The 144,179-nt window shown below is 39.7% G+C and overlaps 2 protein-coding genes and 1 long non-coding RNA gene across 5 annotated transcripts; all 3 read right to left on the bottom strand.

Annotated features, from left to right (window-relative positions):
• Positions 1 to 19,028: 19,028 nt before the first annotated feature.
• Positions 19,029 to 21,018, bottom strand: LOC308527516. The gene is made up of 3 exons (XR_013996622.1): positions 20,659 to 21,018; positions 20,234 to 20,356; positions 19,029 to 19,413 (listed from the first exon to the last, which is right to left on the bottom strand). It is a non-coding gene; the product is annotated as an uncharacterized lncRNA (long non-coding RNA).
• A 56,856-nt stretch (positions 21,019 to 77,874) lies between these two features.
• CAAP1 (caspase activity and apoptosis inhibitor 1) lies at positions 77,875 to 103,104 on the bottom strand (the record flags this gene model as incomplete). 2 transcript variants are annotated; one of them, XM_081104155.1, is made up of 6 exons in its annotated part: positions 77,875 to 79,090; positions 88,785 to 88,858; positions 96,278 to 96,353; positions 96,852 to 96,936; positions 97,945 to 98,145; positions 102,868 to 103,104. In XM_081104155.1, 6 exons carry the CDS (start codon positions 103,102 to 103,104, stop codon positions 78,744 to 78,746), a joined length of 1,020 nt encoding a protein of 339 aa, XP_080960281.1. In that variant the 3' UTR covers positions 77,875 to 78,743. The 2 variants fall into 2 exon arrangements, with proteins under 2 accessions (XP_080960281.1, XP_080960282.1); XM_081104156.1 differs by having other exon boundaries at positions 98,044 to 98,145.
• Positions 103,105 to 107,987: 4,883 nt separating this feature from the next.
• Positions 107,988 to 143,861, bottom strand: PLAA (phospholipase A2 activating protein). Of its 2 annotated transcripts, XM_081104257.1 has the most exons (14): positions 143,698 to 143,861; positions 133,334 to 133,527; positions 129,838 to 129,938; positions 129,630 to 129,750; positions 127,069 to 127,236; positions 126,498 to 126,633; positions 124,616 to 124,785; positions 120,595 to 120,752; positions 119,691 to 119,910; positions 117,859 to 117,930; positions 113,951 to 114,019; positions 112,249 to 112,350; positions 110,548 to 110,712; positions 107,988 to 109,329 (listed from the first exon to the last, which is right to left on the bottom strand). In XM_081104257.1, the coding sequence occupies exons 1-14, from the start codon at positions 143,844 to 143,846 to the stop codon at positions 108,764 to 108,766; spliced, it is 2,391 nt and encodes a 796-aa protein (XP_080960383.1). In that variant the 5' UTR covers positions 143,847 to 143,861; the 3' UTR covers positions 107,988 to 108,763. The 2 variants fall into 2 exon arrangements, with proteins under 2 accessions (XP_080960383.1, XP_080960384.1); XM_081104258.1 differs by lacking the exon at positions 143,698 to 143,861 and having other exon boundaries at positions 129,838 to 130,164; positions 133,334 to 133,440.
• Positions 143,862 to 144,179: the final 318 nt, after the last annotated feature.

Here is a 144,179-nt window from a genome sequence, read left to right as displayed (position 1 = left end):
GTTCTCGTTAGCACATGTCCTAACACTCGGGTGGTCTCAGACATGAGCTCCATTTTATTTCCTTGAACATGTAGAGTCATCACTGAGGGAACTATGACACGTCCCCAGGGAAAAGCAAACCAAGAGGCACGCGTGCCATCATTCTCCTACCCCTTGGAAGTCTTAGCAACCTCCACGGAGGCTTGGAGCTCAGTGACCTCACAGATGGGTGTTCAAGAGCTGGGAGATTTCCATCAGCAGTGTTTGATCCCTTCATCCCATGAGCAACAGATTCTTACTTTCAGGTACTCTCCTCAGAGAAAGAGCCCAACAGCATGGAAGAAGAAGGAAGAAATGAAATGACAGTGTCTACCATGTACCGGACCCAGTTTGAAGTGCTTTCACTATGTTATCTCATTTAATTTGCACAAAAACTCTACAAGGTAAAGTGGGTGTCTCATTTTGACAGGTGTTAAAACTGAAGACGTGTGAGGTTAAGAAACCTGCTCAGGTTCATGCAGTTAGTAAGGTTATACAGACCCAGATTCAAACATGGGTCTATAGGACAATACAATCCATGCTCTTTTCATCGTTACCTTCTATAAAATAGAAACGCTGAAAGTGTTCTATGCAACGGCACATCCTATACATCTATGGACTTGTATGTAAAAGAAAATACTACTGTCCTTATTCTCATGCTAACTTACGCTTGGAAATAATTTTATATAAAACATTTGCCTTTGGGAGGGGGGAGTGAGGGAAGTCTATCTAAATACAGAAAATATTGTTACCATTTCCTAGTAAATAGTTTTTTATATACCACACTCTATCATCAGCAAATACTGTCAGGGCCTGATGTTTGAGTCATTATGCTTATGGGATTTAATTTTTAATGATGCTAAAATTATGCACAATGTACCATCATTTCTCTCCCAACCCCAGAATCTGATAGGTAATAATTGCTCCTTACTTAGTTTGCTAACGCTCCATGATATTAATTAGAATGCAACTGAAATCAGAAAAGTGACTCTCTGAAAATGGCCTTTATGGATTCTGTGCTCATTTTCTTCCAATAACTTCGAGATTAAAGTTGTTGGGTATATGCGTCAACAGCTTTTCTCCTGACAGACTCTTCTATAAATACGATAGAAGTTCTGGAAAAGCTAGTTGTTGGCCTTTCCACTTCACACAAGTGCAAGGAACTCTGTAATTGTATTGGTCATAGGAATACTAGCTGGTTTCATTTAATAAGAAACTGCTACACCGAAACATTTTTAATATTGAAGAGTTGGTACAATCCTATGTAATAAAAGCCCAGCAACCAAAACGCTGGAATAACAAGAACCACCAGTACAACCAGAACAACCACGGCCCCTCGCCCCTGCTAGCCTTGCCTCCCAGCGGGCCCCCCCACCCTGATTGGGGGTGGGGCCAGCTGGCAAACCCCACACGGCCCCTCACCCTGGCCAGCCCTGCCCCCCTAGTGGGGGCCCCACCTTGATCGGGGCCCCCATCAGGGCAGGCTGGCTGGCCCCCACCCATGCACTGGGCCTCTATCCTATATAATAAAAGGCTAATATGCAAATCGACTGAACACAGAACGACTGGTCACTATGACATGCACTGACCACCAGCTGGCAGATGCTCAATGCAGGAGCTGCCCCCTGGTGGTCAGTATGCTCCCATAGGGGGAGCACCACTCAGCCAGAAGCTGGGCTCACAGCTGGTGAGCGCAGCAGCAGTGGCAGGAGCCTGTCCTGCCTCCGTGGCAGCACTAAGGATGTCCAACTGCCAGCTGACGCCCACTCCCTGTGGGAATCAGGCCTAAGCTGTCAGTCAGACATCCCCCGAGGGCTCCCAGACTGCGAGAGGGTGCAGGCCAGGCTGAGGAACCTCCCTGAGTGCATGAATTTCATGCACCAGGCCTCTAGTAAAATACATAAAAACGTATTTTAATAGTAAAGAATATTTGTCCCATAACACATTGCAACTCCCATCTCCCACTTGCAGTCCCCTCTCTGCCATCTACTTTGGACAATGGTGCTACTCTCAGACCCAGTAAGAGGGGCCTGCCCTGGGTCCCAGGCTTACAGGGCACCATGCCAGAAGCCTTCTCCAGCCACACTTCCTCCCATAGTGTGAGAAGTATGTATGGTCAAAAAGACCTGCCCACCCAAAAGCCATACCTCCCCTTTTCTAGACTACCTCTGGGTTCCAGAGTCCCTTAGATCGCCTGCCTAAATTCCCCCAAACTGCTTCTAGGACCATATGGTTTTCTTCCCAGGTCTGTCCTGCAGCCTACAGCCTGCCCTGCCAGGATACACAGCCCCAGGCCTGAGGGGTGCATAGAGAGAGGGTAGCTATTTGTGGAGCTTGTGGGTAGAGTTTGGACAGTTAGCCTAGCATCTATTCAATGTATTCATGGGGGCTCTGAGGCCTCTTACAATGCAGGGACATGCAGGCTAGGAAGAGAAGGTTGGGCTCCTATCCAGGAGCCGGGCCTGTTCTTTCTGTGCTCAGACTTTATCCATAGTGCAGCTCCATGAGGTCCAAGGGGTCTAAAAACGAGCCTGGTCTTCCATGTCATTATAAAGGCATCTTTATACAATAGGCTGATAGGATACATCTAATAGTTTGCTAGCTTGATTTACAGTTTTAAATATTTAGATATATGGAATCTAGGCCTCTATTTGTCCTCGTGTCCAGAGCCTCGTAAATATTTGGGAAGGCCTGTCAGCCCAGAGAGAGGGACAAGAATAGAGGGGAAATTTATTCTGTCCTAGCTCATTGTCACTTCTTCTGTTCCTAAATCATCAAAGAAATAACTTCCATTCCTCAAATGTGTCCATCCAATGAATGATGTCTGAAAGGGGGAAATAATTTCATTTGGTGACTACATTTCAATATTTGCTGATTCAATAGACATCTGTAGTACTTTCAACAATAAAAATGAATTTAAAAATAAATAAACAAAATACTCAGCTATGTGGAAAGAAAAGGTAAAATGATGGAAAAAGAAAAAATATTAACATTAAATTAGCCACCATACATCTAACACACAGAGTCTGGTGAGAGAGCTGGCGACACACATATGAGAGCCTCCTGGGTCCCATGCACTGTCACAGGACCACGGTGCACTGTTCTGGGCGGCAAAGCGTCTGTGGTAACCAGCTGTGGTAGCCACCTTGTCCCTGAGTCACTGAAGTCCAAGTGAAGGAGGCAGTAACACCACAGCTCTGAAAGGATGTTTCCAAAGTTCATTTCTAAGGGTGCATTTTCGAGTAATTCTGAGAGGCAGCTTGGCAATGGCAAAGGCTATGAATTTACAAATCAGATAGATTTAGAATTGACATTTACCTCTGAGTCATAAGAACCTTATTCATGTGCATCGACCTTTCTGAACCCCGGTTCCTCACCTGTAATATAACACAGCCTAGTTCACCAGGCCATCCTGTAGGTCAAGTGGGAACATGGGTAACATACCTACTGGCAGCTCTGGGACACAGCAAGTGCACAGCAAATGTTGGTTCTCGCTTTTTCCTTTTTTCCTCTTCTGAGGCTGAGTCTTTGATTCTTACTCGGATTCTCTACCTTTGGCAAACAGATCGACTCTAATTCTTCCATCTGCAACTAAGATCTGCTTCCTGAATATTTCCATCCTCTGACCTCTTTTAGATGTAATCACTTTTCCTGACTCCCTCTCTGTGGGAGTTTCATGCTCATTCTCCCATATAGAGTCAGCAAAGCAAGGGAGGATGAATAGGGAACGAAGGCAGGATCACTCATCCTTCATCAATGCCATGTCAAATTGCCATCAGGAGTTCTTAATGACCCTTCACATAAACAAATGTTCACCCTCTCCAAATTTAGTACATGCTTCAAATCCACATATGCTAGGAGCTCTGCAAATTTTATTCTTCTAAAATCAAGATAATTTGCATAACAATTACAGCTACCAGGAGATATTGGACTGTGCAACGTGCACCATTTGCAAATCTCTGCAATGGAGAGTCACTTTTGCAGGTGATGGAAAGGAGAAAGTGGAGGAGTTGGTTATTTACCATAATGGCTTTTTCATGATGAGCAGCGAGCATCTGTGATTATTTCCAAAGGCAGTGAATAGGTTCAAAGTCTTACATTATTGGACTTTAATTAGGAGTCTAGTTTGCATACATTTTAAATGTTAATCACTGTTCAGTGAGCTGGTGAACTCAGGTAGGTCACCCACAATCTATTCTCTCTCCAGAAAGAACATGTCATCTTTTCCTTTTTGCTGAGATGTAAAGTACCATGGGACCGTAGTACAAGACCCTGCTTCTCAGAAGAAAATGGCAAAGGACAGTCAGAGTTCAGAATAATGACTCAGAATCTTGGGATTTGCAAATCTCACCATCCTTAGCTACATTCTTATAGCACACCACTCTACTCCCCCAAATGTGGGGTCATGTATATTGCCTACCAATGTCACTGATTTTTACGCCCGTTTGGGAACTTCTGAACATAATCCGAGGCACAGCGGCAAATACAGAAGCAGAGTCAAATATTTTTGGCCTGAAATTAGTCTGAAGTGGATTTGAGCAGGTTATTTGAACAACAAGCTCTCAACCTGGTCCGTCACCCAATTTCACCTTCTGGCAAAGTGAGAAAACCAAAGACTAACGCAACACTGTATTTTCTGGAATAAAACCATCCATTGTTATAAAATTATGTCCTTTCTGGTTTTCAGGAATTGAAATATCCTTTCTTTTATAAAATTGGTTCTTAGTAGATGGTAATCATGTGTTGCTTGTTTTATAATAAGTTCTTGCTTAGGAATATTTAAAAGTTGGTGGGTCTCCTGGATATAGGAATAAAACAAATCCCTGGTACGAGGGTGAAATTCTCACCCCCCAGGGAATGCTGAGTTAGTGCACCTCTAGCCCTGGTATTCGTGGGGCACTCAGTATGCTGCCCAGGTCCGCTAAAGACCAGCTTTGACTCCAGTGTCTTGTGAGCTTTCTTTTCCGTCCACGACAATGCTTAGAAGTCAATATTTCTCCATTTCCTGCTCTTCTTTTAATGAGAAAGGACAAACACTTGAAAACAAAAATGTACACAAGGTGCTTAAAGACAGAAATTATTTCCTCAAAATGCTTTAATCATGCTGTTGAAAACCACTTCCTCCTGTGGCCTAATCACGCAAATCACAGAAAAAGGTTAAAAACAAAGTTCAATTGTGCTAAATTGCCTGTGATGTTTTCTCAGAAATGGATTTCTTTCTGTTAAAAGGTGAAGTCATTCTGGCTTCCCATTGCTTTGCTCAGTGGGTCTCTGGATGGTAATTTCACATCTCCTATCCAGATCGTGTGCACGGATGTTTGCTGTGGAGGACTGCTTATTGAAGTTCTATCAACATTGGGCAGAACTTTCATGAAATGTAACTACATTTCCCCAGCACCAGGGGGCAGCAGCCAGGTTTTGTAAGAGGATAATGATGGTAATATGCTTCCATTTCATTACTTTCGCCTTCATGAATTCTTAAAATACCATCGAAAACAGTTTTATTTCTTTATTGTTCAGGGTACCAAGAGACTAAGCATTGTGAGTAGAAAAGTTCCTCAGAAATGTGATTTAATTATTGGATAAATATGATAAGTTGATTACAGAATGTTATTAGCCCCACCCCATGCAGGCTCCTTTAGATGACACCACTCTAATCTTCTCAAACAAAATACACTCCAGTTGCTTTGGGTAAACATAATTATTCTTTCCTCAAAGAACATCTACAAATTCTGTAAGTTAAATAGTTTTCTTTTTCTGGTTTTCATGTATCTTTATGCTCCACATTGGTGAATTGATTGGTTTCCCCTTTCCCTGGCAGTAAAATTAACTAGAACTTATTAAGTGCCAATTAAGTGGCATATGCTTTCCAAATATTTTCTCTTTTCCTAACAGCAACCTACTGCCCCATTTTACAGGCAGGAATATAGTCTCAGAGATGTTAAATAAGTTGCCCAAGACCACACCGCTATGCGCTCTCGCTCCTGACAGGACTAGCTGTCGTTCCCATAAGCCCTATAGCACATGACAATGCCTTTTGAGCAAGCATTTTGGCTTCTACATCTTTTCCTTCTTTACAAGGATCACTCAGTTCAGGGAAAGAAAATGTAAATTAGATTTACACAAATATGCAAATCAAACCTGTTTGGATTTGATAAGAAAGCTCATGTTTAAAAAGGAAAAAAAGGTCAGTGTTTCCTCACTCTGTCCCTTAGATTGTCTGAGATCAGGAAGACTGCCAAGGCAGCTGTAATTCTGTGAACAGCAAACCATCAAAATATGTTTTTAAAATCTTCTTATTTAATTTGAATTGAAAAATGCGAAGTGTGCTTACAAAACACTTTCAGCTCATGACTGATGCATCACACTTGTGTGATTTTAAACAATGACTTCTTTCAACCTTTGTGGCTTTGAGCAATGAGCCTTTTCACCTATGTTGCATTTCAAATAGAATGCAAAATTTCAGCTAATTAATACATTTTTATTACAAATAAGGGCATGGAGTTAAACTGTATAAATCAATCCATTTGTCTTACATTCATTGTACAAATTCAGTTCTGAATATGTTTCATATAACTTAGTTTCACACCTGACCCTACTGGCAGAGTTCTCTTATCTATTTTGTACCTTTATTCCTTATATATGCCACCGTCTCCTCTGTGACCAAGATTTCACCAATTCACCAGGCTCTGAATACCCTTTCCATTCAGAATCTTTACTTGTTTCCTAAGGCAAGTTTCATTGTTCGCATTTTGGAAAGTACACAAGCAGAGTTTCTTTAATTTCCTCCAAGATCTCTCACTCAATGGGCAATTCATATTCATACCATATGATTTAATAGTCCTACTTCTGGGTATATATCCAAAGGAAATGAAAACAGGATAGCAAAGAGATAGCTACCCTCCTATGTTCATTGCAGCACAATAGCCAAACTATGGAAACAACCTATGTGTCCATCAACAGATGGATGAATAATGATGTGCAATATACATACAATGGAATACTATTCAGCCACGAAAAAGGAGGAAGTCCAGCTATTGGTGACAACATAGATAGGTCTTGAGGGCACTATGCTAAGTGAGATAAGCCAGCTAAAGACAAATACTACATGGTATAACTTATATGTGAAATCTAAATAAAAAGTCAAACTCAGAAATGGAGTAGGAAAGTGGCTGCCAGGGGTTGGAGGATGAGGAACTAGGAACAGTTGGTAAGATTTAAGGATGGAATGGATAACATGATGACTATAGTTAATAACATTATGTGGTATAATTTAATTTTACTAAGAGACTAGAACTTAAATGTTCTCACACACAAATAAAAAAGATAAATATGTGAGATGGTGGATGTGTTAATTAGTTAAATGAGAGGAATCATTTCACTACATATATATATATGTATATATAAAATCATCATGCTGCACATTTCAAATATCTTACAATTTTGTTAATTATACCTCAATAAAGCCGAAAATATACCTCCTATGTGTGAACTACCACATTAGGAATTATATATGATATTAAGGTGTAACAGGGGCAACTTTGTAAAGTGTATGATTGTATAAGCCCTATGCTGTACACCTGAAATTAATACAACATAATATGGAATGTGAAGTGTAACTGAAAATACAAAGTCCAAAAAATGTGACAGAGACAGAACACTGCTCTCCAAGGTCTGGACTCTACCAGCCAACACAACCAGACCACCTGACCTCTAGCTGACCTTTAATTCTACAAAGAGAGGAAATTGACCACATTATTCTAAAAAAGAGATTTTTTAGTTGACAAGAAGAGTCACTGTGCATTTCCTAAGTGTACAATAGAACATGTGAAATATGAGTTGACGTGTACCCAATTTTTAGGAGAACATACTGTACTTTCACAATATTGGAGAGAATTTGGTACTTTTTTTCCCCGTTTGCCAACAGTAGGAATTAATAAAATTAATTTTTATTACATAACCTCTTGAATGTTATTTATTTTTAGGTAAAAACTGATCTTGAGAACAAGCAATTTGCCTATTTTGAACTTTTGTTAAATGGAATCAAGAAAGATAAACATTTTTTTCTTTTCCTATAGCCTCTCTCTTTTTAATATGCTTTTAAAATATGTTAATATGCTCATTTGTTTTATAGACTATCAATTTTATGTGACCATTTCCATTTAAGCTGTAAAAACTACAAAACTATTATCACAATCAATAGAATTTCAAGAAACAAAAATGAGATCTAATTATACTTTACTGTAGTCATATATCCCCTGAATAACAATCATAAGTTACCAGTAATATAATTAAATGCTGGAGGTGTTATCAAAGATGCATTTTAAGGTCTAATTAACTGATAATAATTATGGCTCAATGCTCAGTCTACATGATAATTAGTGAGACATTAACAGAGAAAGGCTGCTAATCTGAAAATTATGAAACTCTTTCTCACCTGTTGCAGCGTGGGTGAAGTTCCATCTCCAGAGAAATGGCCTCAGTTTCACAGGTTTGACCAAGAAAGAAAAGATGTGGTTTTATGTGTACCTGGAATAAAATAATAATTATTGCTCCTGTACTCATCAAAAAAAAATTAATTGTGGTAAAATACATATGACATAGACCCTGGCCAGGTAGTTCAGTTGGTTAGAGCATTATCTGGATACACCAAGGTTGTGGGTTCGATTCCCAGTCAGGGCACATACAAGAATCAAACAATGCATAAGGGGAACAACAAGTTCATGTTTCTCTCCTTCTCTCTCCCTCTCTTTCTCTCTCTCTCCCTCTCTCTCTCTAAAAGTCAATCAATAAAAATATATATGACACAAAATTTACCATGTTAACCATTGCTAAGTGTGATAATTCAGTAATGTGATGTGTATTCACATTGTTGTGCAACTAATCTCCTGAATGTTTTCATCTTCCAAAACGGAAGCTCTATACTCATTAAATACATCTCTTCATTCCCCCTGCCCCAGATTCTGGCAAGCCATTCTACTTACTGCTTCTATGAACTTGACTTCTCGAGGTACCTCATATAAGTGGGATCATACAATATTGATACAATATTTGTGACTGGGTTATTCCACTTAGCATAATATCTTCAAGGTTCATCCAGGTTGTAGCATATGTCAGGATTTCTTTCCTTTCTAAGGCTGAGTAATATCCCACTGTATGTGTCCACCACATTTTGCTTATCCACTCATCTGTTGAGGGACACCTGAGTTGTTCCACCTTTTGCCTATGGTGGACAATGCTGTTGTGAACATGGCTGTATAACTGGACCCTTCTATTGACTTCATATAAACAGAGACATTTTCTGGGCCCAAAGCTTGACCTCTAGTTGCCCAATTGCATCGGTGCTGCATCCCCCTGCAACTGGTGATGCAGCCTTCGCCTTGAGATCAGTGTGCTTCTTCCCAGGAGGGTGCTGGAGGTCAGGCCCTGTGAAAGGTGCTTCACTTTCTATTTCTGATAATCCTTTGAAGCAGAGATTAGTCTCTCCATTGTAGAGATGAGGACACTGAGGCCGAGAATTTAATCATTTGTGCAAGATCTCAAAATAGCGTCAGGGAGAAATAATAGTTCCTCTCTTCTCTTAGGCAAAACAACTTAAACCAATGAAAGCTAGATTAACAGGAAAAAAAGCACACAATTTTTATTAATACATACATGCACAGTAATTCACAGAAAAGATATAAAACTCAAAGAAGAGGTTAGACTCTGGGGCCTAAATATCAATCAATCAACCAATCAAAATATATATGACATGAAATTCCCCCTCTCTTCCATCTTCACAAAGGAAATGGGATTTGGGCTTCAAGAGACCATAAGCTATGGGGAAGTGATTAGGAAACATATGGGAGCCCTAGCTTGTCTGGCTCAGTAGATAAGTCCTGGGTTCAGTTCCAGTCAAGGACACGTACCTTGGTTGCAGGTTTCACCTCCTGGTCAGGGTGTGTGGGGGAGGCAACCAACCGATGTGTTTCTCTCACATCGATGTTTCTCTGTCATTCCCTCTCTCTTCCACTCTCCCTAAAAATCAATGGAAAATAGCCTAGGGTGAGGATTAACAAACAAACAAACAAAAAAAGAAATACATGGGAGAACTAATGGAAGAAAAGGGGTATTCGGCGAGGTCTGTTTCTGTGAACTTGTGTCAATGTGGGCTCTCCATCTCTGGTAATAAGGGCTTCCCTCTTCTGTTGCAGGGGTACTTTTACGAAGGGGAATCTGTGCCCTGCTGTCAGGCAGTTAGCCAGAATCTTCCTGCACCTGTCAACTCTCAGTTGTCTTCAACTCAAAATAATTCTTATTCCAAAGTGGTATATTTTGGGTGGTGAATTCTGATCCCCTAAACAGTAAATGGGATTAAAACCCAAGTCTTTGGGGTTCTAAACCCCATATACCTTTCCCATTATGTAGATAACTAATAAGAACAACTCTTTTTTTAAAAAATGTATTTTTATTGGCTTCACAGAGGAAGGGAGAAGAAGAGGGAGAGAAACATCAATGATGAGAAAGAATCATTGGTCAGCTGCCTCTAGCACGCCCCCTGCTGGGGATCAAGCCTACAACCCAGGCATGTGCCCTGACTGGGAATCGAACCCTGACCTCCTGATTCATAGGTTGATGCTCAACCACTGAGCCATGCCGGCCGGGCAAGAACAATTCTTCATAAATAAAAATTATGCTGTTTAAGGAAAGTCATCCTGCATGTCCTGCGTTTCTTCCTCTCATCTGTACAACCCTCCCATTCACTCAGTCACCCCCTATTATGTGCCTAGCCCCATCCTAGGCACGATGGGACACTGAGGTATAGATGAGGTTGTAGCTGTAAGGAACTCACAGCCTGTCTGGGAGGAAGTGTGAAAGACACAGTAGAGGGTGAGTCAGGTACCTGAATTCTGACCCACGTGCTGCCCACCATCAGTCCTCTGTGGGACACTTCACCTGGAAAAGGAGAGCATTGGGTTGGATTCCCTTTAGAAGTAAATTTCTATGTCACACAAATAGGCAGACGGAGGTGCATATCACCATGTGACTTCAGGTAAGTGCTTCAGGCCTTGATGCCTTAGTGTTTTCATTTGTGAAATGGAAGGCGATCTTGCCTTGCAAGATGTAGGGGAAATTAAATGCAATGTTTCCGAAACAGTGCCAAGAATGCTCTTTGCTGCAAAAATGGTAGCTAGTATGGCCATAAATCTGCATGGTATAAATCAACAGCAAAGTTGCAGGGTGAAGATAGTGATATGGCAAAGTGCTTAAGGGGAAGTTGTAGGATTCTGTTTCCCCTCATGGAGAAAAATAACCCATTAGTAGGTACAATTTGGTTTACTATTCTGACTCCTTTTGTGATAATTAGACAGTGAGCCCCTCTTCAAATTCTACTTAGCAAACTGCGAAGAAAATATCCAAGGATTTCATAGGCTCCCCCGGGTGGGTGGGGTAACAATTATTTATCCAATTTTAGAGGGGAAAGAGACCTGGAAAATTGTGGAGGTCTGTGATCCCCAAATCTTGCGGATCATCAGAAATACCCGGAGCTTTTATTAAAAATACAGGTTCCTAGCCCAGTTCCCAGGGAGATGCTGGTTCCCAGGGTCTGGCTCTGCTCCTCCTCCCCTCCACCCTGACATTAGGCTCCTCCGCTCCAGCTCCTGCATCTCCTCTGCCTCCAGGTCTGTGGCCTCGTGTCTCAGCCTGAACCCCACCAGCACCCGTAGATTGGCATTTTACAGAGGGCTTCGACGTTCTTCCTCGGCCACAGGTTGGGTCTTCCATGAAAGCCTTTTCTTTTACCTAACATTCTGCAGCTATTCTTGTTGTGCTTTGCTTTTGTGTTATCATCCATATATCTATTGTAGGAAATGTGAATGCAGACAATAACAAAGAAATGAAAATTTAAAATCAGCTATAGTCCCACCACCTACCTCCAGAAATACTAACATGTGCACACATGCGCGCAAGCACGCACAGACACACTTTTTACACGAATGGGTTAACACTGCACGTTATCACTTTGTAACCTGCTCTTTCTACATTACTCTGGTTTATCGTGGGTGACGACTGCTCTGGGGAGAGCACTGAAAGCAGATTCCGTTCATTGTCCCCCATGCAGACCAGCAATCCTCGTGCCCAGGTTTTCTGAAGGGCTTGACCTCTAGAGGATCAAGATGGATTCTGAAAGTGCAGGGTCTGCTGACATAAAGGCCCAGGAGGCTGGGACCAGGGACAATGCGTGAGAGAGTAGCTTCCTGCAGCTCTTCTCTTCCCACCCCTCACGGCCATCTCTCCAAACACAGTGCACTGACACCCCAGCCCCGTGGAGCATGCCCTCCCCAACCAGGCACAGTGCCATCCCGGCAGATGGGCCGCAGAATAGGTGGTCAATGTTGATTTCCGTGGACAAATAGGAGGATCAAGTGTGGATGTTGAAAACGACTCCTAGGTAAGAATTTATCCTTCAACACTCAAATCAAGACAGACGCCATCAGAATTCTAGCTGAGGGTCAAATTCGCTCTGACCCAAGAGGACCAGCTGCCAAGTTTGGGGGGAGATGCTTCCGTGGAGAGGGGATAGTGGCAGCGAGGCCAACAGCTCTCTGGTGGGTTCCCCTCGCATTCTGCAGAATTCCTCTTCAAGCCAAAGCAACCTGGCTGGCCCAGCCCGGGGCCTGGTTAAGCAGCCATTAGAATGCAGAGCGGCTCTCCAGATCCACACAGAGTCCATCACATTTGGGCTGCAGCCCCGACGGATTATATGCTATGAACGTTTATGCAGCCACAAAATTAAATGAGGAAAGCGCATTAGGAAGGTTTGAAACCTATTCAGCTCCAGCCTGACAGCAGTGAAAGACCACAATGCAGCTGCCAGCGTGGTTGTTCTTCCCAGCCTAAGTCATGGCGAGTCCTTCTGGGAGAATTCCATCCAAACCGGAGGCGGGAGGCACCCACACACCTGAGGGCTTAGGCCCTGTGGCCTGAGAAGGGGGTAGGATGAGCCACTTGAAGATATGCCGCTTTGACAGGTTGTTTGGAGCCGAAGGCTAGCAATACCAAGTTCGGCCAGGGAAAACTCTTACCTCTCTTCTAACTACCTAAAAGGATTGAGATAGGGAACCTGTACCAGAAAAATAATTATTACCAGAGATAAGTTTTTATCTCAAAGACCTACCTGGAAGGCAGGGCGAACTTCTAATTACCAACCATCTGCTGTTTTTATCATCCTGTGAATCACCCTGCTTCCCTTTGGAGCCCCAGGCCCCTACCCCATTCCTTAGCTCAGGATGGCATAGAAGCCTCAATTAACCCACTTGCCCTCCAGTCTTATATCTTTGGGCCTCCTGTATATACAAAATTAAATTTCTTTTTTCTCCTGTTAACCTGTTTTGTGTCAATTTAATATCAGACCTACCAAAGAACCTAGAAAGGAAGAAGGAGAAATGTTTCCACCCTTACACCCGGGATCCCCGGGCAGGTAAGCGGCCATGCCTGCAGCTGCACCCTCGCCTGGACGCTGCTAGCTAGCGCCCCTTCTTCCAGCTGCCACTTTGCCAAAGTCATGGGCTGACCTCTACAGGTTTCAATGGGTCATTTCAGAAGAGTCTGAAAATCCTCACTCAGCCACAGAGTAGGTCTTCCAACAAGATCTTTTCATCAACTCATGGGTCAACAAACTATGGCCCCAAGACCAATCCAGCCCCCTCCAGATTTTTAAATAAAGTTTTTTTTGGAATACAGCCATGCTCTCATTGACATATTGTCTCTGGCTACTTTCACCTCCCCAGGCAGAGCTGAACAGCTGCAACAGTCTGTATGGCCTCGGAAATGGAAAATATGCACTCATCTGGCCTTTTACAGAAGAAGTCTGCCAACTCCTCTACTAAACCATTATAGTATCAATTTTTATTCGTTACTGTTATATGAGAATTCTCTGCATATTGTAGAAAAGACATGAAAGCAGTGGTTACTTAGGGATGAAAAAATTATGGGTAATTTTATTTTATTTTCTTCTTTTTATATATGTGTATGTTCTACTAATGTTATGAATTTCTTCGTAATTTGGGGAAATATTTTTTAAGAAAAGGCTGAATGAATGCTCTTACTATGAGAAAAAAAAAATCTGCAGGACTGGTTGTAGATGCACAGATGATGCTAAAACCAAACCAATGACTCCATTTTCTTCCATAGATAAAGGTGAATTTCTTAGGACACCAAATATAGGTTGTATATTAGTTCAGGTCACCCAAGAAGCAGTAGCTAAGCCATGGGAGAACTTTATTAGGGAAAATGCCTGTGAGAGAAAATGGGAAGGAGCTGAGGAAGCATCAGATCGTGGTGCAGGTCTGACCCCAAGAGAAAGAGAAGGGGAAGGAGGGAGATTGGCTGGAAGCACCTGAAAACACAGTGCGGGTCTAAGAAAAGCCCAGCAAGGCGACGAGGAGATCTTGAGTCTCCAGGTGACGGGCGTGCTCTACATCCTCAGTGTCCGGTGGCAGCAGCCTGTGGGAAGAGCGGCCTCGTGAAAATGCAGCGATGGATGTGGGAGGCCAGCAGCTTGAACAGTTACCCCACTTGCAGGCAGAGATCCTCACTTAGAGAGAACCATACAGAACCATACCGAGTGTGTGGTTCTATGAGATCAGTCATTTAAAAACCCCAAGTCAGCGTATCAATGAGGTTCCAAAGAAGGGAGATGAATAGACCATAGCGTTCCTTAATTCGTCCTCTTTATTTTAGAGATAAGAAGGTGTTTCGGATAGCCCACCCCGGAGGAAGTGGCCCACACTCGTCTTTCTCAGCAGAGTAGATTTCATATTCTGAGCAGCATTGACTTGAGAGCTGGGCATATTCTGACCTTGGCTAAATCTATGGAGGGGAGAGAGTTTCGGGTGAAATGAGCCTCTAGTGTTGGGCTCATTCTTTAGACTTGGGCCCAGATTCATCAGTGATCAGGTTTTCAGGCAGAAGTCAAATGCAAACCCATCCTCTACTTCTTAGAGGCATATAAAATGTCAGCCTGAGGCTGGATTTTAGAGGTATCTTGTCTGAACCTTTCAATTCACCATATGAGATCACGGAAGCTGAGGGGTACCGAAATAGCATCACTGAGCAGCTATGCCGTGAAGTCCACCTGCGTTTGAAATAGTTCTAGAAGCAAAACAAAGGCTGGGTTGCGCCAAAGATCAAGTAAGAGCTTCCTGTCATGGTCCAGGCAATATAGCAGGAAAGGGAATGAGGAAGACCCATGTCCCCTGGTTAGAAAAGCAAGCGCAGAACCTACACATTGGAGACCCTCGTGGAGGAAGACAAACATGTTTCCAGACTGAAGGACTTTGAGGAAGGTGAGGCCTTTAACCGAGAGGGTCAGTACAGACAGACCATGTGAATAGAAGATGAAGAGCGGAAGCTCATGAGCACAACTGGACTTGGTCAACTTGAGAGCTGCTGACGCATTCCTGTGGAGCCATCTGGTGAGTGGCGGGGGGCAGGGGGGCCAGAGATATGGCTCAGGAGTTACCCGTAAAGCTCTGATCATGGAAGCTGGACACAAAAGGCCTGGGGACTGGCGATGCTTCAGGGATGGATGGAGGGACAGGAGCCAGCGGAGCACCATGGGAAAAGGGTGAGGAAGACCCAGGGAAACAGGAGTGAAGAAGCCAAGAGAAGAACCTCCAGACACCATGACCAACACCAGCGCTGATGTTACAGGGAAAGCAAGTCTGACAATCAACTTGGAGAGATCCTGGAGGCACCCAGAAAGCAGGCCAGCAGAGCAAGAGTCAGACTGCAGAGCTGGAAGCAAGCAAATTGTGAGAAAGAGGAATATAGTGGCGAGGGAGGGAACGGGGAAGAGTGGAACATCCATTCCAGAGATGAGGGTTAGCATTGGCCAACCTGGAGCTTTCCTCCATTATGCTGCTGTCGGGTGCTCAGATGCGTGGGTCTCATTCACTCCCATTTCTGACAAATGTGCCTGATCTGGTGTCCAGATACCTGCACCTCATAGAAAGCAACTGCAGTAAAGGTTCACTAGGACTTCGTGAGCCCTAGCCCAGTAATGTGCAATCACTTGCTACAAAGGAAGCTAAACGCTTCAGGATGTGATCGGTCTATGCCTCTCGTCACAAAGGCCCATTTATGTTTCTTCAGAGCCTGTCCCTCAGAGAAGAAAAGAGATTTTCAGTTAAAAGGCCTGTATGGCCCTGACCGGTTTGGCTCAGTGGATAGAGCATCGGCCTGCGGACTCAAGGGTCCCAGGTTCGATTCCGGTCAAGGGCATGTACCTTGGTTGCGGCACATCCTCAGTAGAGGGTGTGATCGATGTTTCTCTCTCATAGATGTTTCTAACTCTCTATCCCTCTCCCTTCTTCTCTGTAAAATATCAATAAAGTATTAAAAAATCTTTAAAAAAAGGCCTGTATATGAGGAAAAAAAGTATTTAAAAAAATTTTGTAGATTAACCTATTAGCATAATCATATCTTGGATCTCTCTCTGTCTCTCTCTTTCAGAGAGAGAGAGAGAGAGAGAGAGAGAGAGAGAGAGAGAGAGAGAGTAGATATTATATATAGAAAGTTATTTGAGTTTTTCTACCTGTGGGATCACCATTATAAGTAGTGATAACAATGGTTTTCAAAATATTTTTGTGTTGGTGCTGTAGCAAATCTTAACTATAAAGATGTTAAGCAGTAAACATTCTATTACAAAAAAAACGTACACCTGTCTCTGTCTAAAATGCTGCCGCTTATTATTGTTGTTGTTGTTATACGAAAAGGAAAAAAGCAACCCTGTAGGTATAACCCTTCACAGAAGAAAAATATCATGCCGGCAACTCATTATTTCCGGTTGTTATTATGTTGGATGATCGCTTCTAGGTGTAAGGCACATACCTATAATGATCACATTAAGGCAGAACCTCATTAATAATAGATGAGATCTGATTATATCTATTCCTGATGTTAGTTTAATAACCTGTGGCATTTTTTCAACAAAAAATAATAATTTGAATCCTTTTGCTTTTTAAAAAAAAATCACCTCGGCACATCTTACTACCAACCTGGAGCAAACAGGCTGCTTTTGAACCAAGGAGTAGTCCTGGCCTGGTTCTCTCTGGTCCCTTTTAACAGCGAGAACTGACATTTCAAAGAAATAATAATAATAACAAAAATTTTAGGTGGAATTTCTGGCCTTTTAGAGATTTGGGGAAGAGGAAGTTGATAGTTTTAATCGTTGTGTGTTGTGATTCTGTTTTTTTCTTTTTTTCTTTAATAAAATACATCAGCTTCTACACTCACACCAGACCCAAATGCCTTATTTTTCCTGCCAGGGCATGTGGTCCAGTGCAGTTACAATCTGTAAGAATTGAACAGCTGCTCTGTATAAAGTACTTGGGTTTGTTATTTCACATTATCAGAAACTTCGTTGCTGTTTTCCCTTATCCAGCTTTTATTTAACTTTTCACCTCTTGCATAAGCCAGTGGCTCTCAACCTTCTGGCCCTTTAAATATAGTTCCTCATGTTGTGACCCAACCATAAAATTATTTTCGTTGCTACTTCATAACTGTAATGTTGCTACTGTTATGAATCATAATGTAAATATCTGATATGCAGGATGGTCTTAGGTGACCCCTGTGAAAAGGTCGTTCAACCACCAAAGGGGTCGCGACCCACAGGTTGAGAACCACTGTTGAGTGATGCACCCCCACCCCCACATCACCCCCACCTCCCGCTAAAGGCTGTGCAACTGCTATCATAGATGGCAAAAAGGCCTTTGCAGGTGCGAATAAGGGTTTGAGATGGAGAGACTGGGCTGGAGAATCGGGTATGCCTGATGTAATTATGAGGGTCCTCACCAGGGGAGGAGGAGATGTGAGGACAGAAGCAGAGAGGGAGTGGTGTGCTTGGAAGATGGAGGAAGATGGCCCAGGCAAGGAATCCCGGCAGCCACTAGAAGCCGAAAAAGGCCAGGAAATGGATTCTCTCTTCACAGCCTCCAAGAGAGCCAGCCCTGCCCGCACCTTGATCTTAGCCCTGTGAGACTCAGTTCAGATTTCTGATTTCCAGGCCTAGAGGAGAATAACTTTGTGTTATTTTAAGCCACTAAGTTTGCAGAATAATTTGCTACAGAAGCAATTGGGAAACTAATTGGGAAGAGAGAAGGGTAGACTGTATGGGGCAGAGGAAAAGGAATTTCAATAGTTACTATAATCTATGTGAGCTCAAGCAACAAAAGATGTGTTCTTATAAATCATAATTTTCCTATGGAAAGATAATGCTTACCTATATAGAAAGCTGAATGTTCAGGAAAAAGGATAAATAAAAAGTTACTGTTGACATTCTATTGTCTTTCCTCCCAGCCTCTCTTCTATGCATATTTTTACCTAGTTGAGCTTCTACTGTCAGTGTGGCCAGTAACCATGAAGACAAACAACTGCTGCCCATTTTGTAGATAAGGAAATTGAGGATCAGAGCAATTAAAGTCATTTTGCCCACAGAGCTCATGAAGGACAGAGCCTGGATCCCCACCTAGATGGCTTAACAACGGACCTCTTTTAACCACTGCGCACCATGAAGTTAGGAGGCCAGAGTAAAACTCTGGGGAAAATTGTGTCCATCAACTTAGATGAAGGCTGTGAGGTTCCACTGCTGCCGGAGGTAAACCTCAAGGTTCCTGGAATGAGGTGTTGACGAGCCCCCCCCCCCCCCCCCCCCCCAATGGAGCTGGGAAGACCTAGCAGCCAGGAAATTGAGAGGAGATGCATAAATGAAAACGCCCTTCTTACCAGCAGGCAAACTGCTCCACCCATGAAGCTGAAGGGAAATAGGTTGTAAAAGACATTTTTGCGCCTTGGAATCCTCCAGAGATTCCAGGGTCACCCATGCTGCACTACTCTCTTTTGTTCCAATTAAAGGTACTCCCTCTGTCTTTTCAAAGTTAGAAAGGGTGGGAGGGAAGGAGGGAGGGAGGGAAAGAAAGTTTGCCGAGCGCTCTGCATTGAGAAAAGTTAACACACTCTCACAATTTCGCATATCGGTGTCATCCACAGGCCCCTTTTTTTATTATTATTCATTAAACATTTCTATTTGTGTCAAGCAACTGGGAATTGCTGGCATGTAACAGTGGAATGCCCTGTATGGTCGGTGATGTGGAGAAATTAATGTAAATGAAAATAAATTGGGTATTATGGCCCATAGGAAAGTCCCCCGGCCTGGATCCCTCATCTAATTCCCTCCCTGAGCCGGGGCGCAGAACTTCAGGTGCCCTGCCAGTTCCTCTTCGCAAGAGCAAAATACAGCCTGCATGCGCGGGCAGTGTGAAGGATGTTTCATCAGTGGGGAGAGAATCGGCATCTCGTTGAAGCACTTGGAAGCTGCTGTCCTCTATATGAGCTCCAGCTGGGACATTCATCCTGAAGGAGAGAGAGAGAGAGAGAGAGAGAGAGAGAGAGAGAGAGAGAGAGAGAGAGAGAGAGAGAATGAGCAGTAAAGCTACATCACTCAGGAGACCTCAGAGGGCTCGCCTCCGTGCCTGGGTGGATGGAGCTGGGCTGCAGCCAAGGCTGTTCTATCTACTCCCAGCGCAGTTCTCCCTCCAGCAAGGCCATTTGGCAGGGAAGTGGGTTGCAGCTGAGATGAGGTCCCGGGCCCTTTTTCCGCAGGAAGCCTGTTGCCGCTGTGCTGCTCAGGGGTCTCTCTTTGTGCCGTGGACCTATTTCTCACAGTCCCAGAGCCTGGCTGTTCCGGGGCAATCGGACCACGTGGGTGCGGTTTCCTCTGTGCTTCTGCCGGGCCCTGTACTCGCGATGATAATGCTGAGGACAATGACTGAAGCCAGCCTTGACTGAACACTGACCTCATGCCAAGCACTGTTTTATTATTTTTTTAATATATTTTTATTGATTTCAGAGAGGAAGGAAGAGGAAGAAAGAGATAGAAACATCCATGATGAGAGAGAATCATGGATCGGCTGCCTGCTGCAAGTCCCCCACTGGGGATCAAGCCCACAACCTGGGCATGTACCCTTGACTGGAATCGAACCTGGGACCTTTCAGTTCGCAGGCTGACGCTCTATCCACTGAGCAAAACTGGCCAGGGCCCAAGCACTATTTTAAAAGCCATATGTTTCTTGCTTTCTTGTTTAACTCTCAAATCAACCCATTGAGGTGGGCATTCTTACTATCCCCATTGCCTCCATGAGGAAACTGAGGCACAGAAAGAATAATAACTTACCTGAGATAGAAGCAGCTCTTAAATGGAGGAGGTAGGATTTGAACCCTGGCTGCCCGCCTCCAGTCTTCGGCCACTACCTCTGCTGCCTCATACATAAATTTTAGCTAATTCTCACAGCAACTCCTAGGGTAGATAACATTATATTTTATAGATGAGAAAACATGGCCTTGCCCAAGCTCACTCAGCCTCTCACATTTATTTATAATTCCATAGGGCAGTGGTTTTGCAAACATTTTTCTTCTGCTGAAGCATTCCTAGAAGTGAAAATGTACTGGGACCTTGAGGCCAAAGAAAACTTTTCAGATTAGGGTGAGAAGCCTCTCTGCACATCTCCGTTTGCAGCAGGGGGGCCAGCACCCCTCTTTGCCTGTTCCTTAGCACTTACCACAGTTCCCGGTTATTTTATGTCATTGTTTGGTACTCACTCATTGTCTGTCTGCACAGCGAGCCTGGATGATATAGGAGAACAGGAACTGAGTCCATCTTCGTCCCCATTAAAGTGCCAGGCACATAGTAAGCATTCAATCAATATTTACTGAAATGTACGAGTGAAGTAATAATAGTCTCCCCTCAATCCCATTGTGGGGCAAATCAAGACAAAACAGAACTTCCAAAAACTGGAGAACAGAGGGAAATGCTAAATGAGGCTTCCCATTGGTTGAGGTTTTATTCCATTTCTGCTGCTGGGAACTCTGTGCCTAAACTGTTGTTGCAGCTGCCACTGTGGGGAGAGGGAGAGACGTGAGGTTGAAGCATCCATCTTATATAAAAACTGCTGTTTGACATTTAACCCTGTATTTTTGGCTTCTGTAATGCTTGCTGGCTTAAATAAAAAGGAAAATAAGACTACTCCCATTTCAGAGAGGCCATAAACCTTCCCCAGACGAAGTTATCAGTGCTGGTACGAGGCCAAGCCTTTGGTTAAGGTCTCAAAGCCCCAGCACAGAGGGCCCTTTAAGAACTTGCAAAGGGAACTGGAAAAACCCCATATTTGGGAGACAAAGGAGGTAAAATGGTATAAATACAGGAAACTTCCTGTGTGATTTCACCCAGAATTTGAGAGACATTTTCCTCTGGGCCTGCGCGTAATAATAAATGTAACTCCATCTCTCAGAGCGTTGCTTGGTTCTTCTCCGGTTTTCTATAACAAGGCCATGGGGCCCAGGCTCTAGTCACTCAGTCCTGGGGTGCCACTGGGGATCGGATGACAGAGGAGCCCAAAGAGCCTCTTTTAGGAAGGTCACAAACTACATTATGCCTACAGGGATTGTTTCCTTTTCATTTGAAAAGTCTACCCAGGCCATGCCTGGTGAACTCACTACAGAAATTAAAGTAGAATTTTCTGAAGCATTTCAGTGTTTCAACAGTTCCTATCAGGAAATTCTGCTTAAAAAAATCAAAGAAACCACTAAAACAAATGTCAACAAATTTGGCTACATCAAGTAAATTCAGAAAGTATTCACTAATAAAGTTAGAAAAAAATAGAAAAATATCTTTGGTCACGATGACAGACAATATTCAAAGATCAGGCAACTTAATGAAAAACTCTCAGACTCAGTAGACAATTCTGCAGTGGGGTAAAAAGACAGTTCTCCAAAGAAGGACTATGAATGGCTAATAAATATAATGCTGTTCAATGTCACTGGGAAGGAAAGAACTGTGACTTAAAACCACAAGGCACTGCTTAAAAAGTCAGGTTAATTGAAGTATAATTTATATCACTGTTTTCAGGTGTATAGTAAAAAGTCAGGTTTATTGAAGTATATTTTATATACAGTAAAATTCACTGTTTTCAAGTGTATAGTTCAATGAGGTGTGGCAAATATATACAATCATGAAAGCACCATCAAAATCAAGATATAGCACATTTCCATCACCCCCCAAAGTTCCCTCAGATCCCTTTCCTGTCAATCCCTTCCTCATGCCAGGACCCTGATTCAACTTTTTTTCTATAGTTTGTCCTTTTCCAGAATGTCATTGAAATAGAATTTTACAGTAAATAGACTTCTACGTTTGGCTTAATGTCTCTTTTGGTCTATCAAATTAGTATAAGTTAATAATAATGTTGGTGAAAGTGCTCAGACACAGCTAATGTGTGTTTAAACTGCTATGAACTCTCTCGGGTGCAAACTGGCAATATGTATCAGGACCCTAAAAATATTGGGACATTTTGACCACTAATTTCATTTCTAGAAAGTCCTATACCAACAGTATTTATTAAAGATGTTCACAGACTTATATAAGCACGAAGATGTTCATTATAGTGTCACTAGAGGCCCGGTGCACAAATTCGTGCACCAGTGGGGTCCCTCGGCCTGGCCTGCGGGATCATGCTGAAACCAGCTCTCCGACATCCCCCAAGGGGTTCCAAATTGTGAGAAGGTGCAGGTCAGGCCAAGGGACCCCACCAGTGCACTATTGGGGCTGGGGAGGGACATGGGAGGGCTCCAGGGCATGTCTGGCTCATCTTGTTCAGTCCCAATTGGCCGGACCCCAGCAGGCAGCTAACCTACTGGTCGGAGCATCTGCCCCCTGGTGGTCAGTGTGTCTGGTTACTAGTCAACTGTATGCCCCCTCATGGTCAGTGCACATCATAGCGAGCAGTTGAGCGGCCTTAGCATATTGATAGCATATCATTAGCATATTACACTTTGAGTGGATAACTGGACACTTAGCATATTAGGCTTTTATTATATAGGATTTATCATTGTGAAAAATTACAAATATCCTAAATATTAGGCATAAAGAGAATATGTAAGTAAGTTTATATAGTGAACACTTTTATCTATATGCCAATTATAAGTGAATTTTGCTAAAAGTTTTTGATGGCATGGAAAAATATTTATGGAATTGGAATAGCACAAAAGCAACCTACAAAGCTACGTATACAGTATGCAATCAGAGTAAAATGCAGAGAGAAAAGACTAGAAGAAAAATTACTGTCTCTGGGTGATTGATGGCTGTGAAAAGTAAATATTCTGTATCATCCTAATTTTCTCCAGTGAATGTATATTATGTTTATAAGTAGAAAAAATACCTTATAAAATACATAAAGCTCTGCTTTCTAACATAAGTCACTTTTGCTCTACTCTAAACTTAAAGAAGATTTAGATCCACTGGTCATTCACTCACACTTTTAATCAAAATTTATTGAACACCTACTAGATCCCAAAGACTCTGCTCTAATCTCAAAGGGACATTACGCCAATATTTAAACACATAATATGAATTACTTCGAATAATTTATCTTTATTCTAGATACTAATCATTTTTCATACCCTACCTCATTTCCTCATCTGTAAAATGGAGATACTACTTGGGAGATTATGAAGAGTCACCGTGAAAGCATATGGCCAGTTCCTGACATAAGTCAACAGCCATTTGTTCTACTCTAAAAGGTGCTACAACAGAGGCAAGAACTAAATAAACTAAGACCTAAACATACCAGGGGAACAGAGGAAGGACAACCCTACAGAGCAAAGAGAGGTAAGAGACACTTGCACTTTGCTTGACAGATGTTCAGGATTTTGCAAGTGGCCAAGTAAGGGAAAGGTATTCCTGGCAGAGGGGCCAGTCTCATCTCTTTGAAGATGACTTTTCCAGCTACTTCCACAAGGAAACAGTTCCCTGTGCAATCTATTCATAGGAGTCCCTTCAAAGCAGTGCTGCATACTTGCATGAAACTGCATCCAGTGTGAAGATACCTCTGACAATGCCCAGATTCATTCTATAACTTGATTCTATAGGAAAGAGAGACAGTTCCTTCCCATGCATTGGGACTTGCTCTTTTGCTGGCCTCTACTTCACAAAGAGTAGGACCTTTGGAGAAACTCACCAGAACACAGGCTTTTAGGTCAATGGAAACAGGTAGACAAACCTTAAGAGGCAGCAAAACATCAATATTATTTTTGTCAACGAAAAAGGAGTTTGCCTGTTATATTTTTTTCTTTACCCTTTCCTTGTCCTTCAGACTGTCTACTAGGAGCTCTCCGAGTGCACAAGCACCATGGGCATTCTGGACATCCTAGTGAAGCTCTGGAAAAGGAAAACAAGAAAATAAAGTTGTTGTTTTTTTTTAGATAAAACTGTCCTTGTTTTGCTTAAGAAACATTAGTCACTGACGGAACGGTGTGACTGGTTGTATCACTGGCTTGAGCAGCAGAAACTGAACACACGAGTCCAATGAAGACAGAAAGCAAACACCATGCTGTTGTGAACCATCCCAGAGGGAAGGAGAGGCGCAATGCCCGCCATCATCATCTCGGTTGGGAAGTAGGTCCAGGTAAATCTCTCGGCAGCAGATGGAACAGTTCTTTCCCTTAGTACACATATTCAATGTACAGAACCTGCAGGGGTTCTGAACTTCCCTGCAAAAATTCCAGTTATTTCAGCTGTAATTTCCAAGCACCACTGCTTCTGCTAACACTTGGCCCCGATTTAAGGAACCACTGCTCTTTCGTTTAGAACCTAATTCCCACTCCTCTTCCCATTTTTCTCCTGAGCACAGCTCACAAGGGGCTCATTTATACAGGGGTATGGAGAGTCACAATGGACTGACAAAACAATGACATCCCCAGAAGTGGCCAAGTTCAGCAGAATCTCTGCCATTTCCTCTACAGTCTCCGTCTCCTCATAATGCAGAGGAGCTGGGAAATGTACTACCTGCTGGGGACACTAGTCACAAAAGAGAGTGTGAAATACCTCATGTTAGAGATACTAAGCATATAAACGAGGCCCATCCAATCCATTTTGAATTGCTTTGATGATTTGCTCACTGCTATAATTTTGCAGAAGGTAAATTGGGTTACTGTAAAGTTTTCCCAAGTAACCAATTAGATAATGTGTCACTTTATTGTGATATGATGGAGTTATTCAATCCTAGAGACAATTGTCCATGTGGAGTAGGAAGCCTATAAGGTGAAAGAAAGAAAGAAGAAGAAAGAAAGAAAGAAAGAAAGAAAGAAAGAAAGAAAGAAAGAAAGAAAGAAAGAAAGAAAGAGAGGGAGGGAGGGAGGGAGGGAGAGAGAGAGAGAGAGAGAGAGAGAGAGAGAGAGAGAAAGAGAGGAAGGAAGGAAGGAAGGAAGGAAGGAAGGAAGGAAGGAAGGAAGGAAGAAAGAAAGAAAGAAAGAAAGAAAGAAAGAAAGAAAGAAAGAAAGAAAAAAGCTTCCACTCATGAATTTCCTTTCTCTAATACTTAGAAACCACTAGACCTTCTGGATAAATATGTCCTGTTTCATTTCAATTCAGCCAACCTACCATGGCCCTGAGCAGAACCCATAAATCCCCCTATAATTTATTAGAGACCTTCCTAGCACTCCATTCAACCAGTTCACACAGCATGCTCTGTTAAAAAATGATCCCATCACTGGAAATGAGAAAATATAAGACAGGGCCGCAATAGCTTTAGAGTGACTGCATTTAAATGTTTATAGACAGGGATTGCAAGTACATCTTGTCTTGCTACTGACAGGGCAAACAGCTCTGCACATAGCCACAAGTGATGGAATATGTGTCTATGGACACTTCCCAAAGGATGGCTGGACATAACATCATCCACAACTTTCCCTGCATTCTAAGGTAAAATAAACAAGAAATGCTCACCTTTTCTATGTAATTCTAATCTTTTGTTAGCATCTTCTTTTTGCATTTTGAGTTTCTTGAGAAAGACATGCTTTAGAAATTGAAACTTATTTTTAAAAAAAGGGGGGGGGATGATGGAAAACTTCCCTAATTTGGTGAAGAAAATAGACATACAAGTATAGGAAGTACAGAGAGTCCTAAACAAGATGGACCCAAAGAGGCCCATACCAAGGCACATCATAATTAGAATGCAAAAGGTTAAAGACAGATTCTTAAGAGCAGCAAGAGAAAAGCAGTTAGTTACCTACAAGGGACCATAAGACTGTCAGCTGATTTATCAACAGAAACTTTGCAGGCCAGAAGAGATTGGTGAGAGATATTCAAAGTGATGAAAATCAAGGATCTAGATTACTCTTTCCAGCAAAGCTGTCATTTAGAATCAAAGAACAGATAAAGACCTTCCCAGACAAGAAAAAGCCAAAGGAGTTTATCACCACCACAACAGTACTATATGAAATGTTAAAGGGGCTTCTTTAAGAAGAGAAGAAAAAAAAGATAAAAAAGATGAACAATAAAATACATATCTATCAATAGTTGAATCTAAAAAACAAAATAAACAAACAAGCAGAACAGAAACAGATTCATAGATACAGAGAAGATGTTGATGGTTGCCAGATGAGAAGATGGGGATTTGGGTGACTGAATTTTTGATGGGTGAAAAAGTGAAGGGATTTAAAAGTTCAAATTGGTTATTACAGAATAGTCATGGGAATGTAAAGTACAGCATAGGGAATATAGTCAATAATATTCCAATAATTATGTATGGTGTCAGATGGGTATGAAATTTATCAGGATGATCACTGAATAAGTTATAGAATGTCTAATCACTGGGGTGTACACCTGAAACTAATATAATATTATATGTCAACTGTAATTGAACAATTAAAATGATTTGGAAAAAAAATGCTTCATGAGCACACCATGTAGTAAGAACCCTACTGTTAATGTGTTGTTTCTATTCTGTGTGCAATATATTTTTACCCAGGGCCAGCAGAAGAAGGAAAAAAGAACCATAGATTTTTTAAGGGGAGTAGGAAGGGTTTCCCCCTTCCTGAGAACACACAATTATGCCACAAGAAAGTTCCAGGGCATCTGGATAAGTAGGAAAAGTTACTAAAAAGACCAGGGGAAGTTTGAGCCTTCATGAACTTTGTATCTTCCAACTTTCTCAGAGCTGCAAGTGATTGACTAGAGGGACCCCTCAGATTCAGTCAATGCCCTATGGACTAGGCAGTGTGCTAGGTCATATCACTTCCATGATGGCCACATGAAAAGCCTTTAGAAACTGTAGGAAGAAGACTTGGCTACCATCTGCTAGCCAGGGCGTGCCACAGAACCTCAGGTAGGAGGCTCCCAAGATTGAGGCCAAGTGTCAGAGACAAGGTGGCTCACAGTGTGACTAGTGCTGGTTGCTATTTCAGAACAGTCACTGATGTTCAAAAGAATTTCCAATGGCTGCAGAAACTCAAAGGGATGAAACAAGCTCAAGTTCAAGGAGAGTCTTCAAGGCAAACCATATATGATCACCAAGGTATCCTAAGATGCCTCCACGTTCACTACCTATGATGGTCCCCAGCAGGACAAAGTCAGAAACAAAATTTTGTCAGGATCCTGAGAATGAATCCACATCTCACATTAAACAAGCTAAAGAAACTAATGTGTAAAACCAGAATGCCAAAATTCCATTTTCACAATGAGAAATCAGTATCAAAGGGAACATAAAGTTCATGTAACCATTGTTTTCTGGCTCTGTACACAGATCTTCATGGAGAGTCCATTGGAATGCATTCAAAACAAGTAATAGAAAATTCAGCTCATATTTGGTTCAACAATAAAGAGAATTCATTGACTAACATAGTTCAAAAGGTTTGTGGTAGGAAGTACTGCAGGCAAGGCTACATCCAGCAGCTTAAAGCAATCACCAAGGATTAAATTTCTTTCAACATATTGGCTCTATTTTCCATCATATTGACACCCTCCTGGCATCTTTTTATAGCTACAAAATGGTTGTCAGGAACAGTAAGATGATATACACTTTTTAAATTCAGCTACAATGACCAAAGGAAGGGTTCTTTGTACCCAATCATCAAATAAAGGTCTAAACTTCACTCTGATTGAACTAAATTAGATAACTACCTGTCCATGAACTAATCACAGTAGCCAGGAAATTGGTTTAGGCTTAGGTCAGTATCCATCCTTGAATCAATCACTGTGATAAAGAGTAAGGGTTTGTGAAAATTGGTTTAACGCCGATCTCTGGAGGTAAGGGATGGTAGTACCATCAGAACTGCAGTACAATGCGATATGACACAAACAGTATGGGATGGATGCTTGGGGGACAACTAACGGTATCGGTTGTATGAAGCCGAACCATAATCAGAGGGTTGCCCTGTGAACATGGAATCAGAAGTAACCCAGATGTACAAATGTTTAATGGCATCAAGATAAACAACAGGATTCACCCCACTCTTTATAGGAGTTTCCTTGCCAAGGGTTCTAGAAAGTGATTTACTTCTGATTCTATCAATGCACCTTAAGAATGAGTAGGACAAAAAGACAAATACTGTCTGATTCCACTTACACGAAGTTCCTAGGATAATCAAATTATAGAGACAGAAAGTAGAGTGGTGGTTGCCAGGGGCTGTGTAGAGTGAGAACTGGGGAGTTATTATTTAAGGGGTATAGAATTTCAGTTTGCAAGATGAAAAGAATTCTGAAAATAGATGGTGGTGATGGTTGCACAACAATATGAATGTACCTAATACCACAGAATGTACACTTAAAATGGCAAAAAATGGTGACTTTCGTATGCCGTTTATCACAATTTTTGAAAGAAGAATGAGTGGATCCATCAGATGAGGTAAGGGCATATCTTGCAGGCCTTGGCTGACTTTCGGTATCTTTACTCTAAAGTGCTATGTGCTTGCCTTTTAGTCAAATCATGACTGAACAGGTCAGGTCTTCCTTTTACGTTGCAGAAGAGAAAGGGTCAAACACCGCAATGACAAACAGTGAATCCTCAACAGTGGAACTCAAGGAACAGGATATAGGCAGTGCCCTAGTCTCTTACCACCCTTGGCTTAGGCTATGTCCTGCTTAGACGGGCACACCTGGAGGCAATTTAAGTTGTGCTCCAGGAGAGAGAGCCTCTAGTGCCCAGCCACTCAGATATCTGTAGCTGGGAGGTGGCAGCGATCACCTGACCCTGTTGCTATAAAAGGAGGCACAGCCTTGCCTGTGTGAAGAAACGTACCATTCTCGGGACCCATCTCCTGGGACGTTTGCACGTCAACATCGGTGCCAACCAGTAGAACGTTTGGCTCTCTCTGCAGGGCCAGCTCATTACTGAGAGAAAATTGCTGGAGGCATCCTATAGGGCAGTGGTTCTCAACCTTGGCTGCACATTAAAATCACCTGGGAATCTTTTTAAAATCCTGATTTCTGGGCCTCATCCTCCCGAAATTCTGTTTCTTTGTTACTAATGTTGTGGCCCCACCCCCTAACAAAGAAACAGAATTTCCGGAGGATGAGGCCCAGAAATCAGGATTTTAAAAAGATTCCCAGGTGATTCTAATGTGCAGCCAAGGTTGAAAACCACTGCCATAGAGAAACTGACTTGTCTCTCCTCATCATTTTACATCCACATGCTCCCAGGAAGCTTCACTGTGGTCCCTAAGTACTGATTGAAAGCACTGATTGTGTTTCAGGGAAAACCAATAGGACAGAGGAAAATGCGTCCTTGGTAATGACAGTCGCACTTCTAGGGGCCTGGGGAGTTAGAGCAGGTAGAGGATGCAGGGAGTGTCCCAAGTGCGGGTCCCTGATAAGGATTATAAGCCACACAAAATTGCTGCTGGGCTTTAGTCATCTGGGCATGAGTAACGGTGCTCCATAGAGCTCTTTGTTATAGTTACTCTGATTTCTCTGTGCCATGCAGATCTGATAACTGAACTCTAAAACTCCACGCACATACTCAGCTGATATGGCCCAACAGCGACCATAGATATGCCTTCCAAAGAATATGTCTAATGTTTACAGCTAAAGGATAAAGAGTTCTCTGACTTCTTAATAATTCTCATAGGCTTAAACGCTCTGTCATCTGTTGGTGAATTAGCATTTCCTCAGTGAAGGAGCAAGTACCCAGAGGGATGCAAACATTAGCTAGTAATGATTTAGTATTTTATTTAGGCTTTTGTAGTGAGTGAGAAACTTAACACACTAATCTTATTAGGATTATATATTATTGTTTTTGACTTGGTAACAGTGTTTGAGAATGTATGAAGTATAGGATATTGGGGTAAATACACTACATACATCAGTCCTTCTAATCCTTTAAACACTGTAAGTTCAGTATCATTCCCACTTAATAGATGAAGAAATCAAAGCTCAAAGTGGTTAGTAACTTGTCCAGGATAACACAGTTAAGAAGTAGTAGATCTGCCCAGCGGTGTGGCTCAATTCTTGGTCAGGGCATATGTCTGGGTTGCGGCTCGATGCCCAGGTTGCGGGCTTGATCCCCGGTGTGAGGCATACAGGAGGCAGCTGATGAATGATTCTCTCTTGTCATTGATGTTTTCTATCTCTCTCTCCTTCTCCCTTCCTCTCAGAAACCAATAAAAATACTTTTAAAAAGAAATAGTAGAAAAAAAAAAAGAAAAAAAAAGAAATAGTAGAGCCCAGCGGGCATGGCTCAGTGGTTGAGCACTGACCTATGAACCAGGAGGTTATGGTTTGATTCCCAGTCAGGACATATGCCCTGGACATGGGGCATGCAGGAGGCAGCCAATCAATAATTCTCTCTCATTGATGTTTCCATCTCTCTTTCACTCTCTCCCTTTCTCTCTGAAATCAATAAAATTATTTTTTTTTAAAGAAATAGTACATCTGTGATTCAAACTCAGATCTGTCTGAGCCAAGAAACCCCTATACTTAATCATCATGGTGAAGTAGGCCTAGCTCTCTGCTGGGCCAGCGCAGGTTTGGTGGGCATTCTGCACTTTGAGTACTCGGCTCATGAGGCATCTAAACAAAGTTGCCTGTTGAAAAAACACAAAATTTATCCTTTAGGCAAAATAAGTGTCAAAACTTGACGTTCCATAATATACACTGTGACTGGTGTGGGCTGTTCCATCTGAAGAGGGACCGGAAACTGCATTCCTAGTAATAAGTGAATTCCCTTGTTTCCAACCTTTGCTTTTAAAGCTTCCTTCAAAGGACTTTGCTTGAATAGCATAGAGGTTAAGCAGGGATTAGCACCCAAATTCAAATTCTACCTCTTAATAACTGGTTACTATTTCCCTGAGCCCCACTTTTCTCATCAGTAAAATGGGCATCATAATAATATAAGATTATCCACTCCCTTTTAATATTAGCCATTAGAATAAGCATGTCATTGTGGCTTTAGTTTTCATTTCTCTAATGACTGTATCTTCTTCGGCAAATTATCTGTTGAAATCTCTTACCCATTTTTAAAAATGGGGTCATTAGTCTTCTCAGCATTAAGTTTTGAGAGTTTTTAAAAAATAACTTCTGGATACGTACCAAGTGTAGGTGAGGGTGCAGAACAAGGGGCAGTCTCCTACGTTGCTGGTGATCATAAAAAATGGTACAACCACTTTGGAAAACTGCTTGGCAGTTTCTGAAACAGTTAAATATACACCTACCATATGGCCCAGCCATTCTGTTCCTAAGTAAACAAAAGAAATAAAAACGTATTTTCACAAGACAAAGACTTGTACGTACATTTTCATAGCAGCTTTGTGGGTAATATACCCAAACTAGAACCAACCCCAATGTCCATGAACAAGTAAATGGATAAACACACTGTGATATATCCACACAATGAAGTATCATTCATCGTAAAAATGAGGTACTGATACATGCTATCACATGGATGAATCTCAGAATAATTATGCTAAGTGAAAGAAGTCACACAAGAAAGAGTACATATTATAAGATCTATTTATAGACAATTCTACAAAGTCATGACAGAAGCAAATCAGTGATTACCTAGGGCCAAGGACAGGGGCATGGGGGATGGGGGCCAGGGCAATACAAAAGGCACATGGAAACCTTCATTATTTTCCTCATGGTGATAGATAGACATAGACATAGACATAGACATACACATACACATACACATACACATACACATACACATACACATACACATACACATAGAGAATGTTTCTCTGTCTCATTATTGATGTTTCTATCTCTCTATCCTTTTCCCCTTTTTTTTGTAAAATCTAAATATGTGTAGTTTGTTAGCTCCCGGCATTCTCCTTGCCCTGGGAATTGCCCCTGACACACCAGAGGGGCCCCAGCATTCAGGCCCGTACCACGTGATCCTGCCTTCCTGGCCAGAGCTGGTCCAGCTGAGGGCAGGTCACTAAAGATCAGAAATACAAGTGAATGCCAGTGTCCTAGAGAAAAGCTCCCTATCTTTCTGCTTCTGAGGTTCTGAAGTTGCCCAGCTCCAGCCTGTCCAAAGATGGATGTTTTAATTCTCAGAGACCTTAGTGTCCTAACAATAAATTCCTTTTATGTTAGCTGGTTGGAGTTGGCTTATGTCCTCTGCTACCCTGGGGAAGAAATGAAGTTGGCATTTAAATCATTGCATTGATACCCCTTATGCTTTCTATTACAGATGGCCACACCATTATTTTAAAAAATAGGGTATTCAACTTGCTCCATGGGTCATTCATCCATCCCTTCATTTAATAAAGTTTCATCCGATGGCACACTATGTGTCAGGCACTGTACCTGACATTGCTACATCTTGTTCAAATTATACAGCAGCATGTATAAAATTCTCTTGTTCACAGTTGAGAAACCTCAAGTTCAGAGAGGGTTCAGTTATTTGTTTAAAAGTCAGAGTTCCTAGTAGGTATTGGATCCTACCTGTCAAACATCAAAGGTCACACTTTTTCCATTACCCAGGCTCTATTCCCCAGTGGTAGTAAACCCCAGCCTCAGCAGGGAGCTCTCAGTGTCCAGTGCTGTGGCCTGAAGCTTGGGGAGCCAGCAGCCAAGACGTTCCCTGGCCACTCTCACGGCCAACAACATTGGCAGCTCAGGGTCTTGTCCCTGCAGGACTTAGTGTCCTGGGAGCAGGCGAATTAGCTGTTCTAGAAGGAGGGACAATCAGGGGAGCCTTTTTCCCAGGTGTTGATGTCTGCTGCCTAGTAATGAAATTGACTCCTCAGTGACAAATGAGCAGCAAAATCCTGAAAGTGAAAATGGTCAACTGGTCAACCGCAACCACAGCAAATGCTCAAGCAAAGCCAGCCTTGGCCACAAATCAGAAGATAATGGGGCTGGAATGTTCTTCCTTAGGATCTGGAGCACCTATAAAAAGCTCAGGGACGAGGCTGCATTTTTACACGGTTGCTGGAAACACCCCTGGTGACTTCAGTTGTCTGGCTCAGGTTAAAGCCAGAGACCTCTCCCTGCTTTCTCTTCCTCCGGGAAGTAAGTCTACCAGAGCAGGGGGAGATTTTCATCTTCAGTTGTACAGAATTCAGTCTAGTTTAAATGTGTTACTCTTGAACTAGAAATTATAATAAAGGGGGGAATCCCTAGATCGTCACATTATATATTCTTCCTTGTGATCTGCCTGCAGAAATATGAAAACTGCCCATGGCTCATGTGCACTTACACTCATCACTGTGTCACTTGTGAGAACAATGGAAACCAGCGTTCAGTAATCTGGGCGTATTGGCTTAAACTATATCCGTGTGAGAAAACCTATGTACACACTAAACAATTTCAAACTCTAATTCATAGAAAGGGGTAATGTTTATGATTTGTTAAATGCTAAAAAGAGAGTACAAAAAGAGGTCTGAGGTCTAAACCTAAAATATGTGTGGTGTGTGTTTATTTGAGTGTGTTAGGGAGAGAATATACCAAAATAGTAACAACTGTGATCTGAGTATGAGGGGGAAAATGCTTTGCCTCTGATGTTTATGTCTCATCCATTATTAGAATACTTGTAGCCTAAATGTAATGTGGTATTTCAGGCTGGATCCTGGAACAGAAAAAGAATATTAATGGAAAAACCTGGGATATCTGAATAAAGTCTACAGCTTAGTTAATGGTAATGTACCAATGGTCTTATCTTAGTCTGATCACTGCACCATGGTAATGTAACTTGTTTATATTAGGGGAAGCTGAGAGTTTATTATGGGAACTCTCTGTAATAACACTGTAACTCTACTAGAAATATAAAATTATTTTTCAAGATAAAACATTTTACAAAATACATATGTGGCAAGCCACACTGGGAACCATAATGGCAGCAAGCCCCTGTGCTGTATTTGTTAAGGCTGTGTCATTTGGCATGCATAAGCTCTTTATTTTCTGTATCCATCTTTTTATTCCTTCTCGCTTATGGACCAGCACTATCCTGGGCTTCCCTGGTATCCCTCAGACACGGCACTTAGACCAGTGCTGGGCGAAGGTTGGCAACCACAACCGGCAATTCATTGATTGGTTAACTTGCCCTGAGAAAGAAGACATTAAAAGAAGCTACAAAAAATCTATTGTTGTGTTGCTTTTCTCCTCTTTATAAGTGCTTAGAACTCATTTCCAAGTGCATTTTGGATGAATGATAAAACATATTCACAAATTAATTAGTTTGAACCACAGGAAATTGCAGTTTTAGGCCCAAGATATCGAATATTTGCACTCAAACAGTTCCCCTTAAATAATGAGTATATTACGTTATCATTGAGGGAGGGCCTCAGAGGCATTGCCTTACAAGTAACAATATTCACTTCACTGCAGTTATCACTTCCACCAGTTCCTCTCCTGCAGGGTTTGCTATTTTGCAGTCTCAACTCATGCATTTTCCTCCTTCCCCAAAAGTTGCACAAGCAATATAGTCTTACCCAGTGATTTGGGACTAATTTCTAAAACACCAATTCAAAAATCAAATGTCATGACACATTGATGTGTCTCAGTTGATTATGAGGTGTGTGGCAAGTAATTCCTTAACATTTAAAAAAGTGTAATTGATTTATCTTCTGCTTTTTATATATACATTAGAGTGGGCCTGAGCTGGCAGTCAGACAACCCTCTGGCAGCCTGGGAGCCCTTGGAGGATGTCCACTTGCCAGCAGGGAGCAGGCCTAAGCTGCAGTCGGACATCCTTAGCACTGCTGAGGAGGCGGGAGTGGCTCCCGCCACCACCGCTGTGCTGGCAGCCGTCGCCTGGCGTGTGGCTGAGCAGAGGTCCCCCTCTGGAAACGCACTGACCACTAGGGGGCAGCTCCTGCATTGAGCATCTGCCCCCTGGTTGTCAGTGTGTGTCATAGTGACCAATCATTCCCAGTGGTTCTCCTGTTAATGTCAATTTGCATATTACCCTTTTATTATATAGGATAGGGGCCTGGTGCACGGGTGGGGGCCGGCTGGTTTGCCCTGAAGGGAGTCGTGGATCAGGGTGGGGGTCCCCACTGGGGTGACTGTCCAGCCTGGGTGAGGGTCTGATGGCTGTTTGCAGGCTGGCCAAACCCCCCAGCGGGGACCCTCACCCCATGGGGGTGTGGCCGTCCTGGGTGAGGGGCTGATGGCCGTTTTCAGGCTGGCCATGGCCACGGGCTGGAAGCAGGTATCTGGGATTTATTTATCTTCTATAATTGAAACTTTGTAGCCTTGAGCGGAGCTCAGGGCCGGCAGGGCAGGCGGGAAGCTTGGCTTTTTCCATCACCAGGGGCAACCCAAGCCTCCTGCTCGCTCCAGCTCTGTGGCCGCCGCCATCTTAGTTGGGTTAATTTGCATATTCGCTCCTGATTGGCTGGTTGGTGTGGCTTGTGGGCGTGGCTTGTAGGTTTCACGGAAGTATGGTCAATTTGCATGTTTCTCTTTTATTAGATTAGATTAGAACAGATTCCAGGTAATCCTTCTAATAGCTTTGCACGCACACTCACTCACTTCCAAAGCGATGCAGGAACAGTAAGGGCTTGGGAACTATACCCAGCGCTGGGTGTCCTCACACACATCAACAGAGCTGCAGCCTGCACACCTGCAGGCAAAGGCCGGGCGAGAACCAGCATTAAAACGGCTCTGCAAAGGCCACATATTCTGAATTCAGAGCACAAGTTTACGTTATGTAACCACATGTAAGAAGTTTATTTGAAAGGTATGTGCATCCTGACATCTAAACAGATACCTCTTCCATTATGGCCACATTCATTTAAAGCAGCACTTTTCAAAAAAAAAAAAAACGGAAGGGACATCACCCAGAACCACAGGAACGCTGGCTGAGTGGAAGTCCTACAACTAAGAGGAAAGAGAAACGCATACGGACACTCAGAGGAGGCGCAGTGCTGAAGTCAAATTCTGAGGTGCGGAGTGCGCGGCGCGGGCTGGCGGCGGAGGGCGCGGTTGGCGTTTTCAATCGGGAGGGAGTCGCAGACTCTGAGCTCCAGATACAGGCGAGTCTTTAGGGACCCAGACTCAAACGGGAGAAGCGGGACTGTCTGGCTTCGGTCAGAGCGAGTGCAGCTTTCTCTCCGAGGTTTGCAGCCGTTGCTGGGATTCAGAGAGGCAGAGCCCCTGGGGACAGGACTGAGAGCGGCCATAACTGCTCTCTCTGGCCCACCCTGTTGATCCTGTGTGACCCGCCCCACCCAAGCCCTGCACAGAGGCATTTGCCGGATAGCCTCAGGCAAACGCCAGATTAGCACCTCCCTAGAGGACAGAAGTTCTCTCACTGCTGACACAGCTGATTCTCATAGCCACTTGGCCTGGAGGTCAAACCCTCCCTGGAATTAGCTACAACAATCAAGATTTAACTATAAGACTGGGAACAAAGACCACTAGGGGGTGCACCAAGGAAGCATAACAAAATGCGGAGACAAAGAAACAGGACAAAACTGTCAATGGAGGATATTGAGTTCAGAACCACACTTTTAAGGTATCTTAAGAACTGTCTAGAAGCCGCTGATAAATGTAGTGAGATCCTCAAGAAATCTAATGAGACCCTCGATGTTATGATAAAGAACCAACTAGAAATTAAGCATACCCGGACTGAAATAACGAATACTATACAGACTCCCAACAGCAGACCAGAGGAGCGCAAGAATCAAGGCAAAGATTTGAAATGCGAAGAAGCAAAAAACACCCAACCAGAAAAGCAAAATGAAAAAAGAATCCGAAAATACGAAGATAGTGTAAGGAGCCTCTGGGACAGCTTCAAGCGTACCAACATCAGAATTATAGGGGTGCCAGAAGATGAGAGAGAGCAAGATATTGAAAACCTATTTGAAGAAATAATGACAGAAAACTTCCCCCACCTGGTGAAAGAAATGGACTTACAGGTCCAAGAAGCGCAGAGAACCCCAAACAAAAGGAATCCAAAGAGGACCACACCAAGACACATCATAATTAAAATGCCAAGAACAAAAGATAAAGAGAGAATCTTAAAAACAGCAAGAGAAAGAAACTCAGTTACCTACAAGGGAATACCCATACGACTGTCAGCTGATTTCTCAACAGAAACTTTGCAGGCCAGAAGGGAGTGGCAAGAAATATTCAAAGTGATGAATACCAAGAGCCTACAACCAAGATTACTTTATCCAGCACAGCTATCGTTCAGAATTGAAGGTCAGATAAAGAGCTTCACAGATAAGGAAAAGCTAAAGGAGTTCATCACCACCAAACCAGGATTATATGAAATGCTGAAAGGTATCCTTTAAGAAGAGGAAGAGGAAGAAAAAGGTAAAGATACAAATTATGAACAACTAATATGCATCTATCAACAAGTGAATCTAAGAATCAAGTGAATAAATAATCTGATGAACAGAATGAACTGTTGATTATAATAGAATCAGGGACATAGAAAGGGAATGGACTGACTATTCTTGGGGGGGAAAGGGGTGTGGGAGATGCGGGAAGAGACTGGACAAAAATCGTGCACCTATGGATGAGGACAGTGGGTGGGGAGTGAGGGCGGAGGGTGGGTCGGGAACTTGGAGGAGGGGAGTTATGGGGGGGAAAAAAAGAGGAACAAATGTAATAATCTGAACAATAAAGATTTAATTAAAAAAAAATAAAGCAGCACTTTTCATTAAGGCATGCTTCTAAAAAAATGCAATCTCCCAATTTATTATTTATAGAAAAATTCCGCCTGAGTACCTACTGTGTGTCAGGAAGCACTTACTACCGTAAGCAATAAGACAGATGCTGTCCCTAAGCACAAAAATTAGTTGTGGAGACAAACAATAAGTCAGGCAAACACAGAAGAATTGTAAAGAGTGCAAATGGTCCTGAAATAAATGAAGAGGCCCTGGGTGAGGGGGCGCCAACTTACACAGGGAGAGCAGGAAAGGAGGCAGCTACACTGAAGGTGAACCTACAGGACCAGAAGAAGACAGTCATGCAAAGAACAGGGAGATGGTGCATGAGGCAAACAAAGTTCTTGAGGTTGGAAAATAAAAACTGGTGCCAATTTGCAAAGCCATGTCACGTGACTTCTCTCTGGCAGTCAGCAGCCCAAGTAAAGCACACAGAAGGAATATTTTGGATTGACACAGAGTTTGGGAATTAGCAGTCGGTGTCACTAAGGGTCTAGAAGGTGGAGAATATGAGAATGTTAATATTCCCCAAGAGATCAGAGACACAACATTTACCCAACATAACTCTTTTCTTTTCACCCCTACTCCTTCCTGGCAGAGATCTGAATGTGTCCAATCCATCACCGAGACATGGAGACACTCAGAGCTGTGGAGCAGATTTCACTAAAGCTGGAGGAGTCTGGACTAGACGTGAAAGTTCACATCACTGGGATTATATCATGTCTTAGAAGACAGGCATCCTCTATTCAGCAACCAACGGAGCTCAAGGCAGCACTGTTTTTCAGTACTTTTCTATAATTCCATCCCCCAACTCAGGAAATATTGCAAAACCTGTGATAACTTGCCATGTCTCCTATTATCTACCATCAACATAAATCAAGCCTTCGTGTTTGTAATTTATGTTTCGGCAGTTAGAGGATACCTTGCTTGTTATCTTAAATAGATAAATCAAATCAAAATTTTCTTAATAAAATATGAGAAATGTCATTAGACCTCTGATTTATTTAAAGATGTCTAACATTCCTGATCTCCATTTATTTCAAGTTTTTAGGAAGAAAAATGGTTAGCTGGAGCACCCTGCTCTTATTTTTATTCCTTCATTTAGGAGATTACATCGCAGGCTCAAACCATTTTTAATAAATAGATATGCAATTTTTAACTGTTGATGTTTTTAAAAGAATAAACATGATTAAGATTAATTCTTGCAGTCCCAGATAGTCTCAAATAATAGATTAGTCTGCAAAGCACAGTCGATTCATGTCTGATAGTCAAGCCTTTTTTTTTTTTTTTTTAGCTTCATCCATATATACAGGCATTTACTCCTTTGTTTGCTGAGACATATGCAATTGAGGAATTGAATATGGACGGAACACTACGAGGTGGCACATACCAATTACCAAGCTTACAAGTTGTATATACAGTATATTCAAAGGGAATGACTGGAATATAGCAAATTAACGTGGTAAAACAAAGAGAAAATGGTGCCCATGGATTACAGAGAGATTCTTTTCAAAAACAGAATGCCAACAGATCAGAATGAAATAAATGAAAAATAAATAAAGAAGAAACTTTTGGAGGTGATGGATAGGTCTAAGGCATAAACTGTAGTTGCTGGTTTCACTAGTGTATATGTACTCAAACCCATCAAGTTATATACATTATATAAAAACATACTGTATGCCAATCATACTTCAATATTAAGTGGTTCTTTAATATAAAAAGAAACGAAACAATTACATAAATGGAAAACACTGAAAGACAAAACCGAAGTCCAGATCAGCACTCGGAAGAGGAATGGAGTTATGTCCATCAGGTCACAAGTTAGAAACTGATTCTCTGTTTTAGGTGCCTCCTTACTTATATTTTCCATCTGAGAGTCTGAGGGGCAGAAGGTTTGTTGCTGACCTTGGAAATAATTACCAACTTTCTTCATTTATTACATGAATGACTTCTGTTCTCCTTGTATTGGTGAACATATATAATGTAGATGCTGATGAAAACTCAGGCAAAACAATATAATGGAGCTAGTCACTGGTTTTACAGTTTCTGAATGGTCAGCAAAAGAATTCATAGTCTGACATCATTTTGGAGGAACTTAACATGTTGATATCTTTAGTATTTGCCAAATCATAATATTTAGGAATGTTGAACATCAAAGTGATATTTGTGGGGTTTTTAAAATATACTTTTATTAATTTCAGAGACAAAGGGACAGGAAGATAGAAACATCCAATGATGAGAGACAATCATCAATTGGCTCCCTCCTGCATGAGACCCCCTACTGGGGCTTGAGCCTAAAACTCTGGCATGTGCCCTGACTGGGAACTGAACCATGACCACCTGGTTTGTAGATCTATGCTCAACTACTGAGCCACATCAGCTGGGCCAAAGTAACAGTTATTGTGAAAGGAGAAATAATCCATGATGGAAAGGTTAAAATACAAAAGCAAAGTAGTAATTCCCAAGGTCATTCCTACTCAGTGTTGACTAAACATAATAAAGCATAGAACTGGGGGGGGGTGGGGGGGGGGGACTTAACCAGGCTCAGCAACTAAGTAGCCAAGTGACCTAGAAAAACTCAGGAGCTCAGTTTCATCAGGTACAAGGTAAGAGTAGGAGACAGCGTGATTCCATGGTCCTCATTTAGCCATGAAGTTCTGTGCTTGACTCTCAGAGCCACAAGACTGCTGCCTCCATGGAGTATAGATTCTTATATATTAGTTTCCAACTTTTAAGTATGCTTAACTGATAAACTCCTGGCTGTCTAATAAAAGAATCCATTTCCTAGCCTAGGTCTTGCTACCCTTGAGAAATACTGAGCAATAACAGTGAAAGGGATTTTAAAATATTTGTATAAACTCAAGCCTGAAGCAACATCCTCCTTTCAATTTCACTTCTACTCCTTACATGGCTTCTTCCAAACCAGAAGTCGTTGGATGCTGTTCTCTCCTCTCATTTACGGTAGTTTAATGCCATATTGTACACACACTACTCATTCTACTCACACTACTCCTTGCACACGCATTACCTCTACACTCTGCGCACACATTACAGAACAATCAAGAGTAATAAGAATCATACGGTCCAAGAACAAATGGTGCAAACAGTGCCGTTTACCAGTGTCAACTTAAAAGCCTCTAAATATTTTAAAGGTTAAATAAGAAAGAATTGCTTTCTAGTCCCAAAGAGGCATACCTGTGGACAGTTAGGAAAAAGAGTAACAGGATCCTCAGTCATACCTAACACACAGCAAAGCCGCTTCTTAAGAAAAATAAAGAAGAAAAATGGCTACCACTTAAGCTTCAATGGGCAAAGGTCAAGTTGCCCAAACTAATTTTAAACAGGGATTTATAGGACCAGACGACAGCCTAATGCTGAGTCTCTTTTCCCCCATTTTCAGATTCCCAATTTCTGTGGCTGACCTTCCGGGAAGGTTGCCTATACCCTGCAATGGTAATGAATAAAACAAATGAGCAACCAGACGCTAAAAGAATGAGGGAAGTCTCCGTATTCCTGCAGCTCAAAGTCAAAATTCAAAGTCGCTATTCCGTAGCCTCTCCAATAAGATAAAAGAGAGAAATTCAGAGACTTCAATTTAGTCCCCAGAGACAAGTCACCCCCTTCAATAAAAGACTTCACAGCCCTCCTCTGCAGCTATTGTGAGGAGCCCTTTCCACCCATGTCCCCATTAACACAATAGCATAACACGCTCTGGCGTACATTGGAGTAATGGCATAGCAGTTCCATCCAGCATTTCCGGTGCAGGCATGGCGGGCAAGGTTGTGGTGGGACCTTGTGCCTCCTGGTCCAGCAATGCTAGAGCGTTTCCTACAAAGCTGTGGTGGGTTGTGGAGATGGAGTGGGTTGAAATGGGCCAGCCAGGAGGTGGAAGGTCTGAATCTACCTAATAACCTACAGGGAGAGCTAAGTATGCCTTGCAATTTCCTGGGCCCAGAGAGAAAGGAGAATTGCTCTGCCTCTCCCAATTCCTGGACGATTCCAGGAATCTCACATCCTGAACATCCCTTTGCCCTGTTTGGTGGGTCCTGAGCAGAAGCCTCAAACACCACATCTAAAATGCAAGGAGGAGTGTGTTATAGGGAGACAGGAACGTGCCCCCCACCCCGGCTCTAGCCACGGCTCCTTCACCGTACCCGGAGATTCAGCATCATAAAACAAGACTCATTAGAAATGACTGCTTTCTGATGGTCTTCCGTGCTAAGCCTGGAACGAAGTGACATCTCACTCAAACGACCCTATTCTCAGAGAGTACTGAGGCGGAAAAATGGGTCAGTGTCTCAGCCCGTCAATCTGATGGTCATGCCTGATCCGCTTTAACTTAACCAGTGAACCACGACACTCCCTGTCCAAGGCTGAGGCATCCTTCCCAATTCTCAATTATTCTTCTCTCAAATCCAGGTTTTCTCCAACAGCAATCAAAGTATTTTGGGCAATTCCTAGTTTTCTTCCAAGGTTGAAGGGGCTAGAAGGAAACTGGTTCATGTTAACACAGGCCCCACACCCAGGGCTGGGATCAGCAGGGGCTTTTATTCTAAAAAACTGGTGCCAATTTGCAGAGCCATGTCACGTGACTTCTCTCTGGCAGTCAGCAGCCCAAGTAAAGCACACGGAAGGCATATTTTGGATTGACACAGAGTTTGGGAATTAGCAGTCGGTGTCACTAAGGTTCTAGAAGGTGGAGAATATGAGAATGTTAATATTCCCCAAGAGATCAGAGACACAACATTTCCAGCAGAACAAGAAAGAAGAGAAGCTTATGATCCGGACAAATGTTCTGAGAGGTATGCGGAGTTTGAACTCCAATTGAAAAGGACCCTATTACAAAACATTCTTCTTAAAAACGGAGCCACCATCTTAAGTTCTCAACATCTAACTTGTTAAAACAGATACAATAGATAGAGAAACAAATTAAATAAGCCTTGAGGAAACATCAACCTCAGAATGTGGGACATTCTACAGGACTCCTGACATGGTTTCTCCAACAAGTTGAGACATTAAAAGTGTGTGTGTGTGTGTGTGTGTGTGTGTGTGTATGTAATGATGTAACAACCGATTGCAATGTGCGCACTATATTTGGATCCTCATTTGCACAAACCGAATGTGAAAAGTCTCTCGCAATAATCAGGAAAATGAAAACGTAGACTGAGTATTAGATGACATTAGTGAAAAGTTCTTATAAGTTATAAGTCTATCCTGATACTTGAAATTTTCTTTCATATTCTCAAGAAAAAGTAGGGGAGTAGATAAAACAAAATGGGCAAAATGCTGATTACTGCTGAAGCTGAGTGATAGCTAGATGCAGGTGCCTTCTAGTCTCTTGTGAATATTTCAAAACTTCTATAATAATAAAGGTTTTAAAATCCAATGTACCATTAATCTAAAAAAGTACATAAATATCATTATTACAACAAAATTTAATGTAGCACAGAATGGAAATAATCTAATTGTCCTGCAGTAGAAATTTAAAAAAAAAAAAAAACTATGATAAACTGATCTGATGAAAATTATGCAGCTATTAAAATGACAATATGGAAGAAAGCAACAAAGAAAATGCTTGTGGAATTATTATTTTTACAGTATGGACTACATCCATATTATGATCATAACTCTTTAAAATCTGTGTTAATGCCTGGCCCGCATTGCTCAGTGGTTAAGCATCGACTTATGAAGCTGGAGGTCACGGTTTGATGCCCAGGTTGTGGGCTCCAGCCCTAGTATAGGGCATGCAGAAGGCAGCCAATCGGCAGTACTCTCTCATCAATGATGTTTCTCTCTCACCCTCTTCCTCTCCCTTCCTCTCTAAAATCAATAAAAATATACTTAAAAAATAAAATCTGTGTTAATAAAAGCAAAGTAAAATAACAAGAAAACAAAATATCATAAAGTATGCTGAAATATATTTTTCCTTTTTGATGATATACTACTGATTTTGAAACAAATAAAAAGCTGACGTGGCCTGGCTGGCGTGGCTCAGGGGTTGAGCATCGACCTATGAACCAGGAGGTCATGGTTCGATTCCCGGTCAGGACACATGTCCTGGTTGCAGGCTCAATCCCCTGTGTGGGGCATGCAGGAGGCAGCCTATCAATGATTCTCATTATTGATGTTTCTATCTCTCTCTCCCTCTCCCTTCCTCTCTGAAACCAATAAAAAATATTTTTAAAAAACACCTGACCTGAACAAAATAGCAACAAGTTGTTATGAACCTTGTATGCTGAAATGTAGCATATTGCAGTAGAAATAACACTGTCTTTAGAGAGAGACAATGTGGGAAAGTTGTTTAAACAATCGGAGAATCAGTTTCCTCATCTACCCTTCAGGGATGCTGCCAGGATGAGAGGTGTAAGTGCCTATCACAATACCTGGCATGTAGTGAAAGTTCTGTAAACAGTACTTATAACTACTGTCATATTAAAGATTGAAGAGTTCTGAAAAATAGAAAAAAAAGGGAAGAGAGCTGGTGGTGAAGTGGACACAGATTGGAACAGTAATATGTGTTTTGCACACAAAAAATGAATGAAAGGCAAAATGCACTGAGGCTTTAAAATCTTATCTGGGCCAGTTTGAGGTAAAGGCTAGTTGGAGGGGCTAAAGATTGTATGAGGGCCTGGTGACTGGGGCAAAGGCGCGCAGCGTACAGGTGAGTAAGCTTTCCCTGTAGAAAGAATGGGAGAGCCATATAACCCCTCGCTATATGCAAACTATCCTGCATCTTCAAGGCAAAGCCTGGAGTTCTAGAGAAAGGGGGAGATGAACATGATAGGAAGAAACTAAGAAAAAGAACCTAGAGGACCCCAGATCTTAATAGCACAAGACATGTTCAAGTGCCCTTATGTGGGGCAAGAGAGGGCAGAGACAGACAATCGCTGAGGTTGTTATGACAGGTGACAGAGTTGATGACATGGAATTCATGTGAGATTATCTCCTTCTGTCTCTCCATCCTAGAAGATGAGAAAATTAGGTTCAGAAAGGGGAAGGTTCCAGGTACTATGGCAAGATTCTAGGGCAAAGCTATGCCTGGAACTCTGGCCAACAGGCCCTGAAACCAGTGCCCTTGTCATACGTCAGTATGCCATCCTCCAAGATGGTGCATCCCATTACCATCACCAAGTCAATTCGTTTTACCCATATTTATTAAATATCTGTAGCTTTCCATGTCTTACGGCAAATGATAAAATGTGAACATATATTCTTTTCACTGATATCTCACATCCAAAGCTCCTACTGACTTCAAATTAGAGAATGTATTTTCTGGAAAAACCTACATTTTGGGGTGTTAGTCCTGGAGCGTTAGCTCATACAAATTCTGGCTTCTTGGCAAAAGTCTCTTTCCCCTTCTGCCCCCTTTTTTTCCCCGGAATCATGCCTCTTCTCTTCTGGCTCCCTCCCACCCACCCCCTTCTCTAGAGATCCCTTGTGGTTTTTAGGTTAGAAATTCCAACGGAAAAATACCTGGTCTCTGCCGTGTGATCTCTCTGGACCTGCAAGCTTCCAATCAACAATCCTTCAAAGCCACCTGCCGCCGAGGCACGACCGACAGCCCTCAAGAAGCAGCCCCTGCTCTGAAGAGCAAGGTCTCTGGGCATCGGATGACAGGGACATGTGAAGAGGACGCTATCACATACCCTCCTTTCCAAAGCCAACTCTGAGCACCATTTCCTAAGAGCTGCAGGACACGTGGTGTGCCACACAGGAGGGCCGAGTGAAGGCTCCCGGGAAATGGCCCCTCTCTGCAGCAGAGCAGGAAGCCAGCCCTGGACTGGGCACATGTACAGGATGGAACACTACTCAGCCTTAAGAAAGGATGAAATAGCATCACTTGCAACAGCGTGGATGGGCCTTGAGAACATTACGCCAAGTGAATAAGTCACAAAGCCATATGATTTCACTCATACGTGGGACATAAAACTGAAACTTGTGGCCACAAACAGCAGTGTGGTGGTTGCCAGGGGGGAGGGGGTGTGGGGAGAAGGGGTCCATCCTGATATGAGGTGACAGGAGAAGATTCGACTTTGGGTGGTGGGCACTTAGAAATCCACACATGAAACCTGTATGTTCATGTTGACCAATGTCACCCCAATAAAATTTAATTAAAAAAAAAAAAAGAAGCAGAGTAGGAAGCCCCCCTCCAGTGCTGGGCACCACACTGACAGAGCACTTTCCATGTGTTACTTAATGTTTTTCCTTTCTTCTTTCCTTAGTTCACTCAGCTTTATTCTTTCAAGTACCTCACAGTAGTCCGTACACATTGTGTCCCTGTTACTAAGGTTGCATTTGGAGATGATTAGAACGAGGAGACTGCCCGTGCTAGGGCCAGAGAAAACCTATTTCTTCAGACTCCCAGACATATATTCTTTGGAAGAGTTCCACTATTTTTCGGATGACAGAGCATTTAAAGATATATACTGACATGTATACTTTAAAATTTTTCTTAAAATACACGGTGGGCATAAAGAATGCTAAATACTCTGAGAGTTTTGCCTTGTCCAAGCACATCCATCCTTCTGTTCAAAATCGGTCCATTTCCTGCAGCTGGGTGCTGCCAGGGGAACGCCCCCAGGAGGAGTGATGGAGCTCTAGGATGACGCGGGCCCCCACGTGGCAGACCTCTCACAATGTCCCGCAACCTGACCACTGATTTACATCCTTCTCTGCTGCATGCTTGCTGCACCTAAAATATTAATAGGGTCTTGGTATCTGTCATTCCTAATTTCAGAGAGTAATAAGGACGCGCTGAGCCATCATGCTGATGGATTTGCAGAATATGTTCAGCGTAGCTCTCATTACTCAGCTAAGTTACTGTATTTTTCAGGCGCTTTTTCTCCACTAATCATTTTTGATATTTCACAATTTGTCACCTGCAACTCTGCACACTTGTTGCTTAGATGTCTACTTATTATGTATTTCACAATGTCTTTATCGCAACTATTTATTAAATAATTATCGTGCCCCAACACATAAGGACAAAATCTTGACAAACATCTGGAGAACTTTGCTAAGATATGAGTAGATTATTAAACCTGGAATAAGAATGGTATGTTCTTATTTTCAAATGAGAAAACCGAAGCAAAAGTTAAATAACTTCCTAAGAACCACGAAAATCTAATATTATCTAATTCTAGAAGCTTGAAGTGTACTAAGTTTAGATTTGAAACATGCATTTAACAGAGGCAAACAGGTATTTCTCCTGGTTAGAGTATATGATTCAAATATAATTGAAAAGGTAACTAATAAGTATTTTTTTATTGTTACCTAAAAAGCAAATTCTCTCTTAAGGTAATGATTCTTATCCTTCTGAATAGGTGAATGACATCATACCCACATGTTTCCCCAGTCTTTTTACACTCCTCAGTCTAGTCCCACTATCATGTCTAAGAGATCAACATTTAATCTGCCCCAAATGGGATGGTGGAGGGCAAAATGTGGTATAAGCCACAGCACTAAGTTAAAAGGCTTTATGCTTCATATCCAATTACATATAGCACAGCCTGCCTCTAAATACGCAGGATGATCAGTGCTCATACTGTACTGCAGATGACTGTGCTACATACTGTAGTAGCCTGGCCACCCAGGAACAGGGCTCTGATGAGGGGATAAAAAAGCTGTGGGGCATTTACACAATGGAATACGATGCAGCTGTAAAATGGGGATCTCTTACTCTTTGGGACAGCATGAATGGACCTGGAAAATATTACGCTAAGTGAAATAAGCCAATCTGAGAAAGACAAATATCACATGATCTCACTTATTTCTGGAATCTAATGAACAAAATGAATTGGCCAACAAAATAAGGCCTGAAGCATGGAGGCATGAAACAGACTGACATACCTCGATGTGGGGTTGGGAGGATGAGAAGCGATAAACCAAAGAACTTATACGCATAGCCCTTGGACACAGGCAATAGGGTGGTGAAGACCTGGGGGTGGAGGGGGTAAGAGGCTGGAAGGAGAAGGGGAGGGGTGAAAATGGGAGATATCTGTAATACTATCAACAATTTTTTTAAAAGGGTGAGGAATGCAGGTGGAACCAGAAAAGAATTTGGTTGCACTGACCCCATCACTGTTTGTGAAATACCTCTTACTGTGGCTTCAAGCAGAAGCAGAAATGCTCTCCATTTAGAGGCTGAAATAGCCTAAATTGTGCTTTATCTAAGACTGCCTCTATCACAAATCAGATAGAGACACCTTTTTTTAAATGTGACAAGTGAAAATAACAACAGGCTGCTTTGTTTCTCCTCCTGGGTCACACCTGAAATGCAAAACAACCCAACCAATCAACCAAACAAAAAAACTGTTGGGGGAGGTGTTGTCAGTGTTCAATATTGTGCAGTTCACGTTTAAATGGATAATCCAGTTCGCTTCTCCTGACCTTGAAGAAGTTGCTTTTCAATCGTAAAATGTAGATATCAGCCCACCTCCCCAAAGCACTCAATGACTCATTCTATGAAAGAAAGCGTTGCATAAGACAGGATGCTCGGGAAACAGTGTTGTAATTAACCCCGGAGTCTCCACCAACTCCTTCTTACTTTCCACTCCTGCCACTCGAAATCTTCTGAAAATTAGTTCTCGTTCCATCCTTGGTATTCAGAATATACATAACAACTTCTTGGGTGAATAAAGCTCCCTCGGGGGGTTAAGTTAATCCATCATTCTGATCAGTGATCAGTCCATGTTACTGCAAGGGTAGACAGTATAACAGAAAGTACAAGAGAATGTTGACAACATAAACATCTTGAGAGTTACTTTCCATTTTCCACTGAATTCCTGACACAAGCACTTTCTCTTGGGATCTCTTTATGGAAAAGCCTAAAGTGGGTGTGGCAGGAGGGGTGAGTGCAGGTGTGGGAGTGTGTGAGAAGGAAGACGATGGCTCTGAAGGTTCCAACTGTTGACGTTTGCTCCATCATGGACTGAACTGCTCCATAATCTTTTGTATTTTTAAAATATACTCTGCATGTCAACCGTTCGGGCCAGAGAGCAGTCTTCTTTGTCTCAGCCACAATGATACAATTGCTTGCTCACGTGGCCACAGTAACACCGTTGGGCAATGCTGTGGGCTGCATTGTGTCTTCCCCAGTTCCTATGATGAAGCCGTAACCCCCAATGGGATGGTGTTTGGAGATGGGGCTTCCGGCAGTGAATAGGTTTAGGTGAAGTCATGCTGGTGGGGCCTCGTGGGATTCATTTAATTATAAGAGGAGGCACCAGAGAGTTTCTCTTTCTCTGTCTCCAAAGAGGTCACGTGACCCTGCATTGAAGTAGCCACTGTCTAGAAGCCAGGAAGAGAGCCCCTCCACAGAAAACCCTGCCATGCTGCACCCTGGCCTCACACTTTCAGCCTCCAGAATGATGAGAAATAACGCCTGCAGTCTAAGCCAGCCAGACTACGGTATTCTGTACCACAGGCTGAGCTCACTAAACCTGGTGGAGGGACAGAGACCTTCGGAAAGAGTCATTACCATAAACATCGAGTACATGCAATGGACGGTTATTTCCTTTGCTTCATACTCACAGTTATGAAAGTTTCATTGAAGAAGACACCCCTTGACCAGTGTCCAGGGCTGCCCCCCTTAGTTCAGCAAACAGAAGCAGAAGCTCTGAGGAACAAGGGTGAACACCGGCCTCTCAGAAGATGGAGCCGTGAATTCCATTGTCTACAGAACGTCCTGCTCCAAAGGCGGCAGACAGAAGCCCAGGTTCTTCCTGGTCCCTGCGTGAAGGGGCCGGGGCCCTGCCACTGGGGAGGCCAATGCTGGGCAGACCTGAGCCTGCACCTTACTCCCCAGGTCTCTATCCAGCAAACAGGAGTTAACTGGGGAGGTCACTGGCCTCCAACACAGAGGAACTTCAAAGGGAAAGAAACTGCTAAATCCCACTAGACTAGACAAACCAGGTTTGTTCGGCTCTGACTTTTGCAAACCTGCAGCTTTCCACGGGACACCAGATGGTTCTGTGACATTAGGGCTCAGGCAAGGCCAGCACAGGCAGCGAGGTCTGAGAGATAAATCAGTTTCTAATAAACTGTTTTCTCCTGCTTTAAAAAAAAAGAAGAAAGAAGAAAATGTCAACACCATGCAGGCAAGTACAGAGATGAAAATGAGAGCTCTGCCCATCGCTGCCAGCTTTCTTTTGTTAAATAAAATTGATTTGATTCAATCTGAGGGAACTGCTGGGCGATTTACTTTGAGATGCGTCCTTTCTGTTTGTTCCCGAGATCTGGGCTCAGCAGGGACACTGCCAGTGTTTTTCCAGTGGCACAACGCAGCTCAACAAGAGTTAAAATAAGAAACTCTACCTGTTTAATCTGCCGGAAAACACGAGAGGAGCAATCAGCTCTGGGAAGAGGCGCTCTGAATGAGGCACGCCTGGCTGCTTTAGGCCATGCTGTTTGTCAGTCTTTCAAAATTCAAGTCATTACCAGATGCTGATCTACTATAATATTGTGATATTTTATCTGATTACACTTACCTGATTGTGCCTTATCTGCTATTCGCCTTCCCATTCTTCCATGTATATTAAATGCAGGTGCTTTTATTATTCTGAGAGCTAGAAAGTGTTGACTGCTCTGAATATAAATGGGGATATTATATCATTAACTTGCTCGGAAAGCAGGGCCATTCACTGCGTAAATCACATGGAAGGTACCTGCTGGAGACACAATAAACCATAATGTCTTGAGAAAGAAAGCAATGAGGAACGAGTAAGGAGATAAACATTTAAGGCATTGTTCAAGAAGGGTAATCTTCACAATCCTATTTGGTTCTTTCAAACTAGCATTTGTTGATAATATAACCTTTATATTAGAAACTTTTTTAAGTTCATAAAAAAATAACTTTTTTGGGGGGGAGGCATCATAACATGGAATGTTATCACCAATAGAATTGCATAGAAACACGACCACTAGCATTTGATGGCTTGTCTAAGTTAGAAAAACGTTTTGAAAGCACACGCCTGATCTCTTAGAGCAGTACGCTTTGCTTCGGCAAATATATTCTTACCCTGTTTGGGTGTACGGCTTACACAAAATGAACAAATGGCCAAATGCTTTAAGCATTTCCAGACGTTAAAAGGTGAATAGTTTAGAAAAGTGAATAGTTTGGTTGCAAATTACAAAGGAAGTAAGTAATATGCAGTGAATTAAGGCAGAACCGTGACAATGCGAGGCTGCCCAGCAGTCCGGGGTTATACATTCTGCTTAGTTTCCACTATGTTGGCCCCACGAAAAGTTAACCCACAGTTATTTAAGTGGAAAGCTTCAGAAAACCCATTTTCAGAGCAAATGTTACATGAGAGTTTACGTGAGCCACTGCCCAGTGTTAGCTAGACCATCAGATGGCCTGCTCATTCATCTGGGTGCCAGATGCCTCTGCCCACGAGGAGCTGGGAGCCAGGCCGTGCAAAGGAACACAAGCTACACTCCTTCCCCGAAGCAGTGTGGCCAGCCACCCTCTGACTATCATGTCCGATGTGTAAGACAGGAGAGAACAAGTGGAAGTGTGGCGGGCAGTTAGACAGATATGAGCAGAGCCAGGACAATGGGCCAGGGCCAGGAGGGCACCAGGCAGAAAGCCCTGGGTGCTCAGCAGCTGGCAAAACTGGGAAAACCAAGTCCTTGCCCCAGGGTAACCTTTCCTCCACTAGCATATCACTGGTCCGGGGGTTTGGACTCCCCACCGCCCACCCCCACCCCCGAACCTTTCCTCTCCTGGCATGTCACTAGTGGTGCCGTAAACCCCCTTGGAGGAGGAACAAGGAGCCAAAGAATGGTCTCAAGTGACTCCCCTGGGCGCCCTTTCAGGCCCACTCCCTTGAGCATTAACCCCTGGGGATAACGTCTAGGCCTCAGGAGTGTTCCAGTTCCAGGCCCAGTAAGGTAGCAAAACCAGACAAGCGATGTCCTGGCTGACCGCAGGGCCAGCTGCACCGACGAGTGCAGCCCTGCCCAGGCACCACCGTTCAGTAGAGACCAAGACCCTGAAAGACCAGGCCTGGAGCGCTGATGAATATTCTATTGAGATCCTTCCCTGGCACCTCCCCTAAAATCCCTGCCCTGGAAAGCCCTAAGGAAGGAGGACCCGGTGTGCTCTACCTCTGGGGAGCACGCCCACACCTTACCTTTACCTCCTCCCTCTCTCTTCAGGTCCAGGGGCCTCTTCTTTTGTCTGTGTAACTTGTTTCCTGAACACATTTCTTCTATGGTTCACATCTTCTACCTCTGTGACTTTCTAAATAAACTCTGGCTTATAGTTTGAGTCTTGACTCTGAATTCTTTCTTAGCCAGGACTCAAGTACCGAGATTTGAACGGAGGTCCGGTCAGACTCTACAGATCAACACCTGGTGCCATTTTCTCCGCCACCAATATAAGGGCAACTTGGGAACATGAGAAGTAAAGTTCTTTCTCCTGAGCAATCAAGGAGGATGTGGTTTCTATCCTCACTTTCCTCTCAAATTCCATGTGCGGGCACACTGAAGCTGGAGGTGTGGGTGCTACTCCTCTCTCCCTGCTGTTCACCGCTACATACAAATGCATAGAAAGGTCAATTTTCCTTTAACTGAACAATGCATGTTTAAACCACCTCTGTAAGTCAAGGTTGCCCTTGAATCAATGAATCCTTTATTATTCTTAAACCGTATGCTAGAAAACAAAACATGAACATGGAAGAGGGTTTGGTCTTTCAGTAATTCTGTATTTACACACACTTTCTCAGGAAAGATCTAATAGGTTTCTCTCAACCTGATTAACTTCACTTATTTGTTCATATATAAAAGTATACTTTAACTGGGCATTTTACATTGCTTAGAAGGTCTATTCTTGAAACATGGTTAAAATTAGTGAAAAAGCAAAATAAATATCCCAAATATAAAAGGTGAAACTACAAGGCTTTCAAAAGAGAGTATAGGAGAATATGTTCATGACTTACAGGTAGCCAAGATTTGTTAGGTCAAAGAAAGCAATAACCATAAAAGAAAATAATTAGGTTTCATCAAAATTAAAAACATTTACTCATCAAAGCACACCATTAAAAAAAAAATGGGCCCTGACCGGTTTGGCTCAGTGGATAGAGCGTCGGCCTGCGGACTGAAGGGTCCCAGGTTCGATTCCGGTCAGGGGCATGTATCTTGGTTGCGGGCACTTTCCCAGTAGAGGGTGTGCAGGAGGCAGCTGGTCGATGTTTCTCTCTCATCGATGTTTCTAACTCTCTATCCCTCTCCCTTCTTATCTGTAAAAAATCAATAAAATATATTTTAAAAAAATGGATAGCCAACCATAGATCTGGAGGAAACATTGGCAAAACACGCATCTGATAAAGGACTATTATCCAGGATATACAAAGAACTGTGACAATTCAACAACAGAAAGACAAACAACCCAATTTAAGATGGGCAAAAGATTTGAAGCGTACTTATATTTACACAAATGGCCAGTAAGCACATGAAAAAGTGCTCAATGTCATTGTCATCGGGAAATGCAAATTTAAATCACAAGGGGACACCACTGCACACTAACCAGAACGTCCACAGCTAAAGAGACTAACACCGCCAATCAGAGGATGAGGCGGGGCAGCCTGGCTCCCGGCAGGATAAAATGACACAACCACGCCAGGAAAAGTCAGGAGTTTCTTCTAAAATGAAAGACACACCTACCCTATGACCAGCAGCTCCACGCATAGGCATTGTACCAATGAAAGTGAAAATGCGTCCACAAAAGAAAGATTTGTGATATTCCTAGCTGCTTTATTCATACAGCCCAAAACAAGAGAGTCCCAGAGACCATCCAGAGAACAGGCCAATAAATGCTGGTAAGCAGCGCAACTAGTAATACCAAAGAACAAATTGCTGATACAGGAGAGAACGTAGATAAATCTCCCAAATATTACTCAGAGCAAAGGAAGTCTTTTTTTAAACATTGATTAATTAATTAATTAATTAATTATATTTTTTTTATTAAGGAAGTCTTACACAAAAGAGTGTATATTGTATGACTTCATTTACATGATGCTAGAATATGCAAAGTTAATCTACAGTGGAAAAAATTCAGAACAGGGGTTGCCTCTGGGGCTTGGGGAAGGGATTCACTGAGAAGGGAAATGAGAGAACTTTCTGTATTCCATATCTTGATAGGTTACATGTGTCTAGGTGTTTGTCGAAACTCAGTCAATGCATTCTTAACAAAAATCCTTTAAAAAAAAATACCTGCTTGTCCAAATGTTAAAGGCAATGAGGCACACATCTGTACAAAGATTATTAAAAATGTGACTTTATTTTAGTCACAGGCCTTTTCTTTTTCTTTTTTGTTTCTTAAGACTTTTTATTGATTTTCAGAGAGGGAGGAGGGGAGGACAAGAGAGAGAAACATTGATATGAAAGCAAAACATTGATGGGCTGCCTCCTGCAGGTTCCTGACCAGGGATCCAACCTGCATCCCAGGCATGTGCCCTGACAGGGAATCCAACGGGCGACTTTTTGATGCACAGATGATGCCCAGCCAACTGAGCCACACCAGCCAGGACATGACATAATTTTTTAGACTCTGTTTTCAAACATCTAACCATCCTGGCCAGTCTATACCTGCCAAAAACCTGCAACGATAACTGCTGGCACCTCAGAGACCATTTCCAGGCATCTCCTGCCACCCCATGCCTTGTCTCAGAGATGGACAGAGGATTGCTTGGATTCATGTTCACTCGCCCTTAGATCATCTCATTCATGTACAGAGTTAGGGAATGATGCTGACTCCAAACAAGGAGACAGGTTATTAGGCAACATACCTATCAATCAGCTGCAAGTTTACAGCCTCATGGTAGATGCCAGAGAAGCATGGCAAGGGCGGGAAATGTCTTTGGCTACCAAGGTTATGCTTTCAGACAAGTTCAATGTGTGAAATAAATAAACTGATATTTATATATACATATATATATATGTATGTAAATATAAATAATATAAATATCAATAACAAAAGCACTGCATAATCCAGCCTCATAAATCTGTCAAAAATAAAACTAGGCCACTCCAACATATTACTGGCAGGTTTTCCCAGATCACTGATGAAATCTATGCTTTCTCAGCCCACGACATCAAGGTCAAATTCAACTCACGAGACAGCCAAGGCACATCTCCATGAGAACAAGCTGAAGAGCAGAGTTTGCAGAAGCGGGAGAGGAGTGTCTCCCCGACATTAACATGTCCCTGCACACACCAGTCCTCCGTTGCTCTCACCGGTTAGTCTGCAGGCATTTCTCGATCACTAGGGACTCACTGAAATCCAGGGGTCTGGATAAGCAAACACACAGAGCCTTTTTAAAAGTCAAAAGAGGTTGAGTAGCTATTTGCTTATAGACTAACTCATCCATCTAGAGATTGATCTCTGTCAAATTCCCGCGATTCTGTTACTCTGTTATTTATGAGGACTGTGGCACCATGTTTCAGAGATTCCCAACCAGTCAGCACTGATGGGTAGGCATTTTTGTTGCTCACTCAGTGGCAAGACACATATGTAATAAATCCTTAGGAACTTTATCTCCTTCAGTTAGACTCAAAATAACTGCTGACTCAATGATTTGCCACAAAATCTGTCCCTGGATAAAAGGGAGGACCACACTCTACAGAAAAGAACTATTTCAATAGTTCAGCATTTCCAAGAACAGAGCAAAATAAGAAACTATGTTCCATGGCTGAGAAATTGTGTCTAAATATTATTAGACCATTTTAAATCGGTTCCAAATGGAAAAATAGCAACAGATTAATTGCCCACATAACCATTGGATAAAAAATTTGTTAAAACAAACTCTCTTTTACTTTCATAGCTGCAGATAGGAGTTATTAACCATCTGCCTTTCTATTAAGCATTATACAAATAAAAATTATTTTACAACCAGAAAATAGTTATTCATAGAATTGAACACTTATTCCGTAATAATTCTTCTTTGCCACTTAAATAAAGTTTGAAGTTAACATGATTCCAACTCTTTTTAAAATCCATTACCTCTGATACTAAGAAAAGTAGATGACAACACAGTATTTCATTGTAAATGAAGAAGGCCTTAAAGAGATTCTTAAAAATTTACCAGCAACATTCATTATCTGCTTATGAGGAAGTAGTTAAGAGGGGAAAAAATGACAAGCTAAATTGGAACTCAGGCTGTTAAAGGAAATGAAGGGTCGAAAACAACTACCAGCTGACAGTCCTGAGAACTGATGCTCTTACGAGAGCAAGCTCCCTCTTGCATAACAGACCATGGAGAAACGAATTGACATTTTACTTCTCTACCTCTTCAAAACACAGAAATGAGTATGTCTCCAGAATCAGACAGTAATCAGACAAGGCTTAAGATCTCCTGAAGAGAGTATGTTTTGACCCAAATTTATCAAGATTAGAAAAACACCCTAAAGAACAGAAGTCAGCCCTAGCCGGTTTGGCTCAGTGGATAGAGCATCGGCCTGCAGACTGAAAGGTCCCAGGTTCGAGTCCGGTTAAGGGCATGTACCTTGGTTGTGGGCACATCCCCAGTAGGGGGTGTGCAGGAGGCAGCTGATCGATGTTTCTCTCTCATCGATGTTTCTAACTCTCTATCCCTCTCCCTTCCTCTCTGTAAAAAATCAATAAAATATATATTTAAAAAAAAAAAAAAAAAAGAACAGAAGTCAGGCCCTGGCTAGTTTGGCTCAGTGGATAGAGCGTGGGCCTGCTGACTGGAGGGTCCCGGGTTTGATTCCGGTCAAGGGCACAGGCCTGGGTTGTGGGCTTGATCCCCAGTAGGGGGTGTGCAGGAGGCAGCCAATCAATGATTCCCTCTCATCATTGATGTTTCTATCTTTCTCTCCCTCTTCCTTCCTCTCTGAAATCAATAAAAATATGTGTATTTTTTAAAAAAGAACAGAAGTCAACATAAACCAGCGACAGAAAAATCTTCATTGAAGACAAACTGTGAGGTACACTCTACACCTGAGACGAGCGAGAACTCTGGAGCAAGGCAGAGGCCCCCACAGGTATGCGGCTGAGGACTGAGCCGGGCATGCACGTGAGGAAGCTGCCAAGGTCAGGACAGAGCCACCACCAGGGCAGGAGGGACTAGCGCCCAGCACCACACAGGCTGGGAGGAGGGCCTGCTCCAACCGCCACGGGCAGCTCGGGATTCACGGGGCACTGAGCGCATAGAGGGTGTTCCATCAGAGGTGGGAACGAATGTGCCCTAGAATGAGCATGTTCCAGTCGGACCTAACAATTCTTAAAGGCGAGAATGGGAAGGATCCAATTATTTACAAATAACTCAGCTGTGCCTCAGTAAAAAGACTCAAGACTGTTTAGATGAATACAAATATCCAGCACCCAACAAAGTGAAAGTCACAGCGTCTGGCATGCAATCAAAACTGGCCTATAAAGACACTAGAAAATATGACCCCGTCATTAGCAGACAGTTTCATCAATTGAAACTAACCCAGAACTGACAGAGAACAAGCAGAAAATGACTTTTTAAAAGTTATTATATAACTGCTGGTGGGAATGCAGACTGGTGCAGCCACTGTGGAAAACAGTATGCTATTTCCTCAAAAAATTAAAAATGGAACTCCCATTTGACCCAGTAACCCCATTTCTAGTACTATATCCCAAGAAACCAGAAACACCAATCAGAAAGGATATATGCACCCCTATGGTCATAGCAACACAATTTACAATAGCTAAGATCTGGAAACAGCCTAAGTGCCCATCAGCAGATGAGTGGATTAGAAAACTATGGTACATCTACACAATGGAATACTATGCTGCGGTAAAAAAAGAAGGAATTCTTACCATTTGCAACAGCATGGATGGAGCTGGAGAGCATTACGCTAAGCGAAATCAGCCAGTCAGAGAAAGATAAATATCACATGATCTCACTCATTTGTGGAATATAATGAACAACATAAACTGATGAACAAAAACAGAACCAGAGTCACAGAAGCATCAAACAGACTGTCCAACCTATGTGGGAAAGTGGGGGATGAGAGGGTAAGAGATCAACCAAAGGACTTGTATGCATGCATGTGAGCTTACCAGTGGACACTGGGAAGTGGGGAGGGGTAGGGAGGAGGGTGTAAGGGCATGTGCTGGGAGGTGGGGGTGGTTGGGGAGAGATCAATGGGGGGAAAGGAGACTTATGTAATACTTTAAACAATAAAGAATTTAAATTAAAATAAATAAATAAATAAAAGTGATTATATAACTGTGCATGCTGCCAGGTGTTACTGGAAATAGCTGGGGACTTGGTAAAGCATATGATTGTCTAAGCACCATGCTGTACACCTGAAACTGATACAAACTAATATCGAATGTAAACTGTGATTGAAAAATAAAAGAAAAAATAAATGTTGCACTATCCACAAAAAAGTTATTATAACTATTTTTATATATTCAAAATGTTCAACAAAGACATGGAAGATCTAAAAAGACACAAATTCAACTTCTTAAATTGAAAATTACAATGTTTAATATAAAAAATGTATCATATGATGGTAACAGCAGGTTAGATATTGCAGAATAAAAGATTGGTGAGTTTGAAAGACAGAGAGAAAAGAGAATTTTAAAAAATGAGCAGAGCATCAGTGAGCTTTGATTAAAAATTTGAAGTACACTATTATACATGCATCAGTGGAGTCTCCAAAAGAAAAAAAGGAGCAATAATAAATATTTGAAAAAATTATCACTTAAAATTTCCCAGATTTGATAAAAATAATAAACTCACAAATCCAAAATACCAATGAATCCCAAAGCACAAGAAACATAAAGAAAACTAGAAACAAAATCACATATTAATCAAATTGCTCAAAATCAGTAATAAGGAAAACTGTAAGAGCAGTCAGAGAAAGACGTTATGTGCAGAGGGACAATGATGACACGAGATTTCTCACTGGAAACAAGCCAATGAGAACCCAGGGAAGCAACATGTTTAAATACTAAAAGAGCCCTAGCCAGTTTTGCTCAGTGGATAGAGCATCGGCCTGCAGACTGAAGGGTCCCGGGTTCTATTCCAGTCGAAGGCACATATCTTGGTTGGGTTGCAGGCTCCTTTCTGGTCCGGGCCCTGGTCAGGGTGTGTGCAGGAGGCAACCAATCGATGTGTTCTCTCACATCGATGTTTCTCTGTCTTTCCCTCTCTTTTACACTCTCTCTAAAAATCAATGTAAAAATATCCTCAAGTGAGGATTAAAAGAATAAAATAAAATACTGAAAGAAAAAAGACAAACAATAACAAGTGATGGCAAGGAAATTGGAACCCTGATACATTGCTGGTAGAAATGCCAAACGATATGGTAATTTTGGAAAGTCTGTAAGTTCATCAAAAAGCTAAACATATACCTAGCAATTCCACTGCCAGAGAAATGAAAGTGGGTGTCCATTCAAAAACCTGTGTGTGAATGTTCATAGCAGCATTATTCACAGTAGCCCAAAAATGGAAATAACCCAATAGTCAACCAATGAATGGATAAACAAAATGTGATGTATCCACACAATGGAAAGTTATTTGGCCATAAAAAAGAATGAAGTACTGACATATGCCACAATATGGATGAACCTTAAAAACAAAAAAGACAGCCCTAACTGGTTTGGCTCAGGGGATAGAGCGTCAGCCTGCGGACTCAAGGGTCCCAGGTTCGATTCCGGTCAAGGGCATGTACCTTGGTTGCAGGCACATCGCCAGTAGGGAGTGTGCAGGAGGCAGCTTATCGATGTTTCTCTCTCATGGATGTTTCTAACTCTCTATCCCTCTCCCTTCCTCTCTGTAAAAAATCAATAAAATATTTTAAAAAGACAGATACAAACAGCCATGTCTTGTATGATTCCATTTATATGAAATATCCAGAGTAGGCAAATTCATAGATTGAGAGTATATCAGTGGTTCCCAGGGGAAGGTGGGCCTGGGAGTCACTGCTAATGGGTATGAAGTTTCTTTTGGGGGTGATGAAAATGTTCTGGAATCAGATAGTGTTGGTGGATGTGCAACTCTATAAAAACCTCTGAACTGTATACTTTAAAAGGGTGAACTTTAAGGTCTATAAATTACATATCAGCAAAGCTGTCAAAATAAATGATAGAAATACATTGCAAAAGGTATATAAAAGGTGAGAGACAGTGTTACAAATGCTATGCTACGTACAAATACACTGTAAAGAAAATCTAACAAATAAATAAAAGGTCAAGATTGTAAAACTGAATAGGAAAGGAAGACCTGACCATCTTCTGCCTACAAGAAACATAACTTAAATCTAAAGACACAAATAGACGAAAAGATTGGAAAAGATATACCCTACTAACACTAATCAAAATATTTTTTTCAACATATTTTTTTCAAGAAAAGCAATTTCAAATATAATAATGTTACATGCAATCAACATTAATATTCCAAGCAGAAGTGGCCCTGGCCGGCGAGGCCCAGTTGGTTAGGGCATCATCCTGTGCACTGAAAGACTGAGGGCTCAATTCCTGCCTGGCCACATACCCAGGTTTCAAGTTCCATCCCCAGTCAGAGTGCATATGGGCGGCAACTGATCGATGTTTCTCTTTCTCCCTCTCCCTTCCTTTCTCTAGAATCAATGAAAAACAGATCCTTGGGTGAGGATTAAAAGTAAGAAGAAAATCAGAAAGCAGAAGTTGTTATATTACAAACAGGAAAAAGAAAGATTTCAAAGCAAAGGGCATTACTAGGGAAAATACTGTTATTTCATTATGATAGAGAGATCAATTTTTAAAGAAGATGTAATAATCCTAGACATCAATGCACCTAGTAACAAGTTTCAAAATACTTGAAGCAAAAATGACAGCATGACAAGGAGAAATAAACAAATTCACAAATTATTGTTGGAGATTTTAATACTCCTATGTGGTTGCCAGAATTTTAAGAGCACCCCCAAAATTCTCAACCTTGCTATTGATGCCCTGTATAATTCCTAGACAAGACTGGAATATATGATATTTCATTCCTGTGGTTACATTATGTTATATGGCAAAAGTGAAGGGTTTTGCACCAATGAGATCACTTGTCAGTTGAGTTAATTAAGAGAATTATCCTGAGCAGGTCTGACCTAATCAGGTGGGCCCTTCAACACAGGCTCTGGAGGTTAAAGATGGAAGAAGTCAGAGACTCTTTGGAAAACCGGGCTGCCACGGGTTCTACAGCTGCATGGAAGTGAATTTTGCCAACAACCACCTGGTTGGGCTTGGAAGGCTGCCAAGCCTCAGAGGAGACCACAGCCCCAGCTGACACCTTGATTGCATTCTTCTGCGACCCTGAGCAAAGGACCGGCTACATCTTCCCCAGGTTCCTGACTCATGGAAACTGTGAGATAATAAATGTGTGCTGTCTTAAGCCCAATTTTTGGTAATTTGTTATGCTGCAAAAACGATATACCCTCTCTCAGTAAGTAAAGAAATACAGGCAGAAAATCAGTCAGAATATAGAAGATTTGAACAACACTATTGAGCAACCTGACCTGACTGACATTTATAGAACACCAGACAACAGCAGAGTATGCATTCTATATAAGTGTTCAAGAAGTGTTTACCAAGATGAAAAAATTAGGGGGAGTGATTTTACCAGAATATTGCAAAACACCAAAAAGACTGAGCAATTAGAGCTTCACAAAGTTTTAGGTAAATGAACAACCAAATGAGACTTAATTATTGTATTTAAATATTTTAAAATGCAGTTACTATAGAAGATAATGAGCTTCTATTGCTGGAACAGAAACAGGAGTGTTATACTATCAAATTTTTCCCTATAAGCTGACAAAAAGAAGCTGTCTCCTAGCCTGATGGCAATGAAAGACAGAAGATGAATCATTGCTTGTGGAAAGCAATTTATTTAGTCACTTCGGACTGCTGTTATTTATTACTTGTCAGCACATGCTGTTTGTTCGATTAAACATAAAAATCTGAAGTTCTCTTTTCTTTCCTACCCCCCATCTTAAATTAAAAAGAAAGATACAGATTTAAAACATTAACAGAACATCTTAAGCTTCTTGTGTTTCCATGATGTCACTTAGATGCTGTTTATTAAACATTCTGCCACAAATGAAAGATTATTCATTGCTTTGATAAGTCAAATTTAAATGCTTACAGGGACTAGATATGGAAATATAATTTGGGAGCTCTCCTCCCAAGCTCATACAAACACAAACATTTCAAACAGGGCACTCAGAAAAGTGTTCATTGATTGCAACACTGCACTGAATTGTGAGGAAGCCAGAGGCGGCAAACTCATGGTGAACAAAAAGTTCCATTTCTTGACTGCAATGCAACTGAACCATTTCAGATAAGTTATAATACTAACATTTGTCATATACAGAGTATATATTTTGTTTTGACCGTACCACAAGATTCTCACCATTTAACTGCAATCAACCTTAAAAAACAAAAACAAAAAAACTTGTTCATATAAAAGTATTGCCATAAAAAAAAAAAACCCGATATGTGGAGAATCTGCCAAGAGAGTAATATAAGCAACGTATGTCAAGTAAATGCGCCACCTAGACCTGCCAAGCATAAAAGCCTGCTCTCCTTAATTCGATTTCTCACTGAGTTTATACCTTTAAAATGTCAAACACGCCAAAACCGGTTTGGCTCAGTGGATAGAGCGTCAGCCTGCGGACTGAAAGGTCCCAGGTTCGATTCCGGTCAAGGGCATGTACCTGGGTTGCGGGCATATCCCCGGTGGGAGATGTGCAGGAGGCAGCTGATGGATGTTTCTCTCTCATCGATGTTTCTAACTCTCTCTCTCTCTCCCTTCCTCTCTGTAAAAAATCAATAAAATATATTAAAAAATAAAAATTAAAAAAAAATAAAATGTCAAACACAGCCCACTAGTTCAGGGCTAATTTCAGCTCTCGGTGATAAACATATCGTATGCTTCGAATAACATTAAGTGGCCATCCATCTACCACAGAGTGCACAGGTCCATTTCCTTTACTCTATTGTTCCAGCAAACAAAGAGTTTGACTGCAACTAGGACTCAAATAAAATGTAAGTGCATATCACAGACATGTTCAAATATCTGAAGATGGTGCCTCGTTTATTCAGTAACTCAAGAAAAGAAGCCGCCTACCCGCCTCACACCAAAACAACTTTTTTTTTTACACATTTTACAATAAAACGTCTTTGCACACAATTGCACGTGTTACTTGCAGACTGGATCATTAGACACATCAATTACCACACTGAAGTGTCGTACTTGGAGCAAACAAAACTCCTGTTGTGATACTATTTGCCTCTGCACTGAACAGTCTCTAAGGACCTCACCACTATCACTTCTCTCACGTGAGCTGTCATTTCTCCCTATTGGCGGTGCCTCCTCCGCACATCTCCCACCGCTCTGCATCCTCTGAGCTTAAGTAATCAGCGACCACAGTTCATACACAATTCTAAGATACTGACACTTTATAATTTCTTGATTATACATACTAGATTGTGATATCATAAATACATCAACCAATGGTTTTCATATTTGTGCAAATGCTTTTCCTCCGCAATTGTTTGCTTTGTACCTTTCTCCTCTTTATAGTCTTGCCAACACTGAGTATCTCGTGTGTGTGTGTGTGTGTGTGTGTGTGTGTACACGCGCCCGGGTGCATACGCCTGTGTGTACTCCTAATTTATCAACAGATAGTATTAGAAAAAAGGAAAGAAAATTAGAAGTTAAATCTACATACTGGAATTCTTCTCTATACCTCCTCTTTTGTCCAAGTTATCTGCAATACACGTATAATGCTGCAAATGAGAAAGAAAAATATTAGGAATTAGGAAACAAAGCTTTTTTTAAAAAAAACCTCTGAACTCCAAGTCATCTAGAGGAAGAGAATTCATATTTGAGTGGAATGTGCAATTATTATGGGGAATGATGAAAGGAGGTGGCATAATATAAAACTTTAATCTTTTCTTGTAATGAAAAATACTAATTCAATAATAAATTTTTTGCAAAGTCATATGCAATAAACATGTTGGCATTTTGAACTAGACCTTTAATAGCCCCTTCAATCAGAAATTCTATTTCCCTGGTTTACTATTATAAATTTTCAGTTATCTACACTAAAAATGAAAAACAGGTTTTTAAACAACGTACTTTTGACATTTAAAAAAATTTTTAAGTGTACAGGTTCAGAATACAACAAAGAATAAAAAACTTTATCTCAAATAATAATCGGTTAGGGAAGAAAGTGCAGGACAGGAAAATAGAAGAAGAGCAAAAGAAAGAGTTAAGAGTGAGGTGGAAGAAGAAAGGGAAAAAAAGACCAAAAAGATTTACTAAAAAAGTTGGTCACATTGATTGATGCAGAATAAGCATTTGACAAAGTCCAACACCCTTTCTTGATAAAAACTCTCAGCAGAGTGGGAATAGAGGGATCATACCTCAACATAATAAAAGCCATATATGACAAACCCACAACCAACATCATACTCAATGAGCAAAAACTAAAACCATTTCCCCTAAGAACAGGAACAAGACAGGGATGCCCACTTTCACCATTCCTGTTCGACATAGTACTGGAAATGCTAGCCAAAGCCATCAGACAAGAAGAAGAAATAAAAGGCATCCAAATTGGAAAAGAAGAAGTAAAATTGTCATTATTCTCAGATGACATGATACTGTACTTAGAAAACCCTAAAGACTCCATCAAAAATTTATTAGACCTAATAAATGAATTTGGCAATGTAGCAGGATACAAAATTAACGCCAAGAAATCTATGGCATTTTTATACACCAATAGTGAACTTACAGAAAGAGAAATTTAAAAAAAACAATCCCACTTACCATTGCACCAAAAAAAAATAAGATACCTAGGAATAAATTTAATTAAGGAGGTAAAAGACCTCTACCCAGAAAACTAGAGGACATTGAAAAAAGAGATAGAGGAAGACATAAACAGATGGAAGAACATACTGTGTTCATGGATTGGGAGAATCAACATCATCAAAATGTCCATATTACCCAAAGCAATCTATAGATTCAATGCACTCCCCATTAAAATACCAACAGCACATTTCACAGACCTAGAAGGATCTCTCCAAAAATTCATCTGGAATAAAACAAACAAACAAACCCCTAATAGCTGCTGCAATCCTGAGAAAGAAGAACAAAGTAGGAGGGATCTCAATACCAGATATCAAGCTGTATTACAAAGCCACTGTTCTCAAAACTGCCTGCTACTGGCACAAGAACAGACATATAGACCAATGGAATAGAATAGAGAACCCAGAAATCGACCCAAAACACTATGCTCAATTAATATTTGACAAAGGAGGCAAGAACTTACAATGGAGTCAAGACAGTCTCTTCAATAAATGGTGCTGGGAAATTTGGTCAGACACATGCAAAATAATGAAACTAGACCACCAACTTACACCATACACAAAAATAAACTTAAAATGGATAAAGGACTTAAACGTAAGATGGGAAACCATAAAAATATTAGAGGAATCCACAGGTAGCAAAATCTCAGATATATGCCGAAGGAATTTCTTCACCAACACAGCTCCTAGGGCAATGGAAACTAAAGGGAAAATAAACAAATGGGACTACATCAAAATAAAAAGCTTCTGCACAGCAAAAGAAACCATCAACAAAACAACAAGAAAACCCACTGCATGGGAGAACATATTTGCCAATGATATTTCTGATAAAGGTTTAATCTCCAACATTTACAGGGAACTCATACAACTTAACAAAAGGAAGATAAACAATCCAATCAAAAAATGGGCAACGAACCTAAATAGACACTTTTTGAAAGAGGACATACATAAGGCTGAGAGACATATGAAAACATGCTCAAAGTCACTAATCATCCGAGAGATGCAAATCAAAACGACAATGAGGTACCATCTCACACCTGTCAGAATGACTATCATCAACAAATCTACAAATGACAAATGCTGGTGAGGATGCAGAGAAAAAGGAACCCTCATGTACTGCTGGTGGGAATGCAGACTGGTGCAGCCACTGTGGAGAACAGTATGGAGTTTCCTCAAAAAACTAAAAATGGAACCCCCATTTGACCCAGTGATCCCACTTTTAGGAATATATCCCAAGAAACCAGAAACACCAATCAGAAAGGATATATGCATCCCTATGTTCATAGCAGCACAATTCACCATAGCTAAGATTTGGAATCAGCCTAAGTGTCCATCATCAGATGAATGGATTAAAAAACTTTGGCACATCTACACAATGGAATACTACGCTGCTGTAAAAACGAAGTAACTCCTACCATTTGCAACAGCATGGATGGAGATGGAGAACATTATGCTAAGTGAAATAAGTCAGTCAGAGAAAGATAAATATCACATGCTCTCACTCATTTGTGGATTATAATGAACAACATAAACTGATGAACAAAAACAGATGTAGAGACAGAGAAGCATCGATCAGATACTCAAAACTCAGAGGGAAGGTAGGGGAGGGTGGGGGTGAGGGGGAGAGATCAACCAAAGGACTTGTATGCATACATATAAGCATAAGTGATGGATGTGGACAATAGGGGGTGAGGGTGAGGGCAGGATTGGGGGGATGAGGGGACATTGGGGGGATAAGGACACATTTCTAATATCTTAATCAATAAAGGGAAAAAATATTTTTAAAAAAGGAAAAAGGATAATTTTAGCCTTAAAAAAAAGTTGGTCAGGCCCAGCCAGTGTGGCTCAGTGGTTAAGCATTGACCTAGGAACCAGTAGATCAAGGTTCAATTCTTGGTCAGGGCACAAGCTGGGTTGCAGACTCAATCCCCAGTGTGGGACGTGCAGGAGGCAGCGAACCTATGATTCTCTCTCATCATTGATGTTTCTCTCTCTCTCTCTCTCCCTCTCTGAAATCAATAAGAATATATTTAGAAAAAAAAAAAAGTTGGTCAGGTAGGGCTGGTTTAAAGTAGACATATCAACCAAGCTCATGTGGGGAGCCTCACCCCTGTTTCCTATCCATTTGGTAGTTCCATAAGTTCTATATATAAACCTCATTTTCCTCCCATTTAAAACTCTATTTTCTGATAATATTCAGCTAATAAAGGCAAACAATTTAAAACTAATTTAAAATATGTGCTTACAATTGATAACTCACTGAATTTCTGTATACTAACAATGAAATATCAGAAAAGAAAAGAACAATCTTATTTACAATTATAACAAAAAGGACAAAATACCTAGGAATACACTTAACAAATAAAGTGAAGAATCTGTACACTGAAAACTATAAGACATTGTTGAAAGAAATTGAAGACACAAATAAATGGAAAGATAGTATATGTTCACGGATTGGGAGAATCAACATTGCTAAAATAGCTATATTACCTAAAGCAATATACATATTTCATGCAAGCTCCATCAAAATCCCAATGGCATTTTTCAAAGAAATAGAACAAAAATTTCTCAAATTTGTATGGAACCATAAAAGACCTTGAATAGTCAAAGCAATGCTAAGGGGGGAGGGGGGAGGGGAAGGGGGGGAGGGAAGGCCAGAAGCATCATAATCCCTGACTTCAAACTATACTACAAAGCTACAATAATCAAAACAGTATGGTATTGGCAGAAAAAACAGACACACAGACCAATGAAACAGAATTGAGAGCCCAGAAATAAACTCACACATATATGGACAACTAATGTTTGACAAAAAAGCCAAAAACATATAATGGAGGAAGGAAAGCTTTTTCAATAAATGGAGCTGGAAAAACATATGCAAAAGAATGAAACCAAACTGCTGACATCATACACAAAAATTAACTCAAAATGGATTACAGACTTGAAAATAAGACCTGAAACAATAAAAACATGTAGAAGAAAACAGACACTAAACTTAAGGACCTTGTTCTCACAGAGGTTTTAGTGAACTTGATCCCAATGGAAAGGAAAATAAAAGCAAAAATAAATAAATGGGACTATATCAAACTAAAAAGTTTCTGCACAGCTGTAACCGGTTTGGCTCAGTGGATAGAGCATCGACCTGCGGACTGAAAGGTCCCAGGTTCGATTCCGGTCAAGGGCATGTACCTTGGTTGCAGGCACATCCCCAGTAGGGGGAGTGCAAGAGGCAGCTGATAGATGTTTCTCTCTCATCGATGTCTCTGACTCTCTATCCCTCTCCCCTCCTCTCTGTAAAAAATCAATAAAATATATTAAAAAAAAAAAAGTTTCTGCACAGCAAAAGACTCCATCAACAAAACAAAAGGCAATCAACCAAATGGGAAAATACATTTGTAAATGATACCGCCAATAAGAAGCTAATATCTAAAATATGTAAAGAACTCATATAACACAACAGGAAAACACAAATCTCATTAAAAATGGGCAGAGGACCTGAACAGACACTTTCCCAAGGAAAACACAGATGGCCAATAGATATATGGAAAGATGCTCAACATCACTATTTATAAGAAAAATGCAAATCCAAATCTGAATGAGACTGCACCTCACACTTGTGAGAATGGCTATTCTCACCAAGACAAGAATCAGAAGTGTTGGAGAGGAGTGGAGAAAAGGGAAGCCTTGCACACTGCTGGTGGGAATGTAAACTGGCATAGCTATTATGGAAAACAGCATGGAGGTGCTCCTCAAAAAATTAAGAGAGATGCCATATGACCCAGCATTGCCTCTTCTGGATATCTACCCCCAAGTTTTGAAAACATTTATTTGTAAAGATATATGTACCTCCTACATTCATTGCAACATTCATTATTCACATTAGCCAACATATAGAATAAACAAAGTGTCCTTTGAAAGATGATTGGATAAAGATGTGGTACACACACACACACACACACACACACACACACAGTGGAACACTACTCTGCCATAGAAATTGATGAAATACTGCCGTTTGGGACAACATGGATGGATTGTTACAGTATCAGACTAAAAAAGTGAAATAAGTCAGGCAGAAAAGAACAAGAACCATATGATTTCACTCATATGTGGGATATAAAACAAAAAGCAACAAACGAACAAACGAACAAACTCATAGACAGACAGCAGAACAGTGGTTACCAGAGTCGAAGAGGGAGCGGGAAGAGGATGAAAAGGATAAAGGGGACCGAATATATGGTGACAGAAAAAGACTGCACTACAGGTGGCGCACACACAATAGAGAATACAGCTGTTGGATAATCAAGTTGTATACATGAAATTTATATAATGTAACTAACCAATGTCACCTCAATCATTTAATGCTATGACGAGACCGACAATTCACAACATTTAAACACGTGAGGAAGAACCATAATTTAAAGATTCCCGAATTCCCAATCAATGCAGCTAATACAAATTCATTTTAGGGCCCAAAAGCTATTAGCAAAGTGCCCGTCCTTCACTAAAGGCTAGCACGCTATTTAACGATATCAATTAACATTAACACACAGATGGAAGTATGAAAACCGAGTTCTTACAGTTGTCATATGTTGACATAACCATGTTCTATACCAGGATGGAATGATTCATTCACTCAACATGGAAAAGAGTAAGTTATTTAAGACTGATTTTTTGCCATAGGTTAAAATTCACATTAACTTCTGACAAAGGATCTACAGATTCAATGAGGAAAGATGGCATCTTAAGATATATTTAAAACAGAATAGCCAATTGTATGAATACGTATTTAAAAAACAAGCAGGGATGATTACGTGTCCTCCACAGTTTCCTCTCCCTGCTGTATTTATAGTAATTGTCTTTGGTTCGTTCTCCTGTGACTACAGCAGCAGCACGATTAACCTAGTGTGCAGCTAAAACCTTTTTGCAGGCTTCGGAATGTATAAGTATTCCATTTACATTTTTAATGTGAATGGCAAGAACTATAAAACATGAAACTTGTCCCAACAAATGCAGTATTTTAATATTTAAATCTGGCTGTAAATAAGATAAACATAATAAACACTTTTAAATAAACATGAAGGTTTATATATCCATGAATAGGCCAAAGGACTTCATAATCAGATTTTAATTTGATATCTTAGTGTTTTTGATATTATATTCTCTTCTGCCATGTTTACTAATAGAAAAATCCCACAGATAAGCTATTACACAGGTGTTTTAATGCCCCAAAGGTTGTTTTATAGCTATCAGCTACATCAAAGGACAGAGGGGAAAATTTTAGGTGGTAGTATGTACTGATACGTTCTGAATCTCATCTCAGACAGAGGTTTTTCATTTGTGTCTTTGTTTATTTTGTGAACACTAATAAATGTGATAGGAAATAATACCAGATTTCTATTAAGGTGGTGATTTTAATTACACTAAAGATAGAATTAAACAAATATATTTTAGCCTCACCCTATGACATATCTACTGATTTTAGAGAGAGGAGTGGGAGGGGGATAAAGAAAGAGGAACATTGATATGAGAGAGAAACATTGATAGGTTGCCTCCTACCATGCCCCAAGCCAAGACTGAACCCAAAATCTAGGCATGTGCCCTCACCAGGAATCAAAACCACAACCTTTTTGGTGTATGGGATGACACTCCAACCAAGCCAACTGGCCATGGTTAAAGATAGATTCTTATTAAAAATCCTACATCAGCCCTTGCCAGTTTGGCTCAGTGGATAGAGCATCGGCCCTCAGACTGAAGGGTCCCAGGTTCGATTCCGGTCAAGGGCACATACCTTGATTGCAGGCTGGATCCCTGGCCTGGGTCAGGGCATGTTAAGGAGGCAACCAATCAATGCGTTTCTTTCACATAAATGTTTCTCTCTATATATCTCTCCCTTTCCCTTCCACTCTCTCTAAAATTCAATGGAAAAATATCCTCAGGGGAGGATTAACCAAAAATAAAAATAAAATCCTACCTCAAATGTATTTAGAGGGAAAAATCAGTTACCTACCAAAACATGTAGTCAGTTCTCTTTTGGACTTTGAGAAAATGGGTTCCAGACTGAGAAGATATACTAAAACAGAAGAGTGACAATAAGTATAAGCTGTTCAAAGAAAAAAAACAATCTTTTAAAACGTCTAAAGAGTTTTAAAATAATGTTAAAATACTGGTCCTTTGAATCTATAATACCATATTTTTTATATAAATGAGTTTTAGTCTTAATAGATTTTTTAAAAATCCTTAAACTGACATGAACTATTATACCTAATGATGCTACATTCCTTTGCTATTAAGGAGCAGAATTAACTTATTTTGCCTTCAGGCTAACAACTGCTCCTACCAAGTAGAATAAACAGGCTTTGGTTTTAAAATTTAAAGAAAATAACTTTAAAAAACTTAAGAAAGTCTTGTCATAATTAACAAAATAATTTAAAGAATACATATTTACAAAATAATTTAAAGAATACATATTTACAAAATAATTTAAAGAATACATATTTACAAAATAATTTGTAAATAATTCAGTAAGATATTTACATATAAATTAGTTCTCCTTGATATACAATACATTATTATTTGTATATAATAAAGACTGAATACATATTTTAAGATGAAAACACATGAGTATCCTGGGAAGGTAGTGGTAGCAAAAGCTTTTTTAATCTCTCCAATTCCCTACATAAACTAGGCAGAGCAATAGAAAGAAAACAAAAACTCATGGACAACATAACACTTAAAATAAAACAAAATATAGGTATATCCCATAACTCCCAAATATAAGCATGTTAGAAGAAACCACCACCAAGTCATAGGATCTTCATAATATCAGCACTACTGTAGGGGAAGCCAACGGGACGCCAACTGGGCATCTAATAGGCCTGATTCTAGGAGAATTAGTAGAAGTGATAGCAAGCCAATCTGAGACTACCAAAAGTGGGAGGGGCTCTGCCTCTAATCAGAGCAGGTGAATGCAAGGTGTAAGGTCTGAAAAGAGCTTGATCAGCCTACCCCGAGAACTCCCGGAACCTGGCCAACCAGGGGGCCCTTCCAGGACAGAGTCCCACACAAAGAAGAATCAACTGGTTATTGAATCAAAATAAGCAGGATAGAGAAGTCCAGGTAAAAGTGGGGGGAGGAGGAAAGTCAGGCAAACTTAGAAAGCAAGGACAATGTTTTGAACATTAGAGTACAAAAGGACAAGTGAGCATTAAGGTAGAAAAACCAAACTGAACCAGGTTCCTTCTAAAAGGTCAGAAAAATGGGCTTCACATAAAAATAAGGTACAAAAGTATTAAAGTCAAATCCTATGCAAGATTGTTATAAATAAGAAAGATAATGAGCAGAATAATATCTCGACCGACAATAAAAGCAACCAGAAAGACAGACCCACAGAACATATCAAAACTACTACCTTGTACTTTAAAATGAGATTAACATTATTAAGAAAATGATACAAATCCTTAAAACAACATGAACTGGAATTAGATATGAGATAACTCAGGGAAGAATGAGAAAGAAAAAAAAAATCATTTCACAAGTAGAAACTAACATAGAACGAACATAAGAGTGAATAAATACTAGTACAACAGATAGTACCTTAAGAGAATTAGGTGAAAAATGAAAAATTTTAAACTCAAAATGAGAATAAAAAAGATTCACAAGAAAGTGACATACATATACAGTATTGAAGATAGTCAAACCCAATGTAAATTACAAGAAAACCAAAGCAAGAGACAAGAACAAATACTACAATAATTCAAGTAAATGTTCTTAAAATTAAAAGGAAAGGATGTGAAAAGATATAATCAGATAACATACTGCATATCTGCGAACATAAACAACAAATAACTAACATTAACACGTATTTTACTAAAAGTTACTGGAGTGAAAAAAACACACATGACCGCCTGCATAACCGAGTGTCATTGCCTGCTGCTAGTATCCCTTTCTCACCTGCTGTCATCCTTGTCCATCTTTCTCTCACACCTTCCCATTTATGATCAAGATTCCCCATTAAATTTAGAGTTAGAAAAAAAACACACCTCTTAATATTGACAACGCAAAAACAGGTTAAGGAATCAAATAACATCTGCTTAAACAAAGAATACTAAATACCACATTTGCCACTGTTCCCTCATCAAAGTCCCCCAAAATAACAAGTATAGATATTCAAAGGACTAACCCATTTAGATCAATAGACAGATTGGTTAAGAAAATTTTGGCAGTTGAAACACAAATAATTGAGGGGAATTGACTTCATTGATGAAGAAGGTTCGACCCAAGGGGGCCTGTAGGAAACCAAGAAGCAACTTGATTCTAAACACAAATCCCAGCAAGGTTCAGTAACAAAGACCCCACATTCCTCCAAAGACAGAATACAGTGGGTGAAACATGAAAGCTGGTCTTCATTCATCAAGGCCACAGGCATAAACTCAGGCATACCACGTGGAGTTAAGGGCAGGGTTAGTCTATGAAAATACGGGAAGTCAGTAAAAAGCCTTCAGAGTGAACTGTGGATAGCCTCAGCCAGCCCGAGGGAAAAGTGAATTCTACCAATTAATGAGCCTCATTCACAAAGAGAGCTCTCAATCAGCTTTTTAGTGTCTTACTCATATATATATACACATACATACATACATATATACATACATACATACATATGAAAACAGCCAAACATCACCAAAGAGTTAAGAGAATTTGAGAAACATCAGATAGAGAGGAAAACAAGAAAAAAATTAACTTGAAGGAACCAGAAGGCAAAAAGTAGAAGACAACTTGAAAATAACCACTAAAATTAACATCCTCAGAGAGGTAAAATGTTACATCCATGAAACTAACAAGCAAAAGGCCAGGGCCAGGGCCAAGTAGGCAGATTTAGCTGGTAAAGAAAAACAACGAGCTCTCTGTGATTCAGGCAGCTTATTACTTGCATAGACAATGAAAAAGAGAGTAGTCAAAGGTGCCCAGTCCCCATGGTCTTTGTGCAGGGTAACGACAAAGTAAAAGATGAAGAGGATTGATGGGACACTCTGTTTGTTGCTGAGGAGCTAAGCAATTCATAGCCTGCAGTGGTGCCCTAAGTGGGGCAAGACAGTCTCAGATCTCAGAGAAACCAGAGGCAGATGGGAAAACTGCCTCAAGATATCCTCTGCAAGACAGCGAGTCCCTCTCAAGAAAAAAAGGCAGACAAGAAAATGTTGTGATGGGTCCTTATAAGACTGTCTCTCTGGCCATGTTTCTGGGAGGACCTCAGGGTGCTGCTCCAAGACTAAGGCTGGTCAGAGGTCAAGCTCTGCCTGCATGGCCCAGGCCTCACAGGGTATGTGCCAGATCCCCAGGACACAGGATGGAGCCATTGCCCTACAGACCAAGAGCACAATGCTATTTTTAAAAGGAAACATTCAGAGATTAAAATACAAAAAGGCCTTTTGGATAGTAAAAATAAGTTTGGAAAAAATGTTAAAAAATAAAAATATGATAGAAAAAATTTTTTAAAAATCATTGAAAGAACTGGAAGAGAATATTGAGAATATATATAAGAAAGTAGAAGAAAAAGGTGGAAAATAGAGACAATAAAAAATAGGGAGCATTTGAGATCTTGCTTTCTGGAAATTGTCAACAATTTGGCTCAAATAAACTCTTAACAATTCAAAAAAATAAATTAAAAAACCAGGCAGGCCTAGGTATCAATATCTTAATGAGTTCCAGAAATAGAAATAGAGATCAGAATAACAGTAGAGGGAACTCATCCAAGAAGCAATGTTTAAAAACTTCCCAGAACCAAATGACATAAAAATTTGCCCCTGAAAGAGTACACCTTCAATGAAGGAAAAAAGATCCATCCAACAGTTTCTGATTTGAGGACTAGGACGGAGCATGGAGAAAAGGTGAAACTGATCATTTCTAGTGTAGGCTCCCCTGCACTTACCTGGCGGGTTTTCACATGGCCAGGGTATAAGGCAGGAAAAAGGGGAGCAGGAGTAGTATCTTTAAAAAAAAAATCCGTCCTCTGACACATCATCAATAAGTTTCAGAATACTGGGAATAATGATAAGCTCCTAACAGCTTCCAGAGAAACAAACAGGACACATATAAGTAAACAGAATCAAAATAACAAATGACTTCTCAACAGATTTGGTGCAAGTTGGAGGCACCAGTGCAATGCTGGAAAATTCAGGACGACGACGTCCACCCTGAAACATTCAGAGTTTCAATTAAGTGTATGGATAGAACGGAGCCGTGTGAGTCACACCAACCAGTCCAGACAACCCGGGCATGTGCCCTGACCAGGAATCTAAGTGCAACCTCCTGCTTCATAGGTGGACATTCAACCACTGAGCCACACCTCCTGGGCATATTTCCAACCAAGGTTACACAGCTGGTTTAGACAGAATCAGAACCTTCTGCTCTTAACTCTCACTCTTTTCATTTAACTCCACTCTTTTTCTTGTATCACAATGCTTTTTAAATTTAGTTTTTATTGATTTTGGAGAGGAAGGGAGAGAAGGAGAAACATCCATTGATGGCATGCACTCTGACCAGGGATCAAACCCCCAACCTTTTTGTGTACAGGAGGATGCTCCAGCACACTGAGCCAGGAGCCAGAGCTGCATCACAATGCTTTTCAAAATGATTAAATATCAAGGAAATGTACTTGAGTTCCTACTAACATATTCATTAGTATTTTTTGTTTTAAAAAGGGAGTGTACTTGAAGATAAAATCTAGTAGCTTTAAGTTAAAGCATATTGGTCTTTTACTTTTTAAGAATTAAACAGGTACAACAGAGGAAAAAGTATCTATAACTGAACTCTCTTTTCCTACTTTTTATGATGGAACAGAACTGTGAAATTTTAAAACTTTTAGGCTGCCAGCTATATTAGGCCCAAATTATGGGTTCACCCCAGCTTTATCTACCTTGAAAACAGTATTAAAAAATAAACACAGTGTGGGGCAAAAGTAGGTTTACAGTTGTGAGTATGCAAAAGTTTATTCTTGTATTATTTACTATTGTATTATTTTCCATAGACTTAACTGTAAGCCTATTTTTTCCCTATACCGTATTTTGTCACAAATTGTTATTCTGTTCAAATGACTTTTAACACCTCTACTCAGATAGCTAATCATGCCCTGGGATCTAATAATTTATTGAAAATAGGTTTTGGTAACAAGATATATTTTAAAAGGATATATTGTCTGGTAGTTTTAAGGAATTGATGGTGCTCAACAGAAGGATTTGAGGAATTTAGGTGATTTTCCATAATTAGTATGTTACACAGGTAATGTGGTAATAGGTTTTTAGGATATATCTTAGTGTGTAAATTAGCAGGAACATCAAAAAGTGGGCCAAGGTCTAGTGCAGAGGACCCCATTATTATCAGTTGCCACCTATCATTCAAGATTTTGGCCAAGTTCCTAGTCAAATGGGCTGCTTTAAACGGAAATTATAAGGCTGCCAAACCTTTTCTCTTTTAATTAATGCAACATTGTCTAGAAATTTCCTTACCTTGGCAAAGGAAGGAGGAATGGGATATAAAAGGAAGTAGCACCCATATCTTTTTTAGTCAGTCTATTCTACACTTAAATCTATACTGTAACATCCTTGAGTTTAAGATTCTGAAGACTAAACAACCTCAAAGGTAATCAATAAATACCTGTGAGTAGATGATTTAAATAACAGCATCAGATCAATATATGTTATTTTCTCATTACTTAGGCATGTCTAGAGCAAACTTATCCCTGTTCTCTAAAGCCATTCATTTTCAAAAAGCTCTGCCTTTCAACATGAAAAAAGAATAAGATAAAAAGTTGCTTTTCTAAGTAGGACTCTAAGTAACCTCTAATTTGCTCAGCTCATTCCACCTCACACATACCAACTCTACTCAAATGTCCTCTAACCCGCCTGCACGCTGAATAGAACACACATAATGCTGAAGGTGGTGACTTTAATCAGCTACACAACACTCAGACCTTTTCCTACTCCCATATGTTTAATCACACACATCATCAACTGCATTTTATAATTAGTAGCAGCATTATTACAGTTTATTATGCAGTATTTTACCATTTTAACTTTTAGTGTAAGTTGACAGAAAATGTTACTATAATCAATGCTTTTTTTTCCCTTAAAGCAGTTAACTACAAGAAACCATATTTAAACCACTACTTAAACCATATTCACATTTACCAGCCTAAGAGAAGCTTTTCAAATGATGCAGGCCTCCGCTTCATCAGAAAGATTCAGGGAGAAAAAAAACATGACAAAGTTATTTGTTGTTTAGGAACAACAAAAAGAATTTATAACTGCTACTCCAATGTTCCGTAAATACTCCCTATTTCTATAAGTCACCTTCTAAAATCCTATATAATAAAAGCCTAATATGTAAATTGTTCCCTCAGGCGGTCGTTCGACCAGGAGACCAGGAGTTCGACTGCTTGGGCAGTGCGGAACATGGCGGGCGTTGGCAATGCGGTGCTGGCAGCAGGTGGTAGTGGAGGCGCTGCTGGCCCCGATAGGCCCCGACGAAAGCAGGACCACGGCAGGATTGGTGGAGCAGGTGAGTGGGCGGCGCAAGGCCAAGGCAGGTGCGAGCGGGGGCCCAGGTGCTGCCCAGAAGCCAGAGGTCAGCTGGAACCTGCCCTCCCACGCCAGATGCTCGCATTTCTATGGCCGGCCAGGCCTAGGGACTGCACCCATGCAAAATTTCATGCACCGGGCCTTTAGTGTATATATAATTAAGCCAGCTAAAAAACACAATCCCTGAAAGTTTAGTGTCTGAGGAAAATCCTCGTAGAATATTTGGAAAGCATGGCTTATACATAAAATACATTATAATTGTGAGCAACTATAAAAACAACAGTTCGAGATTTATATTTTAGGAAAAAAAACCAACAATTTATTTTAAGTTAAGCTTCTCTACCTAAATGTATTTTGGTATCAAACAACTACAATTAGTGATGGGGTAAAATGCATCCATAACTATTATTTACAAAAACTATACAAAATTAGATTAATTATAACATTGACTTATCAAAGCTTCCTGAAATTAATTTTGCTTTTGGAAAAGTATCAAAAGTCTTCAAATTCAGAGTGACAGTCTTTATTATTTTTAATTCATGGAATTATAGCACATCAGATCTTCAAGCAAAAACAACAGACAAACATCTCTATGATAAAATATTCTCCTCTTCCTGATAGCTTGGAATGAAAATGAAAACGTGTTCCCTTTTTAGTGAAGAAAAACACTTCAACAAAGTGTCCAATAAAAATCAAACACCTATCAGAATGGCTTGTCTATTGGAACTAAAGCTGGGCAACTACTCTACATTATTAAAAACTGACTTACATTAAGTCCTTTTTTTCTTTATTAAGTAAGTTTTTCTCAGACATTTCAGATCTCTAAGCCTTACAGTAAAAGATGTTACTCGGTTTTTACTAATAAATCCATAACCATAGAAGGTATATATCTTCAAGATAATACATATTTTCAAGGTGCATATGAGCATAACTAAAATTCTTAAATTGTTAACAAATCTAGGAGCACTAATTTAATATTTCATTGCAAAATATAGGTGGTCTTAAAAGCAACATGCTTAGTCAATTTTTCTTAAGCTTTTAGGCTTGGTACCAAAATATTTAAAAATTAAGAAAAAAATTACCATGACTCTGCTAATGGCTTTTCAGATATTAATCTGCAGACAAGCTAAAATACTTATCTAACAAAGTATCCAATTATCTAACAATATTTGTCATGAACTCAAAAAACAATAACACATATATAATATAAAAGTAACATCAACAAAAATAGTCATAGGTATTTTAGGTCTAGATTGAGTTTATCTAACAAGGGTTACATGAGAAATATCATGTAAGACCCAAATAAATTTCAGATACAAAGTCATATCATGTGGCTTTGTTCAAACACACCTAAAATTCAGGTTCAAATTAAATAACTAGGCTGGCTTTTTTATATCACCAGCTTTCATCAGGGCTTTAATGGCTCTTGCCCTCATCTCAAGTTCTAGCAGCTCCAGCTGCTGTGCAGAAGGCTGAACATCTTCTGGTGGAGGAACAGTTAGGGTAGCTGCTTTGGGCTCCTTTGGGCTAGACTCTGCCAGTCCCAGAATCTCATTCACACTTTTCTCAATGTCTTTCTCCAGATCATCTATCTGACCAGCTTCACTCTGGACTGTATTTTCTGGGACCTCAGGAGCAGACGCCTCTTCATTGCATGGGCCTTCTATGTCGCTGTCATAAGCATCTGCATTTATACTGAGAACATCACTATCTTCCCCTTTGCCTGTAACAAACAAAAAAAGTGGGAAAGAATCATGTAATCTGATTGCCTTAGTCAAAATTTCCTTTCTATTTATGCTTAACGGGCTTCTTTGACCCACACCTCCCACCATGGAGTCCCAAACATATTCTATAATCTCCCATCCCACTGACTCCTCCACTTTGAAAACAGATATAATTTAATGTAAACTTTAATGTATTTTTCTTCCAATTTAAAACATGTAAGCATTGGGAAATTTATACCATCATATGGAGTTCTGTGATCTTTTTTCCTAAATAAAATACGTAAAACTTTACACCACAGTGAAGCTTCTACATTACACATTGAAAACTGACATTGGAAACCCTTTGGGGACAGGGTACTGCTGATTATTGAAGCAAAATTCCACTCTAGAAAGAGTTTAAAATACTTTGCTTTACAAACTACAAAAAAAGGGGAAAAATCGTTAGTAAGCTGGACCCCATGCACATTGCAATTACCCCAAATCTTTTCATACGCTTTTCAAGCACTTTGTTCTAAACCAATAAATTAAAAGAGAATGCCCAAGGCCATTTTCTAAGATAAAATACGTTTTCATCAAGAGGATTTTAATTAATAAAGTTAGTACACCATAATTTTTTAAAATGCATTTGTTATAAAACTTCTATAACTGATGACAAGTGAATATAAATGCAGATTATAGCTCTCAGCCCCTTGGGCCTTGGACATCACTCAAATCCAGGTGTCATTTACAACTCTGAGTGCTCATTTATACCTTCAATTTATTTATATTTTAAATTCTAATATATTTTAAATGTTATGATCCCCAAAATGTTAACTTTCTTAACTTCCTTATGATAAGGAAAACTTATTTACAAAACAGGTTGATCAATGAAGAAATTCTGATAATAGAAGGGATCAGCTTCAAAAGTCAAAGAGACATCATTCAGAAGAGGTATTTTTCATAATCCAAAGGACACAAAAGGACCAATAAGTAAAAGTTACATAAATGCAGACTATAATTCAATATAGAAAAGTTTTACCAATTAGATAATCAAGATGATACGGAGGGGATGAAGCAGAAAGCGTTAATGACAACAATAATGATGGTAGAAATAAATACAAGAGCTAATATTTATTGAGCACTTACTATTACTAAGCACTTCTCTATAACTCTTTTATGCCAAGATAATATTAGACACTCGTAATTATTTTATTTTATTTTTTTAATTGTTTTATTGCTTAAAGTATTACAAAGGGTATTACATATGTGTCCTTTTTTTTCTCCCCACCCTTGACAATCCCCTTAGACACTCATAATTTTTATCCCCATTTCATAAATGAGGAAACTGAGGGGCAGAGAGTTTAAGTAACTTCGTTCACAAAACTAAAATGGCAGAAGCAAAGTCAAACCTGAGTATATTTTGAAAATCTATGCACTTAAACACTCTATTCTGCCTCCCAGATCTTAACAGAATCAGAATGATCACAAGCTTCACAGATCAGAATGTTCGTTCAGGCTGAGTATATCTTCTTCTCATAGGTCTCTTAAAGCCACCTGAATAAATACAGTATGTAAGATACATAGACCTACAAAGTATGTGTAAATATGAATAAATAATAAGAGAATGAAAAGACAAGCCACAAACTGAGAGAAAATATCTGCAAAGCACATCTGATAAAGGAATGAAATCCAAACTAGAGAAGAACTCTTGAAACTCAACAATTATAAAACAAACATCCCACTTTAAAAATAGGGAAAAGATCTGACGAGACAAGTCACCAAATAAGATATATGGATGGCAAAGCATGAGAAGAAAATCAACATCATATGCCATTAGAGTGTTACAAAATAAAACTAGATACCATTACACACCTATAACAACAGCCAAAATACAAAACAATGGAGCACCAAATGCTAGCAAGAATTTGGAACAGGAATTCATTCATTGCTGGCGGGAATGCAAAATGGTGTGGCACTTTGAAAGACAGTCTGACTGTTTCTTACAAAACTAAACTTGGTATTTACCCAGAGTTACAATTATGTCCGCACAAAAACCTGCCTACAAATGATTGTAGCAGCTTTTATTCATGACTTGGAAGCAAACAAGATGTCCTTCAATAGGTCAGCGGATAAACAAAGTGCAGTACATCCAGACAATGGAAAATTATTTAGCAACAAAAGAAATGAGCTATCAAATCACAAAAAGACATGGAAGAACCTCAAATGCACATTGACAAGTGAAAGAAGCCATTGTAAAAAGACTACATACTCTGTGATTCTAGCTGTATGATATCCAGAAAAGACAAAACTAGACAGTAAAAGATGGGTGGTTGCCAGGAGTCCAGGGGAAGGATGAAGAGGAGAAACTATACTCTAATGGTACTGTAATGGTGGGTACATGTTATTATAGAGTTATCAAAAGCCATAGAATATAAAACCCTGGGAATGACCCCTAATGTAAACGGACTTTAGTTAATAACAATGTTTTAATACTGACTCATCAATTATACAAATTTTCCACACTAATGCAAGATATTATAAGGGAAACTGGGAGAAGAGGTGGTGAGTGAGTATATAGACACTCTAAAGCTATTTCAAAAAACTAAGAAATAATAATTTTTCCTTCGGATTTGTGGTCTGTCGCTCACCCTTCCTCTCTCTTGGGCCACGCCACACTCCCTCTGCACACTCATGGGGGAGATCATGCCCAATCACCTCACTTTATTTTGTAACACTGTTTGGCCACAACATAAACTAGATAATAAGTCTCAATGGCTTGAAAACAGAACTTTAAATTTTATCACACTGAGCAATTTAGAAAATTGCTGTCACTGCAATGGAAAATGATCAGAGATTCCGTACGTCCAGGCCCTTTTCACCCTTCAGTCCCAATCCTCTCTCGCAGTCCTGCTCTACCAATTAGATCTTTTATTATTATTATTAATAAACTAGTAGCCCAGTGCATGAAATTCATGCACATTAAAAGGGAATTAATTGCCCTAACTGGTTTGGCTCAGTGGATAGAGCATCAGCCTGTGGACTCAAGGGTCCCGGGTTCGATTCTGGTCAAGGGCATGTACCTTGAATGCAGGCACATCCCCAGTGGGGAGTGTGCAGGAGGCAGCTGATCAATGTTTCTCATTCATCGATGTTTCTAACTCTCTATCCCTCTCTCTTCCTCTCTGTAAAAAATCAATAAAATATATTTAAAAAAGGGGGGAAAAAAAGAAATAATAAATTTTAAAAAATTAAAGTCTGTTATCTGTAAGCTCAACTTAAATCAATAATATGATGTGGCAACCAAAACTGATAATTAAATCATAAACTAATGGTGAGGGATGTGTAAAAGGGTCAGGAACTGATAACAAAATCTGATTGCAAGCCTAATGTTGACTATCTTTCCTTTGGTAGGAGCACTTCTACACAAGAAGGTACTTTTCCCAATGAACTAGATAAAAGCAGAGGATTCAGAGGGGATCCAAACATTTGATGAAGGTTTGGAGTTTGTGACCGCCAAAGCAGCTGCCCTAAGAGTATGTCTAGGAGCCAATGAAATAGAATGTTTAAAATGGGTATAAATAAAAAACACAGAAACACATGAAAATTAACACTTCTCTCAAAATACTGACTCAAATTATTTGTAATTTCATTCTTGACAAAACACGTAAGGCATTATGCATCTAAAAGCCTTGCCAGTTTAGTTTATTATTTTTTAAATCTAGAAAAGTATCATATTTAATTGCAACAGAGGGGCTTTCAAAGGGTACAAAAACAGTGTGGGCTAACAGCCAAAGAAAATGTAATTTTCACCCTTTCATTTAACTACTACTCATAGAAAGAGACAAATTAAAAACCAGAGAGTTAGAAAAAAATTAGATTTAAAAACACAGGGAGATCCTGGACAGTGTAGTTCAATTGGTTGGGAATCATCCTATGCACCCTAAAGGTTGCCAGTTCAATTCTGGGTCAGAGCACATGCCCAGGTTGTGGGCTCGATCCCAGGAAGGTGGTTCAGGAGACAGGATTTATGTCTCACTCTCACTTTGATGTTTCTCTCTCTCCCTTCCTCTCTCTCTAAAAATCAATTAAAAAATTTTTTAAAAATAAAATAAAAGGAGGGATGATCCCATTTGGTGTTACTGTTGGTAATAACGTGTGAAAAGCTCAAAGGAATGAGAAAAGAAATGTAAATTCTTAAGTTGCACTGATGGTTACACCACTTTTTGCTTCACCAATTGCCGAACTGGACAGCATTTTCCCAGAACAGTGTCTGAAATCCTTTAAAGAAGTTAACTCCTTTTGAGAAGCTGCATTCTGTGAATACAGCCGATCAAGGAGGCAACTAGGGTTAGGAAGAAAGGAATTAGACTCAAACTTTACCAGTGGTACATATGCTTCTCTGCTTCCAACACCAGGCAGCCCTGTAACACTTTCCTCCCAGTCTCCCTCAGCTTTCTAGCGCTCATGCCTGCAATATATACAAAGGAAGAGGCAGCACAAAACATCTGCCAATCCAGAGAGTTACTCGGCAGTACGTACATGGTAAGCATGGAAAACTCTTAGCCTACCAATGCTGTTTAATTAGCTGATAATCTTTATTCTCTTCTTTTACAAAGCAATAAAAGTTTCTCTGGTGGCATTTTTCTCTACCTTTTAAATTTTATATAAATGTATTTATTCTTTGAGCTATTGGCTGTGAAGTTCTTTTTAGCAAAATTCAACATTAAAACTGCAAATTCATTTCTTTTTATTCTAGTCCCTCTACTTACTCAGTTTTGCCTCCCCTAGTCAGTACTACCTTAGAACAGCAATAACAGCACCAACAGGAAAGAAAATTAATTGGGTTTTTCCATTTATCCCTCACTTTAAGGATTCAAATGGTCTCATGTAGTTTTATATTTAATACCTTTACTAAACAATGGCAATGTTATTTTACCCCCCTTTTAAAAATATATATAATTTTTCACTGAGAGATGAAGGGAGAGGCATAGAGAGAAACATCGATAGAGAGACACAGCTGCCTCCTGCAAGTGCCCCTCACTGGGGATCGAGCCTGCAATCCAGTCATGTACCCTGACCAGGAATTGAACCATGACCTCCCGATTCATGGGCTGATGCTCAACCACTGAACCACACCCGCTGGGTGCATTTTTTCCTTATTAAAAGTCTAATTTTCAATTTCTTAAAGCTCTTATTAAGAAGATAATTCTCAAAGATAATTCACTAACTCATGAAATAGAAGGCCAAAATATAATTGCATGAGGCAACTACGTTTTTTAAAAAAACTATTATGTCAAATTATAATGCTGTATATCTGAAACTTACAAAATGTTATAAAACAAGAGATTTTCAATCAGTGAGCTGCAAGGATTTTTAAAGCATGCAATACCTGACTATTTAGTCAGGGGCACTGACCTCTTTTCCCTTAGATTGTCAAATAAAAAAATGACAACAGCCAACACAACAATAGCTGTCCAATGTGAATAAATGAAAATTATACCTTTTTCTTCTGTGAGACCGGGGAAAAAATATAATCTTTTTGGTGTGCCGCAGAATTTTAGTAATTAATATATGTGTGCCATGAGATGAAAAAGGTTGAAAATTGCTGTTAAAAACCAATGTTATCTGAATAAAAAAGAAAAAGTGGCCAGATCCGAGCATAAGCACAACAAAACTCTGCCTGAGAAAACTAATGTAAAAGATTCAGAATATGATTTATACACGCCTTATTGATTTCGATAATTTTATATGCCATATGGTTGCATATTTATTTTTATGATTATACTCATATGTATGCATTCCAAGGAACCATCATATAATTTAAAGACATTTTAAATCAAGTATCTTTTCCTCTAATAGAATAACAAAATGCAGTTAGAAAGAAATTGTGTATTTCATCCTGCTTCCACTAAACAATTTAAGAAACCAGTTATTACGCACTCTTCCCAAGTGAAGACACTGCACTAGGCACTGGCATTTACAGAATCTGAAGCTAGAAAAGAACTTCCAGATCCCGGCCAAACAGCCAGACATTTACTCAGTCAGCTCGACAGCAGCGCCACCAAGTGGCCGTTTACTATAACCTGCTTTAAAACGCCTTCAGCAACAGCAATGTATTTCAGAAGGCAGCCCACTGCATTTTCTGTTACTTGTGATTATTTGAAATATTCAAATGATAACTTTATCTGCTGGCCCTATTTTTATTCTCGAAAGCAATATAGATCAAGCCTAATCACTCTTCCATTTGGCAGACCTTCAAATATTTTCAAGTGATTTCAACTTATCTTCAACCTAAATACCCACGTTTAACTTAGGTATTTCTCATGTATAATAATAAAAAAAAAATGTATCCTGCCCTGGCCGATGTGGTTCAGCGATTATAGTGTTAGCCCACATACCAAACGGTCTCCAGTTTGATTCCCAATCAAGGGCACACACGTGGGTTGCAAGCTGGATACCATGCTCCGGTCCTGGTGCATGCAGGAGGCAACCAATCAATGTATCTCTTTCACAATTATGTTTTGTTTTTGTTTTTTCTTTCCCTTTCTCTTTCTCTCTCTCTCCCCCCCCCCCCCCCCCACTCTCACTCCCTCTCTTCCACTCTCTTAAAAAAAAAATCAATGGGAAAGTATCTTTGGGTCAGGATTAAAAAAAAAAAAAAAAGTTTTACCCTAACAACTTCCAAGGACAAGAGCTTAATTCTTGAAGTTACAAAGTAGAATAATTTTCAAAATTACTCATATTCCCCAATTGTAAACTTTACAGCAACAAATTGAATATAAATCATTATTTTAATATTACTGAATGTCTTAAGCAAGTTTATTTAGATAAATAATAGAAAAACTCATTAATATTAGCAGAGATTTGATATTTTAAAAATATTTTCTACCTTTAACAAATAGTTTTTATTTTAATGACAAAACAAATAACTAATTTAGGAAATTTATATAAACCACTATTATTTTAAAAGCTGAACAAAATCTTTTCAATAATACAAGCCTTGAAATCCTCCAGAAATTAACGTAAGATGTCAGGCTTGCATATGTATATGTGCATGTGTATACAAACATAGCTATGCTAAAGACAAAAAGCAAAACTGTATCTGGTGTTTCTTCTACAACTGCCCTCTTGCTAAAAATGAATGACTCAGGAAAATAACCTCAACAGAATTTCTATTTTACTACAATACCAATCAATCCCCAGTAGATTATATTTATATTTCAATAATGTTTGCACATGGAAGGTGAATCTTCAGATATTAATTCTTTATTAAAATGTGACAGAAGTCAGAGTATAATCTATACCCATCTTTAGCAAAACCAGTTTTATAAATGTTATTTCCTATCAACAAAATCAATAAAACCAGTACTAAACAAAGAAATGCCAATTTCAATTTAAGTAATTCATAGTTACTTAACAATATTTGAATATTTTAGAAGCTGAAAAAAATGAAAATGTAATTTAAATACCTGTCAGTATCATACACCATTAATAGGTCGTACAGTAAGATTTATTTTATTCTCAAAGAGCAAAGGGAAAATTCAATGCTGCTTTACATTTTGGTCTACTGAACAAAGGGTTACTTTAGTAAGCAAGCTTCAATGAATTTTCTTAAACAGCCAAACTGTTAAATAAAATGACAATGCATTCACAAAAAGCATTATATTGTTTTTATTGAGCTCACTGTGAGCAAGAATAGCTAGCTGTGCAAAAAAAGTTAGAGAAAATATTAAATCAATTTTGAAAGTTTTGCATATTAAAAATAGGCCACATTAATTCATTTAGAAAAAAGGCAATAATCTGTATTGAGCCTACCAGAATTTCTATTTCCAAGCAAGTTACTTATTAGCTGGTTCAGATTTCAGCTATACAAATATTTATCTGGGACAAGCTCTACATAATTGAATCGTCTAGGTAATTTATGTTTATCCCATTACACAATAAAACATTTTATATTTTAATCATTTTTGTAGACATTTTTCTAGAAGACTTATTTCCCTGCTTCCTTTAAAAAAGAGTTGAAATTCAGTTTAACCATTTCCTACAGATTTGGTCACAACATGAACCGTATTGCAAAATGGAACTAATGTGCTCTGATCTCAAGGTTTTTTCACCTCTACTTACTGTCACTTACTGATGATCGTGTGTTTTTGACAGTTCTGCTGCCTCAGTGAGAACTGAAGTGGCCTAGAAAACCTCCTATGCATAAAAGCTTTGTGGTATCTGGCTACTCTGAGTCCTTTTTCTCTCCCTCTTTGTCTCCATGGCTGGGTTTCAAATGACTGAAGTTACTGAAAGAAAACCAAAGCAAAACAGGCTGACACTGGGAAGGGAGTTCTAATGACTCCAGGTGCTTGAACATGGAAGCAGAAAAACATCTTCCCTTAGAGGGCGGCACTGGCTACTTTGTACGAGGTCTCCATTCTTTCTTCCCTAGAATCAGCCTGACCACTCGTTTTTTTCTGTCCTTTATATGACATTCTTCTCTCCACAGATGGTCTAGCTAACCTCCACACTGCCTGCTCATCTGATGCAGAGTAAAAACAAAGGCAAAAGCAACGGCAATGTTGTCCAATTACACAGATAAATGGTGCAAGAGCTATAAGACTATGACTACATTTTATGAAAGTGATGTGTGCTTTGCATTATTTATATATGGCAAATAAATGTAAATGAAAACTATGAATCTGAGTTTACGTCTGTGGGGGGTGCTCAGTAGTAGTCAGAATACAAAGACATAGTTTCGTCTGGCTAACAAAAAGAGGACTTCTGAAAAGCAATGGTATTCTCAAGGTCAATCAGAAATATTTATAAACTCAACAGTACATAAGTTAGAATTACAGAATATCTAGGCTTTGTTCCCTCTATATATAAATTGAAAGAATCACAAAATTCATTATCCAACACCTTTTCAATTTGTTAGTTAAGCATTAGTAACAGACCACAGATAAAAAAAATTCTGCCTAAATAAATTGATAACCTGATTCTCTCCATGAAATAAGTTCTTATAACTCAAGTTTCAAAAAAAAACTATTCTAAGTTATGAAAGATTAGTTGCTTACATCATAAATATTACAATCCTCTTGCTGCAAAAGGTTATCACTGCTCTGAAGTATTTTTAGCAGGAAAAAGGAAAAATGTGATTTTTGAGTAATAAAATTTTATTTTTACTTTCAATTTTCCCATTGAGGATGTGAAGAAACAAACAAAAAATATGTATCTAAAAGATTAGCCCTATTATCTACTTGGCTCAAATAAACCACAAATTGCCACTTTACTTCTGGTAAATGGTAATGTCAAAAAATACCGATTTATAGAAAACAATAAATAAGGAAGAAAGTAAAAAAGGACAAGACATCTCTGCAAAAAAAGAGTAAGTTATCCCATAAGATTTCTTTTTCCACATACAAACCACAGCTACCAGTTAACATCTCTCTGATATCTACAACTAAGGATATGTAATAGAGATCATCAAATTAAAACTATTGAAGACGACAACTTTCTGGTGGCCTCTGTAACTACACATCACTAAGGCAGAACCACTCTGGGGCTGAAGGACTCATGAAATAAAGGATGTATTCTTTACTCTTTTGATCTTGAATCAAATAAACTTTTCTGTCATCTATCTGTAAAATGAGGTGAGCTGAAAATGTATTCTTAGTGCTTATAATCTTCAGGTAAATGCTATATAAAAATTAAGTACTTGATTCATACCTTGTTTTAATTCCAGACCTTCAGGTTGCTTGTTCTCTTTCAGGGATGAAGAAGAATCTATACAGATGTCTTGTCTGAGGAATAAAAATAAATAAGAACAATTGTTAAAACTACAGTCAATCAAATAATATTTACAGCTCAATATCCAAGAATTAAGTTAGACACTTGGAAAGGCACATTGAATGTTCTACACCCCCAGGGTACCATTTAGTGCAGCGGTCGCTAATCGGTGGTCTGCGGACTACTGATGGTCCGTGAGGTCCGAAAGGTTGGGGACTGCTGATTTAGTGTACTCTGGCAACTCAGAAACATGTATACAAGGGTCAGAAAGAGCAGCTCTAAACTACCACCAATTTAAGCAGTATACTTCTCTGTGAAATCAAGGGGCAAACCTGAAAGGAATGTGGAGAGAACTTTATAGTTAAATAAGATTTTACCTAATGAAAGCATTAATCTACATATCTTCCTTTAAGAGGAAGTGTTTGTTCTTACACAGTCATGATGGACACTGAATTCTTCTTCTAAACATATACAACTGAATTTACAAAAAATGATTTGAACAAAAACATACTATAACATTACCGTTAAAAAAAGACCAGGAGCATATGAAATACACTAAGGACACATCACCCATGCAATATTCTAGCTGAGAATGTATAACCCAAAATGAAAACATTGATTAAAGATCAATGTTATAAAAGACAAACATCCCAGGATAAAGGAGGATAAAGAGTCATAAAAATTAATCGTTATATTTGACATGAGACTACTGAACTAGAGGGGGGAAACATTGTAAAGGACATTTACTAAGTCAAATGACGAATTAAAATACCAATGGTAGATTGGATAAAAGTACTGTACCAATGTTGAAATACTGAAGTTGAATTAACTACAGTTACACTATATTGTGGTTATATAAAACAGAATACCACCATCCTTAGGAAAAGCACACTGTAGTATTTAGGAGTAAAGTATGTAACTTAGTCTCAAATATTTCAGGAAAACACACACCTATATAAAGAGAAGGTGTGCAAATAGGATAAAATGTTAATGATAGGTAAACCTAGATAAAGAGTATATGAACGTTTCTTGTAATAGTCTTATCCTCGTGACATTTTAATAAGACTGAAATTATTTCCAAACAAAAAGTTTTAATAGTGCAGCAAAATGAATTATTTTATACATTATTTTATTTTCTCTGTGAAAGTCCCTTGGATTTCCATCAAATAAAACTAAATCCCTCTATAAAAATTCTCTGCTTTCATAAATAATTTACTTTAGTGCCCAAAGTGAACTTTTATAATGTTCTGTTTTATCTTAAGGCTGTTGAAGAAACTCATCAATAGAATTTCAGACAGTAAGTCCAGTGCACCACCTTGTGTCTAAAAAGTGAAACAGTAGATGATTTTATACCAGTATTATCTGAAGTTGAAAAAAATTTCAGAAAATAGTTTGGAACTTTAAAATCTAGTTAATTTTTCCAAGATGCAGACTTTGAAACTATAATTATATACAACATTCAGATTTCTCTAATACAATTTAAATATCTTCGTCAAAAAGTGTGAAAGGCAAGATATATACAAAAAAAGGAAATGTCTTAAAGTATAAGAAAGCTACATGTACATATGAAGTATTTTTTTGCTAGTTTTATGAAAAATTTTATAAAATTTACCTCTAGATGATAAGAAAAACTAGGTGTTAGAGTTAGGAAAACTAAAAATAATTTATATTTAAATGATATTTCAATAAAACAGTTTAAAACTACATAAGAATTTTATAACAACGGACAGAGAGAGAGAAAGGGGGAAGAGAAGGAACACTGCTAATTCTGGTTCGGGTTAAGAATCTTGCAATGATATTTTGTACCTCTTTCCATTAAGAAAAAAAAAACAAAAAACCTCATTTTTTTATTTTTCTAATTCCCTTCTCTAACCTGCACTGCTCCTTCTTAAAGAAGCTTAATTTACAATTTTGGCCTTGAATTATAAGTGAGTCCTATACCGATCTCTGGAATTTAGTGCTGAAACCAGTATCAGTCCAAATTTCTTTATTTTACCTCAAATATAGTTCCACTCTTGATCCTTTCTATGACTCAATGAATTTGTTTTTTAACTCAGAATAATACACTGAGGAGATCTGCAGAACTTAAGAACCACAGGTTTAAAAAAATTTTCTAAACAGAAAAAGAAAGTCAATTTTGTGTTAATGATAAATACTGGGAGGATAACTAAACAGAAGGATAAAGAAACAGGACCAAACTAGCCAGATTCTTTCCATTTTAATTTTTTTAAATAAATAAAGAAATTGTGTGTGTGTGTGTATTTTATTGATTTCAGAGAGGAAGGGAGAGGGAGAGATAGAAACATCAATGATGAGAGAGAATCATTGATGAGCTGCCTCCTGCACGCCCCACACTGGGGATCAAGCCTGAAACGTGGGCATGTGCCCTGACTTGAAATCAAGCTGTGACTACTGGTTCATAAGTGGGCACTCAACCACTAAGTCAAGCCGACTGGGCCACAGCATTACTTTTAATATGAATCCATAGGAAAAAAAAACAGTCTCAACCTACTCACATAAGCCATTTCTAGTTTGGGCTTATTTAAATTGCAAAAATATGAGTTTGAAAAAATAGCCCTCTGTATTTATACTATGTGCCCCCAAATTTTATTGTTACTTATCCCACAGCTAAGTGACAACTTTTTAGAAACGCCTCTTTGAGTTTTTCCAAATCATTCAACTTTCCTGTCATATAGATACTTCATCAGTCCATACATTTAACTAAAATTATGCAACTAAGATAACTGAATTGGAAACAAACATGAGTGACTCTTGGTAAGCAAACAGTTCAAAAGGTGAGAGAAGTACACAGGAGGATTAGAGAATTAACAAGTTTAGTGCATTGTAAACATTAGTGAATTTATTTTTCAAGTGAAACAGTAAGGGCAATTACTACAATGAGTCAGGTAAATGTTAAAAAAAAAATTCAACTTCAAAAAATGATGAGGGAATAGCTGAAAAAAAGGAAAAATGCCAGCTAACATCCAACCCAGTGCTTGAGCATCAGGATGAAACAATACGCTGACAGCCCTAACCGGTTTGGCTCAGTGGATAGAGTGTCGGCCTGCGGACTGAAGGGTCCCAGGTTCGACTCCGGTCAAGGGCATGTACCTTGGTTGCGGGCACAATCCCAGTAGGGGGTGTGCAGGAGGCAGCTGATCGATGTTTCTCTCTTATCGATGTTTCTAACTCTCTGTCTCTCTCCCTTCCTCTCTGTAAAAAATCAATAAAATATATTAAAAAGATTAAAAATAAAAGAATAAACATCTTAATTAACTATGCTGTTCTTTCATTTTAACATCTCTAAAGTGCCTAAACTTACTATAAACAGCAGTAAACAGCAAGTTACTCATTTTAAATGGTGGAATAACTTGTAGACCATTTAAGAAACATAACTATTACAAATCATTAAAATCTAGTATATTGTAACTAATAATCAGCACATTGTAAGTAGCAACTTGTTTTAAATGACATCAACTTGCTCTTTTCAACCACTTATATTTTAAGAATACTCATGATGCCATTTTAAGCAAAAGCACTGACATTTCAGATTTACAAAATGGATGATTAAATGGAGATTTAAAAATAATCCCTACCAAAAATTTTTTCACTTCACAAAACAATTCCTTGTGAAATTTTATTTGCTATTTAAATAGTCTAGTGAACATGAAATGGTTCAATTTATATGTGTTGCTTAAAATTCCTAAGACCGATTTAGGAATATCTAATTTTTTAAAAAGTTAACCACCCAAAATTGGCATTGAATGAGTATTTTAGAACATATCCATCCTCTGCTAAGAAAGTAGCAGTAACTAGGAACAATGGTTTCAGGACACTCCTGCTCTGTGGTGAGCTTTATTTTGAGAACCCGGATTTTAAAATTTCTTTCTCTTCTAGAACTGTGACATTATCTCAACACTGCTTATTATCTGTTGGGAAATACAGCTTTACTTCTACTGACATCTCCCTCAGTATCACTTACTAAAAGCATATTAATTTAAAATTCATAAAAAGTTATTAGAGCAATTCTAAAATATTGCTAAGATTTCCCTAAAGTGTTTGTATTTTTATTCTTTATACATAAAACTTCAATCCTGATTATTTTATTGCGCTATTCAAGACTTAAATTTCATTATAAACACATTCCTAAGAGCATAATCACCTCGCATTATAGGCCAAGTTAATACCTGTTCTCATTTTTAGTGCTATTTTAGCTACAATAAAACTTCTTTTCCAGCAGCACATCTACAAATGGAGATAGCACCTAAACCCAGGCCTCCATATCACAGTATTAACTTAAAATTGTTATTTTTGTTAAGCAACTGTCATAATCTGTAACATTTGCAAATCTTGTCACAATACCTAAAAATTTTAAAACACTACGAAATCATTAACACTAAAGATTTTAGAATACCTATATACTGTTTTATAAACTTAAGACATTTGCTTACTTAAGGTGAACTAGTTAGATTCACACAGGTCTCCTTCTTCCTTCCTGATCTCAATTAAATTGCTCTCCACTTATTTCCTTAACTCAGCAATTTTTAACCTTTTTACATCTCATGACACATATAAACTAATTACTAAAATTCAGACCAAAAAAATAGGTATAATTTTGACTCATTCACACTGAATGGCTATTGTTGTGTTAGATGTTGTCATTGTTGTGTTAGCAGTTTTATTTGACAATCTAAGGGAAAAGAGGTCTGTGCCCCTGACTATGTAGTCAGGTATCTCATGCTTTAAAATTTCTTGTGGCACACTGGCTGAAAACTGCTGCCTTAACCAGATCCAAGAGGAGTTTATCTATATTCTAGTTTTTACAAAGACCAAGTTAATGGATTTGTTTATCCTTTCTGTTTTCTATTTCTTTAGTTTTAATGTTTACCTTCATGTTTCATTTCCCAATTTCCTTTGGTTTGTTAATTTTCTAATTCCTTTAAGATTTGTACTAAGTTCCTGGACTAGCCACAAAATGTATCTAAATCAGTGATGGCGAAGCTTTTGAGCTCGGCGTGTCAGCATTTTGGAAAACCCTAACTTAACTCTGGTGCCGTGTCACATATAGAAAATTTTTGATATTTGCAACCATAGTAAAACAAAGACTTATATTTTTGATATTTATTTTATGTATTTAAATGCCATTTAACAAAGAAAAATCAACCAAAAAAATGAGTTCGCGTGTCACCTCTGACACGCGTGTCATAGGTTCGCCATCACTGATCTAAATCTTTCCTTTAAACTCAGCTTTGTGATATTGACATTAACACATTGCGTACCGCATAGAAATCTCTAAGACATACGCCAGGGACCGCACGTTTTTGGGCAAACTGCATGTTATTTAATTCATCATAATGCACTTTAGGTGTTGTTTTTCAATAATTATAACATTTTTATTTACAAAAACAAACAATTAAAGTTCCTAGTACTTTTTTAACATATGGTACTAAGTAAAACATTTTCCTCTATGAAGAGGGACCAAACAAAATTTACATAAGTATCTAGATTCGCTCCTTTTTCCATGGGAGCGAAACACGAGAAAACTCCTGAGCGGTACGAAATGTGTTAACAGTCAAATGGGACACATGAACTGTAAATGGATCCTGGACCAGAATCAACCACATAATTAATTAAAATAAATAAATATACTATAAAATAATTTTTTTAGTAATTGGGGAAATTTTACATGACAATACATTTAATGATATTATTTTAATTACTGTTTATTTTCTTATGAGTGATGATCTTGTGGGAGACTGTCCTTATTTTTAGGAAGTGCATACTGAGTTGTTTAGGCATAAAATTTTACGACATTTACAACATATTTTTAAATGGTGTATGGGCTGAAACTGTTTCCCTCCACCTCAAAATTCCAATATTCAATCTCTGACCTTAGTACCTCGGAAGGTGACTGTTTTGGAGACACACCCCTTACAGTGGTAATTAAACTAAAATAAGGCATCATGGTGGGCCCTAATCCAATCTGACTGGTGTCCTTATAAGAGATTGGGGCACAGGGCAGGGCCGCACACACACAGGACATCCACGTGAAGAGGCAGAAAGAAGATGGCTATCTGCTAGCCAGGGAGAGAGGCTTAGAAGAAAGGAACCATGCCAGTACCTTGATCTTGAACTTCAGGCCTCTAAAACTGTGAGAAAATAAATTTCTGTTGTTTAAGCCAGCCAGTCTGTGGAATTTGCTACAGAAGTCCTAGCAAACTAATACAAATGGCCCTGAGGGGAAAAATGAGAAATATACAAAGAGAAAGCAAAAACAGAAAATGTTACTGTTGATGAATCTAGGTGGAGAGTATATGGATATTCATTATATCAATCTTTCAACTTTCATGTAAGTTTAAAATTTTTCCAAAATAAGTTTGGGTAGGAAATTTCACCAGAAATGTGTATATGTGTAAAATTAGTTTGGTAGCGCTGCCACCGGCTTACACAACAGAAATTTATTTCTTACAGTTCTGGAGGCTAGAAGTTATAACAGGAAATGAAATTGTCCTTTTTTGGTGATACTCGCCCTGTAATATTCTATTAGAGATGACAAAATACTCAAGATTTCAGGTTAACTATGTACTACTTATTTATGCTACTGCCACTGGTAAACTCTTATTTGTGCCACTACCTTTGCAAAGAGAGATACAAGTCAGTCTTTGGCATTTACCAAAAAATAATTGCTTTAGTCAAAAATCATCAACAGATGCTAAAATTAGTAGTGACAGAGCAGAATTATCTAGAAAAAAAATTAGCATGCTGTTTCAGTCAGTGTTCTAAAACTTTAGGGATTTTATATCATAACTAGAGGCCTGATGCACAAATTTCATGCAAGAGTAGGCCTTCCTTCCTCCAGCTGCTGGCACCGGCTTCCCTCTGGCACCCGGGGCCTAGGCTTCCCTCGCAGCCCCGGCTTCATCCGGAGGGTCGTCTAGAAGGTTGTCCAGAAGGACATCCAGTCTCATTAGCATATTATGCTTTTATTATCATAGATAATCCAATTATACATATCTATATAAAATAAACCACCTGATGATCGTATCTGTGAGATGAGGCTATTATTGCCTAATGTTAATAGGTATGAAGAAGAATTCAGTGAAATAATGTTCTAAGTCATTAACATAATGACTGATAGACTAAGTACTTAACAAATAGTGGGTATCACTATTCAAATTCCAAATGAGAGATATGATTCTGCTTCAAGTTGGCATTGCTGTATCTTGAGTAGCTATTTAAAAAAATCACCTTAATCCTGAAAGCAATAAACTTCATCCTTATACATACCAAAAGAAACCAATCATTACAAGTAAAGTAAATCAATCTTTCTATACTGTTTAATTATATAATACACAGAAAAATAATCATTCTTCAGGTAACAACTCACCAAAGGAGTAACAAAAACACTTTAAAATGAAAAAGTTTTAACTTACTGACTGACTAAATCAGATCCCTTCTTCGAGCCATCATCTGCCTCCTCTTCCATATCAGAGTCCATACCATTGTCACCTTATAAATGAAACAAACTATTAAAAGCATGCTTATAAAATGTCACAATAATTTAATTTTAATCATTACATAAAAAGTGTCATCTTTAAACATGATGAAGATCAAAGAACTTTAAAGTTTATAGGTAACTAAGAACAATGAGATTATAAAGCAGAAAATAAAATATTTTAGGAAAAAACTTTGCTTTCTCAAAAACCAATTTTATAGTATTTTGGGTAAACATTTTTTATTTCATTTTATTACTGTATACAAACTTATGCTCTTACCTATACCCTTGAGATGGAAAAACCACACATACATTAAAAAGTCTATTCTTGAAATGCTATTCTGGTATATAAACTATATTTCTCTGAACAAACAGAAGTAAAAATACTTTTCAATGATTACACAATAATAAAATTAAAGTAATATTCAAGTAAGAAAAAGAACACCTCAGGATTTATTTTGAATATAATATTAACTAAAAAATTATCAGAATGGAGACATATGTATTCTTACCCTCAAGAATCTTCAATATTTTTTTTTCAGATAGGAGTTCTAACTGTTCTTGGCATAATTTTTTAATTTCTTCTACTGAACAGTTCTAAAAAACAATGACATTTTAAAAAATGCATTTATGTAATATAATGGCAATGTAAACTAGGAAGCAGCAATCACTAAAAAGTCCAGTTAGCAAAACTTTACAATAAAACACATTAAAAGCCATGTGTTTTTAATCCTTTCCTGGGATGAAATCTGAAAAACTGACAGTTAACATGTGAACATTATAATTTATAAAACTTGATGAGAATTTACAGTCATGCTATCAGGAAAAAACAAACCAAAGAGTAATCAGGAGCCCAGATATTATCAACAGCATTCTAGTTATGTCAGGTAGTTCTTCTAAAGGTTTAAATATTCAAATCCTGGCTCTCTATCTTACATATATGATTTTGAGCCTAACTTGTCCAAACCCTATTTCTACAACGCTAAAATTAGAATAACATGTATTACTCTGAATAATTTTCAGAAACAAATACATGAAAACATTTGTAAATTTAATAAAATATAAGCCACTACCAAACATCATTGAATACTGTTACACAGCAATGTATTATCTTTTTTCGTTTGTTTATTTAAAGTGTTACAAATAGTCTCCTTTTCCCCCCATTGACCTCCCCCACCCTCCCAGCACAGGCCCTCACACCCCTGGTGACTGTGTCCATTGGTTATGCTTATATGTATGCATACAAGTCCTTTGAGTTGAACTCTTACCCTTCCCCCAGCCCTCTTCTGCCTTCCCATTGAAGCACCAAAAAGAATCATTATACCTCTAACTTAATTACTAACAATGCCTGCATTTAACAGAATTATTTCCAGAAGGTCAATAAATTCCTTACCTAAGCACACTAAATTCACCCATTTTTTTTTCTTGGCAAATTTTTACATACACAAAGCCATTTATATAAACTCCCTTTTCTATATGTTTTTAAATAGCTTGTTTTAGTTGAAAGCATCCAATTATAATTTACATTAAGTAAGCCAACTGCTACAAAAAAGGTGTGTAATTTCTTTATATGTGTATAGTCTGGTAACATATGTAATGAAGTACCTTTAACACGTCAGGCAGCATTTTCTGTAACTTCTTCTCGCCGATGATACAGAAGCACTGCTGAAGCATTTCTTTTTTGTCTGATATGTAGAAACTAACTGGTTTTAATGACACAGTCAGGTCCAGACCACCTTCTTCAAGATCACTGTGCTCTGCCAAGAATAATTCTTTTTCCAAAGTTGGTAAAAGATATTTGGCTTCCTAAAATTAAAGGAAATTCAAGAACCATTACATAATACTACTTACAGTGTATGGAATATGTACATAACATCACACATATTCATTTAATAAATTCTTCATTAAATATTCCAAATTCTTGGTTTACATAGATTATTTATCTAAAACCATAGGAAAGAAAAATTATTTGCTCAGTATTCTCTGAACTTACTCTCCACACCACAATTATCTCATTAAGTTTATATTAAGTAAAGAGATAATATCTTAGGACACATAAATATACTCAATATTGAATGATTTCCTACAATTTTAGTCTTCTAAATAACTGGAATGATCCTTCAGTTGGCCATTCATCCAAAAGTTTTATGTATGTCTTGTCATTATTCTTAAATTGATATAGAAAACAGGATAGCAGCAAAAATATTACAAATCACAAATATTATACAGTAATGTATTACTGCTTACTGGGAGCTATTATCACTTTTAAAACTATCATAAAATTTAATCATAATCAAAGTAATCAAGTAATTTAAGACACTTCTGTCAAATCTATCCAGTCTCTCCAAATCTACTGCCATAATCCTGGTCCAAGGTACCATTACCTTTTGCCCAGATTACTTCACTAGCCACTTAAGTGTATTTGCTGAATATAATCTGAGGTCTCTCCAGTCTGTTTTGTATAATGTTACCAGAATGGATTTTATAAAATGTACATAATACTCATCTTTCCTATTTATAACCTTTGAATGACTTCCTACTGCTTTTAGGGTAATATGGTCTAGTTCAGGGGTGGGCAAACTTTTTGACTCGAGGGCCACAATGGGTTCTTAAACTGGACCGGAGGGCCGGAACAAAAGCATGGATGGAGTGTTTGTGTGAACTAATATAAATTCAAAGTAAACATCATTACATAAAAGGGTACGGTCTTTTTTTTTTTTTAGTTTTATTCATTTCAAACGGGCCGGATCCGGCCGGCGGGCCGTAGTTTGCCCACAGCTGGTCTAGCTAGTCCTTCCTGCTCATTCTTTGTGATTCAAAAACAACAAACTTCTTTGAATTACGCAAATATAACCTGTTCTCCCTTCACCTCATACAGGCAGGACTTCTGTACATACTGTTCTTCTGCCTACAATAATCTACCCTACCCCCATTTCGCATACCACACACACACTATCCTTCCAAGACTAACAAATGCAGATAGCAATTCAAAAGTCATTTTCCTTGGAAAATCCAAACTATGTAGCTCAGGTAGATTTCTTCTTTTTTTTTTCTAATGAAATGGTTTAAAAATCGGTTTCTAGCCCTGGCCAGTATGCTAAGTGGTTAGAGCATCAACATGCACACCAGAAAGTCTCTAGTTCGATTCCTGGTCAGGGGCATGTACCTGGGTTGCAGGAAACAACCGAACAATGTGTCTCTCTCACACTGATCTTTCTTTGTCTCCCTCCCTTCCACTCTCTCTAAAAATCAATGGAAAAAATATTCTTGGGTAAGGATTAACAAAAAAAAAAATTAAAAATAATAATAAGTCGTTTTTTTAAAAACCTACTTAGAAGGATACTATAATTAGACGGAAAAAGTAAAGGAGGTCAACTCTGGTTCTAATGGCTTACAAAGTATTTCAAATGTTAGTAAGAATGTAGAGAAACTAGAACCCTCACACATTGCTGGTAGGAATATAAAATAGTGCAGCCACTTTGGAAAACAGTTTGGCAATTCCTCAAGAAGTTACTGTGTGACCCAGCAATTCCATTCCTAGATATATATCCAAAATACATGTAACCACGTCTGCACAAAAACTTAAGCAAAAAAACATGTACACAAATGTTCATACCAACGTTATTTATAATAGCCAAAAGGTGGAAGCAATCCAAATGTCCATAAGTGACAAATGGAATAACCAAATGTAATATTATTCAGCCATAAAAAGGAAGTACTGATATGTGTATCAACATGTATGAACTTTGAAAAAACAAGCTAAGTGAAAGAAGCCAGTCACCAAAGACCACATACAATATGACTGTATTCATTATAAAATGCCCAGAACAGGGAAATCAATAAATCTATAGAGATAGAAAGTAGCTAAGTAGTTGCCTAGGAAGGGAACAAGGTGAGGGTGCATCTTTGAAACAGCTAAGATGTACACATAGGGTGCTGTTTCTTGGGGAGAGGGTAAAAAACATTTTCACATTGAACGTAGTGATGACTGCGCAACTACTCAAAACAACTGAACTGCACACTTGAAATGGGTAGATTGTATGGTATGTATTTCCATAAACTGTTACAAATAAATACATAAATAAATAGGAACTCAATACACAATAAATATAATGGCACTCTTGGAATTTTGAAATGTTATCTATATGACTAACATAATTTCTTTTTTTTCCTTCACAAATACACTTACTTCTTATTAGAAATGGGGTTTAGTTCTGTATGCAAATGTTTACAACTTAGCATTATTGGGCTGAGCATCATGATACAGAATACTAAAAATATGGAAACTATTTTAAGATATCCAAAATTGAATCTAGAGAGTGTGGGAAAACTGAATACATCTGTAACTATCATAGAATTTGGAAAATAAGAGTTAAGAGCAAAAAAAAAACCAAACTACTAGACACAGAATGATGTAAGCTGTATAGGTCAATAGTCAAGTTTGGACAAAAAAGGAAAGGCTCTCAACTCAATCCATGAGGCAAGCAGAATTTTGATACCAAAACCAGAGAAGATAACAAGAAAAATAAAACCCACAGGCTGCTTTAACTTAGGAACATAGATTGAATTAAAAGTAAAAATACTGAATTCCAGCCAAGTACAACCAAACCAACAAACCAAATACTAGTAGGTATCTCGAAGACTGCAAGGATAGTTCAATATTAGTTAATATATCAATAAAATTACATTATCTGATTACTGAAGGAAAACTATGTAATCATCTCAACAGAATGCCATAAAAGCACTGGATAAAACTCTACAATCCTCATGGAACTAGGAATTGAAATTTCCTTAATCCAATCATATTTATACTACAAAACCTATGGCAAATACTTATTGGTAGAATATTACAAATGTCCCCACTAAAAAAGAACTCGTACACAAATGCTCATAGCAGCATTATTCATAACTAAAGACCTGGTGCACAAAGTCCAGGAGCTCCGCGGGGAAGGGGGGGGGGGGGGGCTAAGCCGTCAGTCGGACATCCTTAGTGCTGCTGTGGAGGTGGGAGAAGCTCCCTCCACTGCTGCTGCGCTCCCCCTGTGGGAGCACACTGACCACCAGGGGGCAGCTCTTGCGTTGAGTGTCTGCACCCTGGTAGTCAGTGTGCATCATAGCAACCGATTGTTCTGCTGTTCAGTCGATTTGCATATTAGCCTTTTATTATATAGGATTATTATATAGGATAGCCAAAAGGTGGAAGCAATCCAAATGTCCATAAAGTGATGAATGGAATAACCAAATATGATATTCAGCCAAAAAAAAGAAGTACTGATATGAGTATCAACATGTATGAACTTTGAAAAAACATGCTAAGTGAAAGAAGCCAGTCACCAAAGACCACATATGATTCTATTCATTATAAAATGTCCAGAAGAGGTACCCAGCAATTTCACTTCTGAGACTCCAATCTAAAGTAAAAGTAATTCTTGCACATGACACATGTACAAGGGTGTTCACTTTCGTATCATCTCTGCAATAGCAAGAAAACTGAACGCCTAAATATTCATCAATAAAGATACAATGAAATATTAGGCAGCCATTAAAAAAAGAAGCAATTGCGTATATAAAGGCCCCTCATCCCAACAACGCAGCCGTATTATCCAACTCAATGGGGGCGATGTCACAATAAGGCTTATATGTAGAAATTTAAGTTCTCACGTCTGGTAAGAATAAAGAGACTGGGTATCAAACTATTAATGGGTGGTGGGAGCTTCTTAAAGAGCGCCTGCCACGCTTTCCCCTTTATTTCTGTGTGGTATAAGTTTTAAGTATGTATTTGTGCACACCTTATAATATACTATTAAGGAAACGATTTTCTTAAAAACAGCGCTATCTTGGCAGGTCGATGGAACATAAAGAACATGTCCCTTAGAGCGTGGGCTGCGGACTGAAGGGTCCCAGGTTCGATTCCGATTCCCGTCAAGGGCACATGCCCGGGCTGCGGAGCTTGATCCCCAGTGGTGGCTGCAGGAGGCAGCTGATCCATGATTCTCTCTCATTATTGATGTTTCTATCTCTCTCCCCCTCTTCCTTCCTCTCTGAAACCAATAAAAACATATTCAAAAAAATAAAATATACCGAAATTAAATGTTAATTTAAAAAAAAAAGAACATGTCCTTTACGTAGTCAGACACTGGACACAATTCTAGACGTTGGTAACCAACTGTGACTGGGCAGACGTCCTTAACCTCTGACGCAGTTTCCTGGCCTCAATGCGGAGTTCATGGCCACCTGTTAAAGGTGAAGCTGTGGAGAGAGGCAAAGCGAGGCTGGCACGGGCGGTAAAGGCTGGCTCTCTACTCGTACTTTTTAGGGAGACGGGAGGCCACAGGGGTGAAGGGAGCCAAAAGCACAATCACTCCGTCACCCGCAAATTCAGGGACCTGAAGTTTGAAACGTGGGAGCGCGGGGCGCACCGGGCCGTGGGGACACGCCCCTCCGCGCGGCGGAACCTCGGCGGCCAGCGCTCCCCGACAGTCACCCGCATCCTCCCCAAAACGCAGGGCGAGCAAGGCGAGCACGCACCTGCGGCGCCGAGCCCGGCACCCCGGAGGCCGAGTCCGTGCTCCGCCGCTTCCGGCGCTCGCCGCGCTCCGGGCCGCTGCCCGCGCCCGCGCTGCTCCCAGGGAAGCCGGCGGTCCCGCCGCCGTCGCCGCCGCCGCCGCCCAGCGAGGCCACCAGGTCCGGCGCCGCGAGCGCCGCCGCCGCCTCCTGGCCGCTCCTTTTGCGCCGCTTCTCCCGGGAAGACTTCTTCCCCGTCATGATGCTTGAGCTGGAACCATCGGAAAGCCCGCCGTCTCTGAAGCCACAACCTAAACCTCACCCCGGCCACCGGAGCGGGCGCCGGCGTCGCAGTGTGGCGTCACTTCCGGCCCCGTCGCAGACGCGGTGAGGCGTTTCCGGAGGCGGTGCCGGGACTCACGCGCCGCCTCCCCTCGTCGCGCCAGTGTGTTTGCCGCGGTGTTGAAGTTTGTTGTTTTTTCCTGCGCGAAAGCCGGATGGTGGAGTTTTCCATCTGCCTTATTGAGACTAGTTTTTAGCCGTTGTCAGTATACAGACACACTGCTAAACCTGTAGTTTTTGATTCTCCAGTTTCATTGCTCTTCAATTTTTATGGCCCAAATAGCATTTTAACAAAGAGAATTTAGGGAAATACGTCATTATCATCAGCACCTGGACAGTTTTTGAAAAGGTTTCCTAGGGAATTATACAGGAATAGGGTCATGTGCTTCGTTGTCCTTCCCGTTAACACTAATTCCTAGGTATGATTCCTTTTCGCCTCTGAAGGCACTTGGCACTAGTATTTCATTGTATTTTCTCAATTTAAGTAATATTCAAAGGCTGGTGTTTATTTTGTTGACATTTTGTGAACAAAACGCGCTCGCCGTGCTCCGGGCCGCTGCCCCCGCCGGCGCCGCTCCCAGGGAAGCTATAAGCAGCTAAACAAAAATAAATTGCATTTCCCTATGGCATGTTGTACCCCAAAAATAAATTGATCAAAGGATATCAACATCCTTTTCTTGTTCTGCTTAATCCATTCCCTGGAATATGGGACCAGCTGAAAAGGTCATCCCCACACTGAAACCTTCCTTTCTTTCTTTTAAGATATATTTTGTTGATTTTTTATAGAGAGGAAGGGAAAAGGAGAGTTAGAAACATTGATCAGCTACCTCCTGTAAACAAGGTACATGCCCTTGACCTGAATCGAACCCGGGACCCTTCGGTCTGCAGGCCAAGGCTCTATCCACTGAGCCAAACCAGTTAGGGCTCTTTCTAAAAATTGGTGCTAATGTATGAAAATATTAACTTTTAACTTGCATTTTTGACTTGCAATGTTGAATACTTTCCAACTGGTTGGAACACTATTTTCTCATCAAATCACCGGGTAATAAGTTTAACAATTTACTGTAGTCAGTGTGTTGGTTATACATGTACACTAAATCTGTTGGTTAAATGGGAGAGGAGCAAGAATAAAATATCGTCGGCAGATCACTGTGCCTGTCGTTTTGCCTTTTGAATGTTCTTTGTACACAGCACTTTTATTGTTAATGAAGATGGTAGCCTTGTGCTATTTCTGAAAGGAATGCTTGATAAGCACTTACGTGGCATACATTTTGCTAGGCTTTTATATAAATATCTCATTTTCTTCTATATTTTGAAATTCCAGTGTACATATAATTGATAGATCCTCCCTTCCCCCAACTGGTGGGCGGGATATGATGTAACCTGCTGCCCAGAAATACCTGAGTGACTAACCAGGTACCTTATATGGACTATACATTGGACCACCAATCCACACCTGCCAAATACCCTAAGCCCTTGTCCTATATGGACAATACAGTAAGCCACCAATCAGTGTGCACCGAGTACACTAAGCCCACCACCCCTTCCCATTCTGCCCCTCAAAAGGCGTGCCCACCCTGCACGTGCTGCTGTCCTCCCCTTGTGAGGCAGCCCGGCAGGTGCTTTTCCTCTAATAAAGCCTGTAATCCCGGTTTTAGTCCTCCGTCTGATCTTTCAATAATTAAACTGGGGCTGAGGTTATGCAACTTCTCCTAAATTAGCAAGTGGTGAAAATGTCATTGTGAAATGTATGTCTTTTAACTCCAAAGCGAATCCTCTTTCACTATATTACCTTGCACCTCTGGTTGTTCGATTAAAAATTTTTAAATAATGTAGAAATAAGCAAACATTTCTTCCTTTGAAGACACAAGAATGAAAAATGTGATTTGGAGGCTTGTTTAAAGCCACCTTCTCGTCTGTATCAAGCTTACATGCCTCTACCAGTACCATAGTTGAAATGGCTACAACAAAGTGTTGTTTTTCTCCATATTAATACCCAATGTTAGCAACATCATTTACCAAATATCATTCTCTTCTTCATTGTTTAGTTACTACTAACTTGTTATATATTTACCGGACCTATTTCAGTTGCTTCACCTGTAAATTAAGATTACTAACAGTGCTTATCGCATAGGGATGAAGATAAACTTAGAATTAGTATAAAGTAATTGCTTAATGTATGATATTTAGCTTACCTGAATTGTCTGATCTTTATAATGATACTTAACTGGTTTTCTTTAAATCCAGTTGCAAAATACTGTATAAACATTGCTATATCGTGAGACTTTAAATTTGATTAAAAATTATCATTGCCACAGGACATTTTACTTTTCTGATTTATTACAGTGAGTCCAGGAACACCATGGTTATTTTTCAGTCACAGGACCTCACCTTTGGCCTAGGACCGAAATCAACCTACTTATTCTGTACGAGGGTGTTAGCTCTTTTCTTTTTAAAGTTATCATTGTTCACTGTATTCTGAAGACTATTTTCCTCCACAAGAGGCACCAAAGTGGTTTACTTGCCCTCAAAGTTAAGATCCTGCCTTTCTTAGTACATCCAGAAAAAAAGCACCCGAATTTTAAACATTAAACAAAACCTGGAAAAAAAATTGGAAGAAAACAATGTCAAATAATAGGAAATGAGTATACCCATATATTTATTAAGGTGGAAGTAAGCATACTAATGTATGTTAAGTTTAAAAATCAGGTTATTTAACAATGTATATCATTTCTTTAAAAAAATAAAACATGTTTACATACCTTTATATGATATTAAGAATAGTTCTCTCTGGGTAGTATGATTACCGAAAATTTTTATTTGTGTATGTGTCTCATTAAATGAATATGCATTTTTATATCCAGAAAAAATATTAAGGAAATCATAAGAAAATGTTTAACTGAAAAAGAAAAAATATTTAAAATACTACTAAACCATACCTTCAACACTTATCTTTCAAGTGGATTTTTTTTCCCTTTTGCTAAACTGTACTTTATGACTTTTCAAAAAACATGAAATACTGGTACAGCCTGGCAGGTGTGGCTCAGTGGTTGAGAGTTGACCTATGAACCAGGAGCTCACAGGATTCCTGGTAAAGGCACATGCCCAGGTTGCAGGCTCTATCCCCAGTAGGGGGCATAAAGGAGGCAGCTTATCAATGATTCTCTGTCATCATTGTTATTTCTGTCTCTCTCCCTTTCCCTTCCTGTCTGAAACCAATAAAAATATATTTTTAAAAAATACTGGTATATTAAAAGTTGTAAAAAAGAGTTATACACTAATAGGAAGCAAAGTGTTTACAAGTTGTCCCTAATATGTTGAAAAGTAAACGTATATTCTTAACCAAGACTGTTATGTCCAAAGGTACCTAGTATTTCAATATATTGTAGGTAAAATGTTTGTAACATGCTAACAAGAAAGCAGTGTAATGTAATGGACCTTGGCTAAACCCTCAACTTTGCAACTGAACTTTAATCTTTGATTTAAACCTCTGAATTTCAAATCAACGATAGTAAAGCAGATTCATAATGGAACCAGCAAGTAGAATCAAATCTGGGTATACACCAGAAAGCTGCAATTTAATACTTAGCAAAATACATTATCTACTCTATTTATATTTACCCATTCATTTTTGACATTCCAGGTTTTCCCTTGGCTTAATCTAGACCAGGGGTGGGGAACCTCTTCCCTAGCCAAGGGCCATTTGGATATTTGTAACATCACTTGCAGGACATTCTAAATTATCAACTTATAAATTAGTCTGCTATATTTGGTCAAACATTTAATTAACTCACTTCTAATGACCTTGGCCGGGCCAGACCAACTGATTCCGTGGGCCTTATAGAGGCCACAGGCTGGACCTTCCCCACTCCTGATCTAGATAATCAGAATCTTCTTCTCCCCTATTGGGGAATTGATCTTTGGCATTAAGCCAGGAAACTCATGGTTTTATATAACATAAATACGGAGAATACAGTGTACTATTTTATGCAGTCCTCTTTACGAAAAGATCTCTCCTCCTTTTCAAAATAGGAAGTAGCACTTATCTTCATTGAAGTTTTCTTAGACACTGTGGGAACCCTGTCCAGAGTATGCTGGATGTTCAAGGCCACTCTGAGCGTGGGAATCCTAATCAGGTGTTCAAGGCTAATTTGCTATATGCAGGTGCAAAAGCAAAGACGCAGACACTGTGCACATGTGGCCTTCTGTAATGCAAAAGATTGATGCCACTATTTGGCTAGAAGCCTCTTTGTCTAAGTTAGTATAAAGTGTGTTACTGATCAGCTGGTATGAGGCTTTTATGTAGGGCTGCAGTATGTATAGCAGCCGCTTAGTATGGCTCCTGTGTTTGCTACTGTATTAGCAAAGACTGCTTGGCCCGACTGTTTTTTCTAATGGCTACTTAGTAGAAATGGCTACTTGGACTGCAATAAAGCTTCTCTTATATACCCAAGACTTATCATGTATTCTAATGCTCAGCATCCAAGGAGGTCCAGTCTCTGGCAGAGGGGCTCAGACTCAACAGACATAATAAATTGCATAAAAATAGGGCTCATTCTTTGTGTTAGTTGCTAGGATGTTCACGAATTTGTGACCCCCCCCCCCCCCCCCGCCCGCACTACTAGGAAGTAGAACATGGTATGCACTTTTCTTCTTTTCTCCTATCACTTCTGAAAATACAGAGATAACATCAGGATTCATTTAAGGGGTTATAGGAATTAACCATCGAAGTGGTTAGCACAGCACATGGACGATGTTGGGAGCTCAAAAATACTAATTTCATAGGACAGACTCTGGACCTGCCAATAGGATAGTTTGTATTCTTGCTTGTACAGTTGCCTAAAATTTAATGCATTCCAAATTCCCTTTGAAAGAATGGAAATGACCAAAAATAATCAAATTTCAAAACTGGAACGAATAATGAAGTTACCTCAAATAGTGAATGGCAAAAGAAACTACACCATAAACCTTGAGTTAACTTGAGTTAGCTTGGTAATTTGCTCTTACTTGATCTAAATATGAGCCATCAAACAAATTCACTTTCTATTTAAATGGCTTAAATGAATAAATTATTTTACATATTTTCAATATATGGAATCACTGACAACAAACTTCAGTTTTTAAAATTTCTAGAGAAGTTATCCTAAAACAAGACCTCATATCAGTGCTGTTGAAAGAACCCAGCTATGAAAATGAGTAGAGCAAAAACTCAATAAAAGACAACCATCAACAATTACCAACCAAGGATATATAAGTAATAAAAACAGATTTAAATAAAAGCTCATCTTCTCCTGTGTGGCTAAAATACACAAATTATGCCACTGTAGTTGTTATTGATTATAACTCATTCTTAATTTGTTTCAGAACTCCTGAAAACCTACCCACATTATGCAGGAAAATCTCACAGTTCATCAGTGCAAAAACTTTATTTCTCTTTCATTCCCCCCCACCCCCTTATTACAAGATCTGAAATTTTATTTAATCCACAGCATTTTTTAAATGATCTGTTATCAGTCATGTAAAATGTGAGGGAAAAACCCCACTAATCAATTTAAAATCTCAGTCCCCTTCCCCATCGTTACAGCAAATTTAGGATAAGTTTACAGCATTCACTTACTTTAGCTGGTTCTGATACTGAGGCATACTTTTTTATTTGAGAATCAACGCCTAAAGACTTGGCTAACTGTATAGCATTTGAATCATCACTGATCAGTGTCCCAAGAGCTACAAGAAGTCTAAAAATGGCTTCTAGGTCTTGTACAACTTCGAAGATTGTGCTAATTACTGACAAGCATTGAGCTTTTCCTTCAATGTTATGGTCTTTATGAAAACAAACAGAATAGTTCAGGGTCAAGGTAGCCAAAGCAATGTGAATGTTCTTATTGCTCCCTGATTTCAGTTCTACTGCATGGGATATCAGCGCTTCTCTCTGGGACATCATGAGCCTTTGTCCTGCCTGGCCAACAAAACAATTGCAAAGAGTCCTCAGAGCAAGCAGCTGGTTCGCTGGTTTTCCTTTAGGGTTCAGAAGACTGGTCAGATGACTGCTGAATTGAGCCCCTTCCTTTTCATTACAGAAGTTCTCATTCACACTGGGATGTTTAACTGACAACCGAAGAATGTCAAGCGCAGGAAAGACGATATCTATTAAGAAGAAAAATTAATGAATATTTATGAAAATCCAGAAAATTTGTTACTCAATTTTTAAGGATTTTATTTTCTGTTACAAAATTAACACATGCTCATTGCAGAAAATGTTAAAAATCCTGTGCCTGCTTTCAAATGCATATATTTCTAAAACTATGTTAATTGATTTTCATACTTATAAAGACTGGACGTATTGCTACAAGATCATATATGCTTTGATAACCCAACAGAGTTGCATTCTTTTTAAACAGCTGACACACAGTGAGTTTTCAAATCCTTGTGGAATGAATGGGATTGGGACCTTGCTTGTAAAAATCCCATAACAAGACTAGAGTTGAAGAGAGAATGTTCTTTATAGAATTCTAATTGACAAATGCTAATATAGGGTGCTTTTAGGTTGGTGGAGAGCTTTATATTCAAGGGCCTGGGTAGACACCATCTGAACAAATGCACTAAAAAATTTTAAGCATCACTAAACTTTAGGAAACCAGAAATGATGTGCCTTGTGATATTAAGGTAGTTTGCATTATCATTTGGAAAGGGTATTCACCTTTAAAAAACTATTGAATCAGAATCTAATTATGTCTAGCAGGACTATAGAGATAGAGCAACTCATTAAATGATCAGCCAAATCCACAATACGGGACATTTTGTAGGACAAATACTTTTTTTCCTCCAATAAATCAATAGCACACACACACACATACACACAAAAGAGTAGGGGAGAGGACGTTTTTAGAACTAAAAGTTAAATGTCTGGTAACAAATGGAAACTAGATTTTTGGTGGTGAGCACTGTATAGTGTATGCAGATATCAAATTGTAATGTTGTACACCTGAACCTTATATACTGTTAAAACAACAAATGTTACCTCAATAAAAAAAAAAATTTAGAAATAAAAATTAAGTATGATTTACTCAAAAAGAAAAAACCCTTATATCAAATGTTTGTAGCCTAGAGTTGACAGGTCACAAATAGTTTCTTGCATGGCTTGCAGGGGATCCACAAATGCTCTGAAATGGAATACAAATGAATGGGATCATTACATTACCTTCAGATCCTCATAGCACATGCAAGCAAAACAAGACAATGAACTGAAGTGGCGTAGTGAATCCTTTTTGTGAAGATTTTTATAACGAAACACCAATAATTTTGATAGAAATGAAAAGACATACTTCCTGCTTTCTAGCTACATTTTAAAGACTGTTTCTGTACCTTCAGGCCAGTTAATAGCTTTCCACAAAATCTGAAGTTGTTGGGCTGTGGGTTTTTCGAAAGAACTATTACATGTTATAGACAGTATCTTCTCAAGAAGTATCAGGTCATTCTCAGTTAACTTCTTCTCTTCTGGTGCAGTTCCATTAAGTTCCTTCAGTTTACCTAAAACCCAAAACCAAACCTTCAAAATTCTCTAACCAGCCATATAAAATACATAAGTGTCAAGTTTTTCAATAAGTACATTACCATACACGATGGGGAAGTAAGACTTTTCATGGCAATTATCTAAGACCATAAAATAAGGATAAGGCTTGTGAGTCTTTTTAAGCTAAAAGGTTACCGTGATCTTTATTTTAACCTATTATTTTCTAAGATCTTCTGAAGCTTTCTGCTTTGAATAAGTTTGAAAGTATATCATATTTGTAATTATTCTGAATGGATTTCAAAGCAGTATCATAAATAAAAGCAGTATCATGTCATATATAGCCACATATGAGTCAATCCTCTATTTTCTAAATGAGAAAGTTTACAACTTTTAGCCAACTTATATGAATTTCTACTAATCAATGAAATAGTCAAAAACTTTAATGTCTATAATAATTTATTGACTCATTCCATCTTCACTGTTGAAATCACATTATTTTAAACACAATTAATGGAAATAATTTTTCCCACCATATTCATTACTTCATGAAACAATCTGTTTTAAACTCTTTACCTGCATCTTCAATACCGTATCCTTGTTGTCACTAGTGCCACTTTGAGTCATCTAACACTGTTCCCTCAAAAAAATCGTTATCTCAAAACATAAAAAAGCCTACATTCTCATCACAAAAGTTTTAAGAATATAAATTGTCCAAATTTACAAATTATCAATCAGAAGTGGAAACTTGGACCTGTTTCACTATTTTTGGCACTGAAAAATTTAACACTATCAGAATATAGAAAACAAAGTTTATTTAATAAATGCAAAAAGAGATCTCTTGCATGTGTTGTATATGAGTTGAAAAATGTCCAGTTTTCCATAAATGTACATATACTTATTGTTCTAAATAAAGCAATTAAGAAAATACTTATGATTTTTATAAAGATAGTGTAATTTTATAAAGATAGGATAATTCTGACCAAAAATAAAACCCATCTTATATTCAAGTATGTATGTTACCTCAAATAATTCTCTATTAGTCTTTGGCAAATAGAACCGGTAGTGTTCTTGGTTCACCCCCCCATCCCTGGCATCAAAAAACCCCATCATTCTGTTTTGAGAAAAATTAGCAGAAAAAGCAATCAAAGTCAACTGAGAAGTTTCACTTTTAATGTAAGTTTAAACAGCCTTATTTCAAAGGGCTATTAATTTTTTTTAAAGCCAAGATTTTTATCTTTTCAGTCCTTTACTCATTCTTTTTTTTTTAACATTAAGAACTTAGGAGATGGGATTCACTCTTTTCCCCTTCAGGTTTCTTCTCATTAAAGTCATCATAAAACATTTACCTTATTTTTGCATAAGGCGTCTTACAAAATATTAGGGGTCCATAATCAGATTGTGCACTTGTAGTCCACAGTTGTGTAATACCACAACAGAAGTCTCTATCATGGAAGCACCAGTTCCCAGCTCATGTTAGGAGGAGAAATGGCGTTGAGAGCATGGAAAAGAGTCTGTGGATATATGAGAAAACTATTCAATTAAAATATACTTACCCAATATTTGTGTAGGGTTTGCTTGGTCAAAAGTGACAGCCTCTTTTTTAGGGAAATAAATATTCACCGTTTTGGATGCAGCTGATTGGTAGGCACTACTCCCTATTACAGAACAGAAAATGTTGAAAATCATAAGGAGTGGTCAAAAATGACACTTTTGTAATTGTATGACTTTGTTATCACAATTTAGATATGTAACTACTCAGTACATGTAGTAACAAGCAACCTCAGGAAGAAAAAAACCATTTCTAAGATTTTATATACTGTTTATATGTGATATAATACATTTTGGTTTTGGAATGGGAACTTAAATATAAAAAAAGGTTTTCTATTTCATATTTTCTAATCATATTTTTTAATAAGCTTTTAAGATCAAAGAATACAAAATAATTATGAAATTCTCCATTCCCATCTACTCTAAGGTACATTGATCTCTTTCTTCTCATGTCTTCTATTGCTTATTCCAAATGATGTAGTAGGCATTGTCATTTTCTACATCATTTTAATAGATCACCCCAAGTTTTCAGTTCTTGAAAGTCAAAGGTTTTAGTCCTTTATATGATTTTACTTCTTAAGTTTGTACGTATTATAGTAACTGATGGTAAACAAAAAAATGACAAAGGGTGAAAATTCATACACAGTGAAAAAAATTACTTCAACTAAAGCATAATTTATTTCTAAGACATCTTATTAACATTTCAAATCTTAATTTATACATTTTTGTTCCAACGTAAAGTTAAGGTATTTTTCAAAAAGATGAATAAAACATTTTAATCTAAGTATGTTAGAAATACAAGTGGGAAGGTAGATAGTACAAATAATGAGATAAACATACAAAATTAATTGCTTATGAGGCACAAAATACTTATTGAAATGCTCAAAGATGAGCAACAAACCAAACTGGGTTGGGGGTCTCAGACAATTCGCTTATATGATTGCAAAGACAGACAGAAACTCCCGGATTGGAGAGGGCTCCCCTGAGGGCTCCCAGACTGGAGAGGGTGCAGGTTGGGCTGAGGGACCCCCACACCCCCCAGTGCACAAATGTTGTGCACTGGGCCTCTAGTTCTCATATAAAATAAAGTAGGAGAAAATATATGCCAAGGTATGTTAAACTTGCAAGAGGTAAAGCACAAACTTAGTTGTGCATTTTACTGACTACTAGATACTAAGAATAAAAATAAAAAAAAATTAGTTGTGCAGGAGAAGATGAAATATTATAATTCTAGGTCTAAATTATAAAAACAAATTCTTTTCAGAGCCCCCTTATGAGAACAATGTGTAATGTAGTGAATAACATTTTTAACACATTAAGAATGAACAAAGGAGAGATTGAAATAAACTGGGATTTGGCAAGGGTACTAAGGAAAGCAGCCGCAGAAGAGAAGTATATTAGAATCACATCGGAAGATTATGAAACTGCCCTTGCTAAGGACACACCCAGAGCAATATTAGACCAAGTGAGCATCTCTAGGGATGAGGTTGAAGTACTTTTTCTAAGGCTCCCAGGTGATTCTAATGTGCAGTAATGATAATTCTGAGAACACTCTAAAAGCCAAGCCAGCAAGTTTGGTCTTGATTTACTATATAGAAAGTTCTCTAGCAATTAAAAATATGCCAATTTTCTCAATATTTTATTAAATAAGAGTTTCAATAAACTTTAAAAATCTTTAAAATAAAAAAGGAAATGAAAAGTGTATACCTGTAAATGGATCAACTCCAGATATGGTAGCTCCTATACTTGCAGACCCTGGCACATAACGGCCTGCACCTAAAATGCAATAATACACCAAGTAAGCAAAAGTAACTGCAAATTATAAAGTTCAAACTGCCCCCCTTTATATACAATAACTTATTTTCACTTTTAGTCATACTTTGAAATGGCATCTTTATATATAATAAATGGGCTGTAAGTTTAATACAGAGAAATATTTAGAATAGTGCCTGGCATATAGTTAGTTACTGGTCAATAAATGTTAACCAGAAAAATAATCCTCAAGTTATAAAAGAAACAGTACAGGTCTTATACATTATTAGAGGCCCAGTGCATGAATTCGTGCACCAGTGGGATCCCTCAGCCTGGCCTGCAGGATCGGGATGAAACCAGTTCTCCACCATCTCCCAAGGGGTCCCGGATTGTGAGAGGGCGCAGGCCAGGCCGAGGGACCCCATCGGTGCACAATCAAAGCCAGGGAGGGACTCTGGAAGTTGGCCGGCCGGGGAGGGACCGCAGGAGGGCTCCAGGGCGTGTCAGACCCATCTCACTCAGTCCCAATCGCCCGACCCCAGCAGCAAGCTAACCTACCAGTCAGAGCATCTGCCCCCTGGTGGTCAGTGCATGTCATAACAAGCAGCTGAGTGGTCTTAGCATATCATTAGCATATTACCCTTTGATTGGTTGAACGGATGACTAGTCGACTGGGCACTTAGCATATTAGGCTTTTATTATCTATCTAATAAAAGGGTAATATGCTAATTAGACCACGAGACCTTCTGGACAAAGCCATGGCAGCAGGGCCGAGGCAGAGGTGGTTAGGGGCAATCGGGTCAGGAAGAGAGGGCAGTTGGGGGTGATCAGGCCGGTGGGGGAACAGTTGGGGACAAGCAGGCTGGCAGGGGGGCCAGTTGGGGGCAAGCAGGCTGACATGGGGGGGCAGTTAGGGATGAGCAGGCCAGTGGGGGGGCCAGTTAGGTACGAGCAGGCCAGTGGGGGGCTGAGGGGGCAGTTGGGGGCGATCAGGCTGGGGGGGGGAGACAGTTGGGGGTGAGCAAGCCGGCGGGGGTGGGGCAGTTGCAGGCAAGCAGGCCAGTGGGGGAGGGGGCATTTGGGGATGAGAAGGCCGGCAGGGGAGTGGGGAGGGGAATGGGACTGTTGGGGGTGAGCAGCCTGGCAGGCAGAGTGGTTAGGGGTGATCAGGCAGGCAGGCAGGTGAGTGGTTAGGAGCCAGCGGTCCCGGGTTGTGAGAGGGATGTCCAACTGCCAGTTTAGGACTGATCAGGCCTAAACTGGCAGTCGGACATCCCCACAGGGGTCCCAGATTGGGGAGGGTGCAGGCCGGGCTGAGGGACACCACCCCACTCCCATGCATGAATTTCGTGCCCCGGGCCACTAGTATGGGATAATTACAGAAGTTAAATGAATTACAAAAGCATTAGTGAATTGGAGAAATTAAAAGGTTTCCATAATAAAATGTTAACACTATTCTACTGGCATATACAACAAGCAGAAAAGAGACTCGGTAAGAGTTATGGATGCTATGACAATAGCCCAGTCTCATATTTTAGATTATATTTGTGGCTGTCTCTTTGAAAATGGAAAGAAAGAAATATGAAAAGCAAGTATAGGGAGAGAATCAGCAAAATTTGGAGAAGTTCGGAGTCCTAGACCAGCCTTTATGGAAAGAAGGAAGATGAGTATTGTTTTAGCCTCTGACTTAATATCTAGGATTGGTATAACCAGTGTAACAGATGCAGAAAAAGCAAGCAAAACTAAAATACAAGAAAAATTAAAAATGTAAATAGAATTAAAATAAAGAAAAAATAACAGGAATTGAGGTTTTACTATATGCCAGCTAACATGTTAAGTATCTTATATACATACACTCATTTAAATACCAATTAGATACCACTACTACTTGTAATATTTTGTTACAGGAAGGCTGAATAACTTGCCAAGGCATTCTGAGGCAGAGTGTAAGCACACACTTTTCTAAATATGGTTGTCTGACATTTAGAAATAGTCACCTGTTCAACATGCAGATTCCCAGGGTTTCACTCTAGAAACCTATAGTGAGCTTTCACAACAACCTAACAACAAACCACACCCAAGGCCATTTAATTTAATCAGAATCCATGGATGAGGGATCAGGGCATGAGTATTTTTAACCTCTTCACTAATCTAGTGTGACAAAATCTATGGGTAAGACCTTGTGATAAGTAATTTAAACAAGCATCCTAGATGATTCTAATTAATATTAGAAATTTGACAACCACGTAAATAAGGAAAAGAATAAAGACTGAAGATGGACCCTAAGTTGTAAGCAAGATGGACAAGCCTTTTGGCCTCAGTGCTTTTAGTAAAACTGGGGGAACATCATCAACAATAATAATAGCTACATACATTGAGGACTTAAATATATTTTTATGTTTTTCTATCTAGAATACTTTACATGTATTTTATTATATGATTTAAATTTCATAATCTCAATTTGGTGGGTGCTGTTTATCTATTTTTTATAATAGTTCAGTAACCCTAATTCCATAACTCTCTTGGACATTTATTGAATAGGCCATCTTGCATATCTCCATAATCACTGCATCTTCTGAGATATTGACATTGTGCAACAGTGAGACATGCTCCAGTTATGATGGACTTCTCTTGATTTTGCTGGTATTGTTTGAAGCTTGTTATGTTCTTTCGGTTCCAAAAAAACATCTGCCAATGAGATTTGGAAACTCTTCTCTAAGTTTCAGCGCATTACTAGGCTTGAATATACCGACAGAGAAAGTCACCACCTTATCTACTCTTCAGATCCTTAGTACCTTTTGAAATTGCATCATCTCATCAAAGACTTCCTTAACAGTCATTGCGCCATCACATTTAGCTTAACAGTTGGTTATTGTAATATACTAGTTATCAATGCACAGGGCGCAGCTATTTGCATCTGGTCCACCAGTTCATTCACAGGAGAAAGATAGCTCACTGAGAGCAATTCACAACTTCACGACACTAAGCCAAATTGTGTGTTGATTCAATCTATGATTTAGACGGGATTGTATGTTGGCAAGGCCAATAGATACCATAAATCTCTTCCCAAGCTTGATATATTGTCCAGGAACTCTGATGAAGATTCAGCAACAGCATCATAAAATATTATCAAATACTATTCTGAAAACAGACTTCTTCAGCTGCCTTAAAGTCCAAGTCTGGCCATTTTTTCCAGTAATGGTGATGCTGAGGCATGCGTACCTTGGTCAATAGTCACTTTGAAGACACACACCAACACTTTTGGGGCTTCATGAAGGCAATTAGTAACTTAGGTTAGGAAGACTAATCCTGGGTAGCTGGTGAACTGTCTCCTTCCACACTAAGGCAAATATGCCTGGGCAGACTTCTTGACTGCATTGCTCCATCCAATATCAGGGACTCACATGGCTCCTTCTCTGCTCATGATCGGTAGCATCTTGCCAGTGATAGCACTTATCCTGTGTCTTGGTTGGTGGGCTCCCCTAGTATCTAATTTCACAGATAAAAAAAATAGGCTCAGACAAGGTAAGTAACTTGCCAATTTCTCATAGCAAGTAAGTGGTAGAGCCAAATTTTGAACCAAGGTCTGTCTGGCTCTAAAACCTATGCTCTTAATCACTCTCCTGGCAAGAAGGACCACTGGAGAAAATGATGAGTTATAATAATATGCTACTAAAAAGTCACGAGGAAAGTCGCAAAAGTACTCCAGGAATGAGCAAAACTTAGAGTTAAAGAAATGGAGATCCATCAAAATCCGACATACAGATAATGAAGTGTCAGTTATTGAATAACATCTCCAAGTGTAAAGCCTTATCATATAAAGTGCACTTAGCGGAGGTATATTAAGCAAAGCTGCATCTCACCTGTAAAAGGATCAGCTGCAGACATTGCGTTAGAAGAGCCAGATGAAGAGCCTGGAACATACCGACCACCACCTGTGTATGCAAACAAAGAAAACATGAGAAGACTCCAAGCTTGGTGGAAAACAGAACAAGACTGTTACATGGGAGAATAACAAATTATAGTCAAAAGTGTTACAGTTGAAAAGACTAGTAAGAAACTAAAATGTCAGTGAATCTCCAAGCTTTGTTTTCTTAACTTTAATACTTCATTATATCTTAGCCCTTACATTTAAATATTGAAATGACCAGGAATTCAAATAGAAAAAGGAAATTGCAGGTAGTCTCTGACCCAAGTAATATATACATACAATCAGTTCCTGTTCCTATACAAATTCACTAGAATTCCTGCTGTTGCTTTTGCTATCAGAACCACAGGCATCAAATGTTAATCTTTTAGAAAACCCCTGGATTCATTAATTCATGTGTCAAACAGTGCATTCAGTGTAGGGATCCAGCAGAGAACATGATTGCTTGTATCCACTGAAGCTTACAACCTACTGGAGAAAGGAATTACAAAGGGGATGAGTGCTAGAAAGAAAACAGACTTCCATTTATACCTTTACAAATGCATGGTGAGTGTGCATATGTTTTATTAGAACCTCTAGGGAAATAATCAGAGGTGTCTACAAAAAGATATATGTAAATATGCTTATAAAGTTAAGCTTCAGAAGAGCAAAAATGCCAAATAGTGTCAGATTTCCAGATAGAACCAGATGCGTTAATATCTGTCCTCAGTCCCACAAATAGCTTACACAATACTGCGATCATGTGTTCCCTCTTTTGCACTGTAGTCTGAAATTCCACCAACAGAAATGTCCAGGTAATACCTCCCACCACTCTTTTGTAAAGTGCAGCTTTTGGGAAGGCTGCGTGATTTATAGTTTAGTAGTGAGTCAGACTGATCATCCTGCTCAAGTCAACATGCAGATGAAATTAGCTTTATTATGTGAACTGATGATGGAATTTTGAAAAGAGGAGATAATTTGGGGACAAGGAGTGTCCATCAGGAAAGAAGAAAAAAGGACAGATCTATATAAGGACTTGAGACAGGAAGAAGGCATGAGACCCTTCCATATAAAACAAAAACAGTAGTAGCATATGAAAAATGGAGTCAAACGGACCACAGCCAAACAATAACAATTCAGTACCAATTTCAAAATTTTATTTAGAGCTCGCTCTACACCTAAGAAAAGAGGAAGGGTTTTATTTCATCCTATATGATGGCTTTGGTTCCTGGGACCCAGAATTCAGACTAATACTACTAGCATTATAATTTATGGACTGGCATGAGAACCTAATCCCATTTGCAAAATTTTAGATACTATGCTGTTATAAACAACTGACTTAAAATGAACATGTAGAATATAAATCACTTATAAAATCTAAATACTCACAGTCCAGTATTAGATGTGATGCACAACTAACCAATTCAGCCTCATGTGGAAACTGGTAAATTTCATCACAAAATATATATTTTTTAAAAAGTTAACTATACAAAGGAACATAGAATTTTCTTTTTATGTCAAATGACTAAATTAAAGTTTCTTAAAATTATTAGTTTACAGTGTGGCTATATTTTTGTAACAGGACAATTTATAATCATTTTTATAGATACAGAATTACTATATAATTTGAGGTTTGCAAATATGAATGTGAAGTAAAAACCTACTGCAGGATCTTGGTTTCTATTTAAACAGCTAATCATAATGGTCATTTAAACACATTAGAAAAAGAAAGTTAACCAACACTGATGGAAAGAAGCACTTTAAGACTTAATACAAACCCTAACTTACCTGTAAATGGATCTGACAAACTAGTATTCCCAAGTCCCAACATTTGACCTTTTGTGTTATCAATAATAAATTTTGCCACTTGATCCAAAAACATGGGATTCAAATCATTCTTCTGCAAGAAGTTGTATGCAGTTAACCAGGGATCATCACTGATGTTATATGGCAATTTATAGGATGGTCCACCTTCATTGACATCAATTGAGAAAACATAATCAAATTCCTTTAATAGGAATATAAAAAGGAGATAAATGATTACTAACTTGTATGTTCATATGTATTAATGTCATATATAACACAGATTTTATGCGTTCTTTACTTTAATAATTATAGTGCTTAAACTTTCTCCAAAGTGCATTGTTAAAATCTTCACTTGGCATATCATAATAGCAACTACTTGAGCGAGCAGCAAGATTAACATTTCACTAGGGACGGAGGTGAGGGAAAGATTATGACGACATTAATTCTGAGGCCAAAGGGGTTTCCAATTGGCTGATCTCAAGGCCAAAAGTATTAGCTGTTACCATGCCCGGCTCACCAAAACATTCTGGCATTGTAAGCACTGCCCTGAGGGTCCCTTCTGCCTTTACAAGTTAAATATAGGCATGCAGCATTAGATGAAAGGTGGCACAGAAGCTCCTAATCCAAAATGGTTGGGGACAGCTTATATATGGTTACTACTAAAAGATAAATAATGCCGAATCTGTCTGTGAAATGCAGCCCTCCGTACATGGAAAGAGATTCTTAAAAAACCCAATTCAAGACAGGAAAAGATAATTTCCCCATAGAAATATATTTTTAAATGTTAAAACATGAGAAAATTGTATTAGCATGGAGAAAGGGAAACGAAAACCTTTAATTTGTTGAATACTTTAAGATAAAGGTATTTAGAAAGAAGTCAACATACTTTCCCTTCATATAAAACTTTTCCAGATGTTTGCTGATTAGCACCAGATGAGCCAACAACATCACCAATTTTTATCCACCTCCCTTCACTAACACTCCACTGATAGGCTTCGACTCTCTCCCCATCTCTGATTAGACGGGTCTGTCCTTCTCTAGAACCTTAAAATAAAAATTTTGAGAATCAAAGATAGAATGGCAAAATAAAATTCAAAAACATTTAGATAGAAAATTGTTAACATTAAAATTTATACATAAAAGAGAATGTGTGTTTTGGTTTAGTAGAAAGTTTTATCAAACTATTTTAAATTGTACTGGAAATTGGCATAAGAATGGTTAAAGGAAACTTTATTAAATAAAGGTTAAAAAATTTGATTCTAGAAAACAGCTAGCCCATCAAAATTAGAACAAGTTTTATTACTATCTTCTAACAACACTTTCATTCCAGTAGAGTCTCCATTCTTCTAGCTTCTCAGGCCCAAAAGTGTAAAGTCTGATTCCTCTTTCTTGCAGCCACATAGCCAATCCTTCAGCAAATTCTATCAGCTGCCTTTAAATATATCTAGAAAATTATTTCTCCTCACTATCTCCAGTGATACCTGTGGAATAAGCCACCATCATTTCTCAGCTGGAATTATTCAATGTCCTCCTCCTACTGCCCTAGGGTCCCCTACAGTCTATATACAACCCAGCAACCACAGAAATTCTTGCAAAAGTTTAAGGAGCTTCTGACACATCTCAGCTGGAGACCCTTCAATGACTTCCTAACTCACTCCTGATAAAAGACTATGTCACTGGAGTGGTGTACAAGGCCAAACATAATCTGCCTCTCCCATCCTCTCGGACCTCACCTTCCACGACTCTTACCCTCATCCCACCATCCTACTTCAGCCATGGCGTCTTTGCACTAGCTATTTATTCTGTCCCTGACACGTTTCACACAGGTGCTGGCAAGATTTGCTCCCTTGCCTCCTTAAAGACTTTACTGAATGTCAAGTTCTCAGCAAAGCCTGCAGTGGGAAAGACCGTGCTGTCCTCCAGAGTCATGCTCCTATTCCATAGAATAGAGCTGTGGCTGTCAGGTCAGAGACTACTTACTCTATTCAGCCCCCTTGCCTCTTGCCTTCCCTCGGGGTTACACACTGAGTATACACTAATTGGTATCTGTGTGGGTGTGATATAAGCCTATTCTAGGCCTTTTCCATCACTGTCTACCCTCCCTTTTACCCTGTTTGATGGATGAAAGTCTATAACCAAGGAACCCTTGATATCACATGTTGAAGACGGTGCTTTCCATCAGCCTGGGTCCCCATGACCCCGAAGAGCAAAATTATTCTACAAACATGCTCCAGCATATTCTGCCATCAACCGAACTTTACATGTGCAATAAACTTTTCTTGTTAAGCCACTGACATCAGGGTTTATCTGTTACAGCAGCTAGTGCTATCCTATTACACGTTTCCTGACCACTTTATTTAAAATGATAAAATAGCCACAACCCTGGTCTTATTTTTCCCATAATACTTTACTTATTATCTGACATCTAAATTTACTTTTTAATTATCTGTCTCCTCATGTAGAATATAAATTTGTGAGAACAGAGATTTTTGTATCTTTTCTTATCTGTTGTATTCCCAGATATTAGAACAAGGCCTGGCACACATTAGGCACTTCGTAAATATTTTTTGTATGTACAGTATATATATGACAAAAAGACTATATTTTGTAAAGAATTGTAAAAATATCAAAACATGGTATTAAGGAAGCAGTTCTTAAAGTTTTAGTTTCAAGATCTCTTTATAGTCATAAAAGTTATTCAGAAGCCCAAAGATCATCTTTTAATGTGGGTTGTATCAACTAATTTATTGGATTTGAAATTAAAAATGAGAATATATTTACTTCCTGGAAAACAATAATAGATCCACTACATACTGAATAAACATTTTAATAAAAAATATAAGTTTCTTTTAGAAATTCAGTGAAAACACTGGCATTGTTTTCCATTTTTATAAATCTCTTTACTCTCTCCCCTAATAGAAGACAGCTGGATTTACCATACCCGCCTGTGCATTCAATCTGTTGTTCTGGTAGAAGTATATAAAGAAAAAGAAAAAAGTTAAAAAAGGGAAGACTAGCTTAAGAGCCTTTTCAGAAGAAATACGGATATTGTGCAAGTAGCAGGTTCTTAAAGGTTACAATTTAGAATCTGAAACCACACCAATGACTTTGTCATGCTCTATTAAACTAAAATCCATTGGTCTCTCTTACACTTTGAACAGGTCTTTCACCCATTCACGATTTTCTAACACCGTAAACTGGCATTTGGAAAATATTAAATGAGTAATGCAGACTGTCCACATGTTTACACATTTTATTATTTAATACCAGAGGCCCGGTGCACAAAAATTTGTGCACTGGCGGGGGAGGGGGTGTCCCTCAGCACCACTTGTGCCCTCTCACAGTCTGGGAGCCCTCGGGAGATAACCACCTTCTGGCTTAGGCCCGCTCCCCGATGGCAGATGGCAGGCCCGATCCCTCGGTGCCTGCCCCGCCTCCCCGGGTCACGCACACGGCAGGGCCGATCCGGTGGTTGGGGCGCTGCCCCAGGTCGGGTCGCACACGGACGCCCACTGCCCCGGGTTGCAAATAGCAGGCCCAGATGGCAGCGGGGCAGGTGGGATGGCACTGTCCTGCCCTGCCTGCAGTATGCAAATTAGCTGCCATCTTTGTTGGCGGTTAATTTGCATATCACACTGATTAGCCAATGGGAGGCATAGCGAAGGTAAGGTCAATTACCATGTTTGTCTATTATTAGATAGGAGGATAAAAAAAAAATCATACTGTTGCTCTGGCCGGTTTGACTCAGTGGTTAGAGCGTCAGCCTGCAGACCTAAGGGTTGTGGGTTCAGTTCCAGTCAGGGGCATGTACTGCAGTTGCAGGTTCCCCAGCCCTGGTAGGAGTGTGTGTAGGAGACAGCCAATCAATGTGTCTCTCTCGCATGGGGGTATCTGTCTGTGTCTCTCTCTCTCTCTCTCTCTCACACACCTCCCCTTCCTCCCACACTTTTACTCTCCAGAAATCAATGGAATGTCCTTGGGTGAGGATTATATATATATATATATATATATATAAAAAGACCACACTGTTAATAGTACAACTGATATCATTAGAACAGTCTTGTAAGCATTGGAAAACTATTAAGCTCCTGGTGAGGAGTTACAGATTTTCTAAAATTTCAATTCACACTAGAAAGTTTGAATTTTATTTTTGGCAACAAATATCATCAGTTGTTTTCCTTAAAGTGACAAGCTCAGTTTGTTCATTTTTAAGAAATGCCTGCCAAATACCCAAGCCTGAATAACTAGTCGATTTGTGAAATAAAAATGGCATTCCATGAAAAAAGCCAATAGTTCAGCCTTCAACGTCAATGACTGCACAAATACTAATCTTCCAGATGCCATGGAACTTTGGTGCACCACATGTGTAATTTACCTTCTGTCACCCAGAATATTTTTTTAAATTTACTAAAGGGGTGAAGATGTAATAAAATTAATGTTTAATGCTTCATAAAGGACATTTGAGGGCAGATGGCTTTTGTTTTTTAAAACCACAACTATGTGTTGGTGAAAAACACGACTACCAGACCCTCTGATGCGACTGCCTTGATTTGTGAACTAGGGAGCCAGCAGTTTTACCCACCAATGCCTTCTACACTAAATGAAACAACCTTTTTCCCCTATCACTTTAATCCAGCAGCCCTCAAACTTTTTAAACAGGGGGCCAGTTCACTGTCCCTCCGACCGTTGGAGGGCCGGACTATAGTTTAAAAAAAAACTATGAACAAACTCCTATGCACACTGCACATATCTCATTTTGAAGTAAAAAAACAAAACGGAAACAAATACAATATTTGTATTTGCATGTGGCCCGAGGGCCGTAGTTTGAGGACCCCTGCTTTAATCACTCCAAAATTCTGGAATAACTGCTAACAATTTTTACTACTAGATAACATGGAAATATTTACCAGGTTCATTCAGATGTTCCCTCCCAGGAAGCTGCTCTGCATTAATGCTCCCTAAATCACCAGTTTTGGGATCAATGGTTGCCTGAGAGAGTTCCTTTTCAAAAGCCTTGATTTCTTCAGCACTTGCTGTCCGATCCACTGATTCTGTAAACACTCTAATGATACCATCACTATAAAGAAAAACAAAATGATTTTAAGTCATTGCCAGAGTTTATTAACATTATCACACCTGAGTGATCCGAAGCAAAAAGAATCTTTGTGAACATGAGAAATGTTACTAAGTGTTTATTGCTGAGTACTGCACTATGCTGACTTGAGCACACACCGCCCTGTATTAGTTTTCACTGGTAAAGCGATGTATAGGGTGAAAAAAGACTAGGGAAGCCCTGGCTGGGTAGCTCAGTTGATTTGAGCATTATCCCAATACTCGAAGGTTTGGATCCCCTGCCAGGGCACATGCAAGAATCAACCAATGAATGCATAAATAAGAGGAACAACAAATCAATGTTTCTCTCTCTCTTTCCCTTCCTCTCTCTTTAAAAGTCAATCTATCAGAAAAAGCACTATATTAAAAAAAAAAAAAAGACTAGGGAAAAATTATTGGCATGGTCAGAGAAATATATATTTAACATAAATTTTAATTCCAAGTTAAATAGTTATCATCATAAAAATTTGGAGATAAAGTGTATACTTTAAAAGTCAATAGGTGTTACAGTATATGAAGGGTAGTGGGTGGGTTTACTTTATTAAAGGTAGGAGTACCCAACATAGGACGTAGCAGATGCTCAATATGTTCTTCAGGGAAACATGGAATCAGCCTTTCGCATGCCATTAACTAGCAGTATAACCCCAAATCAAGGGGTTTGGTCTAGATGGCACCTTTGGTCTCAGAAAAATGACTTCATTTCCATGATTTCTCAATTCTAAATTTTGGGGTGGGGAAGCAAGTTAGTCACTTTCAAATATACTAATCCTACCTAATTCGACAGTAAATGTTGTTTCTTGCATAATATTCCACTCACAGCAATTTCGCCCTTTCAATTTGTTTATTTTTCTTCAACTGTTATACCAACTACTTTTGATCAGTATTAGAATCGTGCATACGGTCTCTCCAATTCACAAGTTCTCCCTTGTCCCCATTGTTCTTAATGCACACTTCCAATCACCAAAAGTTTGAAGCTTTATCCTTTTCTTTCACCCCATTTCTGATCATTTTCCTCTGAATTATCTCATTTTTGGTCTCTTATCCAGTGCCATGAAGGAGCCAATATTTAATAACTTTACACCCTTAATACTGCAGCTGCTAACTGGCTTTCCTTCCCATTGTCAACACCAATTAAATAAAACATCCATATTTAATAATTCATAAGTCCTACTTTAATCATCTCACTTCTTGTTTAAGAGCTATAACCCTTTAACTCCAAGCACTAAATCTATAAGTGAGCCCCATCTTACCTATTAACTACTTTTCCCCAGCATTAGTCCTCCACCATTTTCCTTTATCTCCTAAGACATCACTTTCATTCCCATGCTACATCTTTACTTATAGTTTCTTTTAATAAAAATTCTCATTTCCCTTCTTACTCATTATCTTTCAAAATCCCATCTACATTTCTTCTCCAGAAAGTTTTCCCAGACCAATCTCTACCTTTGTTGACTTCTTTTGCATTCAGTTTCAACTGTACAACATACAGTACTGACATAATAAATCCAGCATCATTAGTGTAAAAGCTGTTATGCCAACTACTCTTGTTCAGTACCAGAATCGTGCAGACAGTCTCTCCAATTCACCTGAACTTCCTTATGACTTATCTCTGTGCACTCTAATGTCCACCACAGTCCTAGACACATATTATTTATTGATTGACTAGAAAATAAATACCTCGCACCAACCACAATGTCACCATTGTCAAGCACACAGCAGCACCATATAGACTGAGCTGGAAGTCGGATTGTTTGGGCACATTCCCCATTTTTCCAGATTCTCAGAGATCTGTCTTCTGCTGTTGTCACAAAATCTGAAATTGATAAATACAGAAAAAATTAGGTTGAATAAATACAATTAAGTACATGTATATATACCATCTTTCTAGACAGATTTTTTTAACTCTAAAGTATTTTAAATTATAGTTTTAGATTCTAGGTATTTGTCACTTTTATATAACTTAAAAAAACAGGTTTGTATACATTTTTCATCTTACATACTAAACACCAATAAATTATGTAAAACCTTTCCTCAGATACTTAAGAACTTTTCACAACCATCAAATGTAAAATAATATAAAGATGATCATATCATTTTCTTCTTTAGGAAAAAATATAAAGTCACTAAATTATTCAAATTACAGTTAGTAAATTGATTTAAGTCATCAGTTCTCCTTCCCTCACCTTAAGAATGTGACGAAATAAAGGTTAATACAAAATTTTAAATACATGGTATAAAATAATCTTACCTTTACAATTTGGAAAGATAGATATGCTATAAATATAATTTGTATGTCCAAAATAGACTTCGAGACACTCGCCAGTAATTTGCCACCTTCTAACACTGGCATCATTTGCACATGAAAGAAATTCTGTTTCACTCAAAATTGCCAAACCTCTTACACAGTCTTCATGCCCTGTATTAAAAAAAATTATGTCAATCAATACAATAGATTATTTGGGTGATGGCTCTATGTATTTCATAAGCATTGTAAAACACATTGGTGAATAGTAAAGCGTGATTTCAAATTTGAAAAATTCAATTTTTCAGTAGAAAAGCCTGATAAACCAAATTTATATTTCAGATTTGGCCATATTTCTTACCAGTCTTAGGAAGTTATTTTATATTCATCGTATCTTCTCCAAATTCTGTCTTAAAACCTTCCAGAAACAGAATTTTGATCTCCACAACTCTCATTTTTTACCTGACAGTTCAACTTTTCTTCCCCAGTAACAAGATTAATTCATAACATATTCAATATTCAAATATAACAGAAAATATAATAAGGAATAAATAACCTTAAATTTCTTACCACAGAATACTGAAATTAATATTTATAAAACACCAGAGAAAATTAAAAACTAAGATTACAAAAGACTGTAATTATTTAAAGTTTGAAATATTAAAACCATCAAAGAAAAGTAAACTTTATTAAAATATGCAAAAATAGGTTGAGAGATTACTTTCTCTAAAACAACAAGATTAGTGGCAAAGCTAAAACAGGAATTCAAGTTTCCTGGTTTATTATCCTACCTCTTTAAAAAATATATATATTTTTTTTTTTAATCCTCACCTGAGGACACACTTAGAGAAGGAAGGGAGAGCTAAAAACATTGCTCAGCTGCCTTCCATACAAGCCTCCACCAGGGATCGAGCCTGCAACCCAGGTACATGCACTGACTGGGAATCGAAGCAGCAATCCTTTGGTGTACAAGACAAGACTCCATCAATTGAACTATGGGCTGGACTATCCTACATCTCTTGATTCCATCAAATTTAAACTTTTTTCTACCACTCCAATTCAACCAAAATGCAAATATTCAGCCAAGTACTGCTGATTTATCATTGGGAGCATTTCACAATTTATATAAATGCAAGCATTAAAATGATAAAATAAAAGCCAATGATTACTGATTTTTTAAAATGACAAAAATTTATGGACTAAACTTCTTGCATGTTTTTAATTATGTAACTGGAGATATACTTGATAAAATTCAATTTCTTTCCATGTTAATTGAAGTCTTGTAGAAAACATCTACATTTTTTTAGAGATAAAACATTCCCTGAAGCTAGTCATCTAATAAAGAGGATCAGATGTCAAACCTTTCCCATGCTCAGTATTTGCTAATTTAGATTAGCTATCACTGATTAGTAACAACTTGATACACATATATGTATGGAAACAAAAACAGAGATGCATATTATAACTCACTGTCCATTTTCCATCTATAGATAGTTTCATCTTCACAAAGGGACACCTTGCAGTATTATCCTCCAGGGTGGTGATTAACTTTGAAATAGTAAATGAGCCCAGGCAGTGTGGGTCAGTGGTTGAGCATAGACCCATGCACCAAGAGGTCATAGGTTCTGTTCCTGGTGAGGGCACATGCCCAGGTTGTCGGCTCTATCCCTGGCAGTGGGGGTCATGCAGAAGGCAGCTGATGTTTGTATCTCTCCCGCCCTCTCTTTTCCTCTCTAAAATCAATAAAAACATTTTTAAAAAAGAGGAAGAAGCTTTAAGTAAAAGAAAAAAAAAAGAAAAAAATTCATACAAAAAATCTAAGTGCCCCACAGATAAATCAGCAATACTAATATTACACAGAAGATGCCTCAGTGTAGAAGTTATTTAATAGCTGAGATTTAAAAAGGCTACCCACCTAAACCACCACATAGAGCTTGAAATGTATTAATAAACAATGTACTTCAATATTAATAAAAGCACTTATGTATTCCTTCATATAGATGAAGCTAACACTAATGCTCTATCATCAATAAGGCTTATGCTTTGAAGTTTCAAACTGAACATGTTCAAAGGACAAGAAAAAACATAATGCATCCACAAATTACATATATATAGTTTATAGAAGCACATGCACGCATTATAGCCTATCAGATACCTATTTACTATTCAATCTGGTTGTTTAATGAGAGATCTCATTATATCTTAAAAAGACATGTGGGTGCCCTGGCCTGTGTGGCTTGGTTGGAGCATTGTCCCATGCACCAAAAGGTTGCTGGTGAGGGCACATACCTAGGTTGCAGGTTTGATCTCCAGTGGGGCCGTGTGTGTGTGTGTGTGTGTGTGTGTGTGTGTGTGTGTGTGTGTGTGTTGGCGGGGTGGGGGGCACACACAACCAGCTGATGTTCATTTCTCTCTTCTCCTCTCTTAAAAAAAAAAAATCAATAAAACATATCCTTGGGTGGGGGTTAAAAAAAAAAAGATATGTGGGTGATGTTTTTCAACTACCACTTTCAAGCTTCTAAACATATGAAGCAATGAGATTATAAAAGCTGTCTACTCTGTATTACCTGAAAAAGTCCTCTCACATCTTCCAGCTTTCCACAGTTTAATAGTCTTGTCTGCTGATCCAGTTAACATTAAGCCCTGTTCAGGTAAGATCTTTACAGCCCAGACTGCAGCTGTATGACCCTGAAAGTAAAATGGGTATTAATTTAAGTTGCCACCGAGTCATTGTACTTAATTATTATCTAGCACATTCACACAGAACTACTGTACCTGTAAGGTCATCATGCATTTGTCATTCAGCCAGACTTTAGCAGTGGTGTCCCATGAGCCACTAAGTAATGTCCCAAATTTTCCAGATGAAAGACTACAAACTAAAGAAAAAAAAAGCATTCATATAGAAAAAGTTCAATCTTGTTAGTTATTAAAGCATTGCAATTTAAAAAACACAGTGATAGTATATTAGCCAAATAAGGCTTAACTCAATGGAGATGCAGAAGTGTGCACTGATCAAGACTGTTGTCAGACTGCCTGATGCAAGTACTACAGATGACACTTCTGAGCTGACCACAGGGATATACTCAACCTCAGGTTCATCGTCTGTAAATGAGGGAACAGGATTAAGTGGGTTGCACAATCTAAGAAACCACATAAGAAGGCAATGCAAATGATTTTGAAATGCTGTTTATATAGATACTTAGGGTCACTTTATAACCAAAAAAAAACTGGAACTAAGTGTTCAATAGTAATGAAATAGTTAATTAATGTTTTATTGATGTAAAATTATACAGGCTAAAAACTATAAATGAAGAGTCATCTAAAAACATGGAAAAAAAAGACAGAATTCTGATTAAAAATGGCAGACTGTCTGCAGTAATGCTATAAATGGTATTAATCTACAAGGCCAAAGAAGACTGAAACTAGCATAACTGCTTTAGCCAAATGGAGGAAGGTTATAATTCAGGGGTGGGCAACCCCTGGCACGCGTGCCAAACATGGCATGCCAGTAACTCTTGCTGGCACGCGAAACCCTCTCTTATAATCTTCCATTTACAATTTTTTTCTTAATATTGACTTTTTTATTTTTCAGATAAATTCAGTGTAGGTGCATCTTAGATAAATAAATAATTTAACATAACAAGTTATCTTAAAGACCGTAGACATGGATTGACAAGAGAGGGGAAGAGCAATTTCTATGCCTCTGCCTTAACTCTCCCTGCCTTCCTAGATCCGACCAGTGTTTTGGTTTCATCCACATACGCTTGTGAATCTTTGTTCTCAGTGATGAATTTTGTTAAGTCTCGTAATAGGAGTAGCCTGACAGATGAAAGTAGTAGCTCGTGCATATCTCTGAAGGTCACGAAATATAAACCTGATGTAAAATCTGTCATCAGTGATGCAGCAGCAAAAGTTCCACTGATAATATCAAATGGAGTCATAAAGTTTTCTGTCAGACTATCACTGTACATGTATACATTAAAAAATAAATGTATTTTTCATCATCACATACTGTGTTTTTGTTGCTCAAATTAATTTTATTATTTCTTCAAGGTTCTTCACATACGTACACCTTAAGAGATATCAAGTAGGCGTAACATGTCTCAAAAAATCAGGGTTGGCACACAGAAGAATTCTGAGTCAGAGATTTTGCTGGTTTTGGCACGCACTCCGAAAAAGGTTGCCCACCCGTTACAATTTAAACACGCACAAGAGGAACTCAGGAGTAGAGTGAGAGGGTACTGCAACTATGAGGCTCAGTATGCAGCCACTATTGGTTCCATGAAGGATGGGGCTAAGCAAAGGACTTGAAAAATTAGAAGAGTGATTCACAGTCTGCACACACCATAGTGAAACACTAGATCTCTCCTCTCAGCCTACAGTGTCAGAAAGTGCATCCTCACTCACTGCAGGAGATGGAGATTTATTCTCTGGTCACAGGAGCCCATTTAAAAGATCCCAATGGCCAAATGTGGGACAATTTGAGAAATCAAAAAGGGAAAAAAAAATGTTACGGAGCCAACTTATTTTGAAACCCAGTAAAACAAGTGGGAGAGGGGGCAAGGAAAGCATTTAACCTGGCTTCTCTGTATAAAATTCTCACGTGGTAACCAAAGAGTTGATGTGGAAAAGTTCTATATAGAAAAGTGCTAGTTATTAAATGCAGAAATAATGACATAGAGTACAGTCATTTTGCAAATATTAATGAAATAATACTGGATCTATGCAATGATCATCAATAGGCGCTAAAAAGCTGATGGGAATTTTATAATGAATAGATGTACAACACTAGAACCCACTGATCAATCTCAACATCACAAAAAGAGATATTTATGTATCTCCGGATGGATGTGTTAAATACACAATACTTCTTATTAAGTGTTCTTGCCAGAAACTTGAATCTGTAGCTGTTCAAGCTTCTAGATTTAACTAATAGCTTACAAGACATATGGGGGACTGAGGGACATGTTAAAGGGAACAAAAAGGCTCTAATCAACAAAGTCTAGATTGTTGGACATTCTCCAGGTATAAGAAGCTGGTTTCCAATGGAGCGGGAAAAGGGAAACAAACGGACAGACTGAGAGACCTGTGAACCTTGTCTGGATCACCAGCGAAACAAATTGTAAAAAAACATTTATGAGACAACTGGGTAAATGTAAGCATTCACTGGATATTTGATAATAAATGAGATTTTGCCTGGCCACTCTACTTTTATATACAGTGAAGATTTCTAGAAGAAAGTTAAAAAAAAATCTGAATCACTCTGTATTGAAGATTTCACATACAAACATACAAAAACATTTTATAAACTCAATGAAATTAAGTTTAAAGTGTTTATGGGCCATACTATTTGCTTACAGATGTTCCAAACTATTCTAGATACATTAAAAAAATAAGTGCACATACTCCACTGATTAAACATCATTTTATAACAAAGAGCTGCTAAGCCATACACAAATTCAGGAATTTCAGAATCAGAAATAGTATACACAAATCACAGAAAATGATATTCAAAAGTATTCCTCTTCAATAATGACACCAGAGCTATAAACACATCTGTTTTTGCTGTATAAATAGACATAACAGTCAGAAGATTTAAAAATACTCTTAGGTTTCTTCAGTAAATTCCTTGCACAAAATAGCCAAAAATCCAAAATCACAAAGTGTATCAAAATTATACACCTCTTCCTTTTATAACTGAACATTTTAGTCTTTTTAAAAAATATTTTTTGATTGATTTCAGAAAGGGAGAGATATAAAATGATCAGAGAGAATCATTGATCAGCGGCCTCCTGCACGCCCCCTACTGGGGATCCAGCCAGCAAGCTGGGCACATGCCCTGACTGGAAATCAAACCATGACCTCCTGGTCTACACTCAACCATTGAGCCACATTGGCTGGGCTGAACACTTTACTTTTTAAATACACAGGGGTGGACAAAAAGTAGGTTTACAGTTGTGAGTATGGGAAAAGCAGTTTATTCATATATTACTTATTATTTACTGTATTATTTGTATTACCACTTAAATCTACTTTTGTCCACCCCTGTGTAAGCATAATAAACTTTACTAATAACAGTAAATCTATATCAGAATTTATAGAACAAAATTCTGATCCAAAAAAGGATTTTACTACCAAGCCTATTAGCAATAGGTTAACAAATATGAAAACAAACAAACAAACAAAAAACAGGAAAAAATTATCTGTAAATTTTACTTTCAAACGGATAAATTTTTTTTCAAATAGAAACACACCAAAGCACTATACTCACCAGCATTTTTGTGACCTTTTAGTATGTAAAGTGGTGCTGGGCTCTCCAGTGAGAAAATGCAAATATTATGGTCATTTCCTCCAGTGGCGATTAGTCCATGAGGATGTACGTCACTTGAAGGTATGATGCATACGCAAGATACAAAATTAGAGTGGCCACTCATACAGTGCATTTCTGTGAAGCCCCTGTTAGGACTAAAAAGACATGATAATAAATAAGACATACAATTGTTCTCTAACATAGCCTAGGACATAGTTGTCAAAGTACTCATTTCATTTAGTGTCTACTAGGTTGAACTTTACAGAGTGCACACTATTTCAAGTACCTATTGTTTTAAATATTAAATAGCTAATATACACTGAGTGGCCAGATTATTATGACCACCCGATCAGTACTTCGTTGGGCCACCTTCTGCCTTCAATACTGCGGCAATTCTTCTTGGCATTGACTCCACGAGATGTTGAAAGGTGATGCGAGGAATCTGACACCATGCCTGATGAATAGCACTGTCCAGTTCTGTGAGATTTGATGGTTGTGGAACCAGCTGCCTGATGGCTCTTTTAACTTCATCCCACAAATGCTCAATTGGATTGAGATCTGGTGATTGTGGGGGCCACCTAGGCAAGGAAAAATCTCCCTCATGTTCTTGAGACCACTCCTGCACAATACGAGCACCATGGCATGCGCACTGTCTTATTGGAAGAAGCCATCTCCATTGGGATACGCCATCAACATGATAGGATGAACCTGATGATATATTATTAATTACTGATCATCAACGATACTTAGGTATGTTGTGCTAATCAGACGTTGTTCCACATGAATTAAAGGGCCCAAGTCATGCCAGGAAAACATGCTCCAAACCATAACACTGCCCCCACCAGCTTGAAGGGTTATACTCATGCATGTGGGGTGCATGCTTTCATGCTGTTTCCGCCAAATTCTCACTCTGCCATCTCCATGATGCAACTGGAAACGTGATTCATCGGACCACATGACTTTTTTCCAATGCTCGACTGTCCAATCCTTGTGTTCCTGTGCAAACTGGAGACGTTTTATCTTGGTAACTGCAGACAGCAAAGGTGTTCGAATAGGCCTTCGGCTTTTTTGCTGATACTCCATGGCTCCGAGCACCAACAATCATCCCCCGTTCAAAGGCTGTTAAATCGTGTTGTTTACCCATATCTTCAGAAAAAAATCACTTCTGCTGTCGTGGTAAACAACCTGCTTCCCTGTTTATAATGGTCTGGCCCTCTAGCAACCTCAGCATGAAATTATAGCTAATTTGCCTACAAACGTCAGGTGGTCATAATAATCTGGCCACTCAGTGTATATCAGCTACTACAAAGATTTATATCACCTTTGGAAAAGTTTAATTAGGTTTTCATTAATAACAGTTAACTAACAAGAAGAACAAGCAAGGAAAGGGAAGGGAACAAATATATTAAGTTGCTTTCCTCATCCTCCATTTTCATTTCTACTTAACAGTAATTGTTACCCTGAGAAATCCGTGGTGAAGTGAAACCATTCATGCAATTAGGATAATGGAACCCACTATCAATAAGCCTTAAACACGGAGGACATTTTCACATTATCAAACATAAACTTTGTACCCATCAGTATAGTACAGTGATGGCGAACCTATGACACGTGTGTCAGAGGTGACACGTGAACTCATTTTTTTAGTTGATTTTTCTTTGCTAAATGGCATTTAAATATATAAAATAAATATCAAAAATATAAGTCTTTGTTTTACTATGGTTGCAAATATAAAAAAATTTCTATATGTGACACGGCACCAGAGTTAAGTTAGGGTTTTTCAAAATGCTGACACGCTGAGCTCAAAAGGTTCGCCATCACTGGTATGTGTATCTAAATAGAATATCAATCATTTTCAATATGCAAACCATAGGAACTAATACAACTATGTATAAATGACTGCTCTAGGGACACAGCACATCAACTCCCTGGGGATTAGAAAGATTACCAATTTGTTACACATTTAGTCACTCAGCATCACTGCCTTACATAACAAGTCTAACAGATTATGACATACTATATGGAAGGTGGTTAGTTGCTGAGAGGGATATAAAGAATTATGTATCTGACTTAAGCTAAAGCAAGGAGTTTGCAGTCTAGTTGAAAGAGATGAGATAAATACAGAGATTAAGACTCCTGAGTAAAGACTGAACACACTCATCTATTTTCACTCCCTTCCCAAACACCTCTAAAACAATGTGTGTGTGTGTGTAGGCAAATAATGCTGCTAATTTTTGAGCCTTTTGGGCATCCACTGGTAAATTGGTTCTCTACTTTCCCTGCCGCCTGCATAGAACTCATTTTTCTCATGTCTCCCAAGACTCTTACTACTTTTCTGTCAGCTTCACTACTGGAAGTTAAAATCCTGTTCTTTTTTTCTCTTTCTTCCTAGCCTTGTGAGTTTATACCTTTCTTAAAATATGTATGTAAATATATACACACACATATAAATATATGCATGCATGTATATGTATCTATGTATGTAGGCAGGAGGGAAACTAGAGAACAAACCCACCAGTAAATCCCCAAAAGGCTAAAGAATTAACAGCATTATGTATGTACCACTAAAAATGGGGACAAGAAAAGGCAGGAACTAAAATAAGGAAAACTAGTTGAAAGTCTTCAGAATCAGTCAAAAGTTGAATCATATGACAAAAAAAAAATCTTCAAAGGAAGGCATTTGGTAGTAGCTATTTTTAAACTTGTCCACTTTATTTTGATGGGTTTTTTAAAATGTGTTTTTAGAAACCATTTTATCAATAAACCCAAAGAAATTTAAAAGATAGGATATGATAAAAAAAAATCTGTATTATGTAAACCACTAAATTGGCCTATGTGTCCCTGAGCACCCCAGTACAGATGTTTGCATGCATCTTTTGTATTGGTCTGTGAAGTTCTTAATGGCAGAATCCAGACCTGGTTCTTTTTATCTTCTCAAGTTCCCAGCACAATATTCTACGTGGTAAGAATTAAGTACTTCGTGAATCAATAATACCTAAAGTATTATGAAGAAAGAAAAAAGCAGCTAGACACCCCAGCCAGGCGACTGCCCTTTTGTACCCAGCAAAAGTCTGGAGCTTTTTCTTTAGAAAGGGAACAGTCTTGGGGGACACAAAGCATAGTTGAGCCTTGGGGTATGAGGAACATGTACATTCATAATGGAGGCCAAGACCACTAAAGACAAAATCCTGGAGACCAAGCAGTCATGCTCTAGGCCAGTGGTTCTCAACCTGTGGGTCACGACCCCTTTGGAGGTCGAACGACCCTTTCACAGGGACCGCCTAAGATCATCGGAAAACACATACGTATATAATTACATATTGTTTTTGTGATTAATCGCTGTTTTAATTATGTTCAATTTGTAACAATGAAAATGGGGGTCACCACAACATGAGGAACTGTATTAAAGGGTCGCGGCATTAGGAAGGTTGAGAACCACTGCTCTAGGCAGACCAGCCCAATGAAATGGTCCAGCCAAATAACCCTACCTGAAGCTCACAGCCAGCCAGGCCGCCCCACCCATGAATAGTGAGTGCTACTCAGAAACCTTTTAGTTTTCCACCTTAACACCAAGCACAGAATAAGGATTATCAGACATCTGGGGAAAGGCTTCTCCAGCAGGAAATATATAATGACCAAAACAAACAGGGAGGGAAAAAAAAAACAATTTGGAGGAAACAGACCACTAAGGAGAAAATAACTTAACAAACAAACAAACAAACAAACAAAAGAAAACAGCCCTGGCAGGCGTGGCTCAGTTGGTTGGAGTGTAGTCCTGTGCACCCAAGGGTCTCAGGTTCGATTCCTAGTCAGGGAACATTTCCAGGTTGCAGGTTCAATTCCCAGTTGGGGTGTGTACAGGAGGCAACTGACCATTGTCTGTCTGTCTCTCTCTCCCTAAAATCAATAAAAACATATTCTTGATAGTCCTAACCGGTTTGGCTCAGTAGATAGAGCGACGGCCTTTGGACTGAAGGGTCCCAGGTTCGATTCCAGTCAAGGGCATATACCTTGGTTGAGGGCACATCCCCAGTAGGGGGTGTGCAGGAGGCAGCTGATTGATGTTACTCTCTCATCGATGTTTCTAACTCTCTATCCCACTCCTTTCCTCTCTGTAAAAAATCAATAAAATATATTAAAAAAAACCAAAAACAAAAAAACATATTCTTGGTAAAGGACTAAAAAAAATTAAAACAAACATCACTACCATATTCAGAGATATAAGATATTGCAGACATGAAACAAGAAGATAATTTCATAAGAAGTCAAGGCAATTTTGAGAAAGTATAGCAAAAAGAAAGAACAAGAGAATTAAAAAAGAAATGTAGAAACAAGTTCAATATCTGGATAAAAAGTTCAAGAAAAGAGGACAGAGAAAATGAAGAAGACGAAACCAAAGAATGAATTTAAGAAAATGTCCCGGAACTTATGGATGAGCTTTCATATTAAAATGGTCCGTCCACTAATGGCCCTGAACAGTGGGTGAATACTTGACTGCCTTTTAGACAGAACAAAATAATAGCTCAAGAATCAGAATGGCTTCGGTCTTCTCAACTGTAACACTAAAGGCTAGCATAAAATGGGACAATGGCTTGAAAATGCTAGAGGAATATTATTTGGAAAATAGTGGCCAGGTGCACGATATTCGTGCACTAGGGGCGGGGAGGGGGTCCCTCAGCCGGGCCTGCAACCTCTCTAATCTGGGACCCCACAAGGGATGTCCGAATGCCAGTTTAGGCTCGATCACTCTCGCAATATGGGACTGCTGGCTCCTAACCGCTCACCTGCCTGCCTGATTGCTCCTAACCATTTTGCCTGCGGGCCTGCTCGCCCCCAACTGCCCCCCCTCCCCACTGGCCTGCTTGCCCCCAACTGCCCCCACCCCCGCTGGCCTGCTGACCCCCAACTGCGCCCCCAACATACCCCCGCTGGCCTGATGATACACAGCGACCCCCCCCCCCCACCGGCCTGATCACCCACAACTGCCGGCCCATCCTGGCCTGATCACCCACAACTGCCCTCCCCTCTTGGCCCCTAACAGCCTCAACCTCGGCCCCGCCACCATGGCTTTGTCCAGAAGGTCTCCTGGAAGGTCTCCCAGTCTAATTAGCATATTACCCTTTTATTAGCATAGACTAGAGGCCCGGTGCACAAAAATTTGTGCACTCGGCCGGGAGGGGGAGTCCCTCAGCCCGGCCTGTGCCCTCTCGCAGTCTGGGACCCCTCGGGAGATAACGACCTGCTGGCTTAGGCCTGCTCCCGGGTGGCAGGGGGCAGGCCCAATCCCTAGGTGCAGCCCCTGGTCGGGCTCAGAGCAGGGCCGATTGGGGAGTTGGGGCGCCGCCCCCTGTCATGCACAGAGCAGGGTGGACTGGGAGGTTGCGATGCCACCCTCAGTCACGCTCAGGGTAGGGCCCATTGGGGATTGGGGCACCGCCCCCTGTCACACTCAAGGCAAGGTTGATGGGGAGGTTGCGGCGCCACCCTGTCACACACAGAGCAGGGCCAATCAGGGGGTTGGGGCGCTGCCCCCTGTCATGCACAGAGCAGGGCCAATCAGGGGGTGGGGCACTGCCCCCTGTCACTCACAGAGCAGGGCCCATCAGGGGGGTTGGGGCTCCGTACCCTGTCACGCACAGAGCAGGGTCAATCACGGGGTTGGGGAGCTCCCCCATGTCACTCACAGAGTAGGGCCAATAGGGGAGTTGGGGCACCGTCCCCTGTCACACACAGAGCAGGGTGGATCAGGCGGTTGGGGCGCCGCCACTGTCACACTCCGGGCAGGGCCGATAGGGAGGTTATGGCTCTACCCCATCACACACAGAGCAGGGCCCGTGGGGGGGGGGGGGGGGTTGGGGCGCCGCACCCTGTCACACACAGAGCAGGGCCGATCAGGGGTTGGGGAGCTCCCCTCTGTCACGCACAGAGCAGGGCCCATGGGGAGGGGGGGTTGGGGCGCCGCAGCCTGTCACACACAGAGCAGGGCCGATCAGGGGTTGGGGTGCCGCACCCTGTCACACACAGAGCCGCAGGGCAAGCAGGGGATTGGGGAGCTCCCCCCTATCAGGCACAGAGCAGAGCTGATCAGGGGGTTGGGGCGCCTTCCCCTGTCAGGAACAGAGCAGGGCCGATAGGGAGGTTGTGGCCCCGCCCCCTGTCACACAGAGAGCCACAGGGTGATCAGGGGGTTTGGGCGCTGCCCCCTGTCACGCTGATCCCAGTGCTGGGAGGCCTCGCGGCTCTGCTGATCCCAGTGCTGGGTGGCATATTACCCTTTTACTATATAGGACAGAGGCCTGGTGCACGGGTGGGGGCCGGCTGGTTTGCCCTGAAGGGTGTCCTGGATCAGGGCGGGGGTCCCCACTGGGGTGCCTGGCCAGCCTGGATGAGGGGATGATGGCTGTTTTCAGCTGGTCACACACCCTTCAGGGTGGGGGTCCCCACTGGGGTGCCTGGCCAGTCTGGGTGAGGGCCTGAGAGCCGTTTTCAGGCTGGAGGGCAACTGAAGCTCCCAACCTCTCCTTTTTTTCTTTTTTTTTTTTATTCTGGGATTTATTTACCTTCTATAGCTGTCACTGGAGCTGAGAGCCGGCTCCAGCTCTGAGGGCTGAAAGCAGGTTCTGGGTCTGTTTGGCTTCTATAATTGAAACTCTGTTGCCATCACAGCAGCTCTAAGCTCTGAGGCCAAAGCTGGCCGAAAGCAGGTCTCTGGAGCTTGTTTAGCTTCTATAATTGCAACATAGTTGCTTAGACTGCAGCTCAGAGCCGGGCTGCAGCAGGCGGGGAACCTTAGCTTCCTCCATTGCTGGAGCAAGCAAGCCTCCTGTTCACTTCAGCTGCATGGCTGCCGGCCACCATCTTGGCTGGCAGTTAATTTGCATATTCCTCTGATTAGCCAATGGGAAGGGTGTCGGGGTTATGGTCAAATTGCATGTTTCTCTTTTATTAGATAGTAAGTTTGCTGTAAAACAGTATGCTGTGTTACACTGCAGGAGCCTCATACATCTGTTTACCGCGTCTCTGAATTTGTATCATTTTTCTCTGTGCATGATTTAATCTCGTGTTGTTTTGTACAGAAACATGCTGCACAGGACTGTATCTTAAGAGCAAATAGTCTAGGTGTGTAGTCTGGCTATATCATTTAGATTAGTGTATGTGAACTCTGAGGTTCGCACAGCGAAATCACCTATCAACACTTCTCTCAGAATGTATCCTCCTAGTTAAGGAGCACATGACTGTATAGCATTTTATATAGAGATAAGTAAAATAAAAATAAAGCAGTTATTAGGAGATGAAAATTTTGCCTCCAAGAAAGGGAAATGGGGAGTGGGAAGGGACTGGCTCTGATTTATTAACAAACCCCACAGAAGTATTTGTCTAAGGTCCCAAAGTGATGAGTGTTTATGAGACCATGGCATAGTCAGGAGAGATTTAATGCAGAATGTAAAATCTGTGGTTGTGTCTTTCAAATATGGATAGTTTTCAAAGGCAAAACAATAGTTGTGATAGACTTGAGAAATCCAGTTTAATCTGAAGTGGGCTTATAGCGGCCTGAAGCAATCTCAAAGAATGGTATGCTGACTGGTTCAGTTTAATGTACAACCAAAAAGAAAAAATCCCAGAAAGAAAAATATGTCTCTTTTCTGAAGGACTTTCAGAAGGCCCAGGTATTTTGGGGATTCCCAACAGGCTTTTGTGAAAGATGAGGTATCTAGTCCACCCTCGAACTATTTTGCATCCCTGAAACTAAATTCCCCCATCATTTCCAGTCCACCCCTACACTACCTGATCCAGAAACCTAACGAAAACAACCTTCATCAACTACTTCTCCAAACATTTTACAGCGCTTCATTACTGTATTAATAAGCAATGAAATAAAAATCGTCAGGATTATCAGCCTGAGGACACTTTTACAACACTAAAAGTGTGGTTGAGACACGCTAGTTTGGGATGCGTAAGAAGTTCATCACCCAGTGACTGTGAGATGCTCTACCCTAAGCAACTGGAAATGAGAAGTAAAACTATCTTATCTCTCCAATCATCTACCATCTTGCCCTGTGCCTGGCACAATGCAGGCTCTCAATCAGTGTTAGGTGAAAAAATACGTAAATAAATTTTGAAAAACTAAACAAAACAAAAACCAACATGAGTTAAACGAAAGAACCAGTTTTCAGATAGAGGCTCATTTCAGCCCCAAGTTCCTCAAGTTCCTGGTAAACACAATCACTCCAGTGATTTAAGTTCTTGTCAACCTAGCACACTCATACACAACATGCACAGATGGAGCCATGACACCTGGCATCCCCTTTACATACTCCTCATGTCAACATTTACACCCTAGCGGGCATGTGCTTCTACTGACCTCCATTTTAGATGTACACGTTAACAGTAATCGTCTTCAAACACACACTACTATTACGAGGTGGTCTGGAATATCACACAACCTTAGAAGAGACCTTTAGAAGCCACCTCCAGTTCAATAAAGGAGTTTGCTCTACAATACCCTAGCCAGTGGTCGGCAAACTCATTAGTCAACAGAGTCAAATATCAACAGTACAACGACTGAAATTTCTTTTGAGAGCCAAATTTTTTAAACTTAAACTATATAGGTAGGTACATTGTCATTAACTTAATTAGGGTACTCCTGAGGCTTAGGAAGAGCCACACTCAAGGGGCCAAAGAGCTGCAGGTGGCTCGCGAGCCGCAGTGTGCCGACCACGGCCCTAGGCTAGTCTATCTCATCCCGACTACACTACTGTAAATGCCTCCAAAATGATCCACTTCTACCTTTACCCCTTTGCAATCCGTTCTCCACCGGCAGCTAGCGGGAACTTCTCAACAGGTAAATGGAATCGTGCTGCTCGTTGCTTGAAACCCTTTAAATAAAGGCTTCGAACAAGGACAACCCTTCCTCTGCCCTCAAAGACTTGCCCCACCTCACAGCGCATTCCCTCCTGCACAAAGGGGCTGTCTTCTTGCTCAGTCCAGGGCCTCTGAGTGTGTCCCTCCCGCCACCTACAGTGCTCTTCCAATTCGCCTTCCTTATTCCTGGCTCCCATGACAAGCTCCATGTGTCAGATTAAAAAAAGAAAAGAAAGCCCTAACCGGTTTGGCTCAGTGGACAGAGCGTTGGCCTGTGGACTGAAGGGACCCAGGTTCGATTCCGGTCAAGGGCATGTACCTTGGTTGCGGGCACATCCCCAGTAGAGGGTGTGCAGAAAGCAGCTGATTGATGTTTCTCTCTCATCCATGTTTCTAACTCTCTATCCCTCTTCCTTCCTCTCTGTAAAAAAATCAATTAAATATATTTCAAAAAAAGAAAAGAAAAGAAAACACATCCTCAGAAAGGCTTCCTTCTCTAACATCTCTCTCCACTCAACTCTATAGGGATACTTGTTTTCCTTATGCCAAATATGTAATTATTTTTCTATTGTTTTTTTGATCCATCTTCCCTTCCACATTATAAGCAAGTTCATTAAAACATAAGAGAACTTGTCTGTCCTCTTCCCCTTCAAGATTTCAAACACATTAGAGGGCACTCAACCCATAGCTACCATCTGAATTTATGGACCACCCAAACTCCGTGTGAAACCTCTACTGATGGGGGGCTAACAAAGTAACTCCGCTCCGATTTTTCTCTTTCTGAACTGAAATCTGTTTTCCAGTGACAATCAGCCAAATCAAGGCTGAACTCTTGAACTCGATTTGCACTGGAGCTTAACCTTTTGTGCCTGTATTTGTGAGTGAGGAGGCAATGCACTTTCTCTCCTCAAAAAGCAGCACATCCCCCACACACGTCCGCAGAGCATGTGAGAGATCTCCCCTCCATCCAAGCCCATCACAGACCCCAGACTAAGCAACTCTGACTGGGACACCTTTCTGCAGGGCCATGTTTGAGAACTGAGGCTACAGAGCACATCCTAGAGCAGATGCGTTCACACGGCCTCACGGAGGAGGGGGCACGGGGCGTCCATCAGTTTCCAAAATCTCAAAGCAACACGGGACATCGTCGTCCAAAAACTGAAGCCCCAAGAGGGAAGAAGTTCGTCCAAGGTCACCCGCTCGATCGTGGTCAAGTCGGGACACGAAAGCTGGTCCCTAGCCCCCCACAACCCGATGCTCCTCCCACCCAAGCGCCCCGGTGGCTCCCACCGCGCGCCCCGAGCGCCCGTGCTCTCGGGACCGGGAGGGAACGCAGCCCTGAGCGCAGGCCGGGAGGACGGGAGCGGGCAGGGCGCAGCCGGGAGGGTTAGCTCTCCCCCACTCGCGGCAGGACCCGTGCAGCACAGTCAGGGGCGCGGGGGTGCCGGGCTCGCAGCGCTCACCTGTCCGGCACCCAGAGGCGGGTGGTGCGGTCCCGGGACACGGACACAAAGGCCCCCGGCGGATAGAGGCAGCACACCAGGCCCCGCACGTCCAGCTCGTGGCCCTGGAGCGAGCAGCTCAGCCGATACCTGGCGGCGGCGCTCTCCATGGCCCCGGTCGGTCCGGCGCCCGGGCCCGGGCCCGAGCAAGAGCAGTCGGCAGGGGCGGTGGGGTGTGCGAAGGGCCGCGGCGCGAGAGGGACTTGCAGAGGAGAGGCGCCCTGACACCGGAAGAGCCCGAGCGCCAGTGCGGAAGGGCGGCCGGGAAGGGGCGCGCCGGGCGGGCCGAGTGACACAGCAACCCCGACCGGCACGCCGGAATTTATCATCAACCCCGGCCCGCGTGACGCAGAGGGTGCGCGCCCGCCCGCCCGGAGGCCGAAGGGGAGCGAGGACGCTGCCCCCCGGCGCTCGGCCCGGGGGGCCGGGGAAAAGCCACACGC

This window comes from Myotis nattereri, assembly GCF_964212035.1.
Source record: "Myotis nattereri genome assembly, chromosome: 12".
NCBI lineage: Eukaryota > Metazoa > Chordata > Mammalia > Chiroptera > Vespertilionidae > Myotis > Myotis nattereri.
Note: the sequence above shows the minus strand (reverse complement) of the source record. Positions and strands in the feature narration are given on the sequence as shown.

Bases quoted from the DNA above. Each gene is read 5' to 3' on its own strand.
- PLAA (XM_081104257.1), bottom strand. From the start codon at position 143,846: ATGGAGAGCGCCGCCGCCAGGTATCGGCTGAGCTGCTCGCTCCAGGGC. The intron at 126,634-127,068 runs GTAAGATTATTT...TATCAATTTCAG, and splicing joins TATCTTTCCAAATTGTAAAG to ATTTTGTGACAACAGCAGAA. The intron at 119,911-120,594 runs GTATGTTGACTT...TTCCTATTAAAG, and splicing joins AAGTTTTATATGAAGGGAAA to GAATTTGATTATGTTTTCTC.